We start from the raw sequence: 144,179 nt of genomic DNA, 5'->3' as shown, positions 1-144,179 counted from the left end.
AAAGACAGTGGAAATGTGTGCTGGGCTCAAATGAGTCCACATTTCAACTTGTTTCAAAATGGATGTCGAGTTTTCAGTCCCAAAGACCAAAGGGACCATCCAGACTTTTCATCAGTGACAGATGCAAAAGCACACGTCTGTCATGGTATGGGGGTGCAGCAGATCAAACAGCATGTATGACTGGAATATGTGTTAAGGTGCCATTGACATGAAGGCATATATTAGTATTGTACAGAGACATACAGTATACTGCCATCAAGATGACGTCTCTCATGGGAAGTCCATGGTTATTAGAACAAGACAATGCCAACTCTCATTCTGCATGTGCTACAACAGCATGGCCCATCATGAAAAGAAGAATCAGACAACGATGACCACCAACTGATGGGCATCTGAAGTCTTGTATCTAGTGAGATTGGGCAATATTTTGCTCACAAAACTTTGAAGAATTAGTATCCTCAATTCCAAAACAATTACCGTTTTTTTACAATCATTTTTGCACTAATAACAGAACCTTCATTTAATTTTTCAAAACTCTAGACAGTCATTATTTGTAACAGAGGCTGTCCAATGTTCAAAACTTTGCATATTGTGTTCATATCTTTAAAGAAGCATTGCATTTGCAGAAGTGAAGTGACATACTGCACACACACAGCACAGCAGTGAACACACACACCGTGAACATACACCCGGAGCAGTGGGCAGCCATTTATGCTGCGGCGCCCGGGGAGCAGTTGGGGGTTCGGTGTCTTGCTCAAGGGCACCTCAGTCGTGGTATTGAGGGTGGAGAGAGCACTGGACATTCACTCCCCCCACCTACAATCCCTGCCGGCCCGAGACTCGAACCCGCAACCTTTGGATTACGAGTCCAACTCCCTAACCATTAGGCCACGACTTCCCCCTGCTTCCCAGAAGCATTGGTTCAAAATACTAATTTATTATGAAATAACATAGGAACATTACTTTAGATCACCTACACACAAGATACTCATAGTTTCAATTTGTAGTTGTTAGTACAATCAGTAAATATAATTGTTCAAAACATATGATGTAGCTTTCATTACGGTTCAACACATTCATACATCATTGTAATAGACTAGAGCGAAAAGTACAGACACTGGAATCATTAAACAAAATGTGAAAATGACTGATTAAATAATCAACTCGCTGTTACAGAAGAAGGACACAGACAGAGAGATGGATGATGAACCAGAGTTTTATTGTCAACAGGTGAGCAGTGAAAGGCGAAACTGGTGATTATTGCACTTGGAGGTCTTCGGTAAGTTGCTGAAGGGTAATGAAGATTCTTCTTAAGATAGGGAGCAGAGAAATGGTAATGACACACACCTCGCACGGATTGCAGAACTGGCAGCAACACAGGAACAGACGGACTTTGGAGAACACACTCGGGAGAAAACACAGTAGGTAAGTAAACACGGAGCTAAGTAGTATGCATAGAGCTGTGAAGCTAACGCAGTCCTCTTCGTATAAATGAGACCAGACACTGAAGGCTGCGAGGTGTGTGTATTTATGGTCTGGTTGATTAGTGACATGATCTAGTGCAGGTGCTTGTGATTAGTATTCTGGTGAAGGAGTGCGTTGTGATTGGCTGGTGACAGAGCCTGGCAGATCTGTGACACTCGCAACAGTTAAAAATAAATAAATAAATAAATAATAATTAAGATAAGAAAAAAATATATAAAACTACAGTAGGCCTACAGTAAAATTTCAACTGGAATGTCCCTCACTGCATTTCTATGTTTTTATCAACCCTGTCTTGTGGATTTGGCCACAGGTTCTCATCCACATCATAATGGATGTTTTCATTAGCTAAAGATCTTGGAAAAAATCTAAATACAGGCCTGACATCGGTCTCCTGTGATTGCACACATGGAGAAGAGGGCCTGGAGAAGAGGGACTTGTTTGTGAGGAGCCTTTTGTGAACCTTCCACCTCCAAGTGGAGAAAAACTCCTCAGTCGGGTTACAGTAAGGAAAGGAGAGTATGGGGGTAAATACAAGGTGATAAACTGTGGATGATCCTGAAACCTGATTGCTCTCAGTGCTGTCCCTAGGAATTCTGGGCCCTTTGCACTGATTTTGCTATGGGGCCCCTCAAAATCACATTCAGTGGGCGGTGGTCGGGCCCCAAGCGAACATCGTTCTGGGCTCTCAAACTCTCCTCCATCTCTTGGCCAGGGTAAAGTGGCCAAAAATATGAATGGTTTTCATCAGCTTCCAGCTCTATCACCCTCTAAAAAGACATTTACTTTAGGAAATAACAATGATATAGAATTTTGGGGATTTTTTTTTCTCTCCCAACAACAGGCATCTTGAAACTGATCATACCTGAACATACTCAGTTCTCAGTTGCTTCACATTCGTAATGTTGTTCATAATTTTCCATAAAACTATGCTTCAAGAGTAATGCAACAGTTACATAGCATTTTGAGCAGTTGTAGCAATTGATAGTTAGATCATAATAATGAAATGAATAGACACTTAATTCAGATGTAATGAGTTGCATTTTGAAATAGTAATACTTTGATGTTAAGTTGTGCTATTTTGAACCAGTGATTTTAGTTAAATGAACAAAAGATCTTTGGCTCATGTGTATTGTATCCATTATCCAAGCATTTGGAAAAAGTGTTAAGCGTTTTGAAAAATGTGCATTTTGATCTTCAGTTGTGAATTATGTGTCTAGAGTTTTGAAAAAGTTGGCCAGTAAAAACATTGGACTTTTTTTCTTTGTACTTCAATCAATTAAATATAGGTTAAAGAGAATGAACACATTACATTTTCTTGATTGTATGGCATTTCACAAAGCGTCCCAACTTTTCTGGAATTGGGGTTGAAGAAAGAGGGGATACATATGCTTCTCATTTTCAAAGTAGTTATTGTTTTAGTGCAGTCCTGATTTATGTGTTTCTCATATCAATTACAGTTTGTACAATCATTTTGAAATAATGAAAGCTGCATCGTATATTGAACAACTATATTTAATGATTGTACTAAAAACTACACAGTGAAACCATATATGGATATCTTGTGTGTGGCTGATCTAAAGTAATGTTCCTATTATATTTCATAATACATGAGTTTTGAACCAACGCTTCTGCAAATGCAAGGCTTCTTTATAGATATGAATGTTATATGCAAAGTTTTTAGCACTGGACAGCCTGTGTTACAAATAATGACTGTTTTGAGTTGTGTGTCTAGTGTTTTGAAAAATGACATCAAGGTTCTGAAATTGGTGACAAAATGATTGTAAAAATAAAGATATGAGCACTTATACATTTATATTGTGTGTAGTTTCTTGTTTGCATTCACAGTTGATCAGGAATCTTTTTTTTAAATCATTATTAGAGCCAATCCCTGGAGGTTTTTTTCAATATATAATGTGGCTAATACTTTCAGATTTATCTTCTGGGCACTAATCTCATAACATGATTACATGTAATAACATGTTCTTTCTCTCATTTTCCTTATTTCATGTTAGTTTTTTTCAACTGCTTACACACAAAATCTTTTACTTGTCACACAATTTCTGAAATCTGAAACTAAAACACCAGAAGCACACACCAAATCTGCAAAACCATTCACTAATTATCAGGCTTAGACTCAGTTTTCAATTTCATAAAACACTTTTTGCAACACACAACAGACAATTCTCTGTGTCACACAAAAATCTAACAGGAATTAATATTATGGCAAATGTGTTTGAAAATATTTTCTTTTGAGATGTGTTTGTGATGTTTTGAATGCAGTGCTTCATTTTGCATGAGATGTGAGGCATTTTGCGTGTGCAATTCTTGAATTTGTGTGTAAAGTTTTGAAAATGTGTGTAAGCAGCTGAAAAAAAGTAAATACACACAAGTTTCTGTCACAGCTGATTAGGTACAGCTACATCAAAAAAGTCAAGAAAATATATAGTTATACAGATATAGTTCATTTTACACATTCAACATTCTAGTGCGCAGTTGAGCATCAAAGCCTTTCAAAGTATACTCCATTGACTGGAATCACTCCATGTCCATGTACAAGTGACAAAAATGTCAACGAGCACAAAAAAAATCAGGCTGCACATTAACTGTGCTTATGGTAAGAATTGTGGCATTCTTTCAGTTTTACACTCTTAATTTCTTTGTGTTGTAAGTTCAACAGACTCATCAAACAGAGAAAAATGTTCAGATTTTTTTTCAACTGATTACACACCAAATCTTTACTTGTCACACAATTGCTGAAACCTGACACTCAAACAGCAGAACCACACACCGAATCTGCAAAACCATACACTAATTCTCAGCCTTAGACTCAGTTTTCAATTTCATAAAACACTTTTTCCAAAACATAACACACAATTATCTATGTAACACACAAAAATCTAACAGGAATTAATATCATGGCAAAGGTGTTTGCAAATGTTTGCTTATGGTATTTATTTATTTATTTACAACATTTATAGAAGTTACTTTGCAACCATAAACAATTTACAGTTGTACCAGATTTGCACAAGAAACAAGTAATGTGTCAAAATTAAAAAAGCATCCAAGTGGGCAAATTATTCTTTTTGGTGTGGGTGTGGGGTTGTGTGTGTGCACGTAAACATCTGTAGTTTCGATTTTCATAAAACATTCTGGTATTTATCTTGGAAAGCAGGAAGAAGAGGTCAGCTTGCCCTTAGGGCTGTATAGCAAAGCACTCGTTAACCCATGCACAAACATGCACTGTGGCAATCTCTTTATTTCCCTGTGCTCTTTAGACAGACATGAGAATTATCCATGTGTCACTCTCCTTAAGACATCTCTCCCCCCTTTTCAGCTTTTCATTCCATCGCTTTCCAGTGTTACTCCTTTAAGGGGGTTGAGTCTTGTACTTTAAATGATCTATTCGTTTCTTCATTCCTCAGGATTAAGGCTGCAACGATGTTGGAACTCCTGCCCATACTCATGAACCCACTTATTGGCAACTAGAAAAGAAAAGACAGTGACTAATTTGGTTAATATTGGTATGTTTTTTACAGAAAATATAAGGCTTCAAATGTCTTGGAATATAGCCCACATAAGGACATCTTTAATGTTTTTTTTTAGCTTAACAGGACAGTAAATAAGTAAATAATAGCAGAACTTGTCATTGAAGTTTCACAATTTTGCTGGGTTTTTTTGTTTGTTTGTTTGTTGTTTGCTGTTTTAATTTTCCACACTTCTTTTCCAGAATTATTACCTGCAGTGTGAGCATTCCTATTAGTCAGTTAGTAAAGTATGGCACTAGCAACACCAAATTCATGGGTTTGATTTTCCAGGGAATTTATATCAAATCAACTTAACAAATGTATACATTGAATGCAATGTAAGTGGCTTTGGATATAATATATGATACATAACGATACATCATGTGATACAACAATCATACCCCATTTATCACCAACAATAACAGGGCAGCCAGCATGAAGTGTGTCAACATTTCCTTGACCATTTCTATGAAGATTCCACCAAAAGAGAGCACCATTCTGGAAAGCGATCACATAAAAATTGAAAATGACAAATACACTCATTGCAACCTATCAGTCGATACTGTAAATCATATAACATAAGTTAAGAATAAAGAAAAAATCCCAATATAGTTATATTCTGTGGTCCAAATTCTTATTTGAATTTGTATGTAATAGACAAAATCCTGAACCTCTATTAATTCATATTCCTTTTATCCCCTGCAAGAGGTTGTGCTGGGATAAAATCCCCTTAGTGGGTGGTGAAAAGTGGAGTGCCTGGAGGTGAAAGTTCAAAATTCTAGATAGCTATCTATCAGGTTTCTTCAACAGTTCATTTATTGAAACAACACTGACTCCCAACCCTAATGCTTTTGTTGTAACAGGATATCCAATGAAATGTCTGACCTCAGTTGCAAACAATCTGTTATCACTCAGAATTGCAGGGAATAGCATTCTGAAAGCTGTGCAGAGTAAAATCTGGTTGTGTTCTGTCTTGAGTGAATCTGACTGTGAGAATGATGTATGGGATTCTATACCTCCACTACAGGAACACTGAAGTTAGCGTAAATAAAGGCTGTGTATCCTCCTGCTTCCACAGAGCTCAGCTAAAGAGGGGAAAAAGTTGTTCAGTGCTTCCAAAACTCACATTTTCTCAATCCAAACTAAATTGGCAAGATATTGTTTTTTTAATTAAAAAAGTAAGCAATCAAGAGGTGAACTATTATTTACTAACATATATCATGAACGTAGCCACACGATTCCCAGTTTTTAGTCTGTACACTGGACTAGAGTCAGACTGCCATAAAAAAAAAAATCACATTATCCACAGTAGGTTTGCATCATGACACACAATGTACATACAAAAATAATTATCAATAGGAAATTTCTGCATTGAAAAACACTTTAGTATTTCTGAAAAAAATGTAGTTACTCACTGTGGCATGGTCAAAATGAGGTTCATAGTGTCCCCCAATGCCATAATTTACAACTTGGAGATATTCAGCATAAGGAGGCTGCACATTCAACCCAGTGACCATAGTGATGCGCTGGTCAACTTTGCCCACAACTCCATGGGCTGACTCTTTAAGCCATGCACTAAAAGATCATTGACAAAAATTGCAATGTCAGAGCCACTTTACACTTTAAGTACAAAAAGAGAAAAAAATGGGATATTATTAGAAATGGGATATATTATTAGTAGTATTATTTACCATTGAGATATGTTGGTTTAAAATGTTTAGTAGTAGACTAGCATATAGATGAGCTGATTTAACTGTTTTCCTAAAAACAAATTAAAATACTTGTACCTCTTGCTGACACGATATTCCGCAGTGGCCTGATTCACTCCTGATGCCACCACTGATCTTCTGAGCTGAAGGAAAACATGAAATATATAAATATATATGATGCAGATGCAGACAGAGACAGAGATACAGACAGAGACTTAGAAAAAGTACAAATAGACAGGATCAAAACAAAATGATTACAATTTATGTTATGTGAGAATTCCAAAAAGAAAAGAAAAAAAAAAAAACAGAACTACTAGCAGGGAGTTTTGATCCAGCACACAAAAAAAGGATGGAAACACATGATTTAATGCTCAGTCTGTTCCCACAAAGAGAGAAAAAAAATACCACTCTGGGTGGAATAACTGACGAGCTGTGAGCACAGTTGATTCCGACCGCATGACTTATTCACATATTGTGCTCTTCATCTTCTCTCCAGCTCAGTTTAAGGCTGGCTTATGTTGTGTGGTTAAATATGCCTGGAAAAGGAAGAAAAACTAGCACACAAAATTTTGTGTATCTCTTGAGAAACTGGCTTCATACAGACATTTTGAAGAGTCTCTCCATGTTGAGCTGGCCAGTAACTGGCATACATAGTTTGTCTAAGCAGTAAGATGAAAAGTGAGTGAAAAAAGTATTGTTCAGAAAAGAACAAATTAGAAAATGGAAGCAGGAAAAACGGGCAATAAGTGAGAACTCTAGTCTTTGCCAACCATTATATGTCATACCAAAAATTATCACTCATTCTTGCTTGTACTTAATATCAAAGACAGCATATTGCATTATTAGTGATGCCTTGTTTAATTTTAAACAAATTACTTCTACATCTTGGAAAAATACCCATTGCATATCCAATTCTGTATGGTTCCACATAAAGGCACTCACCCCTGGAACGGCATATTCTCTGATGCTTTTAGCTTCAGCCTGGGTGACAAAGCTATGGAAGAGTACAACATAAGGGTGCAGGCTGATTAGCTCTCGTTTAATTGGTTGCAGAAATAGGCCAGGGTTGCCATTGGTGAAAAAGTCACAGAACAACCTGGGATTCTCAAAATGCTTTGGCTGTAAAAATAAAGCAACGTATACAGTAAATTATAAACGTAAATTATTATAAAAGAAACCATTATTATACAGACAGACAAGTACCAAATTCACAAGTGCACCATTATTTGAGCCTATGTTGTCATTTTTCAACATGATGGAGTAGCCTAAACAAACAGACTGAAATTCCACTTGGTGCCACTAATTGTGCAGAAATTACACACTTAAAGGGGTCATATGATGCAATTTCAAGTTTTCCTTTCTCTTTGGATTGGTAAAAGTTGTTTGTGCATAGATAAGATCCCTGAAGTTGCAAGGACTAAAGTATCAAAACCAAAGAGATGTTCTTTATAAAAGTTAAGACTCTGCCACGCCCACCTAAAACGGCTCATTCAAACACGCCCCCACATGTCTACGTCACGGTGTGGGAAGATTTGCAAAGCACCGCCCAAACGTACACGTAATGAAAGAAGGTGTAACTTTTATTCTCGCTGTACTATTGTTGCCGCCGCCGGCACCATGTCCTGGAGACGCTGTGCTTTATTGTGAAAGTGAAAGTACTTTGTTTGGGCTTCCAAATGAGGACACAACTAGAAATCAGTGGTTAAGTTGTATTTACAACACTGTTCCAGAGCAGTCCAACCCAAATATTAGAGTGTGTGCAGCGCATTTTTCAGAGGATTATTTCCTGAACCAGGAAGAGTACAATGCTGGCTTGCACAAAGGCTGTTTCTATAAAGTGGGGCAACTCCAACTTCGCAAGGACAGTCTGATGCTTCTGACTCACAGCCTGTAAGTATGTTTCTGCTACTGACTATTCAAAAGTGAGTTTTGAGCTGTGTGGAGTAGTGCTTGTTGTTTGCCGTTTCTCCGATCACAAATGCAGACATGGTAATGTTTATGTGGCGCGATGCAATGCGGCGCGATGCAACACGGCGCGTAGAAAGACACTACAAGTCATTATAATCAGTAATTATGTCCCCACTGGATGCAACAAATGCCTCATTTATAATGGGTTTTATTGTTTTTGTGTCATTGTGCCGGGACATGGCATCACAATACGCTAAGGGGCTTAACATTTCCGTCTCACGGTTGAGGTATTCGGCCAATCACAACGCACTAGATAGCTGGCCAATCAGAGCATGCCTCGCTTCTCAGAACGATGACCTTTTCAGAATGGCGGAGCATAGAGGAGCAACAATAATGTACTGTATGTGGAAAATTATGTGTTTTTTTTACCTTAACCCGCATAAACACATTGCATTACACCAAATACACAACATAATGTTCTTTTTAGCAATGTCATATGACCCCTTTTTCTAACATACAGTATGTGCTAACATTTAATATTTGTGTAGCTTACAATACTTCCAAGAACAGATAGCATTGAATAGCAAGATATAGCCTCTAATGAACGTTGAACACTACATTGTTTGAATCACAAGCTGCGGAGCACAGTGTGGAATGATACCTGAGAACCTTTTGTTTGACACAGCTTCTCATAGACATTCCTGGTTCTCAGATAGGTGCAGTCAGGCCTTTTCAAAACCAAGCTTTGGTTTGTAACAAGCGGACTTTCATCTAGGAGCTTCTCATACTTCTCCACGTTGAAATGTACCCTTCTGTTCACAGGATCTAGAAGGCAAGATTGAAACTGCATTGTGATGAAATATGATAAAGAATTTTATATATTGATAATATTTAAATTAATCTTTATTAATGAATTAAAAACAAATTGGTCTGTGTTGCTTTTTTCACAGTGTCTAACTCATTGCTGTTGGCTGATAGACTGCAGAGGTTTACCATGAAGCAATAGTTCCTGGGAGAGACTGAGGGCGTAAGATATGTTTCCAGTCTAAAAAACATTGACAATAGTAAACAAGTGTAAATTCTTCAATAGATTGCAAAATGCATCCATAAAAAAGAATGTTTGGCCCTGTTTATACCTACTATTAAAATTCACTGAGTGATCCAATCACAAGTAGTCAGCTAAGACACTTTGGTGTTTACATCTGCTTGTAAAATGTATCTCCTGTGATTTAATTTTATATTTTGTATTTTTCATAATGTGGTCACATGAGTAACTGCATACCTCCAAATGTGATTTAACAAACTGTTTAGGATCACCCAAGATGGATCTTAAAACCTGGTGTAAACATATTTATTTTATTAGTACCATACCTTAAAATGAGAGAAAGCTAAATGGTCAAGGGCATCTTCAAGTGTGCCTTCATTTTCTGGACTCCATTCTGTTCCTCGAAAGAGACGAACTGCCTCCTCAAACCATTGCACAGAATGGTAGTAATCTTCCAAATCATAGGCCACCTACAAGCATAACGCTCTCACAGATGTAGCATAACAAATATGACATGGAAATGGAAAAGACCGAAAAAGATGATGACAACCCACATAACTGACACTTGGACTCAAAATGCTTCTTACACAATTCAGTCAAAAACCATTTAGTCACTGGTTATTCAGTGTGTTACTTTATTAATGTTAAAAGAAGTTGCTAATCATTGGCCAAACAACATATTTTACTTGGTAGATGTTCGGGTGGTGGTAAAGAGAACAGATGGTACTTATTACAAGAAGGCAACAAAACAGGGATTTTCTTTTTGCATTAAGAAATAAAAGTATAAATCATTTGGTATGGTATTCACCACAAAAGAGGCACCAGTGACTAAACAAAATTGAGCAGTATGGAATGTACATAAGGAAGTAACATTAAGCTCAAGCAGGAACACATTCTGAACACATTTTTCCAGAGGTTTTCCCAGCGATTCACAACACATTCCAAACTTTGAGAGCGTGGGCAGTAGTGTTGAGACAAATAAGAAATGATTAGCTTTAACACCATGCTATGCTTTGCAGACTGGAAATAATACAGTGTGTCCTACCTTTCCAACATGGAAGCAATCATCCCCAGATAGTATATCAGACATAGGAGGTGTGTAAATATCAACAGCATTTCCATTTATGATTTGCTGGAAGTGACCTCGCACAAGCCCCTCCACACGTAGATCATACACATCCTGAAGTCTCATCAGCCCCTGCGCTGCTCCCTGAAGGTCTTCCAGCTTGGGTAAGCTGCCTTCCATTCTCCTGTAGCCCTCCCTAAGGGCTTAACGAAAACAGTAAATGGGGGTTGTGAAGGGGTAGAATTGAGTAAGACAAGCAAGCCAAAGTACAGTGAAAAAGCACATGAAGCTATACAGTTAAAGTTTTGAAGCTGTGGATCAAGGCTTTTCTGCAGGAAGGTCAGCAAACTACCGTCAAGGTTTTCTTCGGCTTCATTGCTATGGACAATATTCATCCATTCAGACTTGAGTCTTTTGACCAGTTTGAATGCAACAATTGGATTAGCTATGGTAGCTGATGGCTCATCATATATCCCACTGTGTAATGATGTGACTCTTGAGAAGAATCTAAAAAAGATCAAGGAATTAATACTTGGTTGCAATTTTTTTTTATTATAAAAACCATTAAACATAATAACAACAAAATCAGATTTAATTAAAACTACAACTGTTCTATCAGCTTCAGTGTTGGCATAGTTGTCATGTTAACAAAACAACATGATACAGAAATGCCCCTTTACAATTTTGTCGTTTTAATTTTTATATTAGGCCTAATAAAATGTAAAAATAAATAAACAGCAACAACAAAATGCTAATATCTGAACAGAATATGACACAGAAAAGTATTTATTTGATTCAGTAAAAAAAAACAAAAAAAAAACAACTGAAAACAAAGCAAAGTTTGGCATGGTTCTTAAAATATACTGTCGTACAACTTTTAAAACACAGATATATTTTTTTACATTGTAACGATTAAGCATGTCCACATCTTGTTGTGACTATTTATATTGCTTAATTAATTAATCACGGCTTTTATAGATTTCTATAAATGATTACGTTTTCTTACCTTTTAATATCGTCAAGTCTTTGTATTTCGTTTTCTAAGTAAGTTCCTAAGTAATCGATGAGTTGTCTTTCTGCGAAAACTGCTTGCTTCACGCTCATCATTGAAGTGAACATCTCACCAAACGATTTGTCAGATATATTAATTACGTATAAAAATATGAAGAGACTAACGTATGAAGACATCTTATAAGGAAGAAGTTTAAAAGGTCTTACATATTAATGCGTTCTTCATAAGCGCACTAAGTTCTCACTCACGCAGGACATGAAAGAACGTGCATCAGTAGCGCGCGCGTGTGTGTGTGAGAGAGAGAGAGAGAGAGAGAGAGAGAGAGAGAGAGAGAGAGAGAGAGAGAGAGAAGGGTGGGGGTGGGGGGTATTTGAGTAATAGCCTACCACGAGTATAGAATAATACAGAATATAAATATGATTAAAAAAAAACTGAAAGCTCCTTGATCTCATTGCTTAAACAAGAGGCTTTAAAAAAACATATTATTATAGACAAATGCATATATGTGTATCACAAATACACACTTATAAGAACCTTTAAGTACTTTATAAATGATTAATCTGACAGAAATGAAACAGAAATCTGTTTTAACTGGACATCAGAAGAATTGAGTCACAAACATGTGGAGTCAAGGTGTCCTGGTGATGGAAAATGAGTCATTTTGTGATCTTCCCTGGTTTTAGGTCTGGTCTGTGATCTTTGCTACTTAGCCATGCCACATTTTTTAATGCAATATTACACACTTGCAACATTTCAAAATTCGTACTAGCACTGTACAGTTTGGGTAACGAGGCCCTGCACTACTGCTTTTGTTGGCCTAAATTCCACACTGAGGTGCCAAAGTTATAGCCCTACTGTGTGAATTACCAACCCAGGATAAAGACTTTCCTTTAAAAACTAAAGGTCCACTAAACAACCAAAGGTATTCCTACTGCTTTCTTGCCACTGTACAACAAAGTTATTGACAAAATATATCTGCCCTAAAATATTAACACGTAAGGAACACAACAATTAAAACTGCAATTTTACACTCTGCCTAAACTTAAACTTTTTGTAGATGATGTCCATTTAATTTAATATAACATTAAAATTACTATGTATTCTTCCTATATATTTTAGTTATAGAAGAGTTTTTAATATATACCCAAATTTTAAATACCCTATCATTAATAATCTTTAGTCTATGTTAACTTTTGTAGTTAGATTAGTTAGATAAACTATTTAACTACAATGTAACATGTCTAACCGTTTTCAGTCACAAGATGGTGGCATTTAGCTGTGCTTTCTTGCATTCATATAAAAAGAGACTGTCCACTGATTTAAATACTAGGCCTGTGTTTCATATAGAAAATAAATGCAATGAGTTGTCAGACTGTGGTAACTGAACTTTACAAAAAGGTTACAAATCCAATTTGATGTTCTAGTTCCATATTTAATATGCCACAAATTTACATGCCACACACTTTATGCTTTATAGCCTACAGCTTTTGATACTCTTATAAAATATGCTTGTATTTTGTCCAATATTCACTTTGATTATGATGCTTTGATTATGATTAATTATTGGACCAAAATCCTTTGAGTGTAATAAACTAGAATAAACTTTTGTTAAAGTTAGTTAATAAAAAAGTTAATGTAAGTTTCATTAAATAATGATAGAAACAACTTTTAATTTTACTTTCAGAATTTCAAATCACATGAGCCAATATTTTATTCACAATAGAACACAGAAAGCATAAATGTTTAAACTGAGAAATGTAAAAACTTTTATGCACAAAATTAGCTAATTTCAAATTTGATGCCTGCTACCGGTCTCAAAATAGTTGGGATGGGGGCATGTCTACCATGGTGTAGCATCTCCTCTTGTTTTCAAGACAGTTTGAAGACGTCTTGGCATCAAGGTTATGAGTTTCTGGAGTTTTTGGTGTTGGAATTTGGTTCCATTCTTGCCTCATATAAGTTTCCAGCTGCTGAACAGTTTGTGGTTATCTTTGATGTATTTTTAGTTTAATGATGCACCAAATGTTCTCTATAGGTGAAAGATTTGGACTGCAGGCAGGCCAATTCAGCACCTGGACTCTTCTGCTACGAAGCCATGCTGTTGTAATAGCTTCAGTATGTGGTTTTGCATTGTCCTGCTGAAATACACTTCGTCTGGAGGGGAGCATATGTTGCTCTAAACCCTTTATATACCTTTCAGCATTCATAGTGCCTTCCAGAACATGCAAGCTGCCCATACCGTATGCACCCCCATACCAACAGAGGCTGGCTTTTGAACTGAACGCTAATAACACGCTGGAAGGTCTCCCTCCTCTTTAGCCCGGAGGACAGGGCGTCCATGATTTCCAACAAGAATGTCAAATTTGGACTCATCTTACCATAGGACACTTTTCCACTTTGAAACAGTCCATTTTAAATGAGCCTTGGCCCACAGGACACGACGGCACTTCTGGACCATGGTCACATATGGCTTCCTTTTTGCATGATAGAGCTTTAGTTGGCATCTGCAGATGGCACGGCGGATTGTGTTTAACGACAGTGGTTTCTGGAAGTATTCCTGGGCCCGTTTAGTAATGTCAATGACAGAATCATACCGATGAGTGATGCAGTGTCATCTGAGGGCCCAAAGACCACGGGCATCCAACAAAGGTCTTCGGCCTTGTCCCTTACACACAGAGATTTCTCCAGTTTCTCTGAATCTTTTGATGATGTTATGCACTGTAGATGAGTTTTGCAAAGCCTTTGCAATTTAACGTTGAGGAACGTTGTTTTTGAGGGCGTGGTAATTGGAAGCAAGGAGGCAGGACGAGAGGAGCACATGCCAGACAAGTCCTGTCACTCGGCGGCCATTTCTGAAACGCCTCTCGGGCATCCAAGTGCAACTCCTATCTCTTTGAATGGGGAAACATCAAATTCTCCAAAACTGTTCACTAAGCTTAAGATTAAATTTCATATTTGAGATCACCAATGAAATCGGACAACAACTGTGTCATGAATGTTGTTTCTTTTGCTCAAATAGCGTTATAAAAAGCTTATTTCTCAGGCTAGATCAGCCAGTGCGCATGCGCAGTCCTGAGCACAGGTATTCTATAGTCTTTGTTTAAGTGCAAATAGGTATATATCAGGGCTCTCACGCATTCACCGTGAGACTGACGCATTTCAACCAGTTCACACGCTCTCACGCCACACCTTGTATTTCTCACGCTGAGAAGGGATAACTTTTCCCACTATAAGTACAATTAATAGATGAGGGTATACGGAGGTAAGTTCTCTGCGGTGTTCATAGCCGTCTCGAGTTAAATGCCACCTGCCAGCCAATCAGAACTTAGGATGCTGTTGTTTCCGTTTAAATTAGGCGATTCTGCCTCAAGCGCGTTCGTTACTAAGCAATATGGATGCGCGCGCACATGGAGTGTAAGTTGGAAGAGAAAGATCTGATGAATGCTGTAGGTAACCCCTTCATTTTTTTTTTTTTTTTTTAGATTTTACGATTCCTGGACGAAATCACTTGCCTGTGAAAAGATAGTGAGTGCTGACGTTGGGGAATATCAGCCAAATTCGTGCTAAAGTATTGATGCAGTCAAAACAAAAACAAAAACTCTCCAACTGCTTTGCTACCAGAAGCTTTAACTTAGCTTTGGCTTCCTGAAAGGAAAGTACTAGAGATGTTAGTTGGTAAATCTGATAAAAGACATAAAATTCATCCAAATAAAATAAATAGTTTTACATAAAAAGTATCAAAAATACAAAGAATTTGGGCCCCAAGCATGCCAACTGAACAGCAGTGCTCAATGTACATACTGTGCACACAGTAGATTTACAGAACGTGTCCTGAGCATGTATGTCAAGCTGTGTGTGTGAGAGAGAGAGAGAGAGAAAGAGAAAGAGTACACATTTCAGCTTATTAATGTTTTTTTTTTTTTTTTTATTCTGTTGTGTTTGTTGCTCATTTTGATGCCTTGATGACAGGGGTAGGGAGCTCCCATATAAAGCACTGTGGCTTCCCCACTCAAATTCAGATGCAGTGTGTTTTCCATGGTGGATTTGAACAAAACCAAAACTAGGAACAGTTTGACTCTGGATGGAACACTGTTATCCATCATGACAGTGCTTTATGCGGGAGTCCTCTACCCGTGTCATCAGGCATCAAAATGTACAACAAACATTTACAACAGAAAAAAAGAAACATAAGCTAAAATGTGTACTCTCTCTGTCTTTCTCGCACACACACAAACACACAGCTTAACATACATGCTCAGGGTAAGTACTGTTATCCTACTGTATATTAATAAATATATTATTTTAAAATGTGTCTCTCAGCAGAGGTAATTTAGTTGTTTGGAGGAGCATCTGGTACAGAAATGGTGTCCAAGGACTGATGTAACATGAGACTACTCATTGTTGCTTGTTACCTTTGTCAGTTAACCCAAAGCAGGATGAAAACATGTTTATTACGCGACTCTGTGCTTTAATGAGGCCCAAAGGAGGCTTACTAACTGTCATAACGCTTCTAAAAAGCACAAACTATGTGGTCAATAAACATGTGCTCTTTTATTGCCTCAATCATGTTAAATAAACAAATAAATTACATAATAAATGTTTAACAAATAAATTATATAATAATTCATTTTGTTTATGTTTGTATATGTTTAGATATTTATATTTATATGTTGATTTTTTTTCATTTATTTTTGTTTATTTGCATGTATTTTATTTACACATGGTTTAATCACGATTTACTTTTCCACAAAAAAGTTATATTTACTGGTAATTACAATGTTTCCCAAACTTGTCCTGCAGGCCATTATATTTTGGATGTCCTTTTATTTATTTCCTGAAATATGGACTTTTTAAAATGGTTATGTTTTATTTAGAATACACAGAAGTATTTAAATGAAAATATGACACTATAAAGCACAGGAAACATGTACAGAGTATAGCACAAATACTAGTATATTTAAGAAAATTAGTAGTCAGTACATACTGGCTGTATTCTTACATTACACACTTTGCTAGTGATAACACATGCATTTCAGAATGTAGCAAGGAAAAATCATTTCAGAAATAGCTTCTTAACACCACAGACACTGTTATGTATTTGCATGTACAATATACATTAAATTCTAATCTTATTGTCTAGCATAAAATCATTATCACTTGGCTTTTTCAGGTATTTTAAAAACTGCAGGTTCATCCTCTAGTCACACTGTAAGTCAAAAGATACCTGTCACAAACAAGGTGTTATGGGCTACTGAAAAGCATACGGATGTAACTGCAGAAATGTCATGCCACATTTTGCATACTGTTTGCTATGTACTATTAACTTCAATCTCAAATGGAGTTACAAGGTTTTTTATTTTATTTATTTATTTATTTTTAAACCAGCGAATGATGGAGATCTGTGTTTTTGTTTTGAGTGAAGAAAACACTTTATTTATTCAAACATCAGCTCTTTATTTACCCTTGAAATGCAAAAAAGCAGAGATCCATCTCCATACTTTTATAGGGTTATACATACAGGTGCTGGTCATAAAATTAGAATATCATGAAAAAGTTTATTTATTTCAGTAATACCATTCAAAAAGTGAAACTTGTATATTAGATTAATTCATTACACACAGACTGATATATTTCAAATGTTTATTTCCTTTAATTTTGATGATTATAACTGACAACTAATGAAAGTCCCAAATTCAGTATTCCAGAAAATATTTTGTTGGTGGTGGTAGTGTGATGGTCTGGGGCTGTTTTGCTGCTTCAGGACCTGGACGACTTGCTGTGATAAATGGAACCATGAATTCAGCTGTCTACCAAACAATCCAGAAGGAAAATGTCCGGCCATCTGTTCGTGACCTCAAGCTGAAGCGAACTTGGGTTCTGCAGCAGGACAATGATCCAAAACACACCAGCAAATCCACCTCTGAATGGCTGAAGAAAAACAAAATGAAGACTTTGGAGTGGCCTAGTCAAAGTCCTGTCCTGAATCCTATTGAGATGCTGTGGCATGACCTTAAAAAGGCAGTTCATGCTCGAAAACCCTCCAATGTGGCTGAATTACAACAATTCTGCCAAGATGAGTAGGCCAAAATTCCTCCACAGCGCTGTAACAGACTCATTGCAAGTTATCGCAAACACTTGATTGCAGTTGTTGCTGCTAAGGGTGGCCCAACCAGTTATTAGGTTTAAGGGGCAAGCACTTTTTCACACAGGGCCATGTGGGTTTGGATTTTGTTTTCCCTTCATAATAAAAAACTTAATTCAAAAACTGCATGTTGTGTTTACTTGTGTTATCTTTGATTAATATTTAAATTTGTTTGATGATCTGAAACATTAAAGTGTGACAAACATGCAAAAAAAAAAAAATTTCAGGAAGGGGGCTAACACTTTTTCACACCACTGTAGATAGATAGATAGATCTGTCACTATCACAAATGCAGTAACAAACCCATTGTTACTGTTATTTAGTTATTTTGACTTCTTTATTGCGGGTCAATATCCTGCCGCATTCGCCGGGTCTCCAACAGGATCCGAATGTACGGGAAGAGGATGTGCACAGCAACCACTGCAAAGAAGATCCCGTTGAGGCTAACTTTGAACAGAGCTTGAATGGGAAAAGCATTGAGCACAGCAGTTTTGCAGAGCACAGGGTTCGAATGGACACGTCCGGCTTGAGCTGCATCAAGACAAAGTCAACGGTGGGCAGAATGCAGCTGATGATCCAGAGGCTTAGAATGATGATCCAAATCCATTCAGGTCTCCAGATGGCAGGACAGTGAAGCGGGTAGAAAATAGCCACGTAGCGCTCCAATGACATGGTGGAAAGTATGAGTGGGGTGTTTAGAAAGGCAGCAGTGGACACAAACAGCAATGGAGCACAGAAGACGATTGCAAACTGTACACCACCCATCACTAGCAAGAAAAGGGATACAGAGGAGAGCAGCTGCAAGGTGTCATTGATCAGCATGTAGGTGAAGAGGATGTAACGAGAGCTGTCAAAGAACTGCCTGTGAGATTCAAAGGTGTACAGCGTCAGGAGGATGAAGAACAGGAAGGCAATGAAGAACGGAATCACTACACACACCTTCACAATGACAGAGAGGTTAATGCTAGACATCGTGTTGCCTGGGAGGTCATCAGATTCTGCATGGTTTCAAGTACTCTGCAGAGCTGCTGAAGTTACAAAGCCTGAAAGGAAGTTTGCAAAAGAAAATGTATTTAGTTTGAATGAGAACAATATAGAATATAGCAGTAGGTTTCTAAAACATCTAATGTAATGTTCACTGGATTATTAGGAGTTTCTGCATCTGATCTGATTTCCAATCAACTTTATGCTTGTTCACTCACCACACTGCCTCTGTTGGAAGATAAATTAAAAGATAATTAGAGATGGGCAGCCCACTTTTATACTGCTGAAGATGTGCTTCATGACAAAGGAATGGGATTTATTTTCCCAAAGGATGGATTAATTTCACGCTATGAACGCAAAGCATCATTACAGCAATTAACAACCAAACAATCCAAACAAAACACATCAAGTTGGCTGTAACTTGAAGGAGTGCTTGTGAATCGATAGGCAATGTGCTTTTGAAAAATTATTAATAGTAATCATATGTTTTTTTTTGTATGTTTATACATTTTTTAAAAGTTTTTTAGTAAAATTTTTTTAATGTTTTGTTTAGTATCCAAGGTTTTAATGATGTGGTTAATAAGACTGGATTGTTTGTGACTGGATAGCTAATATGTTTTTGCAAAATTGTTGATAATAATTGTTGATAAGTTTTTTAGAAGTATAAACATTTTTAAGAAGATTTTTATCTATATATTGTATCTAGGATTTTATATGTAGACCTAAATTTTAGGATTTCTTTTTATTCTAATTTCTCAAAATTGACTTAAAAGGATATCATTAATTATTTGAAACTATTTATTTTCCTTTTATGAAATAAGTTAAGTTATATATCAGTTACATGCACTGTTGCATTTATAAAGTAATTTTGTAGTAAAGTATTTTTCTTTCCTTTCCAACTAATCTGTTATATAAGATGTCAAATATTCACTGCTCGATAAGCATATTCAGAATGTTTGTCTGTTTCTTATGGCTAGTCATTAACAGAGCTAGCAATTATTGACTGTGAACTGTCTTGCTCTGCCTTATTTTACCATTATGTTTGTTCTACAGTGCAGCAGAAAAAGTTGTTCTCAGAGACGAAAGTACATTGTACACCCAAACTGTGGAATAGCCTTCCTGATAACATTCGGGGTTCAGAATACACTCTCTCTGTTTAAATCTAGATTAAAGACACATCTCTTTATCCAAGCATTCACATAATGCATTTTATAATCTTGTACTGCAGTTATATCTGATCAAATGTACATTATTATTATTCTTTAGCTTGGGTTGAACAAATCATTTTTGCTTAGATGGAACAGCAGCTACGCTAATTATGTCTCTATTTGTTTCTCTGTTTCTGCCCGTGATTAACATCACGTGGTAACTAGGAATGACAGAAGCTTCAGTCTGGATCCAACCCTTAAATGATCTGAGATGACCGAACACCTGAGAAAAGATAATGCCAACCCCTCAGAGGACCTCAGAGGATGCCAATGCTCAGACAACATACAGAATTACCAAATTTTGCCATAAGTTAAATATATAAAATTTCTGCAATATATAAATATATTGTGGAAACTTCATTTCCTGTAGAGCTGCTTTGCAGTGATTTGTATCGTAAAGAACGCTATACAAATAAACTTGAACTTGAACTTACATTGGCAGCTTGATCTGCAGTGCCGTCACTCATAAGGGCATTAAGACACGTAGCTCACAGCTGCTTGTTTTCTGAAGTGCACTGAACTTAAATATTGAGGGAAGAGGGAAATATCGAACAAGCTTTATGATAAAGAAGATCTGGAGCATTTAGGGGGATCAAAAGTCTGCCTCCCTACCTGCATGATTTAGGTCAACAACAAGAATTGCTGCTGTTCTCCAGCTATTTAATTGGCTGGAATGATGTAAATGTTAAACTTGCTTAAATATTATATCAGTGCTCATTTTAGTTTTAGCATATATTTTAATGTTAATAAACTGTAATGCCTTTAAACATCAATATAGAGCTACCTTTATTTTATTGCATTTTATTTTTATTTATTTATTTAATCTGGATCTTTTTTTACAGGCCTTCCATTCTATCATTGTTTGCCAATGATGCAACCTGCATATGTCTTTGGTCTTGCCAAATACATATGTGTATGTATGTACAGTATAAGTATACATATGCCTTTCATTTTAACTCTGGTAAAATCTCTAAGCATCAGACATGCTTCACAGAAAATAATTGACCAAATCTTCCCAGAGTCAAAACCTATGTGATTAATTATGTGTTTTAGAGGTTTTTAAGAAGGCCATCAGTGATAAACCACAATTTTACATAGTGTAATTTATGTTTCCTTATTGCTTTCCAGTGATGTAACCCATATATGTATATGTACAGTAAATGCACATGTATATGTATATGTACAGTGGGGCAAATAAGTATTTGATACACTGCCGATTTTTCAAGTTTTCCCACTTACAAAGAATGGAGAGATCTGTAATTTTCATCGTAGGTACACCTCAACTATGAAAGACAGAATATAACAAAAATCCAGAAAATCACATTGTATGATTTTTAAATAATTAACTTCCATTATATTTCATGAAATAAGTATTTGATCACCTACCAACCAGCAAGAATTCTGGCTCTCACAGACCTGTTAGTTTGTCTTTAAGAAGCCCTCCTATCCTCCACTCATTACCTGTATTAATTGCATTTTAACTTGTTACCTGTATAAAAGACACCTGTTCACGCACTCAATCAATCAGACTCCAACCTCTCCACTATGGGCAAGACCAAAGAGCTGTCTAAGGACACTAGAACCAAAATTGGAGACCTGCAGAAGGCTGGGATGGGCTACAGGACAATAGGCAAACAGATTGGTGAGAAGGCAACAACTGTTGGCGCAATTATTTGAAAATGGAAGAAATTAAAGATGACTATCAATCTCCCTCGGACTGGGGCTCCATGCAAGATCTCGCGTCGTGGAGTGTCAATGATCCTGTGAAAGGTGAGGGATCAGCCTAGAACTACACGGGAGGACCTGGTCAATGACCTGAAGAGAGCTGGGACCACAGTCTCAACGGTTACCATTAGTAACACATTACACTGTCATGGTTTAAAATGCTGCAGCGCGCACAAGGTCCCCCTGCTCAAGCCAGCACATGTCCAGGCCCATCTGAAGTTTGCCAAAGACCATCTGGATGATCCACAGGAGGCATGGGAGAAGGTCATGTGGTCAGATGAGACCAAAATATAACTTTTTGTTATAAACTCCACTCCACTGTTTGGAGGAAGAAGGATGAGTACAATCCCAAGAACACCATCCCAACTGTGACGCATGGGGGTGGAAACATCATGCTTTGGGGGTGCTTTTCTGCAAAGGGGACAGGACGACTTCACCGTATTGAGGGGAGGATGGATGGGGCCATGTATCGTGAGATTTTGGGCAACAACCTCATTCCCTCAGTAAGAGCATTGAAGATGGGTCGTGGCTGGGTCTTCTAGCATGACAATGACCCCAAACACACAGCAAGGGCAACTAAGGAGTGGCTCCATAAGAAGTATTTCAAGGTCCTGGAGTGGCCTAGCCAGTCTCCAGACCTGAACCCAATAGAAAATCTATGGAGGGAGCTGAAACTCCGTGTTGCCCAGCAACAGCCCCGAAACCTGAAAGATCTGGAGAAGACCTGTATGGAGGAGTGGGCCAAAATCCCTGCTGCAGTGTGTGCAAACCTGGTCAAGAGCTACAGCAAACGTCTGACCTCTGTAATTGTAAACAAAGGTTTCTGTACCAAACATTAAGTTCTATTTTTCTATTGTATCATATACTTATTTCATGCAACAAAATGGAAGTTAATTATTCAAAAATCATGCAATGTGATTTTCTGGATTTTTTTTATATTCTGTCTCTCACAGTTGAGGTGTACCGACGATGAAAATGACAGATCTCTCCATTCTTTGTAAGTGGGAAAACCTGAAAAATTGGCAGTGTACCAAATACTTATTTGCCCCACTGTATATGTACTGTATATGCATAGGCCTTCCATTCTAACACTGGTAAAATCTCTAAGGATCAGACGTGCATAGTTTATCAAATCTTCCCAGAGTCAAATCCTATGTGACTAATTATGTGCTTTAGAGGTTGTTAAGAAGGCCATCAGTGGTAAACCACAAGTTTGTATATCAGTGTAATTTGTGTTACCTAATTGTTTGGCAATGATGCAACCCGCCTGGCAAGATGAGGAGAAGCTGCCTGATCCCTTTGCACCTAACCAAGCTCCAAAGCAAATGTTTATTTAATGACTTTTTGCTCTGATTAATCTCCTGAGTGATACCTCCACCACACAGAACCACACACTGTTAGAACGATGTAAATATGTTTAAAAACATTGACCCACAAAAAGTGCAGCACCCAAGACACCACGATAGTTTTGTGAAACTTTCTTTAAAGTAAGAAATGTTATGTGATTGTAATTTATGGACTTTGTGATACTCAATATCTCGATACATTAGTAATAGTTATGTAACAATATTGCTGCATAACCCTTGTGAGAACAAGAAGTCAGCTTCTAAAGGAAGCTTCAGTGCACCACTCTTTTTATTTTACATATTTATTTAAAAAAATATATATATATATTTAAATATCTGTTAGTTACAAAAGTTACTTAATGCTTTTGGACATATCACACCCAGATAAAATTGGGAACGGGGTTTACTCAAAGACGCAAAACTGTGTCCCTTTACCCAAGTATAACCTTTAGGCCTACTTGTGTGTCTACATTCAGACAACTGTGTTGAGTCACAGTTTAAAGATATATTAATTCAGGAGGATGGATTTTGTTTATAGATTGTATGTTTTTGTCAACTCTAATGACTGTAAAACTCTTTTGTTATATAATTAGTTTCTGGTCTTGCTGTACAGTTTCAATGTACACACACATTGTTTATTCTGTTCACCTGAGTTTAGTAATTATCTCGTTTGCTCCTTTGTTCCCTGTCTTTATAAGCCTTCAGTTTCTGTCTAGTCTTGAGCTGTGTCCGAAATCGCTCCCTCGTTCACTCATTTACTAATCCCTATATAGTGAATGGCAGATGAGTGGACTATATCAGAAGGAGTGAACGAAATGAAGTGAATGGATTCGGACGGTGATGTGTACACTGAGCGTGAGACTTGACTGTTGCAAAAACAGTTTTTGTAGTATCTTGAATCTCTCCCAAGCAGCGTTTTTGCACTCAGATAAGATGACAATGGCCGTAGACCAACGAACATTTTTAAATATCAACCAAATAATAATAAATGATGTAATTTAAACGGCATCTCTCATTCAAACTCGCTCACTCCCGCTCTCTCTTCCAGCTCATCGGTTCTCCGCTGTGGATTGTGGGAAATAGTGCTTCAGCGAGTGTACATTGGTTGTACACTCGAAATCAGAATGCATTGTGGGTAAAAAGAATGTAGGGAATGAAGTCGTTCACTCAGAATTCGGACAGCACTACAAAATGGCTGACACCCGATAAAGTGCACTATATATTGGATAGGGAGTGGTTTCGGACACAGCTTGAGTATGCCAGGGAGTTCTGCAAGACGTGGGATGACATAAACCTTAATAAGCTGTTCTGGCTCGGGCCCAACTACCACCGTCCCGTGGACCTCCGAGACACCACCGGACTGAGTTGGAGGGAAGCTGTCATCCATGGCTCCCGCAAGTCCGGCCATCCGCGGCTCTCCCAAACCCACTGTCCGCGGGGAATTCTATGCTGCCGCTGACTCAACCCCAGTGCCAGCCCCTCGAAAGCGCCCTCTAGAGCAGGCTCCTCATCAGCGGCCTCCATCGCCCGCCTCTCCAGGGCCCGTTCCTCCAGTGCCCACCTCTCTAGGACCCGTTCCTCCAGTGTCCGCCTCTCCAGGGCCCGTTCTTCCAGTGCCCGCTCCTCCAGAGCGCCCCCCCCCCCCTATATTCCAAAGTCAAGGCAAGAAAATCTTTTGGGGGGGGGGGGGGCATATAGCCATGGCCATAGTGGCCAGGCCAAAGGCCAAGGCCAAGGACCCTGATCCATCATGGCTCCCTGAGACTCCTGATCCTCCATGGCTCCCTGATCCGCCTGATGAGGTTAGAGAACACCTGACAAGAGATCAGAGACCGTTCCTTCATCCAGAATCTCTCCAGATCCTTTAGATTCCCAGCTCCATGTTCCCAGTTCAGGTCAGAGGACTGAAATGGCCATAGCAGAAGCTTGGTTTTGTGCTCAGTGATAATTTTTGTGTTGTTTTTGAGGTTTGTGTTTGGATTATTGTTCGGTTGGAAGATCCAAACTCATTATAAGATTTCTAACAGAGTCAGTCACTTATTGATTTTTTATCTGTTGTTATTTGATAGCTCCATGACGCCATGTGTCTAAACAAGATGTCCAGGACCTCCAGCAAAAATATAGGCCCACAACATCAAAAATACAGCATTTCATTGTACACATGGGGTACATTTTATCCGTGTTCACCAAACCCATCTTGAGTGTTTAAAAATATATTTTTTTGTTTAATCTGACCATAGAAGTCGTGGCCTAATGGTTAGAGAGTCGGACTCGTAATCCAAAGGTTGCGGGTTCCAGTCTCGGGCCGGCAGGGATTGTAGGTAGGGGGAGTGAATGTCCAGCGCTCTCTCCACCCTCAATACCACGACTGAGGTGCCCTTGAGCAAGGCACCGAACCCCAAACTGCTCCCCGGGCGCCGCAGCATAAATGGCTGCCCACTGCTCCGGGTGTGTGTTCACGGAGTGTGTGTTCACTGCTGTGTGTGTGCACGTTGGATGGGTTAAATGCAGAGCACGAATTCCGAGTATGGGTCACCATACTTGGCTGAATGTCACTTCACTTCACTTCACTAGAAGCCAGTCCCATTTGAAGTTCCAGTCGGGTCTGATAACTGAATATGCTGGAGTTTGTTTTTGAATGAGCTAGGATAATTTTTCTTGAAACCCTCCCAAACAACATGTGGTGATGTAGCTGCTGTTTGACAATTTTTTTTTATTTTTTCTGACCCAGAGACTCAACTATTTTCTGCAATTCTCCAGCTGTGGTCCTTGGAGAATCTTTAGCCACTCAAACTCTCCTCCTCACCGTGCATTAGGACGATATAGACACACGTCCTCTTCCAGGCAGATTCATAACATTTTCTTTTGATTGGAAATTCTTAGTTATTTCCCTGATGGTGGAAATGGGAAGCTATTTTCTTAAAGCCACTTCACTAATCTGTAAAGCTCAATTATCTTTTGCTGCACATCAGAAATATATTTTTAGTTTTTTCTCATTGTGATGGATGATTAAGGAAATTTGGGCTTTGTTTACCCTCCTGTTTATATTTCTGTGAAACAGGAAGCCATGGCTGGATCATTTCATGTTCATAATCACTCTAGAGTGCTCAAAATTGTGAATATGAATGGGAAAATACTTCAGAGATATTTCTAGGGGTGCCAATAATTGTGCCCAACATGTATTTGAGAAAAACATTTGTTTCATAATGATATTTCCCCCATTTTAAATTCTTATCAAATGAAAGGTTAGATTTTTGCGATTTATTTAAATAAAAGATCAAAAGGATTAACAATGCAGATTAATTTTAACAGCTTCCATTGATCAGTTACCAAGGGTGCCGATATTTTTGGCCATGACTGATATATATATATATATATATATATATATATATATATATATATATATATATATACAGTGCCCTCCTGTATTAAGTATTGAAACAGTAAAGGCAAAATTGCTCTGTTGGCTGTAGATTCAAGACATTTGCAAATATGGTTAAAAGATGAATATGAGACAAAACTACAGAATGTCACATTTTATTATTAGCTGTTTCAACACACATGTTTTACCAAATAAAAAGATCAGCACTTTTAGAGTTCATCCCACTCATTGATGTGAGCATAAATATTGGGACAGTTGAACATAAGGCAGATATAAAAGATTAAAAGCTATTATTTAGTTGCAGATCCCTTGTGCACAATCACAGCAGTGAGTCTGTGACCCATAGACATCGCCAGACTCTTGTTCTCATCCTTTCAAATGCTTTTCCCAGGCTTTAATGCAGCCAATTCCAATTGTTGCTTGTTTTGGGGAGTTTCTGCCTTTACTCTCCTCTTCAGTTGGTGAAATTCATCTTCAATCGGATTTAAATCTTGAGATTGACTTGGGCAATCTAAGACTTTCCATTGCTTTGCCCTTATAAATTCCTTGACTGAACTGGCAGGGTGTTTTGGGTCATTGTCCTGATGCAATATGAAGCACTTCCCAATTAATCTGGTGGCATTTTCTTGAATATTGGTGCAAGATGGTTTTGTACCCTTCCAAATTCATTCTGCTACTGTCATCATACATTAAGTCATCAGTAAAGTTGAGAGGGCTTGTTCCAGAGGCAGCCATGCATGCCCATGCCATGACACCACCTCCACCATGCTTTACATATGAGGCTGTATGCTTGGGATCATTGCATTTCCCTTTTTTCTCCACATTTTTGCTTTCCCATCATTTAGATAAAGGTTCATCTTTGTCTCATCGGTCCATAAACACAGTTCCAAAACTCTTCTGGCTCACCTTTGTGCTTTTTTGCAAACTCTAATCTTGCCTTTCTATTTTTGGTGCTGGTCAGAGGTTTTCATCTTGCTGTGTAGCATCTGTAATTCTGTGTCAAAGTCTCCTGAGGACAGTAGATTGTCAGAGCATCACCCCAGCTTTCTGGAAGTTGTTTGTGATTTTACAGACACGTCTTTTATGATTCATTTTCACAGCTTTTATGATTTGTCTGTCATCAACTACTGTTGTTTTCTCAGCCGATCAGGCCGTTGCTGGTGGTTTCCAAACTCTTGATTTCTCCATGCCCTTTGTTTTTGCTAGAGCTCTAACTGAATTCCTCTTTTCTTTTAGCATCCAAATTGCTTGCTTTTCTCTCAAAGCCAGCTCCCTCCTCTTCATCCTGGTTTGTGTGTGTCATCATCGAATGAAAGATTCAGAATACAGAAGTAATGGATATAACTGATACGACACATTCCCTGCTTTTAATATCTGAAGAATTAATGCAACAGGACACAGCTGATCCCTTAGAAAGACCTGTGAGGCAACTGATCCAATACTTCTGCTCACATCAGATAGAGGGATGAAACTCTAAAAGTGCTGTTCTTTTTATTTGGTAAAACATCTATGTGTTGAATCACCCAATAATAAAATGTGACATTCTGTATTTTTGTCTCATATTCATCTTTGAATCATATTTGCAAATGTCTTGGCTCCACAGCCAACAGAGCAATTTTGTCTTTAATGTTCCAATACTTTTGGAGGGCACTGTATATATATATCAAGCAGTAAGACATCAGACACATCAGCATTGTCTCTGGGATTAGACTGGGGCCTTGAGGGTGTACACATGTATTATTGACAGCAAATAAACATATTTCAAAGTTGCCTGTGGACTGATTAGGCCCCAGAAGCCCTTATGTCATTATGGTGCAATTATGTTTAGTAAGCTCTGGTCAAAAGAGAGCAATACTCATGACGTTTCACCGGTTTTCAAATGAGCATGTTTAATAATTAATAACAGGTAATATTAATTCGTTTTTTTCTGGAAGTGTCATGTGTCATACTCAAATAAATAAATAAATACATAAATTATGATTTACAGGTAAAATTGTAAATAGCAACATGTTTGATCAAGTACAATCTGTACTGTGACATTCACCACAACTACATTGAGACAAACACACGTTTATTCACAAAATTCTTTGTGATGTTTGTGTTTGTGAACATGTTTGTGTTGACTAACAGCGAAGCGAACTTTCACAGCCTCAAGATAAAGTCATGTAGCATGTGCTGAACACTGGAGAATCATGGCACCTTGCTATGTCTCATTAATACCCCCCATCATATTTGCATTATTTTCCACTCGATTGTGAAATTTAGCAACCAGGTATGTATGAATGATTGAATAAATAAAAAATAAATAAATAAAAATCTCTTAGTATTTTATAAAATTACAATTTTGACCACAATATGACACTTTGTGAGCATTTGTAAAATATAGCATTTTAAGACTAAATTTAAAATGGCAGATGCCCAAAATTGCATAGGCCTGCGTATGAAAATTAGGTATAATTTGACTAACATAACACTGCAAATCTAACAAGAGAAGTCTTGTGATTAATGGTCAAACATTTATTTAGTTATGCATTTATCTATTTTTCATATCTCTTGACCAGTAGATGGCACTGTGCTGAAATTGCTCATGTACACACAGGTAATGGTTGTCATAACACACATCAAGTTTGGCCTCACATCCATTTTTCCATGCTCTTCGTTATTTGTTCTCACGTTAATTAAAAATGGTTAGACTGATCAACTTGAATTCTATTACTTTTTGTCAGCATGGTATGAAGATGATTCAGTTGGATGTTTATGAAAAACTTTTTTTAGGAATTCTAAAATGTAGATTTTCCAGAAAATCCTGAACATTAAAAATGCCGTTAACTTGGAATGAGCAAAGGAATCAGAGGAAACAGGAATTTTGCTCATAAACATGAGTTCAACTTTAGATATTTAGTGGCGATTGAGGGTTTGAGTTAGAGACTCCACATTTGCCATGCAATATTCAGACTGTCCTCTATTTGTTTGCCTAAATTTAATAACTTTCCTTTAGATCTTAGCCCCTTATAAATAAATAGCATTGGTTATAAATAGAAACCGTGACAGCAGAAGAAAATGATTAACCTCAGGTTTAAGTACTTTGGCTATTTGTATTTGGTTTCAATAGTAGAGAGTGTGTATGATAGACCTAATGTTTATTTTTCTGACAGATTTTGTGGTGCTCTTATCATACAATTTTGTTTTAATACCTTTGCACTTCTGCATCCCTGTCTGCATGTTAATGGAAGCAGTTGCAGTAAGTGCTGCAACATAGGAATTAAGAGGGTAAGTAGCTGTCAGGAACTGCTAATCAAATACCTTTGATTAACTGATCATCAGCAAGTGTGAGCACCTCTACAAAAGCAGAAGTTGGCAGTTTGCTGGTCTGGAGCCTTCAGGTGTGTTAACACAATGCCAAAGAGGTAAGACATCAGCAATGATCGTAGAGAAGCAATTATTGCTGCCATCAATCTAGGAAGACTAATACGGCCATTTCCAAACAATTTGAAGTCCATCATTCTACAGTGAGGAAGATTATTCACAAGTGGAAGACATTCAAAACAGACACCAATCCTCCCTAGAGTGGACGTCCCAGCAAATTCACCCCAAGATCAGACCATGTGACGCTCAGAGAAATGGCGAACAACCCTAGAACTACACCGCAGACTCTATACAGGCCTCAGTTAACATGTTAAATGATAAAGTTTTTGACAAATATGGGAAAATAATGGTATGTTTGGAAGGCTTGGCAGAAGAAAGCCTCTTCTCTCTAAAAAAAAAAAACATGGCAGCACGGTTTAGGTTTGCAAAGTTGCATCTGAGCAAATAAGACTTCAAGAACAATGTCCTTTGAACAAGACCAAAGTGGAGATGTTTTGCCATAATGCACAGCAACACATTTGAAAATCTAAAGAGCGTATCAGTACAAACACCTCATTCCAAAATTTTGGGCTTGTTTTGTAGCCACATGACCTGGGCACCTCATAGTCATTGGGTCGACCATGAACTCCTCTGTATACCAAAGTATTCTACAGTCAAACATGAGACCATTCATCCGACAGCTGAAGTTGGGCCAAAAATTGGGTCATGCAACAGGACAATGATCCCTAGCACCCCAGCAAATCTACAACGGAATGGCTGAAAAGAAAAGAATCAAGTGGTTGCAACAGTCCAGTCAAAATCCTCATCCTGACTGAAATACTGTGGTGAGAGCTGTGCATAAACAAATGCCCTCAAACCTCAATAAACTGGAACAATGTTATAAAGAAGAGTGGGCCAAAATTCCAACAGAATAATGTGAGAAACTGATAAAGTCATATAGAAAATTAATACTTCAAGTTATTGTGGCTAAAAGTGGATACAGGCAACTGAATAACAGGGTGTCCTAACGTTTCTCACCCATGGCTTTTCCATCTTGGCTTTATTTTTTGTTAAATAAAAAATGACTCGGTGAGATGTTATGTGTCGTTGTGCATCTGAGGATTTATTTTCCAAATTTTAAGTCCTGCCAAGGACCAGATAATTTTTTATGTTCTGATACAGAACACCATGGAATTCAATAGTGTGTCCTAACTTTTTCACGACTGTATATATGATAGTTTGTCTTTAAGGTTGCAAATTACTGAATGTGCTAAATGTAACTTTAATGGAAGAGAAGAAGAACCCATTGCGGCTTAGAATCTAGCTTGATGCCATTTCAGTTTTTTGCTCTTTTTTTTTTTTGCACTAATCTAGATTTAGACTTTTAGCGCATATTGCAAATAAAAGAAATGTGATGCATGATTGTGTCTCAGTGCTCCATATCTATCCCCAAACACAAGCAAATCTAAATTTAACTCTAGATGCATCTAGATGCAGCTAAGATGATGTCATCCACATGAGTTTTGCTCTGTCAAACTGTATATAAATGTTTGTTCACAGTGCACATCATCATTTCTTACACTTAATGTTATGACCATGGCTCAAGAATAGAACCTTATTGTCAGTAAGTATTACAGCAAGATTATGTAACAAGTTGTAACTGATTTCATGACCTTCAATTATGTAAACTGTAAACAATGACATATATTTTTATGTCTACATAAATATTTGAAGGTTATTGATAATGTATACTATATATAAATATTGAGATTTGTCACAATGCAATCTCTATATAACTTGGGACATAATGGTATATTCATAATGGTAAATGAAACCATTGCCAATTTTACCTTTTTGTTTTCTCTCTTTATTTGTATTGATAGTGTATATACTGATTATTTATTTCTCAATGATTATTCTTTATTTATGTCTCACATGTGTGTTTTTTTGTTATCTACTTTCCCTCAGATGTGCACACAATGGCCAGTATGAATGCCAGTGGCTATGAGCAGATGCAACTGATCCAAGTTGACCCCGTCCGGAGGAACATTTCACTGGCGCTGACCCAGATCTTTGTGTGGCCCTTCATCTACCTCACCTTCCTCATGCTCTTGATATTCTCCAAGAAAGAGACTTTCAGAACAGAGACACGTTATATATTGTTTGGTCATTCTCTCCTGGTAGACCTAATGTTTCTTTTTCTGACAGATTTTGTGGTGCTCTTATCGTACAACTTTGTTTTAATACCTTTGCACTTCTGTATCCCTGTCTGCATGTTAATGGAAGCGGTCACAGCATGTGCACCACTGACTATTATAGCCATGTGTGTGGAGCGTTATGTGGCCATTTGCATGCCGCTGCGACATCAGGCGATCTCCACCTCTAAAAGAGCCCAAATAGTGATTCTAATGATTTGGATCTTGAGCTCCATAAACCCCTTTGTTGACATGTTTATCCTCGTTAGCACTGCCTCTCGTGAATACTTGTCTCAGCTGACACACTGCCACTATGAGATTATGATTCCAGAAAAGATTCGTCACTTTGCTAGGGGTCTGTTGTATATTGTGGGGCTTGTGTTTATCTTGATAATTGAAATCTTTTGCTATGTAATGATATACCTTGCTGCACGTTCAGCCTCTGGTGACAATAAGAATTCAGCATCAAAAGGGCAGCGCACTATTTCTCTTCATATCCTTCAGCTGTTTTTATGTACGGCTGAGGTCATGTGCCCTTACATTGAGGCTGTAGTTATGCAGTATGATATTCAAACATACCTGACTGTCCGATTTATAAATTTCCTTATATTTAGTATCACTTCTAGAGCAGTAAGTCCTCTCGTCTATGGATTTAGAGATGAGAAATTCTATGCAGCTATGGCTTACTATATCAGATGCAAAAACAATGCCATCTCATCTGACACAATTAAACAATCATGATTATCTTTTGGTAAAGTTTTTAACATGAATAATTCTGTCAAACTACTTGTTTTCTAATGTTTTAAGATTGTGCATGTGGTTTTAACAGTCCTAAATTATATACAAATGTATAAATTATTTGATTAAAACAACACATGTTCTTTAGAACAGTTTTGATAAAGTAAATGCATTAAGAGTGGTTTTCAAGTACTCTATAATATTCAACGTAAAAAAATAAATAAATAAAAAAAGACCATCCAGAGTTTGTATTTGACTGGCCAATAGGATCTTTGTAAGGTGCCTCTCACATCAGTATACTGTTTAATAGCGACCTCTGATGGCCGGGTTAAGCATTATTAGTGGAATATCTTTGTTTCCTTTACTTGCTTTACATGATTGTTTAACAACATTTCTTTAATCATAATAATTATGTCATGCATTACATGCATGACTGTTGTGAAATGGATGCAATATTCAACATGCAGGCAAACCTGTGGATTTGTAATTTATTCTGAGCCTCTGTATTTGTAAAAATTAATAAATTAAATCATCAGTTTATATGATTAACCTTGGATTAAGTTATTATCAGTGTATTTAATGAAAGCCAATTATTTAATGTATTTCTGCAGTCTTCAGGTGAACATCAGTAACATGTCAATCTAACATAGCCTACAATAATTTAAATATATAAACAATTATTAAAATGTATACTTTGGATTTTTAATTCCTCGGTTGTTTTGTCTTCCAAATGTTTTTCATGTGTAACTTGTAAAGTTACAGTCACTCTCTGTTAATGTTAAGTTCACTCTCCATTTAAGGCCTTTTAGGAAAATAATAATATCAGTGATCACTACGAGTATCAAAGCCTATGGTAATAAATAAATTGAACTGAATTAAAAGTAAATATGGTCATACGCCATAATTTAAATACAGTACATGAACAGCATTGTGTTTTAGCAACATTACCAAATCAACACATGTTTATGTGATGTTATTCATTTACTTTTTAGGATAAACACATATTACTCACAAAATAGTGTACACACTGTTTCCTTCAGGTTAGATTACATTACAAAGAAACAGCCCCTGTATCTGAATCAGAGTGCATTCCAAACATGTATTGCAGTATGTATAAACAAATAGCCTAAATGAGTAATGAAGATAAAGTTAAACAGCAGTTATTTGAAAATAAACCACCAACAGCATCATGCAAATTAAAGTTGCGAAATGCCAACATGTTTGTTACATGTCCATAATGTTATATGTGGCCTTGCACGCCACTGTGACATGATGCAATCGTGACTTCCAAACTGCCTTTGTTGTGATTTCTGTGTATTCTTGTGATTTGGACCCTGAGCTCCATAAACTCCTTGTTTACCTGTACATTCTTATACTGCTGCCTATGATAAGTCTGAACTCGCCTGAGAGGTTTCATAACTTTTTAAGGGTCTTCCTTTTGTTGTGTACTCTTTCTTTCTATGAATACTCTATAAAATGGATTTAAATGTGTTTTTCAAGCAAATAGTTTAATGGAATAGGTTGTGTGCACTATTAAACATTTACCAAACAGATCACTTGAACTTTCAATATGCTACAAATATATATATATATATATATATATATATATAGCAACAATACTGGCCAAAGGAAAATATTCAGAAATGTTCAGTATCTAAAGAACAGAATATGCCCTTGCTTATCCCTCAGTTTTTCCCCTATATAATGAAGCATAAATGAAACAAAAATAACAAATAAAATAATAACATAAATTAAAACTTTGATTTGATGTATTAAATGGATCAAAAGTGACAGTAAGGACATTTATCTTTCTGTTTTATCAAACTTTCTGTTCATCAAAAACAAAAAAGGTATCACGGTTACCACAAAAATATTAAGCAGCATTCAAATATTAAGCAGTTTTCAATATTTATAATAATAAGAAATGTTTTGTGGGCACCAATCATGCTGTATTTTATATCAAATAAATTCAGCCGTGAGACTTCTTTTCTACCTTTTCTTCTAAACTTTTGAACAGGAGTGTATGTGTTTATTTTATTTTAGATTTATACACACACACACACACACACACACACAGATATATATATATATATATATATATATATATATATATATATATATATATATATATATATATATATACTTTAGGTTTCCTTTGCTGCAAAAGTTTCCTTTTAGCTCGTGAGGCACGAGAACAAGAGCAGTACAAAATACATAGTCTTGAATAATTGTCTCCCAGCATGCTGATAGTGAAGACTTGAGAAAGTGTTCAGACTCATTGACTTGACTCTTCAAAGCTGAAAGATTGGTCTATCTTCAGGTAGGCTATCAGACTATTCATGTAACTCAGCGTAAACACACAGTAGACTCCTTATGTTTTCTTTTGTCCACAAAGTGTTTTTCTTATCATGTGGACTTGTTGTTCTGCCACACCCCCCTTTAATGCCATGCTCATCAGTTTCTGTGCCTGTTGTGTTCTCAATGTTGTGTGATAGCTGGAGGTGTGTGCCACCATGTGCTGCAGCTCAACCACTAGGAGCTCACTAGTGTTTATTACAGCCTGTTACTACCTTTGTGCTGATGTAGTGTGTAAATGTGCGTCAAACCAATCTTTCCTTGAACTTAAACCGCTAAAAATCAAGATTAAAGGTCTGAATAAACGGATCAATAGACTAGCATGAAGGGCAGAGTCCTATAGCAGTATATAAATACTGGTGGGCAGTGCTGTCAACTTAAAACATTTAAGAGCTGCTTAAAGACAAATACAGGCTAAAGGGATAAACCTAAGTATTTTTTAAATAGCAGTAGTAAAAGACTAAGGCAATATGCAGGCTTTTAGAAACTGTGGTTTGTGTGCTAGTGGGAGTCTTCTTCTTAAAGGCCGGACCGACTTCCTGGTCGCCAGGAGAAACATGGCAGTCCTGCGACTGAGTGCGGCATGCGTTCAGCTTCTCAAGTAAGACTGCGCTCATATTTTGCCCAAAAGTCGTGGTAGAAGTTACGAGGTTATTTTCAACTAAGCTGTATGCTCAGTCTAATTTATTTTCTTCTATTACAGGGACAAAGCTAACGTGTTCTGCAGAAGCCCCGTTCATCAGCGTCTCCTGCGCCTGCCGGAGGTTGCTCGATCCAATACAGTCGCGTTCAGTCTCGGCACCAGCCTCTGTGCGGTTCCTTTCACACAGGTAACCTAATGCATAAACCTTTAAATGTTACATATATAAGCTAGACAGTGAACAAATGACAAGCTTGTAAAACGCTCGTTTAGAGAGCGTGACAACGTGTATTTGTATGGATATGGAGACTCTTCTGATTTGTCGATTCAGTACTGTCTTTTTGCAAACTGATTTTTTTAATTATTTATTATTATTGAATGCTGCTTTAATGCAGTCAGTCACATTAAAACAACAAAATAATAAATCAGAAATATTTAGTGCAAAATACAGAGACTGTTACTAATTGGTTTGTATGTTTACATATTTAGGTAAATTTTATAGAATAAAACTTCTTACTAGGAAACTTTTAGTACATGAGATTAGGGTTATAAGAGTTCTGTTAATTCACCACCCGCTCCGACTCATTTTTATAAGCGTTATTTTTTTAAAAATGGCTCATTAGAGTCATTCATTTGAGAATCACACTAACTTGATTATTCACGGAAAGGAGTCATGTTGGAAGGGGTGTTATAAAATCATGTAGATCAACATGATTCTATTATTTTTTGCACCCTGGTGACAAGTGTAATAAAATGCATCTCTTTTTTTCTTCAGCAGGTTGAAAACCTTTCACATGAATCCCTGATTCGTCGGGCCTCATGTCTGGTCACAGATAGTGCCAACACTTACCTCTCTCAGACCACACTGGCTCTTGTGGATGCCCTCACTCAATATGCCAAGGTAAGACTTGTATCTTAAACCTACAGTTCACTTAGTAAAATTAGCTTTGCAATTAGTAGATCACTTGATTGCTGACAAAGGTGTTATGTTTCTAATACAATATATATAGAATATAAGTAAATGAAGTAATTTTACCATATTTATTTTTCTTAGGCACTACATACACTCATTGCCCTTCAGAAGCGGTACATAACCTCAATAGGAAAACTGACCCCTGCTGAAGAGGACAGCATTTGGCAGGTGATCATTGGCCAGCGAGTGGAGGTAAATGCTCTTGCTTTAAATGTTTATTTGCTTTTTGTAGAACAAGCTCTGCTTTAGTTTATCTAAGTGCTGTTTACATTTTGCAACAGTATACAGTAGATCTTAATTAAGACAGATCTTGTGGATATCAAGGTAGCCTAGTTATATTTAATTCAAGAGAACTCTTGATTTCAGAGTGTTTATTGTTTTTCCGCTTTTTTCAGGTTAGTGATAGATTGGAAGAATGCAAACGCCTCGAGTCAAATTGGATGAATGCCATCAACATCTGCGAGTTGTCAGCAGAAGCAGCCTACAATTCAGGTATGTTTAGAAGTTATCCTTAATTATTAGACTTATCTAATATGCAGACTAAAAAAAAAAAATTATTGTGCATATGACTTTGGTCTGGTCTGTGAATTGATTCATCCTTAATATTTTATAGGAGCAGAGCATGCATGCACAGCAATGAAGACTAATCTGCAGGTGGCACAATGCAAGGTGGAAGAGGTTAGAAAGATCTCAAAAGAAGCAGAGAAAAAACTGGCCGAAACAAAAGCAGAGGAAATCCAGAGAATGGCTGAATATGCCTCCAGCATTGATATTAATGATCTGGAAGATATTCCAGAGGCCTACCTTCGTGAAGACTAGACAAACTGCATGTGTTTGTGACATTGGTATTCTGTAGCCAGCAGTGAATCACTCAATGAGTATGACTGAATCAAGAATGCACCTTGATATGAGTCTGTATTGGTTATGGAATTAAAAGAAGCCCTGCTTTTGAAGGCCTCATTGAAATGATATGGTTGATGTTTTTAACGATAGAGCAGGTAAAAGAAAAAAATAAACTGGATTAAGTGATTAATGCAGCTTGGAAGATGCATATAAAATGTATGTAGAGGTGAAGCCTGGAAAGAAATCGCTTTGGAAGTAACGTTGATTTAGTATTTGTGTATATGTATATATTTTCATATTGTTTGTTTATTTTTTAGTGCAATTACATGTGTGATAATGCAACAATGAAATCACATCACATGTTGTGATATTCAAAAGTGATATACAAAGTTGCAATCAATGTGTTTTATATTTCTAGAGATCAACTGTTATTTATTATCCTAATAAATGGAAAATTTATTTAGAACAGTTTTTGCAAAATGTGTGAATTCCAATCTATTTTCTTGAACTGAATTATGGTGTCTGCAAGTTTGACAATGAATTGATATATATTTAAAATATTTTTTGAGACAGTATTAATGCATTGTCCAATGTGCTATAAAAAGGTTCATTCACACGCAAACTCCAATTAAATTAAGTTATCATTATTATAATTACTATTATTAACTTGAAGCTGTTTTTATTTAGCCAGTTTTATGTAGAAGTTCACAGTTTTCACCAACAGAGGGCAATGTCATGCTTTTTATGGAAAAAGTTGGCTGCTAGAATGTGGAAATACAACGTAATTGTAAATACAGAAGTCTGTTAATAACTGCAAACAAATAATAGTAAATGGTTACCCAAAATAGATTTCTGTAATCATTTACTCAACCTGTTGTTTTAAACCTCTGACTTAGCTATTTCTTCAGATAAACACTAAATTAGATGGTATGCAGCATGGCAGCCTCAGTCACTATACACTTTTATTGCATAACTTTTTTATACAATAATATTTAATATATAATATTGTGTTCCATACAACTGTCATTCTGAATAATATCTACTTTTGTGTTCCACAGATGATGAAGAATTATCAGGTGATAAGAGAGCTGAAAGTTTTTCTTTTTGACACTCAGTGTAACAAAATATATTTAATACAGGTTCTTGCATTTTCATTCATTTTCAGTAATATACAGCTCAGTGTTGCATATTACTTTCCTACAGACATCGAAATTCTGTTCATTAAGGACTGATCTGGCCAGTATTTATACTGGGAATTCTCTGTCGAGGGTTTTTTCTCTGTTTACAGACCCAGGGTCCCCCATTTAGATTCTCAGCCAGCTCAGGGGCCCCCAGTATTAACTCTTGCTAGATTTTCACTGTAACATTTTATAATAACTACAATTAAGAACAAACTATCATGCTACATTGTATAATGATCAGCAGATCTTTATTACAAAGTAAAAAAAAAAAGAAAGAAAAATGTTACAATTGCCTAATAGTTAGAAATGTCTAATATGTTTCCTCTTCAAAATATTTGTCTGTCTTTGCATCAAGTTCCAGAAGTCTTTGCATTTTAGTGAGAGAAGAGTTACATTCAGAAGAGGGCCAGTAGAAATGATTGATTGGTGTAAATGGCACCACTCAGCTGGGGATTTATCACTCTTAGAAGACATAAATAAAACACAAGGATCATGGAAAGCGTACCCAGCATGGCTCACTCTTTAATCTGAGTGAACCGGGCGACATCTCCCAGCACCCCATTGAGCCAAGCCAGTGTTTGAGTGTCTACTTTTGTAATGCTACAAGGAACATTTTACCAAATGCATTCCAGCACGAGCAAATGAAGTTAAAGAATCTGTAACAGTAACGCTGATAACACAGATGCACATAAATCGAGCTTCAGAAAACCCTAAAGACATCCCGGGACACCCTTCCGCTTTTGGGCTTTGTGCAGCCTTATTTTCTCCATTTATTTAGCTGTTGCTCTCATAATTTCATCAATCGTTTGTGTCTGGACGAGAGTAAATGCTAACTGCATTGCAATGCTCCGCATTGTTGACGGGTTTATTTTTAGTCGGACACCGCTGCTGGACTGAAGGTACCGCCCACGCGCGGTTCTGCTGCTGTGGACCAGACACCGAGTTGGTTCAACGCGGAGGAGCTCACTACTGCAGTCTGAAACCATGGCAGAGGAAGTAAGACACATCTTTGGGAATAGCACGTTTTTCCATGGACTTCTACCTCTCATGGGGCTCCTGTTGAGCGTCTGCACTGGTGGGTACTTCATCTTTTCCAGGATGATAACGTGCCATCTTGAATTGGACTTACCTTAAAGTTACATGCAAGTTTGCGGTGAAGTTTACCTAGCGAGCTGGGATGGGATGTCTGCGATACCCTGAGTAAATGCTCCGTAAACTAGGCTATTAAAGTTAAAATCAACTTTTAAACTAACAATAGTAAGCTCTTTATCTTGTTTTCACAAGTATCTGAAAATGCACAGGACAAGCGTCAAACTGCCTGTATTATCGTTAATACACTTTAATTGGTATTTATTTTCTTGTAATGTACTTTATATATGTAACATATACTTAAATGACAATTAATGCAAAAATCCAATTATTTACTTTTGTGAGTTTGATGTATGATCAAATTATTTATATATATATATATATATATAAGATTACAATATCACATTATTAGAAATTGGATTGGATTCAATTTATTGTCATTGCACATGTAGGTACAAGGCAACGAATGTCATTAATGGCAACATTACGTTTTTATTACTTTAAAGATGCATTCAGTCATTTTTGGCAATTGTTTGGCTTATGTTTTATACATAAGTGTCAATGTCATATTAATATCTAAATAAAATGCCCAAATTAAATAAACCAAACAGCTTAGTGATGTGGCAGCAGTTAGCAACTTAATGCATCCAGTCCAGTAGGTGTCAGTGCAAAGTTTAAAACCACTGGTAGCTTATTATTGAGAACATTAATAAAAACTTACTAGGTGCATCCCAATGTGCATACTTATGCAGTGTTTTGTACCATCTTGTAGTATAAATTGTGGGTAGTGTGTTCACTCTAAAAATTCCAAAAAGAAAAGCCAAGCATCAAATACCCAAATGATGTAGCTACTTAATTAACCAAAAAAAAAAAAAGTTTGAAATGATGTACGCATATTGCACTCAACTGTTACTAGACATTTTGGATGAGAAAATAACATTCTAAAATTCATGCATTTGACAGAAGGGTACATCCCAGCTAACAGAGAACATTCTCTCAACTTTCACTGACCTTTTTAAAAAAAATTAAATAAATGTTTGGACAAAACATTCTTGAATTAATGTTTATGGAACATTCTTAGAACTTTATTAATATTTGGTATATGTTCTCATAACGTTGAGATAAAACGTTCTGAGATCAACATTCTTAGAACAAACTTATGATGTTATATGCACGTGATGTACGTTCAGAAAGTACCTTTTTTTTCAGTGACATTTAAATAACGTTCTAATCATGACAAGAAAATGGACCATTCAGCATTTTAGAAACATTAAAAAAAAACCTGTTCCCACAATGTTTTTTTGCATAAATTTGTTGGCTGATTTGATAGTGCATAGTGTATTTCTTTTGGGAAACGACTTCTATGTTCAGTGAAGATTTAGATTCCACTGTCTTGTGTAAGAAACACTCAGTCTGATGAACCAGAATGGAATGGTTGTGTTTGTGTAAATGTATCTGGTGTAGAACAAGTGAAAGGGTGGGTGTGTTTAAGTTAGGGGGTTGAGGGTGTACTTTAGTGCCTGAGAGGAAAAGGACTGAAGCCGCAGAGTCTGGAAGTATTGACCTATTATTGGGCACTCTGCCAGTGGCACCTTCCACTTTTGTTGCCCTAAATATTAGGTTAAAATAGGAGAAAGTCTCCGCCTGCCCTTTAGAAAAACACTGCAAGAGGAAGTGCTATGTTAAACAGAATGACTATAATCATATAGTTTGTAGCCCAATGGGAAGGGTGGAAAAATGGATGCAGCAAGCAACTCTAAGCATAAATAAAGCATTTGCAAAATGGAAGGGTTAGGTCATGGGTCATGGTAGTTCGCTTTGACAGACTACCTGCTAATGTTGGCTTTCTGCAGCTCAGACAGGAGAAATGCTGACTTAAGTTATAAGAAACACAAATGGATGTAGAATTAACAGTTACCAGAGTATAGGGCAGACTGTGTCACTGAATTGAATCTGTTTAGAAGTAATATTTAAGAGGTTTTTGATCGTTAACAAGAGATCATTTTTATATATAGTCTGTAAATATAAATAAAATATCTGTAATTGCATAATAATTTGCCATCATTAAATTGTATTAATTATATATCTGCAATATAGCATTTTGGTCTGGGCAGATGATGAGTCTTTTCATGCATGCATCATAAATCCAACGTGTAAGTAATTTGAAGAGAGAATGAGATTTGAGGCTTTGTAAATTCAGCAGTTTAATTCTAAATTCTGCAGTGTGCAAATTGATTGCATAGGGTCATTTCAAGTATGCATTTAGTTGACAGGCCATTCACTGCGGTCGCTATTGGCAAATTACATGCAGGCTAATTCAGGGTCACGTAAGGACAGAGTGTCTGTGATAGCCTTGCTGCTGTATGGATTGAGAAAGATCTATGTTATGGAAATACAGTCAGCAAGTGTCACCCTGACCGGACAAATTAGACCAAGGTGAAAGCAATGCAGGCTCAGCTCCTCCATCATGCAGGTAATGCGTCACAAATATATAGGTTAGCCTGTGTTACTTCCTTGCTGCACGCTGAATGGATCAGCCAGACTGTGATTTAGGTTAATTGTTTTTTGTTGGCATCCCTCTCAAAAAGATACTTAAGTTTGGCTGCTTTGTATAGAGCATGGAAGAAGCCAGTGTATGTCAATAGTGATCCTGAATGCATGCTTACGTTCACAGGCCAATTTAGACGGACTGACTCTTTATTATGTGTGCTGCATCATCCAGCCTGTCTTTATACTTCATTTTAATCTCACTTAGCCGAAATAACTGCAGGCTGAAATATGACAATCATATTAAAAGATTATTTTGAAGGAGGTTCATCAGGAAATGACTATTAGACTTTATTGTGAGCTGAGGTAGCACGGAGCGCAAGCCATGACCACAGAGAAGCATTTTGCTGTGCATGTCTTCCAGCCTGAAAGATGTGATAATCAGAGGGTCTGTAACTGGGCTGCTCTGCATTAAACAATGTAATGCAGTAACCTTCGGCCCTGGGAAAGTGCTGTTCCTTGTTATGAGCGTATTTCCTTTGTTGAAAAGACCAAGATGGCTGATCACAGGCATGCTTTGTGTTTTGTATGATGGATTTCCTGTCTGGCTTCTTAACTAGCTGGCTTCACCTGGTCATCCGAACACCAAGCTATAGTAAAATTTGGTGTTGGTGAATATGATAAGTATGATGTTTCACTTTAGTAGTTTTCTTCCAGCAAGAACTGAGTCAGTGACCTAAAACCTTACTGGAAACATTTTTCCAAATCTACTCATTTTTCATTAAAAATGAGATTCATACATACAGTGACTTCTCTCTTTATTTTCTGAATTTAAATTCAATTCGATATTGTCTGGGAACGTAAAGTAATAAAAAAAAGTCAGGGTGATACTGTCCTGATAACATAATGAAAACTAATAATAATAAAAGAACACAATTCTTGAGAGACAAAAACAACAACTTAGAGTAGTTTATCATTTATAATGTAATTTGAATTTAATGTATGTCATAGAGACCACCTGTGTGTCAAGGTTAATAGATCAGGTCTTTTAAAAATCAGCGACATGGTAAGAAGATTATTCAGTGTTATTTTAGTATTCCTTTTAGTATTCATATTTTAAATACATTTTATTTTGTATTTTCTGTTTTAATTTTCATTTTTCATTCATTTTTAATTTAAGTTATATGACATAAAAATGTAGAAATTTTGCCTTGTCATCTAGATCAAATAAAATGAGTAAAAATGTAACTTTTTTTATTGTTTCAGTTTCTATAGTTTAAGTTTTAGTTTTCTATAATAACCCTGAGATTCAGGTTGTAAAATGCATTTTTACCTTGAAAATAGTTTGATTGTTTTATATATTTAAAAATATATGTACAATAAGAATTTTGCATATGCTTAAAAAAACATTGATAATAAAAAAATGCATAAAAAATGCAACTCCTATTCAGTTACTTCTTCAATGATGAGCATGTTTTTATTTTCTGAACTCATTTAAATCATTTTTTATATTTTGGGTTAATATAAAGTTAAATATGTTATATCTACAACTATCCTGATCTTATAATTAAGAAAAAGCCACATAAAAAAAAAGCTATATTTGTATTTCTTAGAAAAGTAAAATTAGAAAATTAAATTATTAAAGTATTAAAATTAATTAATAAAAGAGTCATGCAGAAACTTTCCAAAAGAAAAATTAAAACGGTAAATGATATCATAGTGAGGACCCCTGGAGACCCTCATGACTCAGTCATGACATGATTAATCATATCCAAAATAAAAAAAAATTATTACATAATAAATGTGTACTTATTTTATTTATTATGTATATATAAGTACACACACATACAGTATATATTTTGAAAATATTTACACGTATATGCATTTATATATTTATATTATTATATTTTATATTATATATAAATATATTTAATACATAAATATAACATATTTTCCTTAAATATATACATGCATGTGTTTGTAGTTATATATACATAATAAATATACTCAGTACACACTCATATATTATGTAAACAAAAACTTCTATTTTGGATGCGATTAATCGCGATAAGTGTCAAGCTCAGTAATGTTTGTCACTAACCCAATTATCTTGATTGAATGCATAGCATGTCACTGAATTCATGCATTTAATTTCCCATTATTGTGACTGCATGGCCACAGTCAGTATTGTCACTTGCAATGCTTATGCATTAACATCAGATCGCTGCAATACATGCATTGACCATATTTAGATCTTTTCCGGTGCATCACTCTTGTGATTGATGTTGAACATCCTCTAGTTTCCTTACAGAATCAAATCCATCTGTTCATACTGCTCTGAGAGCCCCCTCTGTCTGGGCTTTGGAACAAAGAGGGCATTTTATGTGCAATGATCTTCCATGCTGTCTTTGTAATTGTTAGTTGCTGTGGAAGATTTAACGAGGGCTACCGGGCAGGAACGCAGTCCATGTGCTGTGATGTTGATGAGGCCTAGCTCGGCTGCGTTCTCTTTAGCTGTTGATGTATGAGGTAATCACAGGGACGTGGAGGGTGCAGGGTCCTTATGGTTCTGCAGAGACATCAAGGTGGTTTTGCTGCATTTTATTTCTATTGTAAATATGACCGCATGCTACCCCATGAGAGCACGAGTCCATGGTTTTGTATGACAGAGAAGCTTTATTGTAGAAATGTAATGATTATTCAGCAGCCTTATAAGGATTTCCTGTTGAACTGGGTTAACTTCTGACAGGAATAGGCTTTGGTGGGTGAATCTTCAGAGACTTGACTAAATTATGTGTCCTGTATTACCACCACTTCAGATAATGTCATATGGGTCAATGACATAAGTGTCATAAGTGTCAACAACAAAGAGAGAAAAAAAACTACTTTAAAAACACATGCAATGTTTTTAAATATTAAAATATAAATTAATATTTTTAATAGTAAACTATACTCTTTAAGGGTATTTTTCAAATATCATTTTTTTAGGGGAGTTGCACTCATGACATTTTACAACCTGAACGAACCTTCTGACCTTTTCATACAAAAAAAAAAAGTTGTTACATTTTTTTTTAAACCTCTTGAACATGACAAAAAAAGGGTCTCTATGATATCATTTTCTACTTTCATGATTTTTTTACTTCTATGACCTTTTTTTCCTGTGTATGGATCTGTCTGGTTGTGCGAAATGATTGTTGGTTGTGCCGCATGACTTTTTACTGGACATAGAAATGCTAAACTAAAGTTTTCTTCTCAAGAATTTATTTATTTTAATGAGGCTTTAAAGTCGTGGCCTAATGGTTAGAGAGTCGGACTTGTAATCCAAAGGTTGCGGGTTCGAGTCTCGGGCCGGCAGGGATTGTAGGTGGGGGGAGTGAATGTACAGCGCTCTCTCCACCCTCAATACCACGACTGAGGTGCCCTTGAGCAAGGCACCGAACCCCCAACTGCTCCCCGGGCGCCGCAGCATAAATGGCTGCCCACTGCTCCAGGTGTGTGTTCACTGCTGTGTGTGTGCACTTTGGATGGGATAAATGCAGAGCACAAATTCCGAGTATGGGTCACTATACTTGGCCGTATGTCACTTCACTTTTTCTTAATTATGAAATCAAGACAGTTGTGTTACCCAGACATTATTTGCTCTCAAAAATATAAAAGAAATATCATTATTAAGAAAAAAATACAAACACACCGAAGAAGTCACATAAATTATATTTTTTAATGTAACATAGTTAAAAAATGTAGATTTGGGATGCGAGCATCATGTAATTGACCAGCTTCTCCCTGGATAGAACAATTTCACTATATTTCACTAATAATTACAAATGAACAATAGGCAAAACACATTGAATTAAATGTTTTTAAAAAGTAGAAAGACTGAAATAGACTTTTTTATTTCTACACATTTCTTTGTTTCTACACATAAATGGCAAATAACAAATGGAAGTAGAAAAGTAAAAAAGTAGAAAAAAACGTAAATATAATTTTCTTGTTCAACACACTCCAATAAGCTTTTATTATTCAATTTACAATTAATTTTTTTTTTTTTACATTATCAGCATGTAAAAAAAAAAAAAGATCTGTAGCTTCAGAAATGTAAACTGACACTTGCAGTAAAATCTTTCCCACCTGTGCTAATTTTGCTTGTTTACTTTCTAACTAAAGGACAAAGTGCTCAAGCTGGGTGGTATTGGTTATCAATAACGATTAGTGTTCTGGTCTACCATTTGTGGAAAGGGTGAAGAAGAAAAGGGGAGTGTGCAGAGAAAGTAAACTAAGTCTATTGTGTTTTATGTTGACCAAAATGCTGCATTACTTTGCTCTTTAAATCAGTCTTGTTTGTGTGTCCTTCCCATTATGACATCTTGAGTGTCCTGTGTCTTTGTTGGCAACATTTCAACCCCCTGATAGGCTTGAGGAACAACATCTCATCCTTTGATTTTGGCACTTTCTAGCAGACTTGTTTCAGTCGATTTTTTTGGAGGACATATAGAGGGTTTTGACATTTCTGTTGTTGCGCAAACTGAACCATTGTGTGTGCTGATCTAAATAATGCAAACAGATTTTCACACTTCTTTTGTTTGATTAGACCTAAGTTCTTCAATTGAGCTCTGCTTCCTGTTATTGTATGCATGAACACTAAGACTCAGAAGGAAAGGAAAACAGTTCTCAGTGAGTTTGGGAAGGAAGTCAAAAACCGAGCCCTTGTGTGTTCAGATAGCGTGCTGTTCTGAGAAGCCTCATTAACAGCTCACATTCCATACCTTAGTCACCTTGTTTTTAAACTCACATTTTAATCAGGCGTTCAGAGGAATAATGCCTCATGTAGTGCATTTAAAATGAGTTTCCAACCTGGATTTCAAATTAGGATCGTTTTTCAGAACAAAGTGGTATTCTGAGGAAATTGTTGACTCAAATCAAGAGAATAGTGGCTCTTTAGAAACTGCAAAAGGAAGTCTTATGGGTCAGGAAGGTGCTAAATTAGGAGTCTCCGACATTATTTAGAAAGAGAGCAATTGTACTTGAGCTGAACTATGGTTTCTGTGTTAACTTTACTCAGGTCAGTCACCAAAAACATTCAGAAGTGAAAAAGTAATCTACATATAAATGTACTAACACTAATGTTTAAATGTTTGGGGTTTGTAGGATTTTTATTTTTGAAATAAATGAATACTCTTATTAAGCAAGGATTGTTTAAATTGACCAAAAGTGACAGCAAAGACGATTTTTACTTTAAATAAATTCTGTTCCTTTGAAATGTCTATTCACCAAATAATCTTGAAAAAATTATATCTTGGTTTCCACAAAAATCTTAAACTGCACAACTGTTTTCAACATTGATAAAAATAAAAGTTTATTGAGCAGCAAATCAGCATATTAGAATGATTTCTGAAGCATCAAGTGACACTGTCCTGAAGAAATGAAAAATTCAGCTGAAAATTCAGATTTGCTTCATAGAAATAAATTACATTTTATTTTGAATTGTAGAAATATTTGATAATATCACTGTTTTTACTGTTTTTGATCCAATAAATGCAGCCTTGGTGAGCATAAGAGACTTCTTTCAAAACATTAAAAATGATACCAACTCCGAACTTTTCAATAATGGTGTATTTTATCATTTTAAAAGTACACCTTTCGAGTCAATTTGATTGATTAGCACAATATGGTTGAGAAAATGAAATGTTATTTGTACTTTGAAGACCAAAACTGTAGTAAAAATTATAATTTTGCTACGAAATTTTGAAATGTAATAGAGAAGCACAGTAATTCTTATTTCAGTTATTCTTTTTACTAGTAATTTTTATGCCATGAAGGTCATACAATTCTTGATTGATTGGTCGACAAATGTTCCAAAGTCTTGATTCATTTTCTGCACAGCTATGAAGTAGTTCCATGATTTTGACTGCACTTCAGTTCAATATAAATATGCAAATCACATGACAAACTATTTATTTTTTCGATAGTTACTTTTTAATATTGGAACTATTACATTTTCAGCTGCCACATGAAAGCTAAATGGGACAACTGTCTACACGCACACAAAACTTTGTTACTCCATGTGCGAGAATTTAAAGTGTCACTTTCAAACTAATTGTTGTCACCAGCACACAACATAGAAGCACTCTTTTAGTCCATTAGAGCGGAGCGCTGGCCCTTTTTCTAACCTCTGTTACCCTGCTCCTAAATTACCCACTCTTCATTCACGTACAAGGATGAATAACACAGGCATGGAATCATTTTCCACAACTAATAAGCAATTTACCCTTGCGTTGTTTGCCTTTGAACCCCTCTAATAATGTTAATGGAATCTTATGGAAAGCATTCTTTGTTTTGTTTCAAAAGATGTCAAGAAGTCAAGATGACAAGTGGAGCGTTGCTTGTGCTTACTGCAGACAAATGAGTCTCAGTAAAGACTTCATTGTTTGGGTCTTGATTTTGGTGTGAAGGGGCGGCAATGTCTGACATCTTTAACGCTAACATTATTGATTCTTTTTTTGCTTTAAGTGCTGGTCTTTAATCAGATGTGATAGGTGATAAAAAGACTTGCAATAGAGAGCGAGAGGAAGCGTTCCTCAGGAAGAAGGAAATGTTCAGGGAGCTGACTGAGGGAGGAGGCCTGTCAGAATGTTTGTGTTTTATTTGAATTAAGTTGGAGGCTTTCTTGGCACACAGAGAATTATTTCATTGTTTCCAAGGAAGTAAATATATCAGCTTTCAGATGTTTTATGACTAATAAGAATATGATTAACATATGTAACCAAATATCAATAAACACAAGTCAGGTGGCCTTATGCTGCGTTCCAGGCAACCCGTAACCCGTGTTTTTCCAACCTTCTACCCATGAAATTGCACTAGAACTGCAGTCAAACCCGTGACTTCCCATCCGTGAACTCGTACTAGATCGATGTACTCCCAGTTCCGCGCTCTGACATCACATAGCCCACGAAACAACAATGGCAGCCCCTACAGATGCATTTCCAAATATACAAATAACATAAAATAAAAGGTATAACAGCTTCTCTTGCCTTATGCGCCATTTTTCCTCTTCCGTTTCCCTCAAATAAGCAAGGAAGCACCTTTGGTGATAGAAATAAATGAGCATAAGTCCCGTTCGGTCCGCTTTGCTGGTTTGTTTACATCTAGCTACCACAATTCCTTGCGCTCAGGCAGTTTGCCGCGACTTGCCTTGAACGCTACAAAGTCGTGAGTCGTGGTTTGAAGTCGGGACTTACGGGCTCAAAAACCTGCCTGGAACGCATCATTAAAACATTGATTTGCTCAATCAGAACTGGTCTATGTATTAAGTAGATTCTTTCTGTTAAGTTTTTCTTTTTGGGTTCAATATGTATTTCTCTTGTTCACTCTCCAACACAAATAAAAAGCATTTTAGCGCTAATGTAAAATTAAGTGCAAAGGGTGTGAATTACGTTTTTTGCTTTATCTTGATATTTTATCACAAGTATACCGTATATTGTTATTTATCCACAACCCGCTTCAAGTTATTTTAGCTATACAAAAACAGTAATCATGAACTCACTAGTTTGTAGCATTTCCTACACTTTGCTAATGGCTAATGAATTGGAAGTCTCATACATTAACAGAAAATAGCTTAAGCAAATTTTGGGTAATACAGTCAGTACTGTTGTCTTATATATAACTGTTTAAATTAGATATTTTCTGGCAAGCATTATTATTGTTCTTTATCTGCAGCACAAAAAATGCATGTATAGATAAAATCAATATAGTTAGTTTCCACTATATTATTGTATTTCAATTCCCGCTGCGGTGACTAAATTCTTCATACTTTAAAACAGCTTGAATTATAACTCCACACCCTTACATCGTAATATGTGGATATGCAAATTAGTCCCCGCTTCCATTTAGGGATGTGCAACAGTGATCGAGTACTCGAGTAGTCGGCCGTGACAGTGATGATCGATCATGAAAACGATGATCGTGAAAAAAAAAATCTGATTGGTTATAGCAGCATTTTGGGCGGCACCCTGGGTTCTGATTGTTTAGCTTGCAAGAGCATGCTGTTCAAGAGAAGAGAGAGAAGCTTGGCTTTGAAGTCACGTAGTGATGTCTGGGTTAGCTACATACACATCTGATTAATCTAATATAGGAAGCGTTGGGATATTAACATTTATTTCCATGCTGAATGCACCTTATATTACCAAGCCTATTCAGTTTCATGCTCAAATGCTAGTTATTTGAGTTATTTGAGATGGTCATATTGCTTTTAGATGATTATTTTTCAATAATACTGATCTTATACTGATTTTTTGTCATCATATTTGTTCAACAGTAGGCATACTTCAATTAAAATTGTTTTCGTACTCATGGCTTCGAAAACAGGCAGGCGATTTTAGGAATCACTTGATAATGTAGATGAAAATATAGCACAAATCTGCCATAAACATTAATGACATAAGCATGATAATGAGAACTTTATAGGATGTGAAATCTATAGTAAATTCCGTCCTTACCCGTGTTTCAGCGCACTGTTGAAAGCGCATCACGGCGGGAGCTCTCTATCTCTCTCGCAACTCTCTCTCTCTCGCTATAGTGCGTAACTTAAAGTTCACTGGCATATGCATCCTTTTGTGCAGATACAAGTTGTAATGTTACGTTTATGTTATGTATCTAAGTTATCTGATTAATATCATAGGAAGTGGCATAGAACCTGTTTCAGTTTATTGGCATACAGTCAGCTTCACCTCAGGCAGCTATTCTTTTTTAGATTCTTCTTTTTTTAATAACATTGCTGCATCTTAATCATAATCTAACATCTAATCATGTTCATGTTTTTATAGACATGTTTTCATGTCATATTTAAATTTTTAACATTCATTTTCATAACAGTCTTTGGATATTTCCATTATCTCCATTACGGCCAAGTTGCGAGAGAGATAGAGAGCTCCCGCCGTGATGCGCTTTCAACAGTGCGCTGAAACACAGGTAAGGACGGAATTTACTATAGATTTCACATCCTATAAAGTTCTCATTATCATGCTATGTTTATGAAATTCCAGTGAACTTTTAAGTAACGCACTATAGCGAGAGAGAGAGAGAGAGAGAGAGATGCGTGATGCGCTTGTTGGAAGGAGGGACTTTGTAGAAAACGACGCGTTTGAGAGAGGGGGGGCATAGAGGACCTACAATAATGTACAGTATTTGAAAAATAATGTGTTTTTTTGAACATTAAAGAATGTCAACATATTCTGTTACACCAAATACACCAAATATTGATCTTTAGAAAAGCATCATATGACCCCTTTAAAAACACCAGATAAGTCAACAACATGAATTTCACCACTGGGGGTCTTTCATTATCAAACCCCCTACCCGCACATTCTCCACCATTGTGGATGTGTTCATGTGTGCTTGTCTCATTAATTCCAGAAGACTGACTTGGTTATAGCACATTACTGGTTTAGTGGACTAAAGTTATTCTTGACAACATTTTGTTTTTGAGCAAAGCCAGTTTCAGCAGTGCCCTTTTTTCTCAGTCTGTGGTTTTACTCCCACATAGATTGATTCTTAGGACAGAGAGTTTTCTTTGGGGCATCCAACCACAAAGATATTTAAATATTTATGATTTCCTTTTGGAACCCAATATAATCATCCTTAATGCATTCAACATTTGTACAAGCCTTGAGCATACTGTCTCTATTCTGCACAGTAGTGCCTGTAGGCCCAGCAATCAGGTCCTATTAGGGGTCATGAACTATGATAACTTTATTTTCCCTTCCTCTTTTGGGTTGGTAAGACCCTCTAGCAGAATGGTTCACTAAACTCAATGACCATAGCACATGGCTACAAAACAGCATAGCTAATTACCATGGTATGTCAAGTACAGCTGTTGCATGTCACGTCTCTTTAGCCTCTGAAATTCATTATTACACCATTGGCATTGTGACCAAAGGTGAGGCAATTCAATTGAAGTCACACTGTCCTCTCACTCAAGCTCTCATCTAATGAAGAATGACGGCAAACTGAAACAATGCTGTATCTGTCTGTTAGTCAATCTGTATTTAACAGCTTTAGTTTGGAATCAGAGTTGTTTAACCACTCTTTGTTTTTTGTCACACATATTAGTGGTCAAACTTTAATTTTGTTGGTTTTTCTCACATCACCCTTTTTTCTGCATCACCCTTTTTTCTTTTTTCACGAGTTCACACTTACATGTAATAACAGAGTAAGTTTATGCGTATTTGGCGTGCTGTCCAGGGAGAGGGCTCCGAGCTCGGTAATCATTCCTGAGCCCGGGGTACGACCGGGGAGAGGGTATGAGCTCGGCGTTTAGCCCGGACCCAGAGCGCTCCCCCAAAACGCTATTATCGCGGGACAGCAGCTGAAGAGGGGCTTGATAACCCCCCCAAAACTTGCATGGCTTAGGGCTGAAGGGATGCTGGATACTGCTGTGGTAGTGGTACTTCTGTGGAGTCTGGAAGTAGAGATGAGAGGGAGGTAGAGATACAGGCTCCTGCGAGAGCAGTCACTGCTGTGGCAGTGGAGGAATATAGAAAAGGCTCCTGCGGGAGCAGTCACTGTTGCGGCAGTGGAGGAATATAGAAAAGGCTCCTGCGAGAGCAGACACTGCAGCGGCAGTGGAGGAATATAAAAAAGGCTCCTGCGGCAGCAGCCACTGCAGCGGCAGTGGGGAAATACAGATAGGGCTCCTGCGGGAGCAGTCACTGCAGCGGCAGTGGGGAAATACAGATAGGGCTCCTGTGGGAGCAGACACTGCTGCGGCAGTGGAGGAATATAGAAAAGGCTCCTGCGGGAGCAGTCACTGCTGCGGCAGTGGAGGAATATAGAAAAGGCTCCTGCGGGAGCAGTCACTGCTGCGGCAGTGGAAGAATATAGAAAAGGCTCCTGCGGGAGCAGACACTGCAGCGGCAGTGGGGAAATACAGATAGGGCTCCTGCGGGAGCAGTCACTGCTGCGGTAGTAGAGGAATATAGAAAAGGCTCCTGCGGGAGCAGTCACTGCCGCGGCAGTGGGGGAGTACAGACAAGGCTGAATGTAGTTCTGTTGGGAATGAATGGAGTGGGGATGGGCCGTTGAAGGTGGATATAGGTGATGTTAAAGAGGGGTTGGCTATGGAGGATCTGAAGTTCGGGTTCCCAGGAATGTATGTCATTAGAGGGGTTGGCCGATTAGTGTTTGGTGAGCTTCCTTGATGTGGGAGCGGTCCGATCGAATATAGCTTTTGAAAGCTTCTGACGACCAGCGACCAAGTGCTTGTATCTGCTGCTGGGAAAGGCCTTTATGGGCCGCTGTGGTTGCTGCGCCTATTCGGAACGAATGGCTGGAAAAGTTTTCGGCTGGGGTACCAGATCAGAGCAGGACTGACTTAAGGTGCTTTTGGAACCAGAAGCGAGTGATGGGGCGGTTGGAGTCGTCTGTAAACAGGGGGTCGGATGGGAGTTTGGACTGTGATTTCCTGAGGTGGTGGAAAGCTAGGAGGGCTTGGTATGGTAATATGGGCGATAGGAGGTTCAACATGTAAATGAAGTGGCCTTTCTTTGACTGGTCTGTTTTACTTTGCTTAATGAAGTAAGAGATAGTTTCATCGTCCAGCACCGCTAGATCAGAAATGGTGGGGTGAATGATTGGGTTAAAGCTAGATGTAATAGCGAGCTCAGAGCATCTGAAAAAGCCGAAAAAAGCCAGGATAAACATGGCGTCGAGCGTGCGGGCGGTGTGGACGGAATGGTAACCTCTGCGGAGGGTGGAAATACATTCAGTCAGAATCTTAAAGGTTATTGGTTGCCTGGAGTCTGGGCGGGTGGGATGAGCTTTTTGGATACCTTTGATGAGTAGGGAGGTTTGTGAATTGGCTATTTGGGGGGAAGGGGAACCATATAAAAGTTTGTGGAAAAATTGGATTCCGCTTAGATAACCTTTAATGGAGCTGATTTGGAGCTTTTTGTTGACATTAAGGTGAGAGATGAAAGAGGTGATGGAGAGCAGGGAAAAGTCAGGGAACAGCAGGTTGTAAGCAGACTGAAAAATTTTGAAGCATTTCCATGCTGTTAGGTAAGACTGTAGGGTCCTGGGGGAGACTGCTTGAAGAATCGAATTGAGGGACGCTTCGAGGAGAGGTTTCAGAGGATGATTTACGGGAATATCAGCTCTGAATAGGGAGGTACCGGGGTTGGGAGTGGGTCCGCCTCTGGCGCCAACGTTCTGAATTTCTGGAAGGCAAAGCAAGAGAGAAAGTCTGCTATTAGATTTTTGGACCCGGGAATATGTTTTGCAGTTATGATGAATTGTTCGTAACCTGAAATCCAAATCAGGCGTCAAAGGCATTAGTGCGGGTGAATGGGAACGGCCTTTGTTAATGCAGTGCACTGTAGCATCGTTGTCGCAGTGGATAATGATGCTAGTGGCAGACCACTCTTTGCCCCACAGAAGGGCTGCGACAACTAAGGGACATTAGTGGCTGAGGTAGACTTAGTAGCTGGGGGGGCCATGTAGATGCGAACCAGTGGCCTTGATAAAAACCTCCGAAACTGACAGAGGGTGCGGCATCGGTAAATAATTGGATGTCGACTGGGGAAGAAATCAGGGTATTGTAAAAGAAGGATAAGCCGTTCCACTGTTTGAGAAAGGATATCCATAAGCTGAGCTCGTTGCAGCATGAGTCAGTTAGAGCTATTTGATCCTCAATTGCGTCAAACATTTTGGGGCTGCTTCTGCAGCCGAAGGTGAGGCGGACGGAAAAGTAAAATTTTTCCTGCCAGCGGATGCCGAATAAATGCCAAAAGTCTGGGTGAATGGGTAATACTTTAAAGGCAGAAGTGATGTCGACTTTGGCCAGCCAAGCGCCACGACCCGCGATTTTGATCAGGGTAATGGCTTGGTCAATGTCATGGGAGTGGAGGGAAAATTCTTCGAGCGGAATGAGGCTATTAATGCTCGGGAACGGGGAATTGTATGGTGATGACAAATCAATTATGAGGCGTTTTTTACCTGAAAATTTTCTGGTAGCTATGCTGATGGGGCTAACTCGGAAAATGTTAAAGGGAGGGACGGAAAAGGGGCCGATCATGAAGTTTGCGTCTATTTCTTTTTTGATTAGGATATCGACGGTTTCGGGTTCGGTGAGAGCGGACTGGAGATTGGGGCAATATGAGGCTTTGGGTGGGGAAATTTCCGGCGCCGGGGTGAAAACCGTGTGAGAGACCTGATATGACATAATCAAAGAAATAAGGGTCAGGGTGATGGAGCAGTTCTATGGATAAACAAGAAACATTTACAGGAGTCGATAAATATTTTTTAGTATTTTTATTTGCAGCTTTTTTTCAACAGGACAAATCAAGCGGGCGTGAGCACCGCCACAAAAATTGCAAACGTGTATAAACCGGCATAAACTTGATCTACCCATTTTGAAACTGATGCAGACCTGGCTGTCGGAGGAAAATGGGCGGTGGCGAAGTAAAGGAGATGGGTTGGATGAGACGTCTGGAATGCTTGGCACGTAGCTGGTGGATTTGAGCTGAGATGATTCTGGGCAGGGGGGGATGGATGGGTTGATGAAGGGGCATATGGTGGTGGAGTGGGAAATGGATCGGCAGACCGCACATGTTATGTTACGGCAGCCTAAAAATACTCTGTTGTGGAGTTCGGTGTCCTGGGCTCCCCAGTAAGGGGCTTGATTCCACTGGGCCACTCGAATGGCGCATTTAGCTGCAAATAGTTTGTGGTACGTATAGAAGTGGGAGCCTCCGTATGATAATGCGAGTTTGGCAATTATCGCAAGATAGTCGCCGAGCTCGCGTCTCCTGTGGGGAAACTCGGTGTAGCGGTTGAAAGCGATTGTGAATTCTGTGAATGATAAGACACGTGACGGGTTGTTAGCTGTGTTTTTTAAGGTGACGGAAAATTCGCCGCAGTCGATTTGGCGATCAGCGGACGGAGGTGAAATTGGTGACAAAAGGGAGAAAAGGTCTATATCCGCACCTGATAAGATCTGCGTCCTGATGGAGTTGGCTACGGGGGCTGGTTCCAGTGCGAGCGCATTTGGCGGGATGGGTAGGGGTGTGGCTGAAGAAAGTGAGAATGGACCTTGGGCGGAGGGAAGGGGAAAGGTAGCCGCCGAGGCAGCTAGCGGAGGCATGCTCGTGCTTGGGTAAGCTCGGTGAGCGGAGGAAAGGGAGGGGAAGAGAGGAGGAATGGTGGGCGCTGGAGCTTGCGCCGTGGTTAGCGGAGGCATGCTCACGCTTGGGTAAGCTCGGTGAGAAGAGGAAAGGGAGGGGAAGAGAGGGGGAATGGCGGGCGCCGGGGCTTGCACCGATTGTGGAGGCATGCTCGCTCTATACGTGTGTGATGGGGCTGCTGGCCATGGGTAGGGGAGGGGATTGGGAGTGGGGTGGGGCCGGGGCTTTGGGTGGCTCTTCGCCGCTAGCGGAGGTGTGCTCGCTCTGACGCGGCAGCTTGTGTAGGCGAAGGCCAGCTCTTCGCCAGGATGGGTTACTAGCTCGGTGGCTCGAGGAGGAGGGTGGGGGCTGGTGGCAACGGCATCCGGGGTGCGGCCTAGGCTTGCTGAAGGCCTTCTGGTGCGGCCTAGTGGCCGGAGGCCCGTCCCCGAGGGAGTGGTGAATTGTTTGGGTCGTGAATAAGGAATGCCGTGGCCCTGGCTTGCTTTAGTCACTGCTTTGGACGGAGGTGCAGAGTTTGAAGGCTCCCCGGACTGGAGAGAAGCGTAGAGGGCGAGGAGAGCCGGCTTGGTAGAACGACTTGGGATGATGACGTCGGTGCTGGTGAGTACCTGGCGAAGTCCTGCCACGGTCCAATTTTTTCGCGGCGTAAGAAACGGCTGACGTGAAGGAGGATGCTGGAGAAGGTGGCTGACGCCTTGAAGATGAAGGTGATGGTGTGCCTCAACGCCTGGATATATGAGCGGGTGCTGCGCGGGAAGGCCGGCGGCCCCGTGTTGCAGCTGTGGGCTCGATTGTGATGTCCTGCGGAGCGCTGGTGTATTTGACAGCTGCTGGTGATGCAGGAGGATCTGTGGCTTCGAAGGAATTTTCGTTTGCGAAAAGTTCTATCTCTGACATGTTTCTGCGAATTGGGTGTGCCAATGCTGGAAGACGAGAGATAATGACGGTAAGACTGCTTGGTTATTTATAGGGATTCACTCTCGTGCTGATTGGCTAGGTGGTGTAATTGCTGATGATGAATTGGCCGTGTTTATTATCTGCGCGTGCTCCTCCTGAAATTTGTTAATAAAACATCACTTAAAGGCATAGTTAAACTAAAAAGAATATTACTTTTTTTTTTGTTACCGTTACTTTGTTCCAAGTATGTTTGTGTTATTTTAATATTAGTTTTATTCTACTCTAGAATTTATGTTCATTTATATGAGCTTTTATTTGTGTATTTTCTGTTTTCATTGTACTTTTTCTGTTTCAGTCAATTCATTTATTTTGTCATTTTTATTAGTTTTTTATTTCTATTTATCATTATTATCATTTTATTATCTTATATCATTTATTTTATTGTCTTGGTTTTAGTAATTTTACTACTTCAAACTTTCCACATTTTGTTTCAGCAATTTATTTCAGCTCAGTTAACAAAAATAATTTTTATAATACATTTTTTTGCTAACCATAACAGCACCTATCTGCATGTTTTTCGTTTGTGCAACAAAAATAATGTTCATCTTTTCAATGCAAGGAAAGCATCATAAAAGTAGTCCATAAAACTTTTCTTTTAATCCAATACTATATTTGATGTCTTTTTATTTTTTTATTTTTTTGAGGAACAGATTCAAATTTAAGCAGTTATTCACTAAAAGTCGTGCTTTTCTGGATCCACATACATTTTTATTACATGAAAAAGACTAGTGTGAACATTCTTCAATTGTTCTTATTTTGTGTTCTACAGAAAGAAAGTAATACAGGACTGGAATGAAATGATGATAAGTAAATAATGACAAAATTATGGATGAACTACGGGTGAGTTTATACAAGATTTTTTTTGTCACCTCACCCTACCTCAGTCTTATTTCTCATAAAGCTGCTTATATCTTTTATTGTGCACTTCTGGTGACGTTCATCACCACTCCACTGCCATTATGACATTTAACAAAGCATTCATTTAAAATGTTCTCGTCGGTCTTGTCATGCCACATCACTGTGGTCTTAAAAAACAACTCTAATCCAAGTGAGCTGTTGCGTGCAAAAGAAGAGTTTGTTTCCTGCTTTTTTTTTTTTTAATCTGAAAGTAGGGGATGCATCAGCCGGTTTTCCCCTCCCAGTGACCTGACAAAAAGACCAAGGGCTCTGGGACAAGTCTTCCCACACCTAAATGAAGTTAAGATGTTTCACAAGAGAGTGAGGTCAGGTTCGGATCTCAGTTCACGCTGGGGCATTTGGCGCATGAGACGGGGAGTGGAATGCATAGTGGAGAGCTCGAATATACTGTTGGACCCCTTGAACAGCTTGTAGCAGTTAGTGATGTCAGGAGAGAGAAAAACAAACACAAGGAAGGCTTCAAAGACCAGGCATATCTCTTTCATTAATTCATTTCTGATATGTTTCCCCTCGTTTCCTTCTTGTTCTCACTCATCCTCGCCGTTCTGTGTAGCGACCTTTCGATTTGTTCCTCATTACCTTTGCCAATTTTTTTAATTTAATGTCACACTATACCTCTCATTTCCTATTTAGTCTTTAAAATCTGATTGGCAGAGTTGGGCTGGCCCTTAGATGACTTTTGCCAGGCCTACGTGCTTTTTGAAGTTTTATGTATTGTTAAGCCAGGCCTGGATTGAGGTAATGATAGAACCCTTAAGATTACAACAATGATAATTGTATCCCTTGCCTTTTAATAACTTAAAAGACAGATCAAAGACTTTGTTCATAGTCTATGTTTCATTTTTCTGTCATTTTACATGTTTACAATAAATGCAATGAAATGAACACAAATGTGTCTATCTGGACTTGATTCAGGTATCTGAGGCTGAGGCCATCTGTTCATTTCTACCAATAGCTATACAGCTGCATATAAGACTTTATTAAAGAACTATGTTGAAGGAATATTTAGGGTTACATACAGCTTAACTGTAACAGCATCTGTGGGCTGAAAATAATTTCAACGCAACGCTCCGTTTGGAAGAACAAATAAAAAATGGCAGCGATCTATTTGGCGAATACACACAGCAGTATTAAACTAACACACTCTCTTGGAAATGTGTAACTGTTCTACTTTTACTTTTACGCCCCACTGACGGTTAGATTTAGGGGTGAACATTCATGTGTTGTTTTACTTTTTTTTTTATTGTTTTCACACAAATTACATAATTTGAAGTCCAATGAAATTTCTAATTTGTTAAATAGTTTAGTTTGGGTTATGTCAATCTGTATTAGTATATTCATTTTTTCATAACATACTTGGTGAGTAAACTTATTAACACATGAATTTAATTTTTAGTTTCAATTAATTTTTTCTGGTAAATTTTTCAGAATTATTCTCTAAATTATAAAGTTGATAGGTTTTTTTTTTTTGAGTACTGATAAACAGGGTTATTATTGGTATTATTTAGTTTTACTAAAATTAATTTTTTTAAAATTAATTATTTGAAATAAAACTACACAACAAAATTACTAAACCTTGATTTACTATGATTTACTGAATTACTAAACTAAAATCTAATTAAAAAAAATATATTATATACACTAACCGGCCACTTTATTAGGTACACCTATTCAATTGCTTGGTAACACAAATTGCTAATCAGCCAATCACATGGCAGCAACTCAATGCATTTAGTCATCTAGATGTGGTGAAGACGACTTGCTGAAGTTCAAACCGAGCATCAGAATGGGGAAGAAAGGGGATTTAAGTGACTTTAAACATGGAATGGTTGTTGGTGCCAGACGGGCTGGTCTGAGTATTTCAAAACCTGCTGATCTACTGGGATTTTCACACACAACCATCTCTAGGGTTTACAGAGAATGGTCTGAAAAAGAGAAAATTGTGTGGCAGTTGTGTGGACGAAAATGCCTGGTTGATGTCAGAGGAGAATGGGCAGACTGGTTAGAGATGATAGAAAGGAAACCGTAACTCAAATAACCACTCGTTACAACAAAGGTAATATGCAGAATACCATCTCTGAACACACAACACGTCGAACCCTGAAGCAGATGGGCTACATCAGCAGAAGACCACACCAAGTGCAGCTCCTGTCAGCTAAGGACAGGAAACGGAGGCTACAGTTTGCACAAGCTCACCAAAATTGGACAATAGAAGATTGGAAAAACGTTTCCTGGTCTGATTAGTCTCGATTTCTGCTGCAACATTCAGATGGTAGGGTCAGAATTTGGCGTAAAGATCATGAAAGCATGGATCCATCCTGCCTTGTCTCAACGGTTCAGGCTGGTGGTGGTGGTGTAATGGTGTGGGGGATATTTTCTCGGCACACTTTGGACCCCTTAGTACCAACTGAGCATCGTTTAAACGCCACAGCCTACCTGAGTATTGTTGCTGACCATGTCCATCCCTTTTTGACTACATCTTCTACTTCCAGCAGGATAATGCACCATGTCACAAAGCTAAAATAATCTCAGACTAGTTTCTTGAACATGACAATGAGTTCACTTTACTCAAATGGCCTCCACAGTCACCAGATCTCAATCCAATAGAGCACCTTTGGGATGTGGTGGAACGGGAGATTCGCATCATGGATGTGCGTGATCACTGTGTGATGCTATCATGTCAATATGGACCAGAATCTCTAAGAAATGTTTACAAAACCTTGTGGAATCTATACCACGAAGAATTAAGGCAGTTCTGAAGGCAAAAGGGGGTCCAACCCAGTACTAGCAAGGTGTACCTACTAAATTATATATATATACAGTGCCCTCCAAAAGTATTGGAACAGTAAGGCCAATTCCTTTATCTTTGATGTAGACTGTAAACATTTGGGTTTGACATCAGAAGATGAATATGAGATGAGAGATTAACATTTCAGCTTTATTTTCATCTGGATCTGATACACAACTTAGAAGATAGCACCTTTTGTTTGAACCCACCCATTTTTCATGTTACCAAAAGTATTGGAACATGTGACTGACAGGTGTGTTTTGTTGCCCAGGTGTGTCCTATTAATTGATTATTCAAACAATAAATAGCACTGAATGTCTGCGCTCAGTTTCAGATCCGTGCAGACTGCATTTATAGTTAGTTAGACGTGTAATCGACATGAAAACCAGAGAGGTGACTATGGGTGAAAAACGAGTAATTGTGAAGCTGAGAGAAGATGAAAAATCAATCAAACCATTGCACAAACACTGGCAATAGCAAGTACAACCATATGGAATCTCCTGAGGAAGAAAGAAACCACTGGTGTACTAAGTAACACCTCAAACGGGTAGATCAATGAAAACATCTGCAGTTGATGACAGAAACATTGTGACAGCTGTAAAGAAAGACCCTAAAACAACTGTTAGTGACATCAGCAACAACCTCCAGAGGGCAGGAGTGAAGGCATCACAATCTACTCTTCGCAGAAGACTTCATGAACAAAAGTACAGAGGCTACACCAGAAGATGCAAACCAGTCATTAGCAAGAAGAATAGGAGACGAGCCTCAGAAATTCTGGGACAAGGTTTTATGGACTGATTTTATGGACCAAAGTGATGGAAAGGCTAAAGTTTGGAGAAAGAAAGGATCTGCTCATGATCCCAAACATACAAGCTCATCTGAACACAGTGTACACAGGTGTACATTATAGTACACATTACACAAGTAATAATGGCTTGGGTTTTCATCGCTTCTTCTGGGACAGGCTAATTAATCTTCATTAATGATGTAACACATGATGGCAGCAGCAAAATTAACTCAGAAGTCTACAGAAATATTTTGTCTGACAATTTACAGAAAGATGCAACCAAACTGATTGGGAGATCCTTCATCATGCAGCAAGATAATGACCCAGAACATAGTGCCAAAACAACAAAGGAGTTCATCAGGGGCAAGAAATGGAAGGTTTTAGACTGGCCAAGTCAATCTCTACACTTAAACCCTGTAGATTATGCATTTTATCTGCTAAAGAAGAGACTGAATGGAGTAACCCCCCAAAACTGAAAGAGGCTGCGGTGAAAGCCTGGAAAAGCATCACAAAAGAAGAATGCAAAAGTTTGGTGATGTCAATGGGTCACAGGCTTGATGCAGTTATTGAAAGCAAAGGATTTGCAACTAAATCCCAAATGTTTACAGTCTACAGCAAAAATAAAGGAATTGCTGTTCCAATACTTTTGGAGGGTACTGTATATATATAACTAATAAAATTGTAGATACAAAATGGAACCAAATGACATTTTGTTTTCTTTAATGGTTTTTGCACTTGAATTTTTGCACAGATGAGAAGGGTGGTTCTTTTTTTAGTGAATACCGTGCAAACAGTGTATTTTGAATCCCAAATTATTACTTTAATGTAATTTTTCTTTTAAGTGAATCAAATTCATACAGCCCAACCAGTGTATTGTGATTTCTCACTGTCTGTGACTCGAATAAATCAGTTATTTTTAGTGAATCAAACGCATAGAACTGTGAGACATAAATAAGTGTAGTTAACTGGTTGTTCTTAAGATAATAAAATGTGCGCATTATGTTAGTTAGGGCTAGATATTAAGTCTAAGCACCTTTTGAAATAATTATTTTAAATGTCGTAATATCATAATTTGGTAATGCAATTGCATTTCTTTTTATCTGTATTCCTTAAAAGTACTAAAAGAATTGTCATTAAGGAACCAGAAGCTTCAGAAGAGGTACATTTACAGTTCCCTTTTCTTCTGTCGATAGAGCCTATTCCTTTAATTCTGATGTAATCAGGGTGATTTGTGGCAAAATTCAGATCTTCACTCTTTTTCTGAGATTCTAGACAGACCAAGATGAAACATGTACCATTTGTGGATGTTCGGACTGTGTGGCATACCACAAATTTCATCACGGTGGTGCGTATAGGTTTTTGGAGTCGTTTTCACAGCCGACTGGAGGCCGATATTTTTGTCAGTGTGTGTTCTTTATCCTCCCTGATGAACACCGTTGGATGTGTTTGTAGAATGTATGCGTGTACGTGACAGGGCAGGGTTGCGAGGTCAGCGGTGGGTTGGCTGGTAGACAGGTGACAGCTGCTCCCACAGCTCAGACTGCAGTGAAGTGGAGACAGCACAGACTGTGTGTTGTTCTGCCCTAAATACAACAAACATGCACAGGGCAACCATAAACAAGCATAAATAACAGACCAAACCTTTGCATATGAAATGGCAATTGACCCTGGTTTTCCAATGATAAAGTAATAAAACTATTAGGTTAGTGCTTGAAATCGTGATCATCAGGATGTACACATTCATGCAACTCGATTACTGCTGTCATTGAAGCAAAAAAGGACCAAGAGTAAAAATGATGTTGCCTTGCATTCAAAGAACTCTAAATCCCTTTGCGCTCACCTGGGCTTTGATGTGGCAGCCTGACATCAAACGTCAGACCACATCTGAAGTTTACCTGGTCTTAAGTTTTGTTGATAGTTAAGCACAATTTTAAGCTACATTCATTGTAACTAGTCATTATAACTCTATAGGTAAAACAGAGGGTTCCTTACTGAACAGCCTCAGTTTTGGTTGAAAGTCACTTTACACACGTTTTATAAGGGGTTGACATTTAAATAGCTACAAATCTTGTAGCATGGAATAGAGCAAAGATTTTTTTTTCTCTTCATTAACATTTGTCAATGGGTATCATTATTTGTTCTGGTTGTAAGTACAGTGGTTCTCAAACTTTTTGACTCAAAGGTCCCCCCATTGTCAATACGATATTCAAACCTTAGAATTAAAAAAGAAATTGCAAGTATTTATATTTTTAATTAATTAACCACAATTCATTTTTGTACTCCAGAAGTTCAAGAACTGTATGTTTTTCAATAAAAGCAATATTTATTGGGATTAAATATTTCTGAATTTAATTAGAAATTTAATTTAGATTAGATATCCTGAACCCCAGACAATTTTCTCTGGACCCCTAGAATCACTACCTTATTTTTATTTAGAGTTATTTAGAGTTTTATTATCATTATTATAGTTTGTATAATATTATATAATTATATAATACTATACTGTAAAAAGCACCGTCTTTCGGATGAGACGTTAAAGACGTCGGATGAGACGAGGTCCTGACTCTCTGTGGTCATTAAAAATCCCATGGCACTTCTCGTAAAGAGTAGGGGTGTAACCCCGGTGTCCTGGCCAAATTCCCTCCACTGGCCCTTATCAATCATGGCCTCCTAGTAATCCCCATCCACTTGATTGGCTCAATCACACTCTCCTCTCCACCTGTAGCTGGTGTGTGGTGAGCGCACTGGCGCCGTTGTCTTGTGGCTGCCGTCGCATCATCCAAGTGGATGCTGCACACTGGTGGTGGTTGAGGAGAGACCCCCACATGATTGTAAAGCGCTTTGGGTGTACAGCAATACACAATAAATGCGCTATATAAATGCATCATTCATTCATTCATTCATTCATAGTTTATATTTTTAGTGATGGTGCTTTAAATCCACTGTTTCCAACAGTACATTTCAAGAAAGTTACTGTGATAGTTTTGTGCAATAAAAGTCTGTTTATTTGTTGAATATCTGTTTGCCAGTGGCCTGTGTGTTCTTGCATTGAGCCTGTGCTATTTTTTAAATGTTGGTCTTTATACACAAGCAAACGTTTTTGTCTATTTCGTCTCACCTTGCTGTTTTTTTCAGTGTCTTACGTTATGAGCATTGCATTTCTAAGACTGACACATTGAAAATGTATAAACACGTTTCGAGACCCTTGCATTCTTCTCCATTGTTGCATTCAGCGTTTTTAACACAAGGCATGTCCGATTTGAACGGACGCAAAGAAATGCACTTGACCCTATTTATATATAGTTTCCTGAATAACTTATTTTTGAATATGCATATGTTGCTATAGAATTCAAACAGATTAGGAATGAAATAAGGGTGAGTAAATTATGAAATAATTTTCATTTTTGGGTGATCTATCGATTTAACACAACAGTACAAACTGAGTCTTACAGGTAAACTGGTGCACCCTATAAGCTCAGTTTGCTGATTGACGTAAATGTCTCTTTAACAATCTCAGTGTGAATTGAAATGGGTGATCCTCTGGTCTCAGCAAATTTGATATTCAAGCAGTCAGCCAGATTGCAGTGTAGCCTCTCTCTCTCACACACACAAACACACACACACACACCCTCCCTCTCTGCGTCTTTGTGTGTGTGTGGTAGTATTCTTGCAATTACAGGGTAGGCAGGGGAACAGGCAGAGGGAGAGCCTGCACCCATACAGGCATGATATAATAGCAGAGGTTTACCACTAGTATGCAGCTGCCAAGGTTTCAAAATATCAGACACTCTTTAGTGCCTCCATATACCCACTTTTTATGATATGGTCTCGTATACCCAGCCTATGTATTTTAAATAGTATGGGTTTTACCTTGTGACTGTTTTGATGGTAGGAATACTTCTTAGCACAGTTATTTGTAAAAACAGCATTAAATGCGCTAACTTCTTTTTAGAAGAGAGGAAAGCTTAGTGTCTCGATTAACAGTTTTTCCATCTGAAATGCAGCCATTTGTGGGCTTTAATGACTGAGGAGATTTTGCCGTTTCTCTCAGAATATGTTTTGCACAGCTCCCATCCTGTAACCTATAATTTTTCTGTGTTTTCCAATGATCTTCACGGAAATGTGTTCTTTTGTTTTGCTTTCAGAACACCATGATTTCTTGCATGGTGCTAAGCTGCAGTGTGTTGTTGTTTACCAAGCAAGATTGACTGTTAAAGGGATAGCCTAAAAATGAAAATGTGGTCATCATTTACTTATCCTCTTGTTGTTCCATACCTGTATGACTTTTTTCTGTGGAAAACAAAAGATCCAGTGTTGTTTTGGACCCCACTGACTTTCGCTTTATGAACAAATCATTGTTCAAAATATCAACTTTTGTGATATTTTCTGATCTTTCCACAAGCCTAGTGAGTTTTGCTTTGTATCCATGCAATGATACTAGGAAAGCACATGGAATGGAAGTGACAAAACTCTCTATAAAGCACTGTTTACAGGAAACAAACAAGAAGTACATTAGTAACACAGCATCAAAAGTTCAACCACTTCAAAAACTGAATAAATATCAACTTTTTTTTACTGAGGAATTTATGTAAATTAGGCTTTTATGATATTTTTTCATAACAAAAACAGGAACTAATTGCATTAATACCGGTATATACTCCCTTTTAAAAGTTTAGGGTCAGTACGATTTTTTTTTAAGGATTAAGTACTTTTTTATTCAGCAAGGATGCATTAAATTGATCAAAGTGATAGTAAAGACTTTTACATTGTTACAAGTAAATGCTTGTAAACTTTCTATTCATCAAAGAATCTTCAAAAATCAGTACAACCGTTTTCAACACTGATACAATGAAACAATGCTTGAGCAGCAAACAACATATTAGAATGATTTCTGAAGGATCATGTGACACTTAAGACTGGAGTAATGATGCTGAAAATACAGCTTTACCATTAGAGGAATGAATTGCATTTAAAATATATTAAAATAGAAGACAATTATTCTAAATTGTAATAATATATCACAGTATTACGGTTTGTGATCAAATAAAGTTATTTAATTAGACAGTTATTTTTATTAGACAAAAACTGTGTAATGCAGTATGAATCATCGATATCTTTTGCCCTGTTTTCCCAGAAGAAAATAGAAAATATTAATTTTGCCAATATTTAGAAGTACACTAACATATTGATAGCTTTAAAGCTAACAAAATTCTTCATCATGATATTATGGTGTCTTTTAATGGGACCCATATGGACCCTGTCTGATCTACTTCTCTTCCCAACACCTTTTTTTAATCTATCTCTTCCATTGTAATTTTAACTGCCAGCTCACCAGAATATCATGTTTACATCAGCAAATAACTCCAGTGCGTTCAAATAAACATGCAAAGGGCACAGGCACAGATTAAAGAGGCCTATTAAATTATAAAAAAAGCTCCTAAATTGGCTGTTGATGTTTTTCATCTTGTTCCAGCAGCTTTTATTAGGCAAGGTGCTCAGACGGTTAACGGTGAGGACAGTCGGAGCTTCCCGCAGTGTGACGCGGGGGTCTGTATGGTGCTCATTATGGATGTGAAGCACGGGCTGTGTGGCACAGCACTCACAGCCTGCTGCAGTAGAGAAGGAAGGCCTCCCGCATGGGGCGTCATTAAGGCTGGGGAAAACACGAGCCCTCATTATCTGTTGTACGATATCTCCCACTACTGTACTTCAGTTATGACCTTTGAAGGTCATAACTGATGGAAGTGATGTCAGCTAGATTAGACAGATGGATAGTGTTTTAAACTGATTCACAGAGGTTTTCTGTGAGATGCTCCTGCAGTATTTGAACAATTAGTCTTGAATTCGGTGAGTCATTCAAAAATGTTTTATAATTAACTTTTTCACAACATTTGAACTTTCAACAGATTCTGTTGACACTGGCAACAACAACTTATACAGTAGATAAGTAGCTTTTCCCTCAGATATATCATAATCAATTTGATGTGCTAAACCAATAAAAAACCAAATAATTCACTCTTAACAATAAAAGTTCTTTATTGGTATTGATGGTTCCATGAAGAACCTTTAACATTCATGGAACCTTTTCATTACACAAAAGGTTCTTTATAGCGGAAAAGGGTTCTTTAGATTATTAAAATGTTCTTCATATAAAAAATGGTCCTTTTAAGAGCTGTTCACTGAAAGGTTCTTTGGGGAACCAAAAATGGTTCTTCAGTTGCATTGCTCCAAAACCCCCCTTTTTAAGTGTTGAATGGAAATTTTGGCTTGTGTTAATCTATTTCCTAAAATCATTCTTCCTGATGATCTGTATCTCTCCAGGTGTGTGGGCCAACAAGGTTGTGGTTCCTGAGCAGGTGACTGCAGTTCAGGGGAAAAACGTTACTTTGACCTGCAGGGTGGAGGTCAGCATAAACCTTAGTCTGACCCAGAGTTCCTGGGAACGCCGTCTGGCCTCCGGCACCGTAACTTTGGCTGTCTTCAACCCCCAATACGGGACCTCCGTAGCTGATGAGTACAGCAAACGTGTGCACTTCATCAAGCCCTCAGTGCATGATGTATCCATTGTCCTGCAGGGCGTGGGATTTGCAGACATCGGGACCTATACTTGTAAAGTTGTCACCTTCCAACTTGGAAACATGCAGGCATCCACAACTGTAGACATTATGGGTGAGTATACCTTTGTGGACAGTTTGTACACTATATAATTGTGTAGGTGTAAATTCCTTGAGGCGAATCATTTTGTAAAACATTAGAATCCTCCTGAACCCTATAGTTGCTGGGTCATAAATCTTTCACAAATTTTCATTCAGTCATTCATTCATGCATGCATTTATTTTTTCCCAGGTTTGTATGGTTTTAAGCACAAAAAAGTGTGTACCTAAAAAACAAAAGTGTGCACAAAAAAACACAATTATTCATTTCTGCATTTATTTATACAAGGCACTTAAAAGTGATTAACTGACATTCCAAAAATTCTCTATTGAAAACAAGACTGGAATTATAGGGAAGTGATTTAGAAACTTCTGTTGAAATGGCTTATTTTTGTAGATTGTAATTATAGAAAGGGCTGGAAACACCCTTCACAGAGCCCCTTTTCTGCTCGAGTGAATTGAAGCGTTGTCAAACGCTACAGAGATGACAAAAATATGTGTCACACACTGGCACTTAGCACATTACTTCTATTTTGTTTTGTGGGGTGTCATTTTTTCCTCCATGTTTATTTCCTGCGGCAAAACATAAAAACAGAAGCTAATCTTTTCCCTATTATAAGTGGTAAAACTTCTGAATTGTATCGATCCAGTCTGAAATGGCATTACTGATTGAGACGTTAATGCAAAGCCCTATTAGTCCTTGGCATTTTCACAGAAAAGAGAGAAATTTACCCAAACCTCTAAAACTATAAAATCACTGGCCTATGAGCTGCTTTGAGTTTGTGTTTTTTGCACACAAGCTTGAAGCCGCCATCCCTATTCCTGTGAATTTAACAATGATGAATCATCAGAATGAATTCTCAATGACCGTGTGAATTTTTACAATAAAACACATCAGATGCTGGCACGCAAGCTAAGCGGTATAATTTGTACCCACAATTCATTCTTTTCCTTTTTTAACATAATTACTTTGCTTTCACTTGGAGTCCATTATAATGACACAATTGTTTGGGGAACTGTGGTTTTGGCGACAGCCCTGGTCTGCAACCCAGAGCTGGAATGTTTTGGGTCTGGATTTGTGTGGGGGTGACAGTGACCCGGCCTTAATTCTTGCCCCGTCTAATGATAAATCAATACCTGGGCCCTCTCCTGGGCCTTCGGCCACCCACAACCTGCACGTCAGATCAGCTGGTTCTCCACTTATATCAGGAGGGTTGGGTGTGAATGAGTTGCCAAGATGCCCCTGCAAGCTCTGAGTCAGCAGAGCTCCAGCGTGATGCAGATGGCATGGAGTTTAGGTTAGATGAATGCAGGGTATGTCTGATTTTGGCATTCGGATGTCAGCGCTCTGTGATGCGCTGTGGGTCACCACCATTCAGGTTCTGCAGGGCTATATTTAGCATTAGGGGTCCCTGGGGTTATTTCGATTTCTCGTATACAGGAGCGGCCTGTAAACAGAGTAGAACAGGTGTGTGGAGCAGACGGCCTTGCGTGTAGGATTAAGTTGACGTTCCTGGCCCACATGGCCAAACTGTTTCTTAAGAGCGCAGCTGTTGCAATTCTCTAGAGAGACTGATGGGGAAAGGAAAGAGGGAAAAGGACAAATTAAAGTAGTATTGATACGATTTTATTAATAGAGGATATTATGGCTGCATTCACAGATCACTGTGGCCCAAAACTCAATTCTGACCATTGCCAGTTTCATGCAATACACTACTAGATTTCTATACTAGGTTTTTTTTTTAATTGTTTTATTCAGCAAGGATGCATTACATTGATCAAAAGTGACATTTAAAGACATTTGTAATGTTACAAAATATTTCTATTTCAAATATAAGTGGTTCTGTAAAACTTTCTATTCATTAAAAAATGAATCCTGAAAAGAATTTGATTAATTCTAAATATAAATGTTTCTTGTTAGAATGATTTCTGAAGGAACATGTGACACTGAAGACTGGAGTAATGATGCTGAAAATTCAATTTCGTCATCTATATATTACGTTTTAAAATATAGCTATTACAATAGAAAATAGTTACTTTAAATTATAATAATATTTCACAATATTACTGTTTTTATTGTACATTTAAACAAAAAAATTCAGCCTTGGTGAGCATAAGAGACTCTTTCACAAACATTTAAAAAATGTACAGACTCCGAACAGTATAGCCAATGTGACAGTGACAAGGACCTATACATTATTATCACTACATTATTATGTCAATAATGTGTTGTGATTAAATACAATTGTAGCTTTATATGTTTAATGTATTACTCAAATAAGTGATACTTTACTCATTTATTTAAAAAAAAAAGGTCTTATAGGTCGTATTGTCAGACTGTGTCTCGTGTTTCCCCTCCTCTCGTGTCCATATTTGGCCTTCCTGTTCCTGTCCTCGTTCCCTGTAATCATTAGTTCATTAGTCCCCAGCCCTGTGTTTAATTACTCCGCACCTGTTTCTGTTCTTCCTCGTTGATTTCCCAGTGTTCTTAAGCCCTGTGTCTCCCTGTCTCCCATGTCCCGTATAAGTTCCACGTTCTGTGTTTTGGATTGAAATAAACCTTGTTGTATGGAATATCATCGTGTTTCCTCGCTCCTTGCTCCGAGAACAGCGTGACATAATACTGGACCGAAACAGCAGTAAGCGGCGTTTCTCCTCCCCCGTTTTGTTTTCCGCTTTTGAATAGTGTTTTGCTTGTTCCTGCCCCCCTCTGCGCCGCCCGCCTCCGCGCCCTTATACCCCGAGATCTGCCGTTCGTGGAGTATACCGGGGAGTTCTGCGGGCTCGCCAAGAGTGCGGAGCTACACGACGCGGCCATCCTCCATCTGTTCCGGCTCCGGGCCTGTTTCCACTGCCTCATCGACCTCCCAGACCCCACTGGATTGACCTGGAGAGAAGGGATATACTGGTGTCTGGGAGACGTCTGAGCCAGAGCCTGCCCGTCCTCGCCCGTGACTCTCCCGAGCCTGCCGCCGTTTGCGGCTCCCCTGAGCCCGCTGCCGTTCGCGGCTCCCCTGAGCCCGCCGCCGTTCATGGCTCCCACGAGCCTATCGGCAGAAGATATGGCAGATAAGGCAAGCCCAAAAATATGGCAAGCCCGCCTGCCGAAGATAAGGCAAGCCCGCCATACGAGAATGTGGCAAGCCCGCCAGAGATGGACAAGTGTCCTCCGGTGCCTGCGCCTCGACAGCGCCCTCCAGTGCCTGCTCCTCGCAAGTACCCTCCAGTGCCTGGTCCTCGCAAGTGCCCTCCAGTCCCTCCGCGCTTCAAGAGCGCCCCCAGGAGTCTGCGCTGTCCGAGCGCCCCCAAGTGTCCGCGCCTCCAGAGCGCCCTCAAGTGTCCACGCCTCCAGAGCGCCCTCAAGTGTCTGCGCCTCCAGAGCGCCCTCAAGTGTCCGCGCCTCCAAAGCGCCCCCAAGTGACCTCGCCATCAGAGCACCCCCTAGTGCCCGCTCCTCCTCAATGGCTCCCAGAGGGGAGCTTCCCCAAGAAAATTTTTTTGGGGGGGGCTATAGGGTCACGGCCTGTGTGGCCGGGCCAAGGCCACAGAATCCCTTTACCTGTCTTGGCTGCCCGAAAAAATAAGGCCGTGGCCTCCCGAGTCTCCAGTCCCGCCATGGCCTCCCGAGTCTCCAGTCCCGCCGTGGCCTCCAGAGTCCCTGGATCCGCCATGGCCTCCTGAGTCCCCTGTCCCGCCATGGCCTCCCAAGTCCCTGGATCCGCCCTGGCCTCCCGAGTCTCCTGATCCGCCATGGCTCCCGGAATGAGCACTGCTCTGGAGGCCGGTAGCCCTGCCCCCTGATCCCTCGAGGCCTCCAGAGCGCCCATCCCCCCTCCCCATTGGATGGTGTATGGCGCGTGGACGCGCCTTCCGGAGGGGGGGCGTAATGTCAGACTGTGTCTCGTGTTTCCCCTCCTCTCGTGTCCATATTTGGCCTTCCTGTTCCTGTCCTCGTTCCCTGTAATCATTAGTTCATTAGTCCCCAGCCCTGTGTTTAATTACTCCGCACCTGTTTCTGTTCTTCCTCGTTGATTTCCCAGTGTTCTTAAGCCCTGTGTCTCCCTGTCTCCCATATCCTGTATTGTTAGTCAAATCCCCAAGTTCCACGTTCTGTGTGTTGGATTGAAATAAACCTTGTTGTTGGAATATCTCCTAGTTTCCTCACTCCTTTCTCCGAGAACAGCGTGACACATATAGTTTAGTATAAGGATATATGGACCACATTTATAAGGTCGCATGAATATCCTCACAATACTGAATTTGAACAGAAAATTGAAATCGGGCACTGTCTTGTAGTGTGAATGTAACCTTTGAGGTGAGTGGTCTCTTAGCTAATGTTATTTCAGAAAAAAAACAATAGGTGAAATTGAATCAGTGGTTTTAATTCAAGCAGTGTGGGGTTTTGTTGCTCAGGGCAGCAGAACATTTCACAATGATTGATTTGGCTGTAATACACAATGTGTATTTCTTTTTCTTCTCTTTAAATCCATGTGGACTCTCAATAATATTAAGATACTAATATGCCACTTTCCTGTAGAGACGGAAGCCACTCAGACTCACTCTGGGATGTTGTTGTACTCCTACCTCAGCCCTCAGTAATTTCAGATCATCCATTTTTAATATGAATTTGTTGGGTTGGTGTAATAAATCAATTCTGAGTGTACTAAGGCCAGTTTCCACCTATTACTTGGTTTCTTTTTTCCCTTCCTTCCTTATTTATTCATCTTGTTGTATATCATCCTGTAGGGTCAATATCAATAACTCATTTTGTACTGTTTTTTTTCTGACCCTTCCATATTTTTATTATTTATTCCTTGTTTTCTCGAGGCACATGTATTTTGAGTAATCTTGTAGTCAAGCATTGTAATATACTTTAATTTTCTTTTAAATGTATCTTTTATTCTTTTTAAAGTGTTTAAAAGCAGTAATATAGTAAAAGTAGTAACTTTGTGAAATAATATTAGAATTTAAATGAATTGCTTTCTATTTGAATATATTCTAACATGTAATTTATTCCTGTGATCAAAGCTGAATTTTCACATGATCCTTCAGAAATCATTTTAATATGCTGATTTGCTGCTCAATAAACTTTTTTATTTTTATCAATGTGAAATCAGTTGTGCTGCTTAATATTTTTGTGGAAACCATGATACATTTTTATAAATGTCATTACTGCCACTTTTGATCAATTTAATGTCTCCTTGCTTCTTTTTTTTTTTAAACTTACTGACCCCAAAATGTTGACAGCTAATGTGTTTTTAAAACAAATATCATTTTTTTTAATACACAAATGCCTATAACAGATGTTCAAAAATAATATTCTTTAATAAAAACAAGATTTAAAATAACATCTTTTATCCTGTAAGCATCTCAGAGCTTGTTGTTCAATTTAGTCTCTTTCTCATTTTCTTTCTTTAGTGGAGCCAAAGGTCTACGTGTCTCCTGGCTCCTTGTCTCTGTTGGATGGAGATGGTAAAACTCTAGTGGCGTCATGTACAGCTGAAAGGGGTCGTCCAGCAGCAGAGGTCTTCTGGGAATCAGACCTGCCAGGCCAGACAACAGTCGTCACACAGCCGGAGCCTGAAGGCACTACCACCACTTTAGCACAATACATCTGGGCCCCCACCCGGGATGCATTTGGCCGGTCCCTCAGCTGCGTTGTACGTCACCCGGCCCTATCCAAGGATTTCCGCGTTCCCTACCGGCTCAATGTGTTTTGTGAGTGTGAATTGCTTTTATCAAAAAAATGTTACTCCTGTTTTGTATTTCAAGATCTCCGTGGGTTTCCTGTATGCTACAAAGAGCGCTGATTGCTCACTTTTGCCTCTCTCAAACTCAGAACTTAGGAGTAACTTTAACGTCTTAATCCTCAGTGTGCTTCCCTTTGGCATCTTGAACTGTTGGCTGCTGTCTGTTGAACGGCATGCTGCTTAATGGAGGCGCTTTATGAAATATCGATCTGAGCGCAGCAAGGGCAGCAACAGGAGCGGAAATACAAGTGAGGGAGTTCATACTGACAGAAGGAGGCTTTAGTACTCAATAAATCACACATTGACTTCCAAAGTGTTTAAAAGTGAGAAAACTACTTTTGAGTTTTACATCCTCATGCATTTATTAATACTAATGGTTTTATCATAGACAAAGCTGACCATGCAAACACTAGAACAATTTTATTGTTCAGAACATAAATCTTACATAAATTTAGTGACATTTATGCTTAACATTAGAACAAAACCATAATGTCAAGAAATCAAAATTTAATGCAAGATAATAATTTTAATATATTGTATTATGAGAGTTTTTAATTCTCATTCTTGCCATGGTTGCATGTGTATGATCACAAATACTGCAAAAATAGTTTAATTTAAAATAACTCCATTTCTATTTAAATATTTTTTATATATAATTTATTATTGTGATGGCAAAGCAGGATTTTACTCGAGTCTTCAGTGCCACATGACCCTGAAATGTAGTGATATTTATGCTTAAACTTAGAAATAAATGACAATCCATCAAAAAAATTCTAAATTCAATGCAAGATATATTTTAATTTAAAGTATGTGTGCTTACAGTGTAATTAAAGTGTACTTACTCAAGAAAGTACTGGTTAGTATAAAGGCCCCGATATACTTCAAACGAAATCGAAGAATGAACTGATATGACGTCATTTTGAACAAAATCAGTTTGAAACAGATTGGTACCCGTCTCACACCATAGATACAACATCATAGCATCGTTATTGTGTTTCGGGCAAACGCGCGGGCCTTGCGACATGTTTACATTAATCTACACCCCACCTCCAGCAGCGCGGGGATGTTGGAACATTCGAAAACAGTATACCGTCACTCAGCCTTTTCGAACTTCTTTTTGCCCCCAAACGAAGAATGAAGTATTGAAGTATTCGTTTGAAGTATATGAGGGCCTTAAGGTTACAACAGGGGTTAATGTTCAGGGTTAGTACCTCGTTATTACCCAGTTATTGTTATTGCTATAATAAGTATGAACACAAGCTACTGTATTTTCTTAATAAGTCTTAACATCTCTCTTAGTCTGATGCTCAAGCAAATTGTTAATAAATTTTAATAAAATGTTTAGTAATGTTTAGATATTTTATCAAACAAGACAGATTTACAGAATCTTAGATTTACAGTGCAGTGTTTAAAAGTGCAACTGTGATTTGCATTGTTCAGTAAGAAACTTGAACACTGGCTATTTTGATGAAAATTTGATCATGTTATATAGGCTGCTGAGGTTGAATCTCAAGGCTCTCGGTTTCACTCCTGAATCTTCTCTCCATATCACACATCAGTTTATTTTCTCAGCCACAGCTCAGCCTCAGTATCCTGAGGTTTCTGTGTAATTGAGTTAGTCAATCACATCTCCCCTTGCTGTTTCTGGGACTCACGTCCATAGTGTTAGAATGGTGTCGTGCTCAATTTTAATGTCTTAAAAAAAATGTTTCATTGCTTAGAAATTGTTCTTTACAGAGTACTACATTAAGTGAATTTCCAAAGTAGCATTTATATGAATTAAAGGGATAGGTCACCCCCCCAAAAAATGAATTCTGCCATAATTTACTCAACAGTTTTGTTTCAAACCTGTATGATTTTCTCTGCCATTGAACATAAAATGAGAACAATTTAAAATCTTTCATGTAGCTATAACTTGGGTTGAGAACAGTTGAGATATGGTACACAAGTCATATTTCCTACTTTTATGGGACTTCAAAGGTGCTTTTTGCCATTTTTAGAATTTGTCAGCCCCAATTTTGATTAATTTTAATTGTATAGAAAAGAACAGCATAGACATTTCACAAAATATTAGGACTGGGTTGACAATATCAATTACTTGATTTTAATCAATATTAATTTTGAAGAATCAAAATCAATTCTTAAATCGCAATAATTCAGTCTTTGAATTATTGAAATCCTTTTTTTATGACAACCACCAAATGTTTTCATTTCAACAACAAATTGGAAAAGATAATTGTATAATTAAGAAGTTGATATAAACTGCCTTATGTTCAATTTACAGTAAAAGCTTATACAAATAAATATTTAAGTGTTGATTATAATATCTAAAAATGAATAGCAAATGAATTTAATAGATACATTTTAACCTTTAACATTAAGGTAATGTACTAACTAGAGGTCCCCTATGTAGTTTACAACATTAGTTAAGAGATATTGAATATATAAATTGACATACTGTATCTGATATATATTCAGATGAAATTAAATCAAGAGTTTGTCAAATTAAATTTAATTGATTGGGTGAAATATGTGTTAATACCCAGCCCTACAATATCCTCTTTTGTGTTCTGTGGAAGAAAGAAAGGGGTTTATGTTTTGCTAAGCACTATATATTTTTATAGCAAGGCGATCATATTATTTCTTCATGCAACAATGATTTCAATTATGTTACAGTTGATCCAGATGTTATGGTGACGGGCCAGCAGGACGCGTGGTACGTGGGACAAGAAAATGTACAGCTGGACTGTAGAGCCAATGCCAACCCACCTGCTCTTTCGTACCTCTGGACCAGGTCTGTACACAAAGTTTACTACTTCTAATATTATTGGACATGGCAGTTCAATGGTAAACTTCAGCTTCAGTGTTTTAGAAGAGAAGGTTCAAGGTTGCTTCAAGGTGGTTTCCTGCTGCAAAACTTGTCAACAAGCTCTAAACTGATAATCATGTGTTTTGTCACTCCTCAGACTGGACGCCCCAATGCCTGCAGGTGTGGACACATCTAATGGCAGCCTGGTGTTTACTCGTCCTTTAGAGCCGAACGACTCTGGACAATATAGGTGTGAAGTTCAGAACGACGTTGGACAGAGATTTAAAGATGTACGCTTCCTGGTACAAGGTGAGAAGTTTCTTGTAACCTTTCAGGTCTACAGATACTAGTGATGATGTTGATGATAGGGGGCTGAAGTTTGAGGGTGGATCACTGGTTGATAAATGATGTCCTGACATTGTCTCTGCCTTCGTGAAACAGACACCATTCATACTTACCCAGACAGTAATTACTCAAGTGAGGCATTGAGGCACAAACAAAATGCCAAGTTGGTGACTCGGTGAAGCTGGATAAAAAATACTAAGTTCAAACATGTTTTTTTTTACCATGGAACCTCATAACTGGCTCATAATTGAGCAAACTCTCTATAGTTCTCCAAAGCGCACTGGACAGTTGACTCAACTGAGTTTGCTGTTCACTTGTGTCTGAGTTAACACAAACATTCTGAGTAAAACAAACCATTTATGATTTCATTGAATTATTGAGTGCGGCAGGAATGGGCCCTAAAACCCGCAAACAAGTATTTTTGGACTTTGAGTTCAAAAGTCAATGGGTTTTTGGTTAAATGCCTAAAATAAGGTTACACACATTTCCACATTTTATTCTGCAACTTAAAATGCATCAATAATACCCAACTCGTGATTTTTTTTAAAGCTTTTACTTTATTTTAAAATGCACTTTTTAATAAATTACTAAATGGAACTACGGAGGTTTTCTGGGACATTAATTGTCATCACACACAACGGTAAAACTCATCTATTTAGTAGTCCACTTTTACAGCCTCATTGTGTTCATACTTTCGCACTTGCAAACTATTGTAACTTAAACTTTCTAACTTGTAGATTTTCTAAAGTATAATGGTCGTGGCTTTGAAGTAGGGCTGGGTGATAAAACGATAAAGATAATAATCGCAATAGGATTTTTCTCGATTAAATAAAAAGAGTTAGATAAATGGACGATATAATGTTTATGCACCAAAAGCGGAATGAAACAGCGCTACTCATTTGAACCACGCTACACAGACTATTTTTCCGCTCGGCTAAAAGTTCAAACGGCAGCGCAGCGCGAGCTCACTAGAGCAGATGCGTTTACTCGCTGATGAGTCTCGGTCATGTGAACACTGAACAGTGCTGTGAGATCCAGTGTGAAGCGCTTGAATTCTGCGAAGAACACAAATGACTTTGCGATTTAAACTAGTTTAAAGCCAGATGAAACCGTTGACAAACACTGTGTGCAACGATACAGTCAGAAGACTTTTCAGTCTACAAATCGCCATCATTTACCATGGATTTACTGTAGTAACACTAACTGCACCATGGTATTGTGGCAGAAATGTGGGATAATCGTTAGAAATTTGATGATTTAATTAATGTCGACATGAATGAAATGTAAGGGAAAGGAGTAAGGGAATATAATTTCAGTATTTTTTGTGATTAAGCTATAGCATATGTGCATATATATATAATAAATATAGCACAAATTACTACTAACCGTATAGACACATTTGTACCATGGTGTTGAGGTGCTATGTGTGGTTTTAACTGTGGGTTAGATCACCCCTGGGTTAGATGATCTAAATGTGACCATCTCTGTGAAATCCAGGCTAAAGTCTCAAAACCTAGTTATGAGATAACAAGCTATTTCACTATGATTTAAATCTTCGACTTGGTCTTACTCAGTCAATATTAAAGATATCAAGGTTACTTTTTAACAGATGTTCTTATGAAGGATGATTTTATGCAGAAAACAGTAAATCACAAAAAAAATTACTTTAGCTGGGTTTTCACAGCCAGGGTCACAAATGTATGATACTATGCAAGACCAGTGGTTAATTTTAATAAAACAGTCAGAACAATTATATTTCACCATATAAAAATTAGGTAAAGATTTGAAATTTATAAATTTTTTGGCCATATCGCCCATCCATACATTGAAGTTATGCTTTTACTTCTTTATTTAGGCTTGAAAATTCATAAAAGTTGTTCATTTGTAGAGTTTATCTGGATGAACAAAACATGTTAGAATCATAAACTTTTGTTGGTCACAGAGCTCATTTCCTGGAATAATCCAAATGTAAAAATTGGCTTAAATTTTGGAACAGCCTGGAAAACCCTGACAAAAGCTCACAAAATGTTTTCTTGTGTTCAACATTTGTGCTGTATCATTGAGTAAGTGTGTATTTCCTGTTACTGAATATGTAAATTCCTGAATCTCTTGTTGAAAATACCATTAACAGAAGCTCTTTCTGAAAGCTGGCTGAATGTGCCAAACGCTCTACACTTGGCCTGTGAGGTTTCTGCAATGACGTAAATAAAATTGGACCAAACTCACAGCAGTTTCAATTCAATCTGCTCTTTGCCACTGTGCTTTTTACCACATATTTGGCTCTTCTTCAGGCTGCAAAACATGAGAAACCTTTATTATGTAGCTGTGTTGTCAAATCATTATCCAAATATTGTGGCAGTTTTGAACTTCATTGGTGCACAAACGTGAATGACGGAAGCATAGAGAAAAACTAAATGATACAGGGAAAATCAGGAACTGGGCTTCTGTTCTTTGAAGAAGTTTAGAGTGACTTTCTTAAAATGAAACGTGTCCCCAGTTGACGTCCCATAATTGATAGACCAAATAATTATTTTATACCATCCAAAAGTGCAATATTTTTAACATCCTTTTTCTTTTTAATGTCCCCTGAAAAAAATTATGTACCAGTCTTGAAGACTTGTTCACTGTTACTGTGTCTTCACAGGCCTCCAAATTCAAATAATTGTGCCCTTTGGTGCCTGTTACATCAGCAAGATTTTGTTTTTCCTTTTAGTCATTGCAAGTTCTGTCCTTTTATCTTCTGTAATAACCTTTAAATAACCACCTGCCTCTAAACATTATTTTCCCTTGGCCCACACAGAATCTACTGACTGTTTGTTTTTGTTTTTTGTTTTTGGGACAGAATTACTGGTACAATAATCTATATATATATATATATATATATATATATATATATATATATATATATATATATATATATATATATATATATATATATTTCAGATATGGATATTTAATTGTTAATTTTACCTATTTTTATATTCAGATTTCTTTTTTTTGTCATCTAGCATTTAAAATGATTAAATTCAGTCTTTCATACTGTAGGCTTAATACTTTAATGCACTTGATTAATTTTATTTGTGTGTGTGTGTGTGTGTGCGTGCGTGCGTGCGTGTGTGTGTGTGCGTGCGTGTGTTATTTGCACAGTTCTATATATGAAGTTGGATATATATTACATCTATCCTTATCCGCATACATGCAGTATACTCACATAAAGCAATATATGCAATATAACAAATCTCAACAGCCTAATTTTTTGTCACAAATTGTAACTACTGTAAATTGTAAATAGTATACATTTTAATATCAACTTGTCAATATTGACCAGAATTTTAATGTTGACGTATATTATTATTTTTAGCATTTTATATTAGTATCATTGAGGTACTGTTATAGTTTTATTCATATTTTGAATTTTTTTTTTTTTTTTTCTGTTGTCATTTTAATTTTAGGTATATTATACTTTTAGTCGTTTTGTTTTTTGTTAGTTCTTTTATATGTCTATATGTAGTTTTCATTTTAATTTTTTAGTTGTAGTTATTTTAGAACATTGACACAAACTAAATAAAAAATGATGCCCTGGTGATTAGCTGAAATAAAAGTTTTAAGTGTTTTTATTAGTACTGTCAAACGATTAATCACGATTATCGCATCCAAAATAAAAGTTTTAAGTGTTTTTATTAGTACTGTCAAACGATTAATCGCGATTATCGCATCCAAAATAAAAGTTTTAAGTGTTTTTATTAGTACTGTCAAACGATTAATCACGATTATCGCATCCAAAATAAAAGTTTTAAATGTTTTTATTAGTACTGTCAAACGATTCATCGCGATTATCGCATCCAAAATAAAAGTTTTAAGTGTTTTTATTAGTACTGTCAAACGATTAATCGCGATTATCGCATCCAAAATAAAAGTTTTAAATGTTTTTATTAGTACTGTCAAACGATTCATCGCGATTATCGCATCCAAAATAAAAGTTTTAAGTGTTTTTATTAGTACTGTCAAATGATTAATCGTGATTATCGCATCCAAAATAAAAGTTTTTGTTTACATAATATATGTATGTGTGTGTGTGTGTGTGTGTGTGTGTGTGTGTGTGTGTGTGTGTGTGTGTGTGTGAACTGTGTATATTTATTATGTATATATAAATACACACACATGCATGTAGATATATAAGAAAAATGTTATGTTTGTATATTAAATATATTTATATAATATAAATTATATGAATATTAATGTATGCATGTAAATACATATAAATATTTTAATATATATATATATATATATATATATATATATATATATACTGTGTGTATGTGTATTTATATATACATAATAAATATACACAGTACACACACACATTATGTAATCACGATTAATCAATTGACAGAACTAGTTTTTATATTTTATTTCATTTCAGTTTAAGTTTATTTTATTTCAAGTGAAAAATGTTTTAGTTTTAATTTAGTTAACTGCTCAATTTAATGTTTTATTCTCATTTTACAGCTAAATTTATAAGAATATTAAATCGGTGCATTTTCTTCACAACTTGTCTTTAATTATGTATCTGTTTACCTGTATTTTAATATTTGTCTATATCGCACCCTCTCAGAGCCACCCCCGACCACTGCAGCCCCCACCACCACCAGCACCACCATGTCCATCCTTCCTGACACCAGCTTAACTATCACAGCTCCCATCAACCAACACGCCCACTTCAGCGCCCCGACTCAGGCCTCTCCGCCGGACGGCGGTCTGGGCACTATCGTGGGCGGTGCTGTCGGTGGGATCCTGATCCTGGTGTTGCTGATGGCACTGGCGGGGGCTTTCTACATGCGTCAGCGCCGAACATTCAGAGGAGACTACTACACCAAACAATACATCGGCCCATCCGACATGCAAAAAGAGTCGCGACTGGACGTCCTTCAACCCCATGAGCTTCAGGACATTTACGGAGACGACTCGGGCAATGGCAGCCAAGATTTGAAGCCTAAACCCGAAGGAGACATTATCTATCCCGATTATCCCAATGACCATAAAGACATGGAGGGCTGGGGAGACAATCTCAGCCTTCAGAGAGAGGGAACGTATTACTCCGACCACCACAACCATCATAACGTGAACCCCAGTGGGCCTCCACTACACAACGGCTCCCCTTACCTGCAGGACGAGTGCAACGACAATGGCACAGACAGCGACTACGTGTCTCATGTGGATGGATCTGTGATTTCACGCAGGGAATGGTATGTTTGAAAAGGCAGGGGAACTTTTACTGGACAACAATAATTTAAAATCAGCAAGAAAGTGTTATTTAACTCAGCAGAGTGAGATAAAGTGTACGTATTTAATGTATTCTTCATGCTTGGTTTATGATTTCATCCTCACGTTTTACACATGGCAAATGGCTGTAATTTACTGCAGATATATTCTGGATGGTTTTCGTTTGGTGGACTGCTGTGACTTCAGGATGTAAAGGGAGAGGTTTACATGGTTTATGATCACAGGGTGGATTTATACAAAGAAAACAAGTCTGCTAAAATTAAGCTACACTGTGTGCGTAACCATTCCAGTTACCACATTGCACATGACTGATAGCTTTAAAACCAGGTGCAGCGTATTCTTGGTTCCTTCTGCTCACTTTTTTTTTATTAAATGTATACATATGACTTCTCCAGTGTAGGAGCAAAACATGACTTTATATTCACATGAAGAGACGCATGAGTTTGAAACGTTGAGTCTTAACGTTTTGATCGCAGATATATATATATATATATATATATATATATATATATATATATAATTTTTTTTTTTTTTTATCTGTATTTTGATCTAGTTTTTGAGAAAAAAAAATCTAAATTTATTATAATATATTAATATTATAATAAATAATATGAATATCTTGAAGATATTGTTTGAGAAGCAAAAATTGCATAAGATAGCATTCTTGGGTGTTCCATGAAAGAAAGTTTTTGTATTTATTATTATTAGTATTAGTATTAGTATTTTAAACACAAAAAAAAATTGGTTTATGTTTAAAACAAGAAAAAATGGCAGTTGGGTAAAAAATAAAAAACATAAATATGTACTATGCTAAGTTTACTTCTCAGCTAAATTTATTTAATATATTAATATTATATATTCTCCAGAAAAATGTATCTTATTTTAAATATTAATGTATTTAAAATAAGAAAAAAATTAGAATTTACATAAATAATATAAAAAAAAAACTTTTGTTGTTCAATGGAAAACAAAAATATTGTTGTTTTTATTAAAAACAAGTTTTGTTTAAAACAAAAAAATGCCATTAATAAACTTAATTCAAGATGTAATATGCTAATTGTACGTACAGCTTAATGTATTAAATACATTTCAATAATAATAATTATAATATCTTTAAAATAAGACACAATTTTCTTGAAGAAGTTGCATAAGATTGCAAAAAGAATATTTAACGATTTACATTCCTTGGAAGAAAGATTTTGTATTATTATTTAAATTATCTTTTTTTAGGTTTATGTTTAAAACAAGAAAAAAATTGCCAGTGGCATTAAGTTTATTAAAATAAAAATGTAATTCAAATATATTATGCATTTTTTCCTTCTCAACTAAATTTAATTCAATTTAAATGTGTAAATATTTTTTCTCTGAAAAAAAGACAAAAATACTGATTAACAAATTGTTTTGTAGAAATACAGCTTGTTTCATTTGACTCAACACATACAATTTTAACCCAGCTGGTCTATATTTTGATGTATCTCATCACACCCCTCCTACAGTAGTGTCTTTTTCATTAATGGATAAGTTAGAGAGCAATGGAAGCAGAACGGTTTTTTGTGGTTGTGCTGAGGACCTGTCATAGGCTGATGGGGGGGTTGACGTTCTCCGCGACAGATCAAAAGGACCACGGTCGGCCCCAGTGGTTTTACCGAAGCCATGTGGCCTTTGCCAATTTAGTTCACTCCTTTTAATTTTATGCTGATTTCTTTTTTTCTCTCCATCTCTCCACCCTTGTTACTCATGCACTCCCATCCCTGTGTCGAGAGCTTCGGATTTCCCAGAATAAACTGTCTGGCGCGCAGCAGACATGTGCCTCATGGGCTTCCTCTAGCATGCCTCACCTCAAAGATCGAACTTTGTAATTAATATTTTCTGCCCTCTTGCAAACAGACCTCGTTCCATTCCGTCTCCGAGTTGTGCCGAGCATCTGTTCACAAGCACGCAAGGTTGTTTTTCTCCATGGGTCTCGATGGTCACACGTTGCATGCCTGTTGAAAAAGATACGGCAGTTGCTAATGCTTGGATTCATTGTTCATAAATCAGCGGCAGTGTTGCTACAGCTGCAGTACAGTCTGTTTTGCGTTTTCAAGACAAAAGTATTTTTTTGTTTAACAGATTGGGCTGCTTCTCATCTGTATCTTAACGGGGCAGTTATTTGTATTACTAATTATTAGAAAGAAAGTCTTGAATACCACACTGTAAAAGAATTTCGAGGACTAAACTCAACATTTTATGTTCATTGTTGCATTGAAAATTGCAATGTGCATTCAACCCCAGTATTTTCATTATTTTAATTGCCTTTTTTTCTCATTTCACCTAGAAAGGTTCAAAACACACACACAAAATCCTTTTTATTTATTATTATTTCTTATTTTATTTTTTTTCTGACGCTTGCATGCGTGGTCAATGTAACTCAATTTCATGAAGTTGTAAAAATGTACAAAGCTGTACATAAAACACTATATTTCTTCATTTTGAATAAATATAAATTTACAAGCAGAGTCCCTTTGGCCGTACATAAAAGCATCAGATATTTATTTTTTCACCATTCAATGACATGCTTTTCTGTTCTGTATTTCCGAAGTGTTATTTGTTGTTCCTGTTATTACTGTATTTTCTGGATTTGTCTTTCTTTAACAAAACGACTGTTGTTTTTGCAAGTTCGAAAGCACCAGCAATGGTGCAAACTCACTGGATATTTACAACAGTAGCACTTGCGACTGTTACGGTGGCCAGTTGCGGTATATATTATTTTTTTGTACATATTCTGGCAGGAGATATTTGTCTACGGAATAAACATATTTTTATATAAGGCCAGAACATCAAGCAGAGGATGTTCACGCTTAGTTAACATGTGCTTTTTATCTTCTCATGTTCATTTTTTTATATTTAGTTCTCAGGAGTTTGAAAGATTATTTTGTACATATTAGAGTAATACAAATGATTGATGACTTGCAAATCATTTTGGAAATGAGGGACAGACGTTGCTTTGTTTTTGATGCCTTCTGTTTATAATAAAAAAGTTTTTTTTAACATGTCAAAGTGTTTGTGATTTTGATATGTTGTGTAACACTAACACTGTGATAAATTGTTTACACTTTGATCCATTTGGTTATTTTGGATAAAAGAAATGAATAGTTCAGCCAGTAATTATTTACTTACTTTCCTATAATTCCAAGCAATTGTTTTTTTCTGGAACACATAAGGATATGTTTAAGGATATGTTTAAGCTGCTCTTTTCCATACAATGATAAAGAATAAAGCTGTTAAAACAGCACTGAACTGAGGAGGGAGTACATCAAAATTGAGCTCTTTTTTCACACTCCATGCTTGCTAAGTATTTTGAGGTGTCAAGTTTGTACGAGTGTGACTGAGCTTGAAAGCTATGATACTGCATTGATAGATAGACAGACAGACAGACAGATGATAGATAGATAGATAGATAGATAGATAGATAGATAGATAGATAGATAGATAGATAGACAGACAGATACAGGTCCTTCTCAAAAAATTTGCATATTGTGATAAAGTTCATTATTTTCTGTAATGTACTGATAAACATTAGACTTTCATATATTTTAGATTCATTACAACACAACTGAAGTAGTTCAAGCCTTTTATTGTTTTAATATTGATGATTTTGGCATACAGCTCATGAAAACCCAAAATTCCTATCTCAAAAAATTAGCATATCATGAAAAGGTTCTCTAAACGAGCTATTAACCTAATCATCTGAATCAACTAATTAACTCTAAACACCTGCAAAAGATTCCTGAGGCTTTTAAAAACTCCCAGCCTGGTTCATTACTCAAAACCGCAATCATGGGTAAGACTGCCGACCTGACTGCTGTCCAGAAGGCCATCATTGACACCCTCAAGCAAGAGGGTAAGACACAGAAAGACATTTCTGAACGAATAGGCTGTTCCCAGAGTGCTGTATCAAGGCACCTCAGTGGGAAGTCTGTGGGAAGGAAAAAGTGTGGCAGAAAACGCAGCACAACGAGAAGAGGTGACCGGACCCTGAGGAAGATTGTGGAGAAGGACCGATTCCAGACCTTGGGGGACCTGCGGAAGCAGTGGACTGAGTCTGGAGTAGAAACATCCAGAGCCACCGTGTACAGGCGTGTGCAGGAAATGGGCTACAGGTGCCGCATTCCCCAGGTCAAGCCACTTTTGAACCAGAAACAGCGGCAGAAGCGCCTGACCTGGGCTACAGAGAAGCAGCACTGGACTGTTGCTCAGTGGTCCAAAGTACTTTTTCGGATGAAAGCAAATTTTGCATGTCATTCGGAAATCAAGGTGCCAGAGTCTGGAGGAAGACTGGGGAGAGGGAAATGCCAAAATGCCTGAAGTCCAGTGTCAAGTACCCACAGTCAGTGATGGTCTGGGGTGCCATGTCAGCTGCTGGTGTTGGTCCACTGTGTTTTATCAAGGGCAGGGTCAATGCAGCTAGCTATCAGGAGATTTTGGAGCACTTCATGCTTCCATCTGCTGAAAAGCTTTATGGAGATGAAGATTTCATTTTTCAGCACGACCTGGCACCTGCTCACAGTGCCAAAACCTCTGGTAAATGGTTTACTGACCATGGTATTACTGTGCTCAATTGGTCTGCCAACTCTCCTGACCTGAACCCCATAGAGAATATGTGGGATATTGTGAAGAGAAAGTTGAGAGACGCAAGACCCAACACTCTGGATGAGCTTAAGGCCGCTATCGAAGCATCCTGGGCCTCCATAACACCTCAGCAGTGCCACAGGCTGATTGCCTCCATGCCACGCCGCATTGAAGCAGTCATTTCTGCAAAAGGATTCCCGACCAAGTATTGAGTGCATAACTGAACATAATTATTTGAAGGTTGACTTTTTTTGTATTAAAAACACTTTTCTTTTATTGGTCGGATGAAATATGCTAATTTTTTGAGATAGGAATTTCAAAAAAATCATCAATATTAAAACAATAAAAGGCTTGAACTACTTCAGTTGTGTTGTAATGAATCTAAAATATATGAAAGTCTAATGTTTATCAGTACATTACAGAAAATAATGAACTTTATCACAACATGCTAATTTTTTGAGAAGGACCTGTAATAGATAGACAGACAGAGATAGATAGATAGATAGATAGATAGATAGATAGATAGATAGATAGATAGATAGACAGACAGATGATAGATAGACAGACAGACAGACAGACAGATAGATAGATAGACAGACAGACAGACAGATAGATAGATAGATAGATAGATAGACAGACAGACAGAGACAGACAGATAGATAAAGTATTTTTGTCTCATTTTCCAGTTAAAATGGCTAAAACCTCTTGAAACAAGATAAACTTACTTGAGAAACAACAAATTAAGACTTATTTTTAGAGAATATATCACTATTTTAAGTATAACCAAGTTAAAATTTAGAAAAATGCTAGTGCAGTAAAACAAAATACACTTCTAAAATGATGAATATAAATGATAAGATTGGGCTGCTTCTCATCCTAATAATAATGGGGCAGCTTTGTAAAACTAATCATCAGAAATATATTCTTAAGAGTGTCGTTTCTAAACCCAGATATTTTCTCATTTCGTTCAGAAAATGTATGTGGGTAGTTGACAAATATAGCCAGTAAAAAATGTTTTTTTTTTTGTAAAAGGCTATTTTTGAATAAGAAATGCTTATATTTATGTACACTGAAAAAAACAATAAGTAAGATTTAAGATTTTAAGTAAAATGTAAGTATTTAAGTAAAAAATCTACTTAACTAAGTTAGGTAAAATTAGCAAAGGAAATAAGTAAATTTAACATGACGAGTAAGAGCTTGATGAGTAATATTATACATAACAAACAATTCCAAGTAAAATATACTTATAAATTCAAACTTTAATTTCTACAAGCTTAAATTGAGTACTAATACTGAATTTACTTACATTTTTTAATTCTTGCCCAAACTAAATTATTTAATGTAGAAATTACATAGTTTTTTATGTAGTATTTACTTCACCAAAAAAAAGCATTTTTATCAGTATAATAGTGCAAAGTCTGATCTTTGAGAAAATATAACGGATCACTAACTTCGCAAATTCTTTCATTGTTTTTTTAAACATTTGTACTGAACTGTATCATAAATTTGTCCTATGGTGTGACATAGCAAAAGTTAAGAAGAAAAAACCCTCTTACTAATATATAAATAGCATGAGAGAGATTTATCTTTATTGTTAGACACTTATTTCCATGTAGCATTATTTACTTAATATGAAATAATTAACATCATTTTTTCCCCATGACTTCTTGGACAATTTCAAGACAAACTTTGACAACAAAATAAACTTTGCTGTCATCCGTTCAAAACCGCTGAAAATTATACTACTGCAATACCAAAAATTTTTATTTATTTATTTTTTTTTGGTAAAAAACAAATCTGTGGTTATTTTATGTGTCACACCATGACATTACATCACACTTAAGGACAGAAATGGTAGTTCTTAAAGTATTTCTATTTAACTTTGAACATGTCAAAGGAGAAAGTTTAATTTTGATATAAACATACATAATATGTTTATGTGTTTTATATGTAAACATACATATAAAAACTGGTTTATACATGATATAAACATACATATAAACAACATGTTTTTTAAACAAAACAAAATAATTTTCATTTACAAAATTCAGTCTCTTTCAATCAGTATGTTACTAAAACTCTTCTAGCCCTCCGGTGCATGTTCGGCACAGCTAAATATGATTGATATTCAAACTATATTCATTAAGATGTGAATAGTTTTTTTATTTTTTTTTACTATATAGCTACTCATTTTAAGGCATCAATTTTGTTCTATTTACTTTCTGCATCGTTGGATCTCTGGATCTCCTCCTTGTGTGGATCCCTGTTAATTTTCTGTCTGTATTTCCTGTCTTCTCTCTTCCACTAATTTCTCTCCCTCAATTTTTTCTCTTTCAAAAACATAGTATCACATACTTATTTTCATGACACTTTATAACAGTACAAGTTTTCTGTAAAAACATCAGAAAATAGTTTAATTCATGTAATTATTGCATTTAAGAACACTGAAAATGATCAAAAAAGAATACAAAGGAGTTCAATAAATCTTATTGAATTATTTAAAATGCTTTTTAAAGAGACCTTGTCCACTGGTGTGACATCTTTGCCGGAGGACATTTTCTGTCACACCATAGGACGGTTTCAGCCGTTTTCTGTCAATTAATGACCTTGCTATTTTGAGCTAACCTGTCATCATTTTCCATGATTATGTAGTTTAACATATTTTTTTATAAAAAAATATAATTTAGGGGTGTCACACCAAAGGACAACAAAACGTAACACTTCAAAAAAAAAAGTTAAATATTTGAACAATTCTGTGAAAAAAATTGACCATGTGCACATGTCATGGGCTTCACCGGGGGCTTCAGTAACACTACCATGAATGGGGTCCTTGGAATTGCCCATTTAAAATCAGGATATGGTGTTACACCATAGGACATGGTTTTCAGAGACAAAATGTATTAAGTTACTACATTTTCAGAAATATATAGATGAAAAAAATGATTGCCATTTACTAAAGTAGACACTTGTACAATTATGCCGGGTGTATTTATTAACATTTTTGTGCTTTTCTTTTTAATTTATAAAAGTTGTAGTTTACTGAACCATGCTTGGGATGGTCACACCATAGGGTAATTTTGACATTTGGCTCAAAAATTTAAAAAAATCAAATAACACTGCAGCTTTTTTTAACAACAGTTCCATGTAGGACGAAGAAATGTTTAACGATTTACAGCATTTTAAATAACGACAATATTCATTTGTATCCTGTGGGACAGTAAAAATACCATGTCACATCAACAACCCATGTATATTTTTGTAAAAGTTATAACTCCTGTATGCAATTCTAATGTAACACACTAATTTAATGAAATCGCAAAACTGTGTGAAATCCGACAGTTATAAAGTTAAGTACTATTTATATTTTAATTAATATATTTACATGCATATTGTATAGTGTCTTTGGCTTACATAAAAGCATATTTTTTTAGCATTCAGTGTCATACTTTTCCCTTCTGTATTCCCCAAACAGAAAAACAAAATATACTTTTATTCAAGATACAATCAATGTAAATAATATTTTATGCAGTGTTGCAGAATAAATTGATCTTGTTTGATGGATTTAAAATTATTTTAGGTCATTTTTGCCTTAAACAATAGAAGACATACAGCAAATACTGACTGTTCCCCACACAAAGCTATTATATGGACTTATATGGAAAATAGACAACTAAACTACCTTTATGTTATTTTAATAGTTCTTTTTTGAAGCTTGACGGCTTCTTGATACTTTTGCAGAATGGAAAAGAGCAGTTTGGACTTTCTCATTTTGTGCTCAGTAGACAAAATAAAGTCTTACGGTAAATGATGACAGAATTTCCATTTTGGCCAAATTACATCCCTTTAATCTTCAAATATTGTCAATAACTAGATAAAGCCGTTGGAGGCAGTGAGGTCCAATCAGTCACAGACCCCAACTTTGCGCTTTTTTGTCATCGATTTGTGTCAGCAGAATATTATGCACCTCTGAAAGGATTAAGGGTATTTGTGATTTGGCATACAAACAAAGAAAAGTCTGTTCCTTCATTGAAAACGTCTACTTTATAGGACCTGATTAGATTTAACTGAACTTCACCACAAATTGGGACCCAAAAGCAACATCCCCAAAGGCCCCATGTGAAAGAATGCTTTGCACCTGTGATTATTGGCTAGTGGCTACTGACCCAACGCATCACCCTCCATTAGGTCCAACTCAGCACCCTCTCCATCACTGGGAGGGAAAATAGATTTCTGGCAATGAAAGGTAATCGATCACATCAGCACAGCCCTGATGCATCATGCTGTCTATTCTTCTCTGTATTGACCAACCACACAAAAACATAGACACAACCCACACACAACGTCAGCTCTGGATCTGCCCCACCAGGACAGTCTTGAGTATTTCTCCCTGCTGTTGATTGATCCTGCAATGCGATCCTGGAAGAAAAAAAAAACAACAACAAAAAAAAACGAGACCCCCTGAAGCTTCGGCCTTATTCCAGTAGCCTTCTCCAATATTTTTTGTTGGAATGTGTTTAGGAGACACTTTCTTCCAAAGTGACCTATTTGGAATAATGTAATTGAAACTTAAAGTTGACATCAAATTAATCCTTGTGGTTAATCAGCAGCTTTCAGGATTTTTAGGGAAAGCTCCAGGAGGCAAGCAGACCCACGGTCACCCCTCATGTCCTACCCTCTGTCATGCTTTCAGCACTCAAGTGGCTCTAGTGTCTTCTCTGCAGCGGGACAGCTTTTGTGTTGTCGTGTTGTTTCACCGCAGTGGCCCCAATCTCATCCATCACTGCTTTCAGCAGCACGTTTGTCCAGTTTGAGTATAAATATCTCGCTGCTGGTGGCCTCAAGTTACCTTCTATAATATAACCTTCTAGTTATAGTTAAAAAACTAAAACTAAAAAATAATAATTCTATTTTGTATTTCTATTTTATTTTTATTACAAATTATATTATCAGCAATAAAATAATAATAATAATAGTAATAATAATAATGAGTTTTTAATTTTATTGTAATATTTTAATTAGATTTTTCTTTAGTAAAAAAATAAAAAATCCTAAAACAGTATAAGGTACGGTGCAAACACATGCAAATACTCGCAACACAACCAAATACAGAAACACGCTGCAGAAACAGAAATGCGCTGCAAAAACATACAACACAACCAAATAGGCTACAGAAATGCGCTGCAAATACATACAACACAAACAAATACAGAAATGCGCTGCAAAAACAGAAATGCGCTGCAAATACACACAACACAACCAAATAGGCTACAGAAATGCACTGCAAATACACACAACACAAACAAATACAGAAACGCACTGTAAATACAACACAAACAGGGCTGGATTGGTAATCGGGCATACCGGGCATTTTCCCGGTGGGCCGACACACTTAAGGGGCCGACAAAATGTTTTTTTGTTGTTGTTCTTTTTTGCCAAGGACCATCACGCAGGGACAGAGCGCAGCCAGTGGCCCATTGGTTTGTCTCCTGTATTGACAGCGCAAACCACCCAATCACAATACGCTATAGACTGAGCGAAGAAGTATTTTGCTCCGCCTATATAAAGATCGCTTCACCCCAACTTCTTCTTCGTCGGCTTTTCCCACGTTTCACAGCAGCATCATCAAGAACAGGCTTGCTCTGCGGTGAGTAGTGCGGGTCAAAGAGCCATGCAGGAGGAGGAGAGGAGAGCAGTTGAATCGGTAAAGTGCTTGATAGGGACTCAGAACGGAGGCAGGCATCTAACCTATCCTAATGTGTGCCCGCGCCATGAGTGTAGAATACGCAAATATTTTTTAATAAAACGAAATTCGTCCCCCGCTATTTTTTTTGTCAAGTCAAGTGTGTTCATAGAGGTTTCCATGGGCCAATGCGAATAAATCTAGATTTAAATGAAAAAAAAAAACACGATATTGTTGGACCTGACGTTTTATTCTTATCTAAAACAGCAATCATAGGGTACATATCTACACTACCAATCAAAAGTCAAAAACAGTAGCCTAAGATTTTGAATGTTTTTCAAAGAATTCTCTACAGCTCACCAAGCCTGCATTTATTTGATCATAAATACAGCAAAATCAGTATATTGTGAAATATTTTTTACTATTTAAAATAACTGCTTTCTATTTTAATATGTTAAAATGTAATTTATTCCTGTGATCAAAGCTGAATTTTCAGCATCATAACTCCAGTCTTCAGTGTCACATGATCCTTCAGAAATCATTCTGTCCTGGCCAAATTCCTGTCATGCTGCTCAGGGAGCAAGGAACGAGGAGACACTTCATTTAGAATCTTCAATGAACAATATTTATTGATCCAACACACCGGAACGTGGAACTTGGGGAGTTGACAAACAATGCAGGACATGGGAGACAGGGAGACACAGGGCTTAAGAACATTGGGAAATCAACGAAGAAGAACAGAAACAGGTGAGGAGTAATTAAACACCGGGCTGGGGACTAATGAACTAATAACTACAGAGAACGAGGACAGGAACAGGAAGACCACGAGAGGAGGGGAAACACGAGACACAGTCTGACAATTCCCTCCTCTGGCCCTTATCAATCATGGCCTCCTAGTAATCCCCATCCACTTGATTGGCTTTATCACTCTCTCCTCTCCACCTGTAGCTGGTGTGTGGTGAGCGCACTGGCGCTGTTGTACTGTGGCTGCTGTCGCATCATCCAAGTGGATGCTGCACTGTGGTGGTGGTTGAGGAGACCCCCACATGCACCTCAATAACTGTCTGGTTCAGCTCAGCTACCAAATCTGACCTCAGAAGACTACGGAAGGTAGACCGGACTGCTGAGCGAATCATTGGTACAACCCTCCCCACTCTCCAAGAACTGTACTTATCCAGAGTGAGCAAAAAGGCTGGTAAAATCACTCTGGACCCCTCACATCCAGCACACTCCCTCTTTGAACTTTTACCATCTGGTCAACGCTACAGAGCTCTGAGCACCAGAACGACCAGACACAGGAACAGTTTCTTCCCTCAGTCAATACATCTCATGAACACTCAATAAATAAACGTAGAACACACAACTAATACATTATCCATTCACCACACTCACTTATTTTATTTTTATTTTCTCATTTCTAATTTGCACATACTTGACCTGTACATACATAGTCGCCTATATTATATATTATATATTGTGTTTTTTTTTTTTTTTGCTGCTTTGTACATTGGTTATTGGCTATTTCCTGTTATTTTGTTTCATTACCTGTGTCCTGTCCTGTTACTGTCTTTCTGTTGCACTGTGGAGCTTCTGTCACTATAACAAATTCCTTGTATGTGTAAACATACTTGGCCAATAAAGCTCATTCTGATTCTGATTCTGGTGATTGTAAAGCGCTTTGGGTTTACGGCAATACACAATAAAAGCGCTATATAAATGTATCATTCATTCATTCATTCTAATATGCCGATTTGCTGTTCAAGAAACAATTTTACTTATTTACATATTATTATTATCAATATTTAAAACAGTTGAGTAATTTATTTTTTTTCTGGATTCTTTGATGAATAGTATGGTCCAAAGATCAGCTTTTATCTGAAATAAAAAGCTTTTGTAACATTATACACTACACCATTCAAAAGCTTGGAGTCAGTATAATTTTTTTTTGGGGGGGGGGGGGGGGGGGGGGGTTATAGAAATTAACACTTCTATTTAGCAAGGATGCTTTAAATTGATCAAAAATTATGATAAAAGACATCATGTTACAAAATATTTCTGTTTCAGATAAATGCTGTTCTTCTGAACTTTTTATTCATCAAAGAAACCTGAAAAAAATTCTACTCAGCTGTCTTCAACATAATAATAATAAATATTTTTTGAGCAGCAAATCTGAATATTTTAAGGATTTCCGAAGGATCGTGTGACTGGAGCAATGATGCTGAAAATTCAGCTTTGACATCACAGGAATAAATAAATAAATATATTCAAATAGAAAACAGTTATTTTAAATAATAAAAATATTTCACTCTATTACTGCCTTTGCTGTATTTAGGATCAAATAAATGCAGGATTCTTAAAAATCTTACTGTTCAAAAACAACATTTTTTTGCCGTATATTGATTACCAATTGTATAACCACAATTGTACAAATACCATGGTTAAACTATGGTTAGTTTAGTAAAACCATGGTTAATTTGTGGTTACCACGAAACTACAGTATCCATTTATATGTATATTTATATATATACAAAAATCTCACCTTTCAGAGCAGACATTGATAAGCATGTCCAAGGTTCGTCACTTGTTGCGGTTTTCTTTAACATGTGGTCTCTGTGTATTTGCATTTTTTTTTTTTTGCAGTTATTTGTTTGTTTTTGCAGCACGTTTCTGTATTGGTTTGTGTTGTTTTTGCAGTGTTTGCAGTGCGTTCCTGTTTTTGTCGCATTGTGAGTATTTGCAGTTTTTATTTGTTTTTTTTCTATTTCTATGTTTTTTTGTTGTTGTTGTTGTTGTTTCATTTTCAGTGCGTTGCGCTCTCTCTCAGCCACCACTGCAGAAGATTCTGAAGTCAGATTCTGAATCCCAGAATTTGGCCTCAAACATTTGGGCCCCACTGTAATGCCACTTAAAGGATGAGTAACACCATTAAATATCAGGATATTGTTCACCATGCTCTCCTGTAACTACTTAAGTGTTTTTTTAAATGTTCTCAGTTCAGAAACTGGGTTCCAGCAGCTTGAATTTTAAAGGTTGTAGAGCAGGCTACTTTCATTCTTGTTCATCCTAAAAAACAAATGAGCACAAGATCACACCATTGTTAGCTAATGAACACAACCCATGCATCTGGGAGCTCACATCAAAGGCCACAACTGACACAGCAGACCGCACAAATTGTCTGAGCTCATGGATTTGGAAATAATGAAATGCTTCAGAGGGGGAGAGAGTGGGTGATAGTTAAAACACAAAGTGGGGTCCTATGGAAAGAATGCCAGGTTTGGAGAATTCATCCAGAAAACGAAATAGAGTTGCAATACTTCTGTCTTAAACAAGTATTCCCTTTGGGTCAATGCTTCACATCTGATTATGTGAGCGACTCTGGAGGTAAATGCGGGAGTGTGGGGGGTTTGAAGAGGTTCTTCTTACATCAGCAGAAAAATGCAGTCTCCATAGAAACTTGGCTTGTTGCACTCTGTGAATGAGGACAAGTCATTGAGCACGACAGGCCTCTCCAATATTTACCAAATGACTCCCACGACTGTTTGTTGTTTAGTGTTTCTTCACTGAGAGAGAAACAGCAGCCAACTGCATGCTCAGAAACTTGTTAAGCTTGTTAAATCGACAGTAAATGTTTAGCAGCTGTGTTTACCATAACCTTTGTACTAAATACAATGACAATGTAGTGCAATAGCTTACAGTAATAAATAACTAGCATACAATAATAGTGACAATGTGTAATTAATTAATTTATTCATAATTGATTCATTAATGAATGTATAAATAATACATACATATATACATATATATATACACACACATTGTTACTGTTTTCTATCTATCTATCTATCTATCTATCGATCTATCTATCTATCTATCTATCTATCTATCTATCTATCTATCTATCTATCTATCTATCTATCTATCTATCTATCTATCTATCTATCTATCTATCTATCTATCTATCTATCTATCTATCTATCTGTCTATCCACCCACCCACCCATCCATCCATATGGTTGTGTATACAGTCATAGAAAGTACATATATAATAAAATTTTATGAATTAATATTAATATCATAATTTTAATAAATAGCTTGAGATAAAGTAACTTTTGTATAAAATAACAAACAGTATTGTGCTGTACAGTAAAATTAAGTATTTTTCTCTTGTTACTGTAAAAAGACTATTTTTACCACACATGCTAAACTAACTTACACTTAATTACTGTAAAATTTGTACATTCTTTTCCTGTAAAATTTTATTTGTTTTTATAAAACATTTAAAGGGTACTGTCTCAACTGTGTAACTGAAACTTCATGACTATAAGGCAACAAAAGACTGTTTGTTATTATTGAACCCCAGTGAGAGTGAGAAGAAAGACAGAATGGGTTATTTTTCATCATTGCGTTGAATTCTGGAGGCTTCATACGGTAAAGACAAAATGTGAGAAGTTACTACAGAATCCACGAGAAACCTCAGATGTCTTGTGCATATTGGCTCCAGCCATTCGACTAGTCTTGGGATCTGTTGAGAGCCAGCACCTAAAAATACAGTTCAGTAGTTTGTGGTTTTGCTAATGAGAACGTGTGATTTACAGTAAGGCTTCTCTCATGACCTGGGCTCTAATTGGGATCGTGGCATGTAAGCCCTGTGAACAATTTGGGTGGGCAACAATTTCTTTGAAAACTGACAGTGAAACAACAGTCCTGAAGCAGATATAATCCTAAGTGAACTGAAATCCTTTGAAACAACGTACAACCCCCAATTCCTGAAGTTCTGGACTTTCGGCTTCTTTAATGATTTCTTTTCAAGCCTAAATCTTTTGATTGTAATACCATGTGCGGCCATCTGCCTCTCTTGTAATGTTTCTTTTGCCAGTGAGGCACTTACTGCTACAGTTTCCTTGTGTCGCTAAAGGCATTTTGATGTGTTTATCCCACCTGTTGAGCTGCTAACAGGTGGACAGTAACCAGACAAGAACCACAAGAAAAGACAGAGGATTTCGCACAGCGGCGTCTCAGAATGGGCATTATGTAGGTTCAAGGACTGTATAATTGGAATATACGAGAGTATATTAATAGTGTGTGTGCACATGGTCACTCATCAACACTGCCGCTATAATTAAAACATCTATAAGCATCTGGTTTTTAATTTCCCAAAGTGTCTGTAGTTGCTGCCATATTGAGACTTGGAGAAAGATTTTACATTGTTCTCTATATCTCACAGATTGCTACAAATCGAACTGTAGTCTTTGAATATTAGAAATATGTACACTGCTGTTTTAGGGGTTTTGAGTATGAGTAAGTTTAACTCATTTTTATTTTATTCATTTCATTTGTTTATTGTAATTTGTATTATTATTTTTTATAATTGTAATACTTTTATTCAAGGATGCTTTAAATTGATTTTTTAAAATGACAGTGAATATGTTGCAAGTGTTCAAATAAATATTAAGCAGCACAACTGCTTTCAACATTTAAATAATAATAATAATAAATGTTTCTTGAATGTCAAATCATCAACTATAAATTACTATTTAAAATATATTTAAATAGAAAACAGTACTTTTAACTTTTATTGATATTTCACAATACTGTTGGTTTTTTACTGTATTTTTGTTTTAAAACGTTTTGATTGAAATGGAGTAATGAATGCTGAAAATTAAACTTTGCCAAAATAAATTCAATTTACATATATTTAAATAGAAAACAGTTACTTTAAATTGTAATAATATTTTCACAATTGCTGTTTTACTGTAAAAATGCAGTTTTGTTGATAAGACAGTTATTGTAAAAACATTAATAACAACAGTAAATGTACCACTAAAATATTTATAATAAGAAAGAATAATATAATATAATATAATATAATATAATATAATATAATATTTAAAGCTTTAAATAAAATTTTAAAACGTTAAATTTAGGCATACAAAAACAACTAAAAATTACCTCAAATACATAAATAAATCGTTTACAAAATAATTGTTACTATTTCACAAAGCAGAACAATTATATTTCAATACAAGTTCAATACATCCATCCCACCCCTCAACCCCCCCATCTGTCCTACTATAAGCAAATTAGCAGCTGTTCAGTAAAACGTTCTTGCCGCAGTCATTCGCTTTGATTAATTGCTGTTCCTTCTTGATTCTTTTAATGAAAGCTTAGGAGACCAGGGATTAAGGCATCCCAGTTTTAAAACGGTTTTGCTATATTTTTAAAAGTGGTCCACCACAAAATGCATTTCTACAATGGCAGGGAGGAGGATGAGGTTAAAGAGTCTAATAAATTGCTTATGATAGAATGTTAGGGGAACAGCCAGCCTTTAAAAACCATTAAAGGCAAGCAGCTTGAAGCCCTAATTACAGGGACATAACATCGGGCTGTGCTGCATTCATGCTGTGACGGTCAGAAGTTAGCCTCTGTTTTGGCCTGCTGCGCTAGAGGAAGCAAAATAGACTCTCCCTGTCAAAGCGATGAAGAGTTGCGTTGCGCAAGATTTTCAGTCACATTGCCAAGAAACCAAATGAGAAGAGAAAATGGTAATAATGCAAATTCAGACTTCAGTGTTTAATAGCACTTGACGTTATCCATGGTTACACCCCAAAAAGCCATTAAAACATATAATAAATAAGCCTAAATTGCCCCTGAATGCTCTATTATGTGTCTGTGCCAACTAAAATTCCACAGGAAGAAAGATGAACTGTGGAGGAGACGGAAAAAAAAGAGCTAAGCTTTTCTCTACGAGTCGAAAAAGCAACTATAAGGAAGTATTCACGTAACACCTCTTAACCTTGGCCTGGTCTGTTTCCTTCAGTGCAATTTCTCCTCTGGGTCCCTGCTGCAGTTTTCTAATCAATACCACATTGCAGGGAAACTAATGTCATACTCTTTATGTAATGTTATTAGTTGCCAGATGTTTTAGATGGTGCATTAACTAAAGTTATTGAAATTCTGTACACAACATACCCTGAAAAATTACTCAAAGACAAAATATAAAAAATATATTGTCTTGTTCATCATAGCATTGTTTGACAAAAGGATACAGGGGCTAAACGTTTTATAGCAAAATGCAGACGCAATTTAATCTTGCTGTCAAAATAGTCTGTTAGGCTTAGGTTTTAATTTGTCTAATGGCTGATGCAAGCAGCACTGTGTTTGATCTTAAAATGTGCACTTTGTTTGTAGAATGATATTAAATTCACAATGTAAACGATGAAAATTCAAATTCTAATTAGTGGAAAGAGAACAAAAAAAAAAAAAAAACAGAAAACTAAACAACTTTTAAGGCCTAAGGGGCCATTCACACAGAACATGTTTACGCGGTTAAAAAAACACAAGACAAATGGTCAAAAAAAACATTGCATCATGCCGAGACACTGCAAAAGCTGCAAGGCTCAAGCACAATCGTCAAACACATCCGTCTAGTGAGTGTTTACAAAGAAAGTTAAAGTAGTGCAGTGGAATGGAAAAATGTGTATCCACAAGTGTGTACACGGAGGTCTTTTGCTACGGAAGCCTTTTTTGGGAAATATGTACTTATTGTACACGTTGTATTCTCTACACTGCCTCAAGGGGAGCTATAGCGTAAGTATTTACTTGTGGTCAGTTTTGTCTCTTTCATACAGAAGCGCGTTACCGCCACTGATTAAAACATTTAAAAAGGTAATTGAGACTTTAAACATTTAAAAAGGTAATTGAGACTTTAAATCTCACAATTCTGACTTTTTCCCTCACAATTATGACTTTGTGAGATATAAACTTGCAATTGCGAGAAAATAAGTCAGTTTAATTCTGAGAAATAATGATACATGATATATACTGATATAAACTGGGAATTGCAAAATATAAACTCGCAATGGCGAGAAAAAGTTTATATCTCGCAATTCTGACTTTTTCTCTCAATTCGTATAATTGCGAGTTATAAAGTCCAGTTCTTCTGAGGATAAAAAAACTATTTTCTTACAATTGCGAGCTTATATTCTCCAATTCTGACTTTATAACTCGCGATTGTGTGTTACAAAGACATAATTGAAGAAAAATCGGAGAATAAATAATTGGAAAAAGTCAAGTTACTCATTAGTACAAATTTTTTTCTCGCAGTTGCGAGTTTATCACGCAATTCTGACTTTATTTCTCTAAATTGCGACTTTAGTTCTCGCAATTGTGAGTTTCTATCAAGCAATTCTTACTTTATAACTAAATGAATTCACAATTATGAGACAAAAAAAATCATTACCTTTTTTATTCGAGGGGAAGTCGTGGCCTAATGGTTAGAGAGTCGGACTCGTAATCGAAAGGTTGCGAGTTCGAGCCCCCGGCCGGCAGGAATTGTAGGTGGGGGGAGGGAATGTCCAGCGCTCTCTCCACCCTCAATACCACGACTGAGGTGCCCTTGAGCAAGGCACCGAACCCCCAATTGCTCCCCGGGCGCTGCAGCATGGCTGCCCACTGCTCCGGGTGTGTGTTCACGGTGTGTGTGTGTGTGTGTGTGTGGATTTGTTCACTACTCACTGCTGTGTGTGTGCACTTGGATGGGTTAAACGCAGAGCACCAATTTCGAGTATGGGTCACCATACTTGACAATACGTCACGACTTTACTTTTTTTTTACTTTACTTTTTTTATTCAGTGGTGGAAATAGGCTTCCATACTTTCAACTTCGGTCATGACACAACAACAGTTTGATGAGTCTTGCTGAGCAAGTAATGTAGCTGCATTGCACCATTAAGTACCGAGGTATGTCCAAGGTTTGCTGTATCGCGTAGGCTACTTGTGTAAAGTATATTTCCACCCTCAAACAGCCAAGTGATTAAGTAGCCTGTAAGACTGCAAGACCTTAAAGTTATATTTGTAACCCCACTGACTGTAAATCACAGAGTAATATAGTGCTTTCAATTAGTTCTGTCTCGCTAGTGGCACCTCTGGTGTCTGAGTAACAAAAGGCCTTCTGACAGCTCCTCAGTTCCCGTGTTGCCCTGGCGTCCAGTCACGTTATTAAATTCACCACTGGCAGCGATACCTGGAGGGCTCGTGCATTCATGTCATTCCGTCATTGGGGATAAAGGCTCTGGAAGCCATGCAATGCAATTTCATTTCTCCCTGCTTTTGTAATGCCAGAATGCAATAAAACTGTCTGGCCTCATGTCTGGCTCCAGTCGGACTGTTTTACTGACCCAAAATTCTATCCCTGAAAACTATTAGTAGCGAAATGTCATGTAGAATAATGGCGTCTTGTTCCTTGTAGGTTTAGCTGTTGGACACCATAAAGCAGCTGCTGATGAACAAGTGAGTGACTAACTACCCGGGAGGTAAACCTCACATGTTTTAATGACTAGCCTATACTGAAATACTGGTTGGGCTACAGGTCAAATCAAATATCTGCTTATTTGATTTGGCAGTCGTAACTTTGGTGTAAGAGGTCTGTGTGTGGGTATTAAATGCCTCTTATCTGTAAAAAGTTTATAGAGTCATTTTGGTTTCTTGCTTTTTGGTAGAAGAAAAGATTAATTTTCCACTGTAGCCAGTTTTTATTTTGGTTGATTTTTTGGGAAGCTGCAGTTACTAAATGTCTGCCTTTCAATATTTCCATTGCTATAAGCACGAAAGAGCTGCAAAGTATCAAAATAAATAAAAAAAGCTCTTATATATCAGTACTTTTTAGCCTCTCTTTGCGGTTTTATCTCTTAGATAACCCAAGTGATTAAACGAACCAATTTATTTGTTAAGTCAGAACGCCCTTGAGGAGAGAAATATATTTACTGGGCATATCAGCCCAACTGATGCATAACATTTGCTTTTAATAATTAAATTTGTGGGAGTGTGCTGTATAGAGATGTTTTGACTGAATTATAGCTGGCTTTTGCCTGAATTGCAGACCAGGGAAGGTCGTTCAGAAGGTGTGTAGTACAAAATAAAGAAATATAACTGAACTGATTTACTACCCATTGATGAGAACTTCAGCCACTGCTGTGACAAAAAAAAAAAAAAAAAAAAAAGTTACAATATTTTGGATTTTAAATGCTATAAAATGCTGTTGAAAAATCAAAACATTGGGTATTTGAAGTGATGGTTCTTATTAATTTGTTTATTAATTAATTTTTATTTATTTATTTTTGACAATCTCATCCTTAACAGCTAAATACTGGTTATCTTTGAACTTTAAATTTATTACTATTATTTTCTATTATGTATTTATTGTAAAATAAAAATATTTACATTCTTATTTAGCATTTATTTATTGCTTGTTTGTTTATTTTTATTTTATTAGACCATTTTTATTAGTCATCATGCATGACTAAATGTATTTTTGTAATTATTTGTAAATTTAACCTTTAAAATTAGTGAAATGTACACACACACATATGTATACACATACACAAGCTATGTGTACATTTTATTTAACATTTAATGTTTTTTATTTGTTTATTTTTTGCCGCTGTATATATGCATTTATAAATGATTATATTTTTATTAGTAAGTATTTTATCAATTCTACTGTATAAAGAGTTGACTGTTGTTGATTAATATGTAATACGTTTTTCTCTTAACTATTTCTTTAATTTTCCTATTTATGTTTCAGGTAAATTTTCTGGACGAAAGTGCATGGTTGTTTATATCTTGAGCTGAAACGACCTCACATTAAGCATTAATAGCACAACTAATTACTTGCAATTAACATGGGCCTATTAGGGAAATTGATCTCACCATCGGCAACGATTTACTACAGCTGTTATTTATAAACATCAAGGGCAAGGGCTTCTGACTGATACTCCTGGCCACATGTATTTCTACAGTCAGCACAAGCAAACAGAGAGTAAATTGAATCTTTTGTCTCTGTTGTATCACATTAAAGGTTGAGCAGTGATTATGTGGCTAAAGCGGTTTGGCAGGAAGCTACAAAAGCGGACAACGCTTCTACCTTGCGTCCACCTCTTTCTAAACTTTTATTTGAGATAAAATCAGTGCAGGGTCCTCATTTAGCTGTTTGACACTATCAGAAACCTAACTGTGCAACTAATATAAAGTGCATTTAAAACATCGGAGCATACACAAGGATGCTGAAAGCAAAGGCTGACTGTAAGGTCATTAGAGCCAGATCAATAATGTAAATGAACAGACAGTTGCAACAGCAAGTGTGGCAGACCATTTTAGATGAACACCACTTTGAACCTATTAGATCAGCACAGAGACAGCTCCCCTGGGAAGTGCAGCTTTAAGGAGATTTTATTTTGGTTTGCATTTATTTGTGCATTTATTTATTAGAATTTGAGGGTATGAGATGGAAAGAATAAATGTGTTTCTTTATTCTAGCCGCACTGCTCATTACACCTAATGTGCAGTTAATACTGTTACAACGGCCAAATTAATAAATGTAAATGTAGCTTCCAAAAGTTAATTTAATGCACTTTTGGAAGGGTTCCTAATAGACATCTGGGTTTTTATACTATACAATACAATTGGGTTTTTATTGTATACAATATTTTATATTATACATATACAGGTATATTTATTATTATTGGCATATTATTTATATTCTGTTTCTATTCAGTTTTTATTTTTTATTTTCTTGTTTTTTATATGTATTTTCAGACAATCAAACAGCTAAATATTTGTTATAATTTCTTCTAACTTTAAAATTACTGAAATGTTATTAATATACTTTTTATACTCTTAATAGATAGGCTCCCTCTGTGTACATTTGATATGTGTGTGTGTGTGTGTGTGTGTGTTTAATTAAGGAAAACATTTATTTATTTATTTATTTGTTTAGTTAGTTGGTTAGTTAATTATTTATTTGTTTTTATTTACTTGTTTCATGTTATATTTTCAGAGAATCTTCTCATCAGCTATTTATTCAAATATTTTTAATTTAAATATTTATTGTTGTTGTTATTATTATTATTATTATCATTATTATAGTTTTTGAAAAGTTTAAAAAATGTATTTATTATTTATAAATTAATTGAATGCATTTTTGTTTGTTTTTTTAAGTCTGTCTAATGAACATCTGTGTCACTGTGTTTTTACCCTTAGATGGCAGCCATGGGTTGTGCTTGGCACTCTGCATGAGTGATGACTTGTTTTACAGATGTTTCCTTACAACATTTATTTTCCTTCTAAAATTTCCCTCAGAAAGTGACACTAGTTCAATTAAGTGCTCATCATAAAAGACACATTTCGGGAATGATTAGACCTACTGCTAAAAACAATAAAAAACATAAAATTTTAATGGCCTCATAAAAGCATGATATCTGGTTGGCCGGTCAGGTGGAATGCTGACTATGCTTAAATTTGATTCCCCAGGGCACAAATATAGCACACTTAAGTGAGCATTTAGGTACGATTCGGCTTCAAGAAATTTATTGATTATTCCCTCCAATGTCGTGTCTCCACACGCAGCACTTTCTGCTCTCATTCACAGGTTGCGTGTGGATTTTCTGTTGTGTCAGCTTGAAGAAATAATGCATGAAAGGAGATGTAATTGTAATCACTTGCCACTTAATTAATAGCATTCTGTTCCCAATCTTCATAAGATCATTTACTCAGCATGCAATACTTTCATCAGAACTGGACTTTCATCTTTTTACAATTTATATGAATGAGTTTGTTTTTTATAATCAAACTTAGCATGAAAGTGCAACCCATTTTACTTCTGGTATGTAAGACTGATTGAAATTTTCCATCTGGAATGGAGTATTCATAGTAAAATTCCCTTGAGCTCCACAATAAGAAGGATGTTCTGCTGACATCATCCCTTGGCTGGAGGAAATTTGGACTCCCCAAGGTTAGGACATCAGTGCTTGTTGGCATGGAAAAGCTTCCTAGTTTGCTAGTTTTTTGTAGTGACAGAGAGTGGTGGATAGGTTGCCAGGAGTGGTGGGTGAAAGTTTGGCTTCCTCTCAGAAGCGTAGCGTGGACATCAAATCATCTGCCATCTGTTATCAATGCCATCAGTATTAGATGTTTCTATGTAAGCATCATGCTTCCTTTAAAATTCTAAGCACAAGTTTAAAGGTGCCATAGAATGGAAAACTGTCTTTACCTTGGCATTATCAGACTAACATTATCATAAAACACAGGTGACAGTTACCAGGAAAAATAATAATAATAAACTTTATTTTATATAGCGCCTTTAAAAGTAGCATCTCAAAGCGTTTTACATACAAATACAAATATGAAGTAAAAAAGATACACACAAGAGTACAGGCAGTAAAAAACAAATAAAACAATACAAAGCCAATATAATAAAACAAAGTATTCCCATAAATCACATAAAAGCTACCCTAAAAAAGTAAGTTTTAAGGGACGATTTAAAAACACTAAGAGATTCTGCATTTCTAATCTCAGAGGGCAGGGAATTCCACAATTTAGGAGCCAATGAAGAGAAAGCCCGATCACCCATAGTTTTAAGCCGAGTTGATTGAACAGTTAAAAGACCAGCTTCAGAGGAGCGTAGAACACGTGTAGGTGTGTAGGGGGTTAAAAGCTCTGACAAATATTGAGGAACCAAATTATTCAAGGCCTTATAAGTAAGCATGATAATTTTAAAATCGATACGAAAACTAACAGGAAGCCAGTGCAATTTTTCACAGATAGGTGTAATGTGCTGCCTTGCACTGGTCCTAGTCGGTATTCTGGCAGCTGAATTTTGTACCAACTGTAATTTACTTAGGGTAGCTTTTGAAACTCCAGCCATCAAAACATTACAATAATCAATATGCGAAAACACAAAAGTGTTGATTAACTTTTCAGCCAACATGGGACGTAATTTGGCAATGTTTCTGAGATGAAAAAAGATGCTTTGACTGTATTACGAACATGCAGATCAAATGTTAAGTTGGCGTCAAATATCACCCCCAGATTTTTTAGTTTAGTTTGAAACTGTAAAGCAGAGCCATCCAGACCTACAGTTGTGGCCTCTGCTTTGCGCAACTGGTGAGGGGAACCAATAAGCATCACTTCGGTCTTATCACTGTTTAGACAAAGCAAATTTTCAGACATCCATTTTTTTTATATTGACATCAGGTTTAAAATGTATGTAGATCTGAGTGTCATCAGCATAAAAGTGGACATTAAGACCAAGTGTTCTTAAAAGTTGGCCAAGAGGAAAAATGTAAATACAAAAAAGTAAAGGGTCCAAAACCGATCCCTGGGGAAAACCCAAAGTGCACCACACTGACCTCAGACCTGCAACCACCCATCGCAACAAACTGCTTTTGATCTGAGAGATACTACTTAAACCACTTCAATGCAGTATCAGAAACTCCAAAGACAGTCTCTAAACGGGTGATTAAAATAGAGTGATCTATAGTGTCAAAAGCGGCACTAAGATCAAGAAAAATCAGTTTAGATAGACAGCCAGAATCAGAAGCCATTAACAAGTCATTGGTGACCTTAACTAACGCTGTTTCAGTACTGTGGAGTTTACGGAATCCAGATTGAAGTGGCTCAAAAAGCTCGTTAGAAGAAAGATGTGAAAGCAATTGAGAAGCCACCGTTTGTTCTAAAATTTTGTCAAGGAATGGAAGATTAGAGATGGGACGTCCATGTTGTTAGTTTTTGGTACAGGGGTGACAGCAGCAATTTTAAGTGCAGCTGGCACAACACCAGTGCACAAAGAGTCATTGATAATACTCAAAACAACAGGACATAGGGAATCAAAACATGATTTAAACAGACAAGAAGGAACCTGATCAACTCTGGAAGTCGTAGCTTTCATTTTCAAAAACATATTACAAAGAAACTGGGAGTCAAGAATTGCAAAATTGGAGAGAGAAATACCAGAGAATGCCAAAACACATAAGGAAGAAGCAGCCGAAGTATGAGTATTGATAATGTGGTTACGTATATTATCGATTTTGGTGTTTACTCCAAGAACTTGTTACAAAGGTGAGTTGAAGCAGGAACATTAGAATTATTTTTAAGCAGCTTGTTGATTGAGTGAAACAGTTGTTTAGGGTTTCTCTGACTGCTAACAATTATCTGTGAAAAATAAATTGATCTAGCTGACACAATTTCAGCCCTGTACTCAAGTAAGGTGTCTTTCCAGGCCTGGGGCCGGTTGCATAAAACTGTTTTAGACTAGTTTTATAAGTTAGTCATCTAATTTTTTTATTTAAGACTGGTCTTTACTTTGTAAGCCAGTTGCATAAAATCTTAGATTGGTCTAATTTAAGACTAAAAATTAAGACTGATTACCCCATGGCTAACTTTTCCTTACAATCTATGTTGCCATGGAAACCAACTGTCAGCTGTGCCAGATTCAGAAAAGTGGCCAGACTTTTGTTTGTCTTGTGCTATGGCAAATTTTAATCTTTGGTTTTATGAACGTGCAATAAGACGAGAAAGGGTTTTCAAAGACCGTTCAAATCCACTGGAAGTCCTTTCTGAAAAGGAACTGTTCGAAAAATTGAGATTTCCAAGACATGCAATTCAACAATTAGCATTTGACTTGGAGGAGCAGCTGAGGCCCGAAACTTCAAGAAATTGTAGCATCCCTCCACTGCTACAAATATGTCTAGCGCTACGCTTCTTTGCCACAGGATGTTTTATTAATGCAGCTGCAGACGTAATTGGGGTACACAAGTCTACAGCATCAAGAATCATTCATAGAGTTTCCTGTGTGCTGTCAGGCAGACTTCCACTGTATCCGACTGATGTCTCTACCTTGAATAAGGTAAAGGTGGATTTTTTTGACATTGCCGGATTTCCTAATGTAATAGGGGCCATTGATGGAACACACATTAGGATTCAAGCACCTTCAACCCATGAGCCATTGTTTGTCAATAGGAAAGGCTACCACAGTATTAATGTGCAGGCAATCTGTGATGCCAAACTCAGAGTGCTCAACTGTGTTGCTCGGTGGCCAGGATCAACCCATGACTCACGAATTCTATTGAATTCCCAAATTCATGATGCATTTGAGAGAGGAGAATTGCAAGGGGTGCTTTTAGGTGACTCTGGTTATCCACTAAAACCCTGGCTTCTCACGCCCTTCTTGAATCCAGTCACTGCAGCTCAAACTCGTTATAACACAGCCCATGCCAAAACAAGGAATGTCATTGAAAGGTGTTTTGGAGTCCTGAAACGACGGTTTCATTGTCTGCATGGAGAGGTCAAAATGAAACCAGAGAGGGTTTGCAACATAATCTGTGCATGTGTTGTTTTACACAACTTAGCAAGGTAATAAATACGATTTTAGCCATAATTTCAACTCCTAGCTACATTTCCCCAACAGTTTTAAGTTATAGTAGTAAAAGATCACTTTGCCTTTAATAGAGATCTTGCACTCCCAGACCTGGAGGAAGACCAAATGCTTGAGGAACCAGCTTTGGAGATCACTGAGGCAGGAGATGAAGATGGATCTGGGCGTTATATTCGACAAATGATTGTAGAAAACATTTTCTCTGTTTGATTGAGAAAACTTAAAGATTGACTATTTTGAAACTTGACATTTTAATTTATTAATCAAACAAACCAATATTTACAAAAAATGCATACAGAGGATCAGTAGTAACTTCTGAAATACAATATAATCTTAAAATCACTTTAACAGAACTACCTTAATATTCACTCAAATACATGTCAAATCTATTAAATACACAAAGATATTTGTATACAAACATTGCTTTCATTTAACTATTATTAAGTAGTTAATTGATTAATTATTGGATATCAATGAGATCTACAGTTCATGTCCAAGTTTCTGTAGCTCCAATGTTAGCTTAGTTTTCTCTAATTCCAGTTTTTGTATTTCTAATTTTAGTTTTGCTTCCTCCAGTGTTAATACTTCATATTGTTTTTCCAGTATATGGTTCATGGTTCCCTATCAGTCAGTCACGTTCGACGTAACGTCAGTGTGACTGACTAATGGGAACTCGCTCGAGAGCCCAATCATCTTCGAGTGTTAACAAAACAAGCCAATGACAGTTGGCGTGCGTGTTTCGCCACGCGCACCCCGCCCCGCAGTGCGGGTATAAAAGGAGAGCGCGTGCAAACGCACATCAGCTTTTCGCTTCGGAGCCGAGCCTTGCTGCGAATCTCCGAGAGTGTACAAGACAGCTTGACGAGTGTTGGTGTTACGGCGCGTCAGCGGAGGTTGCGATCCAGTGCTGCTGCTTCATCTCGGCGTGCTGCAGCTCTCATTCTGCGGTCGCGCTGCGACCTCTCCTGGGCGCTTCAACACTTTTTCTAAAAGAGAATTTCTTTCAAAAAAGAGCAAATTCTGAAAGAGCTCCACGAGCGACGGGCGTCTTTTTAAAGATGGCTTCCCGCTCGTGTGTTTCTGGATGTGGCCGTTTCCTGGCTTCATCTGATGGTCACGATCGCTGTGTCTCGTGCTTGGGCTTTCAGCACGCTGAGGCAGCGCTCGTGGATGACTCATGTTCTCTGTGTGGGAACATGACCATCGCGATGCTGCGCTCCAGATACCTCCTCGTCAAGCGGGGGGGTATCCCCCTTGCCATGCCCCGTTCTAGTTCCTCCGGTTCTCGGAGGGCTACTTCGGCTCATGGTCAGGGTGACTTGAGGATCACAGTGAGAGCTTCCCCGTCGAGTGCGTCTCCGCGGGCCTCTCACTCCTCTAGCGCATCGCACCGTCTGGGGTTTCCGGACGAGTTTGTGGAGTCCTCGGACAGGGCGGGGCCCAGCATCTCGTTCGGAGCTCCAGCAGATGACAGGATGTCGGTCACTGCATCGGGGGATGAGCTAGGTTCTGGAGATGATGATTCGGCTGCGCTGCCTCCATCAGGAAGAGTGGCGTTGACCGAGTCAGATCCAGAACTGACTGCTATGCTTTCCCGGGCCGCTGAGAGCATCGGGCTGCACTGGAGGCCTCCTCCTTCTCCCGAACGCTCAAGGCTGGACGATTGGTTCCTGGGGGCGCAGGCCGATCGCAGGCAACCGCCTCCGGTTCCATTCTTCCCGGAAGTGCATGAGGAGGTGACTAGGTCTTGGAGGGCACCTTTTTCTGCCCGAAACAGACCTAGTGCCTCCTCCGTCCTCACCACCCTCGACGGTGGGGCGGCCCAAGGGTATGTGGAGATCCCCCCAGTTGAGCGCGCCATTGCAATGCAGCTCTGCCCGCAGGGCGCTGCCGCCTGGAGGGGTAATCCACGCCTTCCGTCCAGGGCCTGTAAGTTCTCGTCCGCTCTGACGGCCAAGGCTTACAGTGCTGCTGGACAGGCCGCTTCCGCCCTGCACGCCATGGCCCTCCTGCAAGTCCACCAGGCCAAGGCGTTAAAGCAGTTGCACGAGGGTGGTGCTGACCCAGCCGGATTGCAGGAACTGCGCACAGCGACGGACCTTGCCCTACGGGCGACGAAAGTCACGGCGCGGGCCCTGGGTCAGACGATGTCCACGTTGGTGGTCCAGGAGCGCCACTTATGGCTGACCTTGGCGGATATGAGGGAGTCTGACAAACACCGTTTCTTAGACGCCCCGATCTCCCAGGCCGGCCTATTCGGCGAAGCGGTGGAGGGCTTTGCCCAACAGTTCTCCGCCGCACAGCAGCAGACAGAGGCGTTTCGACACATCCTGCCCCGGCGGTCCGCTGCTGTCTCCACCCCACCGCCGGCTGCAGCTCCTCCGTCTGCTCGTCGCCGAGGGCGCCCTCCTGCGGCCTCCACCTCCGCTCCAGCTCGGCCCCAGCAGCAGCCTTCACAACGGCCGCAGCGTGGAGCTGGCCGCAGGAAAGCGGCGCAGCCCGTCTCTGCCCCTGCCAAATCTGTGAAGCGCCAGGGCAAGCGGCGGCCCTGAGACGGGCGACCCGGAGTCTCTGGATCCTGCTCTTCAGGAGATGGTGACTGCACCACTCCTTCCCCCGGAGGAGGGCCGGGTGGAGAATCTTTTGTTCCCCTTTTATTCTGTTCCGCCACTGGCTCTCCAGCCAGTGGTACCCAAAACCTCAAAAAAAGAGCAGTTTCCTTTTTCTCCGGGTCCCAAGAGGGCGAGGATGGCAGTGCACGAGACCCCGTCTCCACACTCCCGTCCCCCTCTCCTTTCGCCTATGAGCAGCAGGGTCCGGTCCGAGGACGCGATGCCTTCTCCCGCGCCCCCTGCTCAGCCTTGGAGCCAGGTAAGTGTCGCACTGCACACTCAGACCCCACTTCGGAACGCACTGCCTTCCGAGGCGGGCCCCTGCGCTCCACTTCGCTGCCCCGCCGTGGGTACGTCCGTGGCTCCCTTGGTCCCGCTTGTACGGTTTCTGGGGGCCTGGCTAGCGCTCCCCAGGCTGTCTCGCTGGCTCATGAGAACCATCAGACTTGGCTACGCGATTCAGTTCGCCCGGCGTCCCCCCAAGTTCAGGGGCGTTCGGTTCACCTCTGTGTTGAGCAAGGATGCCCCTCTCTTGCGTGCGGAAGTCGCGGTCCTGCTGGCGAAGGACGCGATAGAGCCGGTCCCTCCAGCCGAGATGAAGTCGGGGTTTTACAGCCCGTACTTCATTGTACCCAAGAAAGGCGGTGGGTTACGACCAATCTTGGACCTGCGCGTCCTGAACCGGGCCCTTCACAAGCTCCCGTTCAGGATGTTGACGCAAAGACGCATTTTTCAATGCATCCGTCCGTTCGATTGGTTCGCAGCGATCGACCTGAAGGACGCGTACTTTCATGTCTCAATCCTGCCTCGACACAGACCGTTTCTCCGCTTTGCGTTCGAAGGACGAGCATATCAGTACAAAGTCCTCCCCTTCGGGCTATCCCTGTCGCCTCGTGTCTTCACCAAGGTCGTGGAGGCAGCCCTTGTTCCATTAAGGGAAGCAGGCATTCGCGTTCTCAACTACCTCGACGACTGGCTCATACTGGCCCAGTCTCGAGCACTGTTGTGCGATCACAGGGACACGGTGCTTGGCCACCTCAGCCGGATGGGGCTTCGGGTCAACTGGGAAAAGAGCAAACTCTCCCCTGTGCAGAGGATCTCTTTTCTCGGTATGGAGTTGGACTCGGTCAACCTCACAGCACGTCTCTCAGTAGAGCGTGCTCAGTCGATGCTGAACTGCCTGGAGTCTTTCCAGCGCAAGACAGCGGCTCCACTGAAACACTTTCAGAGGCTCCTGGGGCATATGGCATCCGCAGCCGCTGTCACGCCGCTCGGGTTGCTTCATATGAGACCGCTTCAGCATTGGCTTCACGACCGGGTCCCGAGATGGGCATGGCGACACGGCACTTACCGGGTCTCAGTTACCCCGTCCTGCCGTCAGACCTTCGGCCCGTGGTCGGATCTTGCTTTTCTTCGGGCAGGAGTTCCCCTAGTGCAAGTATCCAGGCACATTGTTGTCTCAACAGATGCCTCTGCCATGGGCTGGGGAGCCATGTGCAACGGGCGTGCAGCTGCAGGGCTCTGGACAGGGTCCCGGTTGCAGTGGCATGTCAATTGCCTCGAGTTGCTAGCAGTATGGCTTGCGCTGCGCCGCTTCAAAGGGCTGCTACACGACAAGCATGTACTGGTCCGTACGGACAACACTGCGACCGTTGCGTACATCAACCACCAGGGTGGTCTACGCTCCCGTCGCCTGTCGCAACTCGCTCGCCATCTTCTCCTTTGGAGTCAGAAGCATCTGAGGTCGCTTCGCGCCGTTCATATCCCTGGCGAGCTCAATCGTGCAGCCGACGAGCTCTCACGTCAGCCCGCCCTTCCGGGAGAATGGCGACTCCACCCCGAGGTAGTCCAGCTGATTTGGAGACACTTCGGGGACGCTCAGGTAGACCTGTTTGCCTCCCCGGACACGTCCCACTGCCAAATGTTTTACTCCCTGTCCGAGGGTACCCTCGGCACGGACGCGCTGGCACACAGCTGGCCTCGGGGCCTACGCAAATATGCGTTTCCCCCAGTGAGCCTTCTCGCGCAGACCCTGTGCAAAGTCAGGGAGGACGAGGAGCAGGTCCTCTTGGTGGCGCCGTACTGGCCCAGTCGGACTTGGTTCCCAGAACTCATGCTCCTCGCGACAGCCCCTCCTTGGCAAATTCCTCTGAGGAGGGATCTCCTTTCTCAGAGAGGGGGCACCCTCTGGCACCCGCGTCCAGACTTGTGGAATCTCCACGTATGGTCCTTGGACGGGACGCGGAGGTTCTAGGTGGGCTACCTCCATCGGTAGTAAACACAATCACTTCAGCTAGAGCCCCGTCTACAAGACACGCTTACAGGCTGAAGTGGAACCTGTTCGTCGATTGGTGTTCTTCCCGCCGGGAAGACCCCCGGGGATGCCCGATCGCGGTCGTGCTTTCTTTCCTGCAAGATGGGTTGGAGCGAAGGCTGTCTCCCTCCACCCTCAAAGTGTATGTCGCCGCTATTGCCGCACATCACGATGCAGTAGACGGTAAGTCTGTAGGGAAGCACGACTTGGTCGTCAGGTTCCTCAGAGGGGCGAGGAGGTTAAATCCTCCGCGCCCTCATCTGGTACCCTCTTGGGATCTCCCCTTGGTCCTGTTGGCCTTGAGGGAGGAGCCCTTTGAGCCTCTGCAGTTAGTAGAGCTTAAGTTTCTGTCGTTGAAGACAGCACTCCTCACTGCATTGGCCTCGGTCAAGAGGGTAGGGGACCTGCAGGCATTTTCGGTCGACGATTCGTGCCTAGAATTCGGGCCGGATGACTCTCACGTTGTCCTGAGACCCCGGCCTGGTTATGTGCCCAAAGTTCCCACCACACCCTTCAGGGATCAGGTGGTGAACTTGCAAGCGCTGCCCCGGGAGGAGGCAGACCCAGCCATTGCTCTGCTTTGTCCCGTCCGCGCTTTGTGCACTTACGTGGACCGCACGCAGAGCTTCAGGACCTCAGACCAGCTCTTCGTCTGCTTCGGGGGACAGCAGAAGGGGAAGGCTGTCTCCAAACAAAGACTTGCCCATTGGATAGTCGAGGCTATAGTCTTGGCCTATCAGGCCCGGCGCTTACCGTGCCCCCTCGGTGTGAGAGCACACTCTACAAGAGCCATTGCTTCCTCTTGGGCGTTGGCGCGGGGCGCCTCGATAGCAGACATTTGTAGAGCTGCCGGCTGGGCGGCACCTAACACGTTTGCGAGATTTTATAATCTCCGTGTAGAGCCCGTGTCCTCCCGTGTACTTGGCTCAGACGGCCAGTAGCACTGGGACACTGCTCGGTGTCAATCCCGCTTGCTGCGCCATTCCCCTCTACGGACCGGATACGTGCGCTTTGTTGCTTCTCAGTTCAGTTCCCCATGGCGAACCCTGTTGAAGTTCCTCCCGCACCCTCGGCAGTCAGGCGTGGCGGAACGCCAGACGCCAGGTCCAGCACTCGTGTGTTTGCCCAAGGTCAGCCCTTGTGCTGGGCTAGGTGCCCGTGTGTAGTGATTCCCCTTCGGGTGGTCCCACATGTGTATTCTTCCACGGTACGGTTCCCCTCACGGTGAGCCCGTGTCTTTCCCTGGCAGAGACCTTCTGCCGTCTCTGCTGTGTTGTTATCTCACCCCAGGCTGGCTGAGTCTACCTCAGAGACTTCCATATGTAGTACTGCCCTTGGTCAGCCCATATGTGTAATTGCCACGTGGTACCTCCTTACGCAGGATGTGGCTTCCGTAGCGTTCCCCTACTTGTGGTACGCTTTCCCAGTGTTATCCATACCCACTGTACGGAACAGCAGTGGCTGTCATCCCTGCCTAAGCCTTGTCCTATCTTCCACCCCAACTGGTGTGGGGGGACTTGCCGGCTTCCGCAGGGCACTGGAGGGGGTCAGCAATAGTGGCGTTTTCCAAGGGATCCCATTAGTCAGTCACACTGACGTTACGTCGAACGTGACTGACTGATAGGGAACGTCTCGGTTACGTATGTAACCCTCGTTCCCTGAAGGAGGGAACGGAGACGTAACGTCCCGTCGCCATAGTTGCTGTACCACCGCTGTACGGCCGGGGCACACAGTCTCGGCTCCTCAGCGAAAAACTGATGTGCGTTTGCACGCGCTCTCCTTTTATACCCGCACTGCGGGGCGGGGTGCGCGTGGCGAAACACGCACGCCAACTGTCATTGGCTTGTTTTGTTAACACTCGAAGATGATTGGGCTCTCGAGCGAGTTCCCATTAGTCAGTCACACTGACGTTACGTCTCCGTTCCCTCCTTCAGGGAACGAGGGTTACATACGTAACCGAGACGTTATCTTGCTTGCCGTGCCTTTCTGTGACTCTGTGTCTGAGCCACTTCCCACAGGTGCCACTTGGGTGCTGTCCAAATCATCTCCTTTAATAAAAACAAAACAAACAATATGAGTGACAGAAACAATTTCTTTGTCGTAAATATTTCCTGTAGTCTTCAGTAATTTTAGAGCAAAAAAATTGACATTCTGTTTTTCATTTATTTATTTTTATGGGAATGGTAGGAGACATGGTGACTTTTGTGGCATTGGCTGTGTGTAAACAGACACAAACTGTAAACATGATTTGAAAAGGCTAGATTATGGGTAACAAAATGTTTTCTCTTGGTTCAAAATGGACTGTAACAGTAATACAAAAACTGATAAATTAACATTGCAATAAAAAAGTAGAATTTGACAAAGTAGTCTTTGATAATGTCTAAACATATACAAAATCAAAACCTAAAACAGTAAGCAGTTCACTATGTTTGACAACACTGTCCTCAGAAACTAAAGGATGCTCATCCTTGTAAAATATAGAGAGCTAGAGGCATAGTGGCTACACCATGGTATTACTGATGAATTTCTAAGTAAGGATTACCAGAAAGTTAACTTGGCGAGTTATATAGCTCGTTGTTTTAAGATTGTAAATATGTGTTTTACCTTCATTTTGTGTTGTTTGGTCCTGGATTGTCACAGGCGGTTCTTCAGTGACCAACGTTAACGTTACCTCGCAATCTACTAAAAAAAGACATGGTACTCAATCCAAAACAGCAGAATAGTACTTAAAAGGATCCAAATAAATAAATAAAATCTATCACTTTCTAAGCTACAGAACACTTAACAATAGAAACGTTAGCAAAAAAAAAAAAACACTACTACTTACGAGACTGTTCAAGCGGAGCTGATGTAACAGCTGTATGAGGCAATTCTTCCCCTGCAGTGGGTGACATCGTGCAGGAAACTCCGCTCTCCCTCCCTCCGGCGATTCCCCAAAACATCGGCGATTCGTCTCCATATATTTCAATTATCATTTCCGTTGTTCTTTTTAATTTAGGAGTTGGTCCTCCTCCAGTTGCTGGGTTTTTTCGTTTGAATATTTCCTTCTTTGCTTCCTGTACCATATTTTTAAACCGTTTCTGTACATCTTTGACGGTTCGCGGGACCGAGGGATTTGTACTATTAACTTTATCCGTTATTGTGGCCCAAGCCTTGTGTTTTTTCTTGTTTGAATTGTAATCGCTAAATTTGTTCATTAAAATCGATTTGACAGCATTGTATTCCTCCAATATGCAAATGTTTTCAGCAAAGGAAAACTGAGCCGAGCGCCCACTGTCGGCCATTTTGTTTAAGCTGTTCAGCGTCTTACTTTTCCCACAATGCAGTACGAATTAGACTGTCTTACTAAAGACAACCATGGACTTATTTTATGCAACAGTCTTTCCCCACTGACTTTAGTTGGTCAGGCTAATTCTTAGACGCAGTCTTAAGACAATGGCTATGTTTATGCAACCGGCCCCAGGTGATGAACAGTTAAACCTGACATACGCCATCTACGCTCCATTTTACGACACAAGGCCTCTGTAACGATAAACAATTTATCTCCAAAAGTAATTGTATAGCGGTTTTACGATACAAATGTTGCAAAGCAGCTCTACAGGAAATTAAGTTCCCACAATATATTTATATATGGCAGAACCGTAATATATATATATAACTTATGGCAAAATTTGGTAATTCTGTATGTTGTCTGAGCTTTATACTGCAGATATAACTGCAATATAAGATTATTAGATGCATTATGTGAATGCTTGGCTAAAGAGATGTGTCTTTAATCTAGATTTAAACAGAGAGAGTGTGTCTAAAAAAATTATTTATTTTTTATATATCTATTGTTGCTGCTGTTGTTTTTGTTGCCTGCCGAATGTACTAAAGTGATTATTTCCGAATTCGCCATTCAATATTAAAACTCATGAGTAATAAATCATGAGTTGGTTAGTCTTGACTGGCAAGGCAATTCGCCTCGCGCACGCTCTGTGCATTCGCGTGTCCGCCAAAAGGATGTGAGACTCGAGAATGGAGTGGAAGTGCCCAGGTGGAGCAGAGAGGCTAAACTGTCATGTTCAGGGCAGTTCAGGTCAGTTACATCTGTAAACAGACTATTGTAGTTTTGTCTTTGTTTACTTAGTTAAACATTAAACTGCTAGCAAATGTTAGCAGTAGCAGTCAATTACTGAAAAATTACCAAAAGCACGCAATTACTATTGTAAAGAGTAGGAATAGCAGATAAATATTTACATCTTTTTATAACGGGTTTAGAGGGAGCTAAGGCAGACAACAACACAACCCTTACGAAAATTAACCTGGTTTTACTAAAAATAAAAACAAAAACCTTGGTTGCTATAGTTAAATTACACTCTTAAAAATAGATGCTTCATTCATGATGCTAAAAGAACCCTTTTTTGTCTACATGCTTCCATAAAGAACCTTTAACATCTGAAGAACCTTTGTTTCACACGGTGAGGGACGTCACGGGCGAGGTGACGTAATGACCAGCTGGTATAAAAGCACGTGCGGTGAAACCGGCGTCAGCTTTCTGTCATTCAGCTAAGCGCTCTGTGTCTTGTAAGTCATATTTACCGTTGACTGTCCATTTTGCAATGTCCAAGAGGCTTTGTAAAACAAAGTTTGGGAGGAGTGAGGCGCAATACAGGCTGTGTGTGCCTCCGTGCAAACGTTATTTGTGTGCGGAGGATACACACAGCTTGTGTTGGCTTTGCTTGGGAGCGAGGCACGCGGAGGCAGCCCTCGAGGGGGCTGACTGACCGCACTGCGAGGGTTTTCCTCTGCGTGTGCTTCGCTCCCGAAAGGCCCTCTTTTCAGGAGAGGGTTCTTTCATTGGCGTTCCCCACGGAACTGGGGCGGAGCGGAGACGGCGCTTGTGGGGTTTGCAACGGGATCTGGCAGAGGGATCGGAGACGAGCGAGTCTCTATCTCCATCCTCACCTGCTGGATCCCGCGACCGCTCCCCGAGTCCGGAAGCAAGCAGGGTGGTTACTTCCCCTCGGGCAGCGGCCGCGGCGCTTCTCTTGTCTTCCTCTGATAAGGTTGACATAGGAAGCGCCGAACACGTCGCACACAAATACGGCGGTGCCTACGTGCCTTGGACATGTGGAGACAACCTTGGTTCTTGTCCCAGGGCCTGGTGTTGGGAGCTCCTTGTCGCCGCATAACGCTAGCGACGGACGCATCCCTCACCGGTTGGGGAGCGGTCATGAGTGGCCGTCCTGCCCACGGTCGGTGGAGAGGTCATCATCTCGCCTGGCACATCAACAGGCTCGAGATGCTGGCTGTGTTTCAGGCTCTGAAACACTTTCTCCTAGACCTAAGAGGTCACCATGTGTTAGTTCGCACCAACAACACAGCGGTGGTCTCTTATATCAACCACCAAGGAGGTCTGCGGTCGCGCCCCCTGTACAGGTTGGCACACCAGATCCTTGCGTGGGCCCAGGGCAAACTCCTCTCACTGAGAGCGGTTTACATCCCTGGGCATCTAAATATGGGAGCAGACACCCTGTCGAGGCAGGGGCTGTTATCCGGGGAATGGATGCTTCACACCGAGGTGATGAGGCAGATCTGGAGAGTGTTTGCCAGGCTCAGGTGGACCTCTTCGCCACTCAAGAGTCAGCGCAATGTCCCCTCTGGTACTCTCTATGTCATCCAGCTCCGTTGGGGCTGTATTCCATGGTACAGACGTGGCCGAGGCTTCGTCTGTACACCTTTCCCCCGATTGCTCTGCTCCCCGGAGTTCTGAGAGAGTGAGCCGGGACGGACTCCGGCTGCTTTTAGTAGCCCTGTTCTGGTGGGGCCGAGTATGGTTCTCGGACCTGATTTCCCTCCTCGACGGCACTCCATGGGAGATTCCAGTCAGGAAGGATCTCCTCTCACAGGCAGGAGGCACCATTGTGCATCCCCGCCCGGAGTTGTGGAAGCTGTGGGTGTGGCCCCTGAGGGGGCACAACTCATAGCTGCCGGTCTCCCAACTGAGGTTGTTGAGACCATTCTCCAATCCAGAGCTCCCTCTACGAGGAAACTGTACGCCCTGAAGTGGAGACTCTTCACTTCATGGTGCGGAGATCGCCAGCTCAACCCAGTTAACTGCCCGGTTGGCACAGTGCTGGAGTTCCTGCAGGCTCGACTCTCCGCAGGGTTAACCTACTCCACCTTGAAGGTCTATGTGGCGGCAATCTCTGCTTACCACACCCCTCTTGGTGGACTGACAGTGGGCAGACAACCCCTAGTTACACGTTTCCTCCGTGGTGCACTGAGGCTAAGGCCTCCGGTACGGTCCCGGGTCCCCCCCGGGACTTGGCTGTGGTGTTGAATGCTCTCTGTAGGCCTCCCTTCGAGCCTACTGAGGAGATCTCAGATCACCATCTCACCCTGAAGACCGTGTTTCTTCTGGCGATCACTTCTCTGAAGAGAGTTGGGGACTTGCAGGCCCTTGCTGTGACCCCTACCCATTTGGACTTTGCGCCTGGCATGGCCAAAGCCTTTCTATACCCTCATGCAGGGTATGTCCCCAAGGTTCCTTCGGTCACACCACAGCCTGTCGTGCTGCAGGCATTTAGTCCTCCTCCCTTTCGGGAACCTGACCACCTGAGACTAAATCGTATGTGTCCAGTGCGAGCACACACATACGTCCACAGAGCTGCCTTGTGGAGGAAGGCGGACCAATTGCTTATTTGCTTTGGTCCCCCTAAAAGAGGTTTTCCTGCGTCCAAGCAGACCCTCAGTCGGTGGATTGTGGATGCCATTCAGTTGGCCTATGAGTCCTCTGATCTCACCTCTCCCTTGGGAGTCAGGGCTCATTCCACTAGGAGTGTGGCGGCCTCCAAAGGCCTCTCTCGCAGGTGTCCCTATCCAGGGCATCTGCAACGCAGCGGGTTGGTCCACGCCTCTGACCTTTGTCAGATTTTATGGCCTGGACATGTGAGCCACTCCAGGTTCTTCCGTTCTCTTGCCCTAGCTGTGCTCCGTATGGATACACACAGGGCAGGGATTTGGAAGTCTGGTGCCATGGGTATCTCGATCCCCAAAGCGTCTCCTGACGCATCTCGAGCTCCTGAAGAGCAACGTCTTAGGTTACGTATGTAACCCCATTTCCTCGAAGGAACGAGACGCTGCGTCACAAGCCCACACTTCCGGCATCCCTGCCAGCGCTTGCTTCAATCTAGAAGCTGACGCCGGTTTCACCGCACGTGCTTTTATACCAGCTGGTCATTACGTCACCTCCCCCATGACGTCCCTCCCAGCCATTGGACAGATTTCATTGGTATTCAGAGCCGGTTACGATGAAGGCGCTCCCCAAAGCATCTCCTGATGCAGCGTCTCGTTCCTTCGAGGAACTGGGGTCACATACGTAACCTAAGACGATTTGCTACACTGTTTCACCATGGTATTTGTAGTAAAACTTTGGTTATACAATGGTAATCAATCCGCCAAAAAAACATGGTTACTATACTTTTACCATAGGTCTAATAACACCATGGTTTATTTTACTTATGACAAAACATGATATTGCAAAAACATGTTCAGTGTTAAGATTTTTCTGTGAAGATATATTCAAGGTGTAGCTATTAATGTACTAATTTTGACAATTAGGTAAGATAAAACAATACTATGTGCAAACTAATTACAATGAGTTGGTTGTTTTGCAAAAAGTTGGAGATGTTTATGAAAAAGTGACAGGTACAAGAAAATTTGTGAAAAAGTAAACACATGAGGGACAGAGAGATGCCAGAGAAAATGAAGAGAGTAAAAAGGAAAATGGAAGTTCAAGAGATAACATTTAATTATTTTTGCACGGCCCCAGCCTAGGGATTTAAACTTTTTTTTTGGTATTTGGTATTCATCCAGAAAATGTATGGACAATTGAAGAATGCATAAAGGTACTAGGAGCATGTATTCGCAAGAACAATGTGAAAGGCATTATCTGCTGCCACAGAATTTGGTTTAGCGCTAGCTACACAACAGGCTCAGCGCAACTCAGAGCTAGAGGAACAGAACAGAGCTCCGTGCTAGAGTATCCTCTTTGACTAACAAATTGAACCGCAACAAAGCTTCAGCAAAAACTGATGTGGAAGAAGTTAGTCAGCCTGATAACAATTATCCTGACTTACAAGCTTTCTTTGAAACAGATGTAACCATCTAATCAGTAACTGATGTGCCTGTAGATTCAGTGAAGGTATGTGGCGTTAGGAGAAGATCTCAGGGAATTGAGGGAATTGAAAGTGTTCCTCCCAACTCTTCTGTTGTCCAAGTACAAACTGTTGCCAAAGCGCTAGGACCTAAAGATATAGACAGACTATCCCAGAGCTTACCCTAAGCACGCACAAATTTTTCTGAATTTAGAAAAGCATTGATTAGCAAAATGCGTCTCTATGACATGTCATTAACAGAAGTCACACAGCTGATGTCACAAATTCGAACTGAATCTGAATTCAACAGTTTTGAGTCCGCTGTTACTGTGGAACTACAACATGCCAGTAAAGGCCATTTGAGAGAAGGTGTTTTAAAAATTCTAAAGAATAACATGGGACCCAAATTAGACTGGTCCAGAATCACTAGTTGTGTACAGAAGAAGGATGAAACTGTAAGTGAGTACACTGAAAGGTTTTGTCAGTCAGCCGCAGCAGTGGAATAGCTTACACTCCAGAGAAGGTACTGGATCATAAAGGACCACTAGTTTGAACATGGTTTGATGGCCTTTTATCAGAGTACAGATATGCTTTGCCATTCTTAGATCTCACATGGTCCACTGGAAGCCTGCAAAACAACTTGGACAGGTTAGCTACTTGGGAAAGAGACTCTGATGTTAAAGCCAGAATAAAGATTGCAGCATCATCCTATAAGGTCAATACAGAGAACTACCAGAAATGTAAATGTCCAAAGAGGGAGGGCAATTGTCATTACTGTGGTAAACCTGGACATTGGATGAAAGAGTGTAGGAAAAGCAAAAAGACATTAGGAGAAATTAACAGCTTTACTCAGCTCCTACTTCACCGAACTGTTGGAGCAGCTTGCTCAGGTGTTAACTGTTAGGGCTGTGAGTGCTTAACTTCACCAGTAATGTACAGCAAAGATGAAAGATCCTTTGTAAATTAAACTACAGGAAGGTAACTGTCACTTCCTTCCATTGAGAGAACGCTAGCTAAGTACACTCACAGCCTTCAAAGCTATACTACAGCAAACTCCAGTCACTCACCTATCCTCTCTGGGTTATGATGTTTGTTATGACTGATGTTCCATTAGAGGATGGAGATGTCGCACAGTAAAGTTCGTACACCAACTACAGGGACAGACTAGGACACACAGACCAGTGAGAAACCCAGGGAAGAACCGAAGTGCAACAGGCCTCATGGGGCCAACACTGCGGTGAAGACTCCCTCATAGGCCTTCCCCATCCACCAGTCCGTCCTTACATTTAGTCATTTGGCAGACGCTTTTACCTCACTGTTCTGTAGGTGTCGCAGCAATTAAGAAATAGGGAAAGAAGGAACAACAATAGCAGACTCAGATTGAACAAAGGATACAACCCTAGTCTTTTACAACAAATACTGCTCTGTCGTTTTTTGTTTTCTTTCTTACTCTGTGCAGATACCACTTGATGTCTGTCCCGAGAGCCATACGCACCGACCTCCTCACCTGCTTATGAAGCCATAACCTCTAAAAGACAACTAGACCCACTGCCGAGCCAACTGTCAGGGAAGACAGAACAAAAAAAATAAAAATACAAAACGCAGAGCATCACATACGAAAAATTCAGTCATCCATCAGCATGATCAAGATTGCGTGATCTTTCAGCAAAATTACACCAGATGACTGAAGATAATTCTTCATGGTTTGGAAACCTGTTAGTATCAAGTGTTTCATTCAACAAATGACCCACGCCCATCACGAGGAAATGACAGTTCCAACCAGAAAAGACTATTACCCGTAAGAACTTCACTGCACCAAAACTGTAGGAAACTTCACAGACCCTAGCTGCATGTTTGTTTCTGTGTCAGCATGCTGTTTGTCATTACAGACAATCAACACAGAGCAAGTGTTATGTGCCTATAACGATCACAGGTTACAAGAATGAACTTTTAAGTAAATTAGTATTTTGTGAGAGTTATTAGAACTCTCAAAAGGGGAACTGTTGGATTACAAATTCATAAAATGATAAATCTAGGTTCCAATGTAATAGTTGTAGAATATCAGAGACTGAATCAGACAAATTAAGATGCGAGCAGAACAATGAAACATGAGGAGCTGGTATTCCACAGAGAGGCCCAAGGAAACAGGGTGCCGTAAATCAGATTCCTAGCTCCAACTAGTCTGAAGCAAGCAAACTAACCAGCAAGCCTCTTTCACAGAACAGCTTACAATCTTGAGACAAAAGAACACTTATTGATAATTCCAATTCAGGAAGGAGACCGTCAAATTTGGGGCAAGTAATCAAGACTGATGGCCAAAGAGATTGCCGTCACATGTAAACCTGTAATAGAAAATCATGAGCTACAGACTCTCTTGGGGAGGTCTTCCCCCATGCAAGACAAAGACTGTCTGCTTCCATACGCACCTAAAATCATCTTAAAAGAATTTCATTTTCAATTTGTAATGAAACTAATCATTTCTATGCATAACTGCATATTATGTATGTAACCCACACATTTGACTATCCTTGTTTTAATCACTCATTGTGTATATCTTGCTTTTAATAAGCATTGAATAGCTTAAGCCTTAAAGGGTAATATTCATGTTTGGTATGTATGAATTTGAAAATTCATGCTTTAAATGTTTCTTCCAATTAATTCTTTGTAAAATGTATCATATTCTGGTTATAGAAATCACATTCAAAAGTATGCTTTGCAAGAGCTTGTAAAGTTCGGACATGTGACTGACCATTTAACATGTTGATTTATTTATGGGGTGGAGAAACAAAGCAATACCCCGAGCAAGGACAGTATCTAATTGGTCAAGAAGTCCAGATGGGACGGTCTGAAAGCCGAGTTTAAAAACTCAGGACACCATCAAACTCTTCTTGGTCCTCTTGGCTCTCTTGGTCCTCTCCCTTCTCCTCTTCTTCTCTTTTGCCACCGTGTTTTGACGCTGCTCTTTGAGCGTGCTCTGGCCCACATACCAGCTGCTACCACAATGAGAAGAAAACCAACCTAGCCTTTTTACATCCTTTTATTCTTTTACTTTAATTTATTTTATTTTCCGTTGTGAGTTTCGTCTACTCGGTTAAGTTTTGCCGCCACGCCTCGTCTTCGAGTTCAACTGGAGTCTGTGACCGCCTCAAAACTTCTACCAGCCACAACTCCATTGGCCTCCCAAGACATCACTTCACGACTACTGAACTCTTAACCAATCAGACACTTCGGGGAACCCCCTGTCTGCAAGACAAAAAGGAAACCCCTTAACACAGGCATAGCAAGCAAGTAACACCTCCAGGTTCTAATTGAATTGGTGTATTTAATATAAATTTTAGCCCCATTGAGAAACTCAAAGCGAGGGTTAAATAAGTGATTGATGGTTGATCAGGTCTATGCAATAGCACATATTGCTGTAAACTTGGGATTTCACATTTCCATTCTCTTAAACTCGTCCTTTCCTTACTTTCTCTCTTTCTGCAACATGTGAATGTGTGAACGCTTGTGTTCATGTGTTAGATTACTTTACATGGCTTATGTTTATATAAATAAAATCGTATTTATATTGAAAAGAGAAGTATCTTGTGTTTTGTGCTCACAAGTTAATGTCTTAAACTGCCGATCTTGTTAATGTGCTATTAAATAGTGTTTTCACTATATTTTGGATTTTAATATCCAGTGCAGAATTTGTTATACAGGTCGTTCAGTGAATTGCCGTAACAGTGAGTCTGTTCAAATTCCTTATAAAATCAAATTCTAAAAAATCTAAATTAAACTATTTCTTTAAATTACATATTAATATTAAGTTTTTTTTTTATTACGTTACATAGTATATAAACTGAAACATTGTGTTTTACATTTTGGAGGTAAAGATGACCTTCTAAGAAGATCAAGTCAGGCAGCCCAGGTGTCTGAGACATTAACGTTTTGTCTTTATGCACTTCCTGACCATTTGACAGGGTCCCAAGTTAAAGGTGAATGCTAAAGCTCAGGCACAGCTGTGCCTTTGTCTCTGATAATGTGAAGGTATGGGCGATACTGTCAGGCTGATTGGATTAGTACCTATGCATTTGAATGACACTGTTATGCTGATGAGGTCAGGGCTGTGGAAATTCTGGTAATGGGCTGATTCCTGTACTGCATTTGCATGCTTTGTTTAGATTGTCTCCACCTCTATGTATCCATCCCCCTTGAAAGGTATAAACTCTACTGTGCTGAGCTATAGTCAGACTTGGATGATTGCAGCGACGCACAGCGAGTTCTCAATAAAGAGTAACTTCTACTTGAAAGATATCCCAATGTCACCTGGTCTCTACTTCGATGAGGAGAAAGTTTCCTACAGAAGGTTATACCTGCATACTCGTTGCAGTTGACAGATTCTCCAAAGCCTGCAAGTTAATTCCCCCCGGGGTTTACCCACAGCTCTCGAAACAGCAGAGGCCCTCTTCCATAATCTCTTCCGCACCTTTGGCATCCTGGAAGATGTCGTCTTCGACCGTGTGCCACAGTTTGTCTCCCGTGTCTGGAAGGCATTCTTCAAACTCCTCGATGTCACTGTCAGTCTCTCCTCAGGGTATTACCCCCAGACTAACGGCCAGACTGAGCGGAAGATTCAGGAGATTGGGAGATATCTCCGGGCCTACTGTCTACTACTAACCCCCTCTGTTTCCCCGGATAGAAGAGCCCTCCAACGTTCCAGCTGTCAACCACTGGTTCCGAGCGAGCGAGAGAGTTTGGGACTCAGCTCATGTCCAACTCCAGCAGGCAGTCAGAGAGTCAACGCAGTCTCCACCAGCTGCACTCACCAGATCCCAATCCCCTGATTCCTGATCACCGCCACCTGTCAGCACTAATCAACAGCACTATATCCCTGCACTCCTCTGGTTCACTCACTGTCTGTTCTCAAACTTTCCATGTTGACTAACCTGACCCACTTACCTTTTGTCTACTTACCAGTTGCTCCAGTGTTCCTATCCCTGTTCTCCACTGCTTCAGTTCTCCACCGTCTCTCCTGTCCACTGTTACCTCCGGATCCCCTGGAAAAGGAAAAAGGATATTCACACTCAGATAAGCCCCTAGAGACATTCCCATTCCCCACCTGCTTACCTGGACATTCTGCTCATCTCATTCCCCTCTGCTACTACTCAATAAACCTGTTGATTGTATTGCACTTACCTCTCTGTCCTGTGTCTATCTGCTGACAAATTGTCTTTGATTTTTAGAAGTGGTAGCTACAGTATTCGATTTGAATTACAGTCGTTCCAAACTATAAGGTGCTACAATGATACAGTATCATTATTGACCAATCTAATGACATTTCAAGCATTATTTTTTTAGTAATCATACACTATGTAAACAGCAGAGAGTCAATATGTGATGAATACAGAGGATTTTGCACAAGCTCCTCTGACTGCCTTTAAAGGAGATTTTAACAGTGACTAACAGGAACCCTGCACTGAGGTTGGTGTCTGGCTCATAGTCTTCCTGTTTACCTTGATAACTGTCATTCTGTGGTGTAAACGTGTGAGAATACGTGTCTGTGTCTACGATTGAACATGTCAGTTTTTCTGTGCCCATCTGAGACTGTTTTTGCGCACAGTAATACTCATAGCAAGTTACAGTTATTCCTACATCTCAACAGAACAGACAGCAAACAATCTGGCCACCTACTATTTTAAATAGGAAACTGAGAAACCTCAAGTGAAGTGTCTGCCGTGGACTGAAACTGCTTTTTCATTGTTCAGTGAATGAGTAAAAAATGTTGTTGAAACCTCAGTACCCCATAACCCAATGAGTCAACAGTTTTAGTGCAGTTTCCTAAGTGGTGACCTCCATTCTCTACAATTTACTTGTCAAACAGGACTGAAAGAGGATGTATGACTAAGAATGATAACTGACAAATTGACACTTGTAAGCGAATAGAGGTTATACTTTAAGTGACAGGGGCTAAAAAGCTGTTTTGACAGCTTCTACACAGTGAGAATGATTTTTTCCGTTATATTTAATCTGTTAATCTGGTAATTTAATGTAATTTTGATGATTCATATTTAAAACACAGTTATTTTAAAAGGACCAATCTTAGGACCAATCTAGTTTCTCTAATCCTATGACTTTAGTCTCAACGGTTGGCAGTAAAATGTCATCAACATGTAAATGGAAACTTTTGTGGCGTTTCTTTCTAAATTTGTGGTTTTATCTTTTTTTTTTAAATACAAACAACTCATCTTATTATAATCTCATTATCATAAGATCATTACAGGTTGTCATACCAAAACATACTGGAAATAGATACTATTTCATGTCTTTGACCATAATAATTGGGCAAGAGATTTATTTTTTAAGTAATGATCTAAAAATGTAGTGTAGAGAAGCAGATTGTGGGTTATTCAAAGCTTTACTATTTTGGGGTTTGGGGTGAGGAGCGCACACACACATTCACACACTTCTTTGGCAGCTGACTATGACCTCTTATGCCCCACAGTCTAGCAGATTCAACCACACACACACCCTGGCACACACATTCAAGTGTTTTTTGCTCCAGTTGCCTTCTTTAATGACTTCAGCATGAGTCTGCCAATATTTTTTATTTTAGCAATGGTTCTGAATTTTGCTCACAGCAAGGACATGCAAGGTAGGTTCATATTGTCTCAGGTTTAATTATTTTTGCTTAATTTGATCAAAAGATGCTGTTATGTTTTCTAGCCCCTTTGAAGAGCTTGCATATTTTCTGGTAGGCTAGATACAAAAACACATATTTTGGATGGAATAATGTGAATTAATAGCATTTGATAAAAAATGTGAGCACAGTCTGTGCATTTCATTTCAGTCTGTGACTTTGCTCACACTGAGAAGACATTTCCTGAGAAAAGGGAGGGAATGAGAATTTCTGGCGTGCTTTGCAATTGTGCATAATAAATATTGTTATTGTTTTAATTTAGCCTTTTGTTTGAATTATTGTTATTGTTATTTTGAGCTTTTTGAGCATTTTAAGTATGCGATGATGATGAAAATAATAATGATAAAATCTGTTGAATCTGTTGCTCATTGAGAAGACCTGCATGCAATGAATGAAGATTCTTTCACAAATTCTGCTTTAGGCATTTCCACTGTCCTTCGCCAGACATCCTTATTGAGAAAAACATTTAACCACTTAACCTTTCATTCTGAAACCAATAAATGCTGGGGCATGGAAACAATCAATTCTGGCTTGTATTTATTTGGTAGGACTCATGAAATTAGATTTCTAGAAAAGATTAAATTCTTTAATAAGAACAATGTGGTTTAAATTGTTCAGTAGACATACAGTGGCAACAGAATGCAAGATGCGTTTTTAGATGGCAAGAAAATGCTTATTGCAATTGTATGTTCTGCTGGCTTTTTAAAATTATTTATTTTTTATTTTATTTTTCTTGCTCAAGCCATTATTGTAAGATTTGTAACATCATCAGATCAGGGTTGTAATGATGCATTCAACAGCTGTGATTTTGAACACAGAATTGTGTTTGCATGTAATCAGTTAAATGACGTACAGTGGTATGTGTGTGGTTTAAAGCAGCACGCAACATGTGTGTAAAAGAGCTGTGCTGGAAAGTCTTGTCACATGACTGAAAAACCAAAAACATCTGCTTCCTTTTGTGCAAAGCAGCTCAATTTCCATCCCAGACTCTATGCACGCTGCATGTTGATGTCACCTTTGCTATTAGGTCCAAATGCTTTTTTTTTTTTTACATTGTAGAAACAGTTTCTTCCCTCATGCAATCCATCTCATGAACACTTGACACTAAACGTGGAACACACAACTCTATTATACATTATTTATTCACCACACATACTTATTTTTTCATTTAAAATTTGCACATATCAGACTTGTACACACATAATTGTCTATATTATATATTGTGTTTTTGCTATTTTGTACATTGCCTATTTGTATATTTGTAAATTATTTTCTTATCTGTGTCCTGCCACTTGTGCTTCTGTCACTATAACAAATTCCTTGTATGTGTAAACATACCTGGCCAATAAAGCTCATTCTGATTCTGAATATTGCCAATGTACTGCATTTTTACGATAATTTTAGCTTTTCTAAATTCAAAATTCAAATTCAAATTCTTTCATCATATACTGTATTTACCCTCATTTCAAATCCTGGCTGACTTTCTTTCTTTCTTTCTTCTTTGTAACACAAATGGAGATATTTTGAATAATGTGCTGGCCTCTCTTTTCCATTGCAATGAATGGGTACTGCGTGCAAAAAGGATGCAGAAGCACCATAAAATTAGTCGTCCCTAAAAGTTTCATGAAATACTTTTTAAGTATTATGATGGTGCTTTTAGTTATGCTTTTAGTTATTTTTGGAGTTTAACAGGCCCAGTCCCCATTAACTTTAATTTTAATTAAGTTTAATTATATGGAAAAGAGCAGCCAGGACATTCTTCAAAATCTCTTTTTTTTACCTAAAGTAAAATAATGAGTAAATAATGACAAAATTTCTATTTAGACTCTCCTTTTAAGAAAGTGGTTTCTTAATTTACTTTGGGTTACATAATATGTGCCCTTCAGGATTAATTTCACAAAATGTTAGGGGGTGTTAAATGGACGTGCCAAGAAATCCATTTGTTGGCCGCCCTATCACAAATGAAGAAATCTGTCAGAGTTTATTAAGAGCGCCAAGTGCTGACACTTCCCCCGACTGTACTTTATATATCTGGGTTTACAAGGGAACACAATGGACATAAACAACAAATAAAATTAGTTGTTGTCGTAATGATTACTGTAACTATGTCCTATGCCATTAAATCTTTGAGTAATGTTCATCCCTCTCTCTTTTTTATAGACTCAGATACCAGAGACTTGGTTCTTGACCAAACAGTGACAGGGATTTTGGGGGAGGAGGTCTACCTGCATTGTCTATACACTGGACAAAGTAGCATCTCCTTCTCTTCCTGGAACCGTATCGATTCTACAAACAAGGCAAAGAAAATGGCAGGCTACAAATCCAGTAAGAGTTCTTTCAACAGAGAAAACTTTGACATCCCGGCATCAATTACAAACCTTACTGTAAAGGTGAATGTGACAAGTTTTGATCAAGCGGGAGAATACACATGTGTCTTTGACTCTGATGAGGATGCAACAAAGGACATCATGTTTCTCAGCGTTATTGGTGAGTATGCAAAAATTAATTTTTACCCAGAAAACATATTGGTTTGAAATGAGTGAGTAAATTATGACAAATGCATCAATACCTCTATTTTGTCTCTAAGCTCGGCCTGATGTTGACATAACTGTGAAAAAGGAAGTTGTGAATAGGACCCTCTACCATGTTGTCACTTGCTCTGCCTCCTGTGCCAAACCTGAGGCTGTGATTAGATGGGAGATCTCTGGTGCCCTTCCAAGAGATGACATCTTCTCTGTGAACATGATTAATCCGGTTCATCCCAATGGCACAACCAGTTCAATCAGTGTACTTCGCTTCCCCCTAATTATGAATAATGAAAGCACTGTTACCTGTGTGGTTGAGCATCCAGCTTTTACTGAACCCAAAAGAGCCAACATAGAGGTGGACACATTTGGTAAGTTCTGTTCTGGAGGGTTATTAGGAAAAGCCAGAGAGTGCAAGACAACATAAGCTACTTTTCTGTTCTTTAGCATTGGCTAAGTTTGCTCAGGATGAAACCTGAAAGAAAGAACTGAGAAATCAAGTTGGTATTATTCTACTGCCTGCTCTTTGTGCTAAGGTTGCAAGTGTTTCCTGTGGTACCGTCAGATTTGTAGCAGCTGTCTGACCACAAATGTAGCATACTGTGGAGATACAGTATAGATGTGTTCCTTTTAAAATACAAAAACAACTAAATTCTGTCTTATTTACCACTTATTATAGAACAAAATATATTCAAAAATGACTGATAAAGAAAACTTACAAATACGGGTGAACTCAGCAAGATTGTTCTCACAGTTAGCAGTTAATTTGCTTGTTTTCAAACCTGATTCACAAAAACAGTTATGCAAATTGAGAACAATACCAGTCCAAAAATGTAGTTCTGAACATAATCTGCACAGTGCAGTTCTTAATCTTGAAAACGTGTTAGGATTTTATGTTATTGAAGATGCAGCAGTCTACAATCTAGCATAATTTTTGGAACCATACATCATCTCTTCACTGCTATTCCGGCTTTTTCAATGCTGAAGTCTGTTATGGTTATAACATTTATGAGTCTGTTCTCCATCATTTGTTCAGCTACCTAACCCATGATTACAGAAAATTACAGTAATACAGTAATAGCTCAAGACAGACATTTACCTTGTAATTTTTATTTATAAGACAATCAGTAAAGGCCTTATTGACATATAAAGTGTTGGCTTATGGCTGTAGTGTTGGCGCTGAAATAAACAACAGCTTAATTTAAATCCTCAATTGTTAAATGTTAAACCATGTTGCAAGTGGTTAATGAACAGGTTTTTGCAGAATACTGAAATTGGCACAACTATTTAGTGAATTCACCTTTTATCTTTTCTTGAATCATGACATCTTAACCAAGTGTCTTTCATCCTCTGAGAAATACCTTGCTTGGAGCTATAGTTAGCATTTCCAACAGCTTGGTAAACAGACAGAACAGCTGTTTAAACTCCTCAAATGTATGCTTGTTTAACCTTGAGATTGAACTCATCAAAAGAATAGTCTCTTTGTCATGAACTTCTCATGTTCTTATTGGCATTTTTCTTCTTTTTAACAGTTTCTCCTGTTATAAAAATGACGACCGTCCTGGTCCAAGAAGGAGGAGAAGACTTTCAAGAGGTCATCTGTACAGCAACAGGAGGGAGGCCAAATCCAAATATCACATGGATACTGCCTGAATTCAAAAACACGCCACCTTTACATAGAAATGTCTCCAAATCAGATTCAGTTATCAGTTCTTATCGATTCCCATCAGACCCTTATGAAGGAGAAAATATCTCTTGTGTCTTTAGCTATGCGTTTTTCCCAATCATAAACAGAAGGACAATCACTTTGCCAATTTACTGTGAGTACCAGCACTATTTAACTGAATAGATACACATTATGTAGAACATTTAAAGCACTTTCTAATTTGAAAAACTTTTTTCCATCTAGATCTTTCCTCACTTCAGCTGAAGAACCTTGATTATGCCATTAACAGTGAGAACCATACTTCACTGGCACTTTTGGAGGGGGACACAGACATTACAATCAGGATGGATGTTTTGGGAAATGTACCAAGTTATAGAGTGAAATGTTCAAGGTAAGATGTTCTAATATCATCCCTGAAGGCCTTGAATATGAGCATAAAACGAAAATTTTAAATGAGCACTGATACAACACAATGATACTGTCAATTTCATCCACAATTAAAAATTTTAATATTGGATTCTAGTGTGTTGACTACAGAATAAAAACAATGAAGCAAGTTGTAAAAAGCTTGCTTTGCACTTTTGTATCACTTGATAAAGGGAAGGCCAACCACTACCTGAGGATGTGGATGTGGTTGGCAACAATCTCTTTGTCAGAGGACCTGTTGAGCTGCACCTTGCTGGGCAATATCTCTGCCAGGCCTCTTACCGTAGACATCAAGTTTCCCTGCGCTTTACAATTGAAGTAAATCCAAAAATCCTACTGCCAGGTACTATATTTGCTTTCATAATATCATCCCACTGTATTGATATTCTACATTCTACAACTAAAGATTGTTAACTAGAGTATAAGCTTGATTTATTTTCATTTTCAGTGACATTTCCTCCAAATATCAGTGTGAATTTAGTAGAGATTTCAGACTACATTCACATTGAGTGTTTGGCCTCCAATGCTGTACCTGCTGCAAATGTGTCCTGGGTTCTTCCAAACGAGATTAACAGTACAATACAGTCTGAAAACACACACTATAATGGATCTTATTCTGTCAGAAGTGTGTTGACTGTGCCTAGCTGCATGACCCGCAAATACGTAATTGAGTGCGTTGTCGACCATCCTGACTTCATGGAAGAAGAGAGGCAGCAGATTGCTCTTCCTGTGTGTGGTAAGACATTGTTGGATAGATGGATGGATGGAGTAATGGATAGATGCATGCATGCATTGGATGGATAGTGCAATGATGATGATAATAGAATGATGAATGGATGGATGGATGGATAGGCTAATGAATGGATGGATAGTACAATGATGATAAAACAATGGATGGATGGATGGATGGATGGATAGTACAATAATGATAATAGAACGATGGGTGGGTGGATGGATAGATGCATGCAAATGGATAGTACAATAATAATAATAGAACAATGGACGGATGGATGGTTGAAACAGTATATGGATGGATAGGTTGACGAATAGATGGATGGATGAATGGATGCATAGTACAATGATGATTATAATAGAACAATGGATGGATGCATGGATGGATAATACGATGATGATGATAGAACGATGGATGCATGGATAGATAGATCGATATGAACAATGGATGGATGAATGGATGAATAGATGTATGAATGAACAACAAATAGATGGATGCATGTGTGGATAGAATGACAGATGGATGCATATAACAATGCATGGTTGAATGGATGAATAGATGCATGAATGAGCAATAAATGGATGGATGGATAAGTGGATGAATAGATAGGTGGGTGCATGGATAGATAGATAGAACAATGGATGAATGGTTGATGGATAGAAGGATAATTTATAGACGGATGAATGGATTGGTGGATGGATGGATGGATGGATGGATGGATGCATGGATGGAACAATAGATGGATAATGGAAGGATGGGTGGTTGGATGGATGGATAGGACAATGGATGGATTGATGATGATGATAGAATGATGGAAAATGGATGGATACATTGATGGGTAGATGGATGGAGGTATGGATGGATAGAACAATGGATAGATAGATGGATGCATGGATGCTGTTGACATAGGCGGCTCACTAGGTTTTAAAACACAGCTATCAAACATTCTGACATGTAGTTTATGTTTCTTGGTTGTAGCATCACCAAATATTACCCTGCAGTCTAGTGTTGAATGGGACAGTGGCGTTGCTTACACATTGCTGGTGTGTTCAGTGCAGAGCCAGACCCCAGCAGCGGCCATCACCTGGGCTGTAGAGTGCCGTGGCAGTGATATTAGCTCTAGTGAATTTGTAATTACTCAACCTGAGTTTCAGCAGAGTCATATGGTTGTCGCTCAGAGCGCGGCACGTATTCCTATTTACTCACATGCCGGATGCACCGTGACCTGTGTGGTTGAGCTTCGAGGGTTAGAGAAACCAGAGAACAAGAGCATCGCTCTCCCATCCTTAGGTAAGTTTTACAATTACATTAACCCCAAAAGTACACTGACGCTTGAGCCAGACTTAGAAATGAATTAATGTGATTGCATTAGGAAGTTAAATGTCAGTTCATTCATACATTTTAAACATGACCTAATTGTCACTGTGAAACTGCTATGCTTCTTATTGCTTGAATTTAAAGAAATAATCTGCGTTCAACATAAATTGCGTTTAACCCTAAAATGTCCACTACAAAATCGACACATCAAGTAATGAAAATCTCTTTGCTTTTAGGGCCGACTGCAAGCCGTGCATTTCTGGGTGACGAGAGGGACACTCTCTCCTGGGACACTCTTATTTGGCATGCTGTGTGTGAGTACAGTGGCGATGCGGTGAAACCCAACATCTCCTGGGTCTTTCCCAATGAAGACACTGTAATACTGGTGACTACTGAATCCAGATATGATGGAATTAAAGTAGAAGTCAATTTAACTCATGAATTTCAACTCAATCAGTTTGAGGGGAAAGATTTAATATGTCTGATCCAGAACAATCTCGGCAGGGATGAAAGACTGACAATACACGTTCCAAAATACTGTAAGCTTTTCTCAACCCTAAAATACTGACTGGCATGAATTTTAGCTATTCATTCTATAAATGCAATCTGCTTTTTCTTTCACTTAGCTATCTCATCTATTGAGGTTTTAAACAAAACCACAGTTGATCGTAGAGGTCATGGCCAGAATGAGCATCGTTTAGCACTGCACGAAAATCTCTCGAATCAGAAGATACTTCTCAGAGCCCACGGCAATGCTCCGTCGTACAAGACAACATGTTACAGGTATGTTGAAAGGGATGGATCTTTAAAGAACCTTTGACTGAATGGTTCTTTGTGGAACTAAAAATGGTTCTTCTATGGCATCGCTGTGAAGAACCTTATTAAGCACCTTTATTTTTAAGAGTGTACTAAAGAATTGAAAGTTACAGAAAAACGCCATGACCGTATCACAGCCTGTTATACAGTTCAACAGCACTCTCAAAACCTAAATGCAGCACATTGATTTTTCTTTCATTTTAGACACCCAAAGGGATAAATAGAGAAGACAAGGGCTAGCTAAAGTTTTCACATTCATTTTTTTACTGCATCAGGCTGTGAAGTTCTAAAGGATTATTTTTGCTTGACAATAAATGCGGCAACATTTCTCATTTTTGTTTAGTTTAACTTGAAGTACTAAAATAACTAAAGCTAAATTAACTAAAATGAAAATCTTAACTTAATTAAAATCTATATAGACATATTAAATACTAATAAAAAAAGACAAAAGCACAACAAAACTACGGAAAGTGAAAACAAAAAATATAAAACACTAAAATTGTAATAGCTATAATTATGCTGCGTAGCCCAGTAAATATCCCTTAAATCTGTCATTCTATAAGAACACATACCCAAAATGAATATTCTACATATCATTTACTCATCCTCCTCTTGTCTCAAACCTTTATGACTTTTATGACCATGTTTATTCCGTGGAACACAAAAGGAGATATTCAGAAGAATGTTCATGCTGCTCTTTTCCATACATTGAAGGTGAATGGTGACAGATGCTGTCGAGCTCCAATAGTGTAATAATTGTTAACTAAAATTAAGCATAAAAATATTTTATGTTAATTGAAATAAAGCTAAACTATATTATAATAATTAAAATAAATAAAATATATTAGATAACACATTTAAACTTGAAAATTAGAAATGCTTACTGCAGCTAATGAAATAAATAAAAAGTTTATGAAATACTAAAATGACTAAAACAAGTAAATAGTAATATTAAAAATTAAAATAAAGCTAAATAGAAATATTTAAACACTAATAAAAATGACAAAACCACAACAAAAATACAAATGAAAACTTGACTTTTTTGAAAAGTCACACTTTTTGTGTTCAGAGCTTTAGAGTATGTGCCAAGATTCAGTTGCATTGTATTGATAAGAGCAATGTTAACGTGTTCCTAGAAAGAAAGAAAGTCATGAGTGAGTAAATTATCACAGTTTTCATTTTTGTGTGAGCTATCTCTTTAACTTTTCAGACATCCATTGTAATGTAGTTTTGTTTGTGCTAATTTCAGACATATTGATCAAAACTCTTCTAAATATTCCATTTACCAGTTTCTAGAGAAAAAGAGCCTTTTTAAAGTTAAGACATGCCTCTGAATTGTTCTCAACCCAGGGAGGACGGGTCAGCAGCTGACACAGAGGGCATGGCATTAGTTTTTACAGAGCCAGTGTCTGAACCGGATGCAGGATTGTACATATGCCACGTCTCGTACCACCACCACACAGCTAATGTTTTCATTCGGGTGGATGTAACTAGTGAAGAAACTCAACACAGTGAGTTTTCCTCATATCAGGCCTAGATTATCAATACTGGTAGCATATAGAAGTGTGGTGAATTGGTTTGTAATGAATGTTTGTTTTCCACAGTGATATTCATCATTATTTGCTTCTCGTCAGCTGCTGCAATCACCCTCATCTTGATTACCGTTTTGGTTGTCTTCTGGTGAGTAGACTCGCTTTCTAACAAACTTAGGTGAAATTCCACTGTTTTCTTTTTTGATATTACCATACAGGTGAGATCTGTGCAGGCAAACAGGAAGCTAGGTAGCTTACCTAGACCAATGGCATGCATCGTGTTCATAAACAGGATACATGGTGGCTGCACAAAACACTACCACATCTACCACAGTTGTGCTTTCACGACATAAACAGATTCATGTTCATGTCTCAGCAGCGGAGAATGATGTCAATTTAAATTGCAAATGTATCTGTGGCTTTGATTTAGAAAAAAAAACCCTTGACGTTTAAATTTCCTATTGTTATTTCTTTCTAGTAAATGTGGGAGAAGTCACTCATCACAAAAGGTAGACAAAGTGTTATATAAACATTTTGTCCAATAAATGTCAATGGCTCATTTCATTTTTACTTTTATTTTTCCAAAGAAAACCAGGACAGAGCGTGAGTCTCTAGCAGCTCTAATGCAGGATCCTCGCTGCCCAGAGAAGACAGTGATTCCAGGCACGTCTGGGCCGCACTATGCTGAGCTTGTGCACTATTCCATTGTATTCGATGCTAAAAGCACCGTGTGACACACCTGTTGGCTTTTACGACTGCAATATATCAGTTTTTGAACATACTTGTGGAGTTTGTGGCAGCTTGAGTGCATGCTTTTAAAAAGGCGACATGATTAAGAAATTCATTCATTTTTAATCAGACTGTTATGCTGATGATGTCATTTGTAATGAAAAAAGAAAATGAAAATTAGCTTATTTCTCAACCCAGGCCATCCAAGTTTGTTTCTTCAACAGAACAGATTTGGAGAAATTTAGCATTGCATTAGTTGCTCACCAATGTATCCTCTGCAGTGAATGGGTGCCGTCAGAATGAGAGTCCAAACAGCTGATAAAAACATCCCAATAGTTCACAAGTAATCCATACGACTCCAGTCTATCAATTAACATCTTGTGAATTGAAAATCTGTGTGTTTGTAATAAACACCTCCATCAGGTTTCTCCGAAACTTCTCCAAATCCATTCCAATGATGAAAAAAAAACCCCATAAACATCTCGAATGGCTGAAGAATGAGTAAATCTTGAGCAAATTTTTATTTTTGGATGAACTATTCCTTTAATATGAATATTTCACCAGTGGTCTCAGGGTTTTGGACCCAACTGTATACACACATTGCAGTTGGTGTTTTTGATATGTAGTTGTTCTTTTTCCTCGACTACAAATACCGATTGTAAGGAAAAGATTGAAGTAGCTTGGTATTACTTTCAGCATTATGATTTATTTCGACAAGTAGCATTGTTTTATAAATATAAGCACATTTTTATTGTTGTACTACTTTTTAAGATTGTTGCTTTGTTCTGACTTACACAGAGATACAATTTAAAAGTCTGGTTGGTGTCTTCTATCTTGTTTTCGTTCCAATTGTACTTGTAGCCCACAAACTGACTGAATTTGTAGCGCCCTCTGGTGATCCTACAGTATATAGCGGGAGAATCCCCATCTGAGCCTGTAGAGTCCAGTCTGATATTTTGGTTATAAGATTTTACTCCCTTCACAGTCTTTGTATGAATGACGACTGGTCTTTCCTTTGTGTTGCTCTAAGATGTTTACGCATCTCCAGGGTAAATAATGTCACTGTGATATTTGTAAAAATACAATAAAATACTTGACAAGTTTAAATACTTACCTAGTCCGTTTGTTTATCAGGTAAAAAATATTATTCCAATCATAAGATGATATATGACAAATACAGTTTTCACAAAGGACAACATTCTTTAAATATCACATTATAAAATGTACTTTCCTGTTACACTGATTCACAAAACACATTGTTAAGAAGAGATTTGACTCTTGAGTTAAACTGAATTATTGCTCATAAACATTTCATACACAGTCCATACATTAAGAATCAAAATATTGACTTTATGTACATTTATCGTTTCTTGTACAGACAAGGTTTAAGTTGAAGACCAACTTTCTTCATGTTTCCAGGTGCTTTTCCTGTCTTTATGAATTCAAATGAGTAGAAGTGGCTGTTTTCTGTGTCCTAGGGGAACAAAAGATGAAAATAAATAGCTTGTAAACAGCTCTTTTCTTTAAATGGTAAATTAAAGTACATTTTGATTACTAAATTATGACCTATTTTACTGAAAAACAGAATGTAGAACATTTTATGTTAGTGCTGTTAATATATTCCATTATTGATCTCCATACTTGCAGAACAGCCCAGTTCTAGTCTGCAACACTGCGCACTTGGCCTGACTTTCCATCTCTAGTACAGCATTAGACCTGCAACTAACAATCATTTATGATAATTACAGAGGAGATTATTCTAATGAATTAATAGATTTTTGACAGCAGTCCTTACTTGCATGTTTGTCAGTTTTTAACAGTATGTCTGCAGAAAATGTTTCAGTGAGTTTTGCACAATCATCTAAATAATAAAGTATGATCACCAACTCCAAAATATCAGTTTTCCAATTACTATTTGCCTCATTTTCTGCTCCGCACCATGGTTATTTTAGTATTATTTATGTACTGTTATAGTTCAAAATATTTTCAAAGAGCTTATATTTTGAGGTTTCAAAAGTAATGACAAGAACTGCATATTCTGAGTTTTTTTGAGGGGGAATGTATGATTAAGCTGATATTTAGAAGCTGCTTGTATCCAAAGGAAGTACAGGAGATGAACATCCTGGTGTAAAAAGCATAAAACCTGATCCTGGAAAATCATATTTTATCCTGTTTTCTCTATGCCACAGGGTACCTTCAGTAGTGTGCTTGACAGTGTAATGGTATGTCTCGTGAGAGTTATTAAGCAGACAAAATATGAGGCCATTTCACAGGACCAGGTGAATGTTATGCTGGAAACATGTTTTTTAAAGCTCACCAAGGCTGTATTTATTTGATGAAATATAGAGTAAAACCATAATATTATGATATATTATTTAAATAACTGGTTTCTATTATAAGACATTTATTCATTTTATTCAAGCTGAATTTTCTGCATAATTACTCTAGTCTTCAGTGTCACATGATCCTTCAGAAACAATTCTAATTTGCTGAAACATTTATTATCAATGTAATAAACTTTCCTGTAGCTCAAATAGTAGAGTATGGCGCTAGCAACGCCAAGGTCATGGGTTCGATTCCCAGGGAAAGCAAGAGTTAATAAAATTTAAAAACTGTAACTTGAATGCAATGTAAGTTGCTTTGGAAAAAAACAGAAAACAGTGATATTTTTCATAATTCCTTTATGAATAGAAAGCTTAAAGAACAGCATTTATTTGAAAGATTAAAAATGTCTTTACTATCACTTTTGATACATCTAATGCATCCTTGTTGAATAATTAATTTCTTTAAAATATCTAAACATTTGAATGGTAGTGTATGTTCACTGAAATGAATTGCACATTACCTTATGGACTAACTTGAAGCCAAGACTTGACAATGCACTAATGAACAAACGCTCATTTTCAAATCTGCTGGCCACTTCAGCAATTTTAAGAACACCCCTGCAAAATAAATAAATGGAAAGAGGATATAACAAAGTCATGGCCAAAAATATTGGCACCCTTGGTAAATATGATCAGAAGCGGCTGTGAAAATTAATCTGCATAGTTCATCATTTTGATCCTTTATTTAAACAATTCACAAAAATCTAACCTTTCATTGGATAATAAGAATTTAAAATTGAGGGAAATATCAGCCCGGGGAGCAGTTGGGGGTTCGGTGCCTTGCTCAAGGGTCTCACCTCAGTCGTGGTATTGAGGGTGGAGAGAGTGTTGGTTATTCATTCCCCCACCTACAATCCCTGCCGGACCTGAGACTCGAACCCACGACCTTCCGGTTACAACTCCAACTCTCTATCCATTAGGCCACGACTGATTATGAACATGAAATGATCCAGCCATGGCTTCGTGTTTCATAGAAATATAAATAGGAGGGAAAACAAAGCCCAAATTCCCTTAATCATCCATCACAATGAGAAAAACCAAAGAATATATTTCTGATGTACAGCAAAAGATAACTGAGCTTCACAAATTAGTGAAGTGGCTTTATGAAAAGAGCTAGAGAAGTGAAGATTCCCATTTCCACCATCAGGGCAATAATTAAGAATTTCCAATCAACATAAAATGTTACGAAACTGCCTGGAAGAGGACATGCGTCCTAATGCATGGTGAGAAGGAGAGTTTTATTGGCTAAAGACTCCCCAAGGATCACAGCTGGAGAATTGCAGAAAATAGTTGAGGCTCGGGGTCAGAAAACCTTTAAAAAAAAATAATTGTCAAACAGCACAGCATGTTGTTTGGGAGGGTTTCAAGAAATATTCTCCTAGCTCATCCAAAAGTAAACTCCAGCACATTCAGTTATCAGACACGACTGGAACTTCAAATGGGACTGGCTTCTATGGTCAGATGAAACAAAAAAATTAGCTTTTTAGCAGCAAACACTCAAGGCTTGGTGAACACAGGGATAAAAAGTACCCCATGTGTACTAGGGCTGCGCGATATATCGCATGCGATTGTCATGCACATCTCGTCAATAAAGCCGGTTCCTTGATTAGCAGTAAATCTCCATCACCTGTTTTAAAATGGAGCGGCATTTAATACACTGAGCCGTAGATTGACAAGTTACGCAATATCGCGTTCATTATCGCAGATGAATCGCCTTTGATAATGAACGCGACATTGCCTAGCTTGTGTCAGTGAACTACGGCTCTTATTAGTAGTAGTAATAATAATAATATTATATATATATATATATATATATATATATAGCTCCTAACTTTGTTTTTCTCCGCTTGCAGAAGCGCTGCAGGTGCGTGATGTGATAGCTTGAATCCTCATGTTCTGTTGTTTGCTGCTTTTTGCGCATGTAAAATGAATCCCCAGAAAACAAATGTTAGTATTTTTAACGGGTGACGACAGACACTTATTCTAATTTAATTCAATTCTAATTTCAAATAGTCTTGTCGGTTAACGGTTAATCGGTTAACGAGCGTCGGTTAGGAAAAATAACCGAAATGAACATCCCTTAAATGGAGGTTTCAAAAAGTATTGAATAAAAGGGTGCCGTTAATTGTGTATTAGATAAAAACATTTATTTCATAATGATATTTCCCCCCATTTTAAATTCTTATTATCCAATGAAAGGTTAGGCTTTTGTGAATTTATTTATTTTTGAATTTATTGCAGATTAATTTTCACAGCCTTCTTTGATCATATTTTGAAAATAAGTATTGGTCTTTTATTGATTTTGAAATAAACTTTTAAAATAAAGGCAACTGTTCTAAAAAAAAAAAAAAAAAAAAAGAAGAAAAAAGAAAGAAAGAAAGAAATAAGGCAGTTACCCCATCACCAGGACTCTGTTTGCTTCTGCCAAAAAGTCTCCCAGATTTGTACCCATCAGAGAAAGACAGAAAACAGTAATATCTACAGTAGAATCACGAAGCGGCACCTGTGAAAAGGTAATAAACAGTGCTGTGAAAAGGTAATAAACATTACAAATTAAAGCATTATTACAACAATAACTTACTTTTGCCATGTCACATGCCGTGGCAAGATCACAAACCGGAGCCAAATCAAAAGAATGCACTTTATTCTTTACACTCCGAGCAATTTTACAGTCTCCACAGCCGAAGTCAGCAACAACTAAAGAAGCTGGTCTGGGGAAAAAAAAGGAAATAGAAATTCATTGACTTTCAGTGCCTTCCAAAAATGCTGTATTTCTGTAGTTCATTCATGGAAGATTACTCTGTTCTTCTGATTATTCTATTATTTCAGGAAACTACAGCCATCTCAAAACAGCATACAAAGCTAAATTATTATTATTATTACTGTTGCTGATATTATTATTATTATGCCAAATAACTTCTTCAAGTCTTTTTAAAATATAGTAAAATTAAAATACAAAAGCA

General features: G+C 38.5%; 7 protein-coding genes and 1 pseudogene across 9 annotated transcripts in view; 5 read left to right on the top strand and 3 right to left on the bottom strand.

Annotated features, from left to right (window-relative positions):
• Positions 1 to 4,415: 4,415 nt before the first annotated feature.
• p4ha3 (prolyl 4-hydroxylase, alpha polypeptide III) lies at positions 4,416 to 12,037 on the bottom strand. The gene is made up of 13 exons (XM_079391821.1): positions 11,744 to 12,037; positions 11,090 to 11,244; positions 10,717 to 10,940; positions 9,998 to 10,141; positions 9,620 to 9,671; positions 9,288 to 9,451; positions 7,661 to 7,837; positions 6,797 to 6,861; positions 6,425 to 6,584; positions 6,223 to 6,285; positions 6,026 to 6,094; positions 5,411 to 5,507; positions 4,416 to 4,967 (listed from the first exon to the last, which is right to left on the bottom strand). Exons 1-13 carry the CDS (start codon positions 11,923 to 11,925, stop codon positions 4,897 to 4,899), a joined length of 1,623 nt encoding a protein of 540 aa, XP_079247947.1. The 5' UTR covers positions 11,926 to 12,037; the 3' UTR covers positions 4,416 to 4,896.
• A 6,191-nt stretch (positions 12,038 to 18,228) lies between these two features.
• Positions 18,229 to 18,895, bottom strand: LOC306853836 (annotated as a pseudogene). The gene has a single exon. The product of its transcript is annotated as an uncharacterized misc_RNA (transcript).
• Positions 18,896 to 31,860: 12,965 nt separating this feature from the next.
• Positions 31,861 to 32,817, top strand: LOC306853835 (odorant receptor 131-2-like; the record flags this gene model as incomplete). Its single annotated transcript, XM_079391479.1, has 1 exon — positions 31,861 to 32,817. The coding sequence occupies one exon, from the start codon at positions 31,861 to 31,863 to the stop codon at positions 32,815 to 32,817; it is 957 nt and encodes a 318-aa protein (XP_079247605.1).
• A 2,453-nt stretch (positions 32,818 to 35,270) lies between these two features.
• LOC306854337 (diablo IAP-binding mitochondrial protein-like) lies at positions 35,271 to 38,101 on the top strand. The gene is made up of 6 exons (XM_079392262.1): positions 35,271 to 35,770; positions 35,873 to 35,999; positions 36,585 to 36,710; positions 36,864 to 36,974; positions 37,178 to 37,274; positions 37,396 to 38,101. Exons 1-6 carry the CDS (start codon positions 35,640 to 35,642, stop codon positions 37,599 to 37,601), a joined length of 798 nt encoding a protein of 265 aa, XP_079248388.1. The 5' UTR covers positions 35,271 to 35,639; the 3' UTR covers positions 37,602 to 38,101.
• Positions 38,102 to 39,745: 1,644 nt separating this feature from the next.
• nectin3a (nectin cell adhesion molecule 3a) lies at positions 39,746 to 103,114 on the top strand. Its single transcript, XM_079392074.1, has 6 exons — positions 39,746 to 39,881; positions 68,331 to 68,678; positions 74,081 to 74,380; positions 77,089 to 77,206; positions 77,379 to 77,530; positions 102,386 to 103,114. Exons 1-6 carry the CDS (start codon positions 39,791 to 39,793, stop codon positions 102,436 to 102,438), a joined length of 1,062 nt encoding a protein of 353 aa, XP_079248200.1. The 5' UTR covers positions 39,746 to 39,790; the 3' UTR covers positions 102,439 to 103,114.
• Positions 103,115 to 107,962: 4,848 nt separating this feature from the next.
• LOC306853834 (putative nuclease HARBI1) lies at positions 107,963 to 109,555 on the top strand (the record flags this gene model as incomplete). The annotated part of the gene is made up of 3 exons (XM_079391478.1): positions 107,963 to 108,030; positions 108,778 to 109,323; positions 109,420 to 109,555. The coding sequence occupies 3 exons, from the start codon at positions 107,963 to 107,965 to the stop codon at positions 109,553 to 109,555; spliced, it is 750 nt and encodes a 249-aa protein (XP_079247604.1).
• Positions 109,556 to 128,887: 19,332 nt separating this feature from the next.
• On the top strand, positions 128,888 to 139,936 carry LOC306854282 (uncharacterized protein). The gene is made up of 14 exons (XM_079392160.1): positions 128,888 to 129,043; positions 131,249 to 131,575; positions 131,676 to 131,984; positions 133,146 to 133,433; positions 133,523 to 133,670; positions 133,879 to 134,048; positions 134,154 to 134,441; positions 135,417 to 135,728; positions 135,992 to 136,294; positions 136,382 to 136,538; positions 137,922 to 138,082; positions 138,176 to 138,251; positions 138,582 to 138,612; positions 138,691 to 139,936. Exons 1-14 carry the CDS (start codon positions 128,977 to 128,979, stop codon positions 138,835 to 138,837), a joined length of 2,784 nt encoding a protein of 927 aa, XP_079248286.1. The 5' UTR covers positions 128,888 to 128,976; the 3' UTR covers positions 138,838 to 139,936.
• LOC306854283 (uncharacterized protein) overlaps positions 139,361 to 144,179 on the bottom strand; it is a 6,586-nt gene continuing 1,767 nt past the window's right edge. The window contains exons 4-8 of one of the 2 annotated variants that reach the window (XR_013782812.1): positions 143,798 to 143,927; positions 143,613 to 143,719; positions 141,678 to 141,774; positions 140,474 to 140,554; positions 139,521 to 140,306 (exon numbers count right to left, since the gene is read on the bottom strand). Coding sequence is in view for 1 of the 2 variants with exons in the window: in XM_079392161.1 (XP_079248287.1) it covers positions 140,193 to 140,306; positions 141,678 to 141,774; positions 143,613 to 143,719; positions 143,798 to 143,927 (448 nt within the window). In the remaining variant the exon portion in view is untranslated. Of the gene's footprint in view, positions 140,307 to 140,473; positions 140,555 to 141,677; positions 141,775 to 143,612; positions 143,720 to 143,797; positions 143,928 to 144,179 lie in introns of both variants that reach the window. The other variant, XM_079392161.1, reaches the window with a different exon arrangement.

This window comes from Barbus barbus, assembly GCF_936440315.1.
Source record: "Barbus barbus genome assembly, chromosome: 34".
Classification (NCBI taxonomy): Eukaryota; Metazoa; Chordata; class Actinopteri; order Cypriniformes; family Cyprinidae; genus Barbus; species Barbus barbus.
Note: the sequence above shows the minus strand (reverse complement) of the source record. Positions and strands in the feature narration are given on the sequence as shown.

Coding starts and splice junctions, on each gene's coding strand:
- LOC306854337 (XM_079392262.1), top strand. CDS start 35,640: ATGCAGGCTTTTAGAAACTGTGGTTTGTGTGCTAGTGGGAGTCTTCTT. Junction 35,771..35,872: donor GCATGCGTTCAGCTTCTCAA/GTAAGACTGCGC, acceptor CTTCTATTACAG/GGACAAAGCTAACGTGTTCT. Junction 37,275..37,395: donor AGAAGCAGCCTACAATTCAG/GTATGTTTAGAA, acceptor AATATTTTATAG/GAGCAGAGCATGCATGCACA.
- nectin3a (XM_079392074.1), top strand. CDS start 39,791: ATGGCAGAGGAAGTAAGACACATCTTTGGGAATAGCACGTTTTTCCAT. Junction 68,679..74,080: donor CACAACTGTAGACATTATGG/GTGAGTATACCT, acceptor TTCTTTCTTTAG/TGGAGCCAAAGGTCTACGTG. Junction 74,381..77,088: donor CTACCGGCTCAATGTGTTTT/GTGAGTGTGAAT, acceptor ATTATGTTACAG/TTGATCCAGATGTTATGGTG.
- p4ha3 (XM_079391821.1), bottom strand. CDS start 11,925: ATGTCTTCATACGTTAGTCTCTTCATATTTTTATACGTAATTAATATA. Junction 11,245..11,743: donor AGACTTGACGATATTAAAAG/GTAAGAAAACGT, acceptor GATCTTTTTTAG/ATTCTTCTCAAGAGTCACAT. Junction 4,968..5,410: donor TATTGTTGGTGATAAATGGG/GTATGATTGTTG, acceptor TTTCTTTTCTAG/TTGCCAATAAGTGGGTTCAT.
- LOC306854282 (XM_079392160.1), top strand. CDS start 128,977: ATGAGTCTGCCAATATTTTTTATTTTAGCAATGGTTCTGAATTTTGCT. Junction 129,044..131,248: donor TCACAGCAAGGACATGCAAG/GTAGGTTCATAT, acceptor TCTTTTTTATAG/ACTCAGATACCAGAGACTTG. Junction 138,252..138,581: donor ACCGTTTTGGTTGTCTTCTG/GTGAGTAGACTC, acceptor ATTTCTTTCTAG/TAAATGTGGGAGAAGTCACT.